The following is a 144,179-nucleotide window of genomic DNA, read 5'->3' on the forward strand; positions in this document are numbered from 1 at the left end:
GGTGGGAGGGGGGCTGTAGCCGCCGGTCTTATTTATGGATTTCTGGAGGCGGCATGATGTTTTAGTTTAAGTTCAGTTCTAAAGCTATAAGCGCGTTGGCTTGTACGTACAGAACGCACGTACGTTGGAAGCCGGCTGCAGCAAATATACGGTAGGCCAGTATTCATGTTTTCGGTAGCAAGACATAGTAGACGGTTTATCCGTTCCCACCTTAAATCTGGGCGACGTTCGGGCAAAATTGTTGTGAATAGCTTCCTTGCGCGTAGCACTGACTGCACCAATTTGCTGCGCAACTTTCACTTCAGGGAGCGTGACGGAGACGTGAGATGGAAGGAATAACGACAGGCGTACCGGAAACGAAAGACCGGAAGTGGCGCACAATATGCCCATTCTTCTATACTTACGCAGACCAGTGTATTCCGCGCAACATTCTCCGCGAGGGAAAGTCAAAGCTCTTCGAGGCAGGGCTTAGCAATTACGACTACTATATACATTTCCGCGCGGAGCTTAGTTTGCAAGGTCACTTTGACAGCTGAAGCTTTTGATCGCCGCCAGGTTGCACGAACGAATCCGGTACTATATGTTGTATGGGCCATGTGGTGATGGCACCCGCGTTGCAAGACCACGTCAGCATATTTGCGCTCTCTGCGAAGGAAGACGACGTGCGTTTTCCCGCACTTCGCGGGGTATAGGAAGCACTTACGAATGAAGTGCCTCGAACGCGTACAGGACGTCCTGTGGTCGTAAAGCGGACGTCCGCCTCTGCTAGTGAGCGTGCCGCCCTAAGAAATAAATAGGCACTCGGGAGAGGTCTGTCCGTGGCAGTCGCGGAGACTGCTTCTGGCCGGTCACTTTTTGACGATCCACAGCGGCCATTTTCGGCTGGTTCACACGTCCATAAACAGCCCGCGTGCGCCGTCTGCTTTACCGGGTGTGCGGAATATGTTTCTCTCTTTCCCACCCCGTCCTAAGCTCGGGATTCACGGGCCGCGCACGTTTCGCGGGCAGCCGTCACGGGAATAACTGCGAGCAAGCTTAAGGACCAAGGGGCAAGAAAGGTGAGGAGGGAATGGGGCATCGTTCCATAAACTATAGGGCGCGGTCAGTGGTACCCGTGTGCAGACTCCGGCTCTGAGAGGACGTAGCGGCTCTATTATGTCCAACTTGGACGCGACACCGCGCTCTCCGCCTCTTCGTTCTCCCCATCTTTCTGTCTTTCTTTCCTCCTCTCGTCGTTGTCGAGACCCTTGGGGTGACTTTTTCTGTGCATGGGCCGAATCAAAAGCAGCGGCAGCAGCGTTGAGACGATATGTGACGGGAGCGGCATCCGCCGCCTTGCGGAATTTACGACGTGCGCCTAATCCGACCTGGATGTTGGGGCAGGACGTTTCGGACGGGGCAGACGACGGCGCCCCTCCTTGGGTAACCCAGAATGAGCGAGGCTGGCGGGTCTGAGGCTCCGGACAGGACGTGGACGACGCTGATCGCGTATTTACGACGTGATTCGCGGGCAGCTCGAATCACGCCGCGGCGTCCTGTGCTTGCCGACAATATATTTCCAACGTGTCCGCCAGGGTTCGTATACTTGCTGCGACCGCGTCTGAGAACGTGCAGGCGCCTCTGTATGTGTGTGCACTGTTTATGTCCCTGTCGTTTTCACCGAACCCTTTCTTAGTGGTGAAAGCGCCCAGTAAAAGCGCCATGTGCACACTGTAGAGCTAAATATACAAAAAAAAAAAAAAAATGTCGCAGATAAAACGCTTTTGGAGGACACTTGAGCTCCGACTTTAATGGTATGACGCGACAGCGTTCTTTGATTTCCGCCTGCGGTTCTCCTTGCGGAACTTCGTTCGCGTACATGAACTTCTCGATTAGCTTAATCACTAATGCCTTAATTTGTGTCTCCGATATCTCACACATGCTCATTTCCATACAGTCTTAAGCTACCACTTTATAAGTCTACCTGTCATAGACATAAAACCCCGCTTTAGTCAAGCTGTATATCTGAGAGTTGTAGGGGTTGCGTGTCTGGTTATATACGATTCTAAGGTCGCGGGGAGTTGGATTTCCATCTCGCCATCCCGCCTCGAAGGTGCTGCCCAAGCTGGCAACTCCTGCCAACTTGGCCGTGGAGTGTGGACTCGTGACGTCACAGTTCCTGCCGACCAATCAATTCCCGGTCATGCAACCTGGCAACTGTCACGTGCCAGAGCAACGCTTTTGATTTTTTCGGTCATGTAACGGAGGTTACTATACAAAACCACCGCCCGATTTTCTGCGTAATATCTAAGCAGGATGGTCTTTCGCATAACGTTGTAGCTTATGAGTGCATGCTAGCGACTATGTGTGAGATAATTATAAAGATACTAATTAAGAGATCAGGGATTAAGCCAGTAGCAAAGTTCATGTACGCAAACGATAATCCTGAAAGGTAGCAGCGAACGTGGACCATTACCGCTGTAGCGTTTTATACCCTTCGACTCGGTTACCCTAAGTTTTTTTTTCATTTTTTTTTTCAACGTCATCGCACCCTAAGGGCACATTTTTTTAATGGCACACTTCTGGGGATTGAAGTCTGGCTGGGCACTGCTGTGTTACAACGGAGGCGTAAATGAAAAGCGTTTGTTAATTTAGGCTAATTATTTGTTGTGGGCGTTAAAATGTTCAAAGCGGCCTAAAGGAATACTTACGCTCTTCCGCAGTGGTGGTTTTCACAGCTTACTGACATGCGTTTGAGAAGTGGAGGCACACACACAAAAAAATTGATGGCGGCTGAACTCGCTTAAGCCTGGCTATGCGTGGCGAAAGCTACCAAACGGATTGTTCACAAAGTCCGACTCGAACATTCTCGTCGCCGATGCACTGGGTGCAAACCGTATGGTATGATCGGCGATTCGGCTCGTCTTCTTGCTGTCTTCCGAATCTTCTTGCTCCATATGACCTGCTTCTTGTCCTCCTTCTCCCTCTTCCCTCCTTCTTCCTCCCTTCTTATCTGGCTCGGAGCAACTAGTTGCTATGGCTACGGCGCACGCGCAGTAGTGACGCTTACTCGAAATGCACCGCTGACTAGCCTAGTGTAGCTTTCGCTACAAAAGACGATCTTGGGACAAACGGCCACCTGTCGAGCAATCGAATGAAGGCTGTTTTCCTGCTTTTCCGGAGGCTTCAAATGTCTAGTCGCGCGCGGCAACACGAAACAGAGAATTCTGGTACATATGGTGGCCTAAGCTCGCTGGCCGTTGAAACAGCTCAGGACAGGTGTGCTCTGCACTTTAGAGGCCTGACGCTCTCGCGCACATGAGCTGTGTGTCAAGCTTCGCAGCGCTCCACTAAAAGTGCCGCAGTAGTGCATCCCGCTGCTGGTTTTCGCGCTTTAGGACCGGTTAGAGCAGTCTCTCGCTGTTACTACTCTTCAATCACTGAAGAGTGCCACTTGACTTCTTTTGTAGGGTTCAACGTAACCAGATGTGTGCGTCCAAAGTTACTCGGGCATGATACTGTAAGGGACGTTGAACAAATTGGATTTACAAATATCAAAACATCGCATCATATGTCAACAAACAACTCCCCAAGAATATTTTCACTTCCTTCTATTTCCGGAAAGTTACGGATAGGTAAAAAATAAAGAAACAATTCTGTTTTATTGCGTAAGCAATACTACGCCAGGTTTAAGCCCGTCGCGTAAACCCGGCCGGTAGCCACGTTTGACCTTTAGAGCGACCGCAGATGGGGCCCCTCTTCAAGCCGTCGGGTAAACCCGGTCGGTAGCCACGCCGCGCCGCAGAAGAAGAAGAAGAAGGAAAAGAAGAAGAAGAGGATAAGAGGAAGAAGAAGAGGAAAAAGAGGAAGAGGAAGAAGATGAGGAAGAAAAAGCTACGTCAGCTTTGCTTACTCAATCTACCGGGTTTAACTAAAGATAAACCCCTGCTAATTTTTTTATGTTGCTTGCATGAAAATGCAATAAAGCAAACGTCATAAAATAACATTGGGGCGGGTTCACTTAAGCTCATCTGAAAAGTATGAGGCAATAGCGTTCAAGTGTCCATACTGACTCTTTATGGTCCCCTGCAGCGCGCTCTTTCGCAGACATCAAACCATTTGTTGCCATCGCATACTGTATTTTATCGTAGTCGGACTAACGTGCCTCGGATGTTCTACAGCGGTCATTGAAGTGATTTCTTCACTTGACTTCTCTTAGTCTACTGTTGCATTTTCCATGTGTCAAAGAAACCGCTAGACGTGTTCTTTCCAGTCGGACTGCACGGTCTATGTGAGCGTGACATGATGGACCACCGTTATTAATTCCTTGTTTCGATCAACGGAAATGGAATTTCAGCCGAATGATTCAGCTTTTAACTTTAAAAACTATATAAAGCCTGGCGGACTTCAGACCAATGTGACACTCCCTCTTGGTGAAATGCTAAATAAGCATGCGGAATAAGGCGTCTTAAATTGCACATGTCCGTAGAACATCGTTTCACTGTAATGCATGCCATGTTGACTTCGTAGGGGTAGCGTGTCTTACTCGCTAGAGGTTCGATTTCGCCACTTGAACACCTAATTTTTTTTATAAGTGTCATAACAGCGCTACGACCCCTTTCGACAAATCAGTATTTTCCAGTCACGTCGACATCGGGTTTAACACGACACGGATATAATGTAATCACGTTAATAAGCGCGTGGTAATATTTTTTCTCTACCTACTTCACGCGACTCTGTTTTGTCCGTGTCATGCCGGACAGTGGTCTTCTATGTCACGGCTCTACGACTTCAGTCGGAGTCCGGTCCAGGCCCGGCGAATCTATGCATTTCTCGGTTTTAGCTTTGGACCAGCTCAAGCGTTCAGGTTGAATGATTGAAGATGTTACACAAACAGTGTGATGTTTTACTGCATGCATGTACCCACTAATTTTTCTATTCTGAATGTATCTTCAATATGTAAGATGTTCTTCACAAGATGAAGGCTATGCTCAAGCACGTATAAATGCAAAAGAGGTCATTTATTGCGGAATATGCTTATTTCCTTGGAGCATTGCGCTGCAGGAGTTTATTGACCTGACTACTGTCTCTAATTCACTCGCTCACCTACTTACTCCTAACTTACTCCTTCCCTATACTTACTCATCCCAATCGCCCACACGTTCACTGTACACACGTTCCCGCTCGTCCGCATATTAGCCCACTCGCTCTCTCACTTATTCGCTCAGTCACTTGCTACCTGCCATCTTCCTGACTGACTTCCTTAATAACCTATTAATACCCTACTGACTTGCCCACTCATGGCCACTCAACCCGCCGATTAGCTATTACTGGTAGAGCAGGCCAAGCTAGAGGGAACGGCCAAATGTCTCCTGGACTGACGGGCCCTCCTGGGAGTGTCTAAATTAATTTGTATTAAATAACTTTTTCCTCCTTCTCCTCTGTCCACTCACCCAGAAGCTCACTCCGTCGATCCCTCACTTACTGATCATCACTCACTCGATCGGACGCACTCACCCATTCCGCAATCACTCACTGCTTTAATTTTCTTATGACCGTTTTATCTTATACTTCGCAGAGACACTGATGATAGTTTTTACGACCCTTCATTTATAGCTTCAATCTTGTCCGTAACACTATTTCACTCAGGATTCATCCTTACTGAGGATGTTAATATTTGTCGTGCATGCTTCTTTGTGTTCGTGACGGTCGTAGATATTTACGTGCTTTTTCTTGTCCATTTGTGCAGAGCAAAGCTTCGCGGCGGCCGACTCGAACAGCAACAGCCCAGCCAAGTCGTTCGTGGCGTGCAAGGTGTGCGGTGACAAGGCGTCCGGTTACCACTACGGCGTCACCTCCTGCGAGGGCTGCAAGGTGAGCAGGCCTCTGATGGCAGCGGGGGTATTGGCCTCGAGATCGAGCAGAGTCGCCACCTTGCGGCTCAGCGGCGAAACCTACTCAGTGTGGATGTGTTTTCGCGTCGCGTGCCAGCCCGCAGCGATTTACGCGCGCGCATGCGGCGTGTACAGGAGTGTTTTTGTTTGTTTCATGGTTCCTGTGCGCTTTTGCTTACCTATATGCCTCTTGCAAAATAAATATGAAGACTATTACCCCACGCTTCATAAAAAAAATACTTGTCCGCATTGAGTATGCCATACATCAGGGACATCATCCGTCGCGGTCTTCGGCGCTTGAGATCCTTTGACAGGCAATGTGTCAAACGAAGTGGTACTGTCGTTACTCGTTAGTGCCGTATCAAAGCAAGACAGGTCGCTGCCGTCAATAAAAGTTAATGCAAGCGCTCAGAAATCGCATATTCCCGTTTCTGTTTGGAATACCGCAGATACTGAAACATATGCCACCACAGACTGCTTCATAGCAGAATGCAGTTTGAACAGGCCACTCTATGCCTGCTATGCCTTCTGTATGCATGATAGAGTTGCGTGAGTACTTCTTTTTTTTTTCTTTTTTTTTTTCTTTAGAGCCTCTGTCGCGGTATCTCAGTGGTAAGGGCGCTGGACGGCTGATTTCGAGAACGGGGGATTCAATCACGATCGTTTTGAAAAGCGCTCCTCTGCTGTGGGATCTGACTGCACATTAAACAATCTCACCTGGTGGATGTGGTGGTAATAAAAAAAAAAAGAATGACACCGAAACCAGCCTCTGCAATCATCCGTCATAGCCGATGCGCTTTCATGCGTTAAACCCCGTGCCATAATACTTTTTTTTTTTTTTTTTTTGCTGTTGAAGGCTTTTGCGCATCCGTAACAGTGCTAGTGAGCACATTTTGCTTTAGAGGAATGCTCGAATGTTTGGGAAACATCTTCCCAGCACCTAATTGTTACACTAAATATTAGAAAATACACCCAGATCAATGTACTTTACTGGTAGCCTATTATAATCATTATAATCTCTTTTCGTCTAAGTGCTGTCTTCCGAGCAAACTCGTCGTTTCTGACAAGGGAAGTAAAACAGCTTCATGTGGGCTTAATTATCAGTGTCTAGTTCGGGAATACATCTTTACAGCCGCATGATAAGATGACCTCCATTTCGTTCTAAAAAGTTTTATATCCGGCACCTGTTTTGGAATTAACCCTAATATTTTACTTTGCATAATATTTAGTCACTGCTCAATAATTAGTGATAAAGAAATCTTCATCCTTTAAAATTGCTTGCCAGAACATGACAGTGCCCATGCGCAGTTTATGACGATGTCTTTGAAGCGAGTGATTCGTAGCTTGCACTTTAACGTTACTGAAAATTGCTGATTATCGTCAATTTTGTAAAGTGTGTAAAAGTTCTCTCACACGGTGAAATTTTTGGCATTGCAAAACAAAATAATTACACTACTAATTTACTATTATATATCAACATCACACAGAGCAGAAATCACTTATATTTTTTGCTCGGTTTCAGGAAATCATTTAGTTAGTGGCGCATGCAGTAATACACTATCACATTCTATGACAGTGGCCGCAAAAAGCATCCGCGTCTTTGTGAGCTCGGAAAATTCAATCCACTCAGCGCTGTAGATATGAACAATCAGCTTTCCTGTACGGCGAGGTTTCCTACACAACGTGTCGGCGTGATCTCATTTTTAGGGAATACTTGTGCGTGGTTGTCTAGCCAGAGTTGATGTGCACTCAGTCTAAAGCAACTCGCCATGCAGTACGCTGTCTGTGCTACATTTACCTGCGCAGTCCTCGACTCAAGCACGATATAATAAACCAGGCTTTCTCGGTTCATCCTAAAGTACTGCAGGTCAGAGCACGAACCTTATCTCTGCGTAGGCTTGACACTAAATTCGCCTATCTCACTCGCATGAGACAAGCGCACACTGTTTAAAAGTCGATAAGAAAAACAAAGCTGTCATTAGGCGGCCCAAGTATTAGGCGGGTGAGCGTGGTACAGCGCAAGAAACGTGCAAAGTAAATCTAGAAGACTGGTGGTTGCATAACTTGCTTTCCTAAAATCCGCGCTTCTTCTGCTGCATTGGCGAAATCCTTGGATTTTTTTCTGCAAAATTGCAGAAATACTGCAGAAGACACGTTTTCATCGCCAACAAACCCGCCGTAAACTGAGAAGACCTACGCCGCGTGTGTTTCTGCGAGCGCCGCCGGCTGCCGATCCACACTACCGGAGCGACGGTGGCGCCACCTCTAGGTCGATCTCGCGGCGAATACCGGGGGTAACTACTCACACTCGGCCGACGGAACGGTTGCGTTTGACTACGGAGAGAAGGAAAAAATGTGGACAGAGTGGAAGCTGCACCTACCACACTTGGTACAGGCTCTGAACTGCGGTGCGTCATCTTAACCATACATGTCTTGACGAATGCAGGGTCCGAGATGTGAACCATTTTGGTGGGCACAAGATTCATGGCCGCTCGTCGTGTGTGACGCCCGCGCGGTCAATGACGCCATGTTTTGCATCTCGCTATGTAAGAGGCAGCCCCAGTGTAGCTGCCTCTTTCCCCCTTCAGCGTAGCGCGTGCCTTTTTATTGTGCGACAGTGTAGGAACGGATCTCGCTTGCGTCAAGCAGTTGTAGTGTTAGGGCATAAGAACTTTAAGGAGAGCATATGTGTTGGTTGGTTGGTTGGTTCATAGGAAGGGAAAGGCGCAGTATCTGTCACACTTGCTCTGTGGACACCTGAACCGCGCCGTAAGGGAAGGGATGAAGGTGGGATTGAAAGTGGATAGAGAGAAAGGGGGGCTGTAGTGGAGGGCTACGGAGTAATTTCGACCACCTGGGGATCTTTAACGTGCGCTGACATCGCACAGCACACGGACGCCACTTCGTTTCGCCTCCATCGAAACGCAGCCGCCGAGGCCGGGATTCGATCCCGGGAACTCCGGCACAGTAGTCGGGCGTCTTACCACTGCACCACCCCGGCGGGGCACATATGTGTCATAAAGCTTCACTTTTTAACTGTTTCTAAGGGTAGCCCAATGTGCTTGATTCAAGAACTCCATGTTGTAGCTTATAGGTGTACGCGCGCGCGAAAGTCTATTCACAGAACAACATGTAAGATCCTTCTTCGCCCACTGTGCTGTTTTTGCTTGCCGGTGGCAAAGGCGTATTTGAAAAGCAATATCATCAGCTGCACACTAGTCTTGCGCACACTCAACTTTTATGTTCTCAGCAAGTACCCATTTGGGATGTCTGACGCATATTCATGGGAAAATATTAGTGTACACGGGAAAGCATATAAAGCGTATACAGTGTTATCTTATTCCATACGGAATGGTATAGAATTAAGAATGCGTATCTTGCTGCCTGTCAGCAATAGTTTGGTGTGAAGATTCTACGGGAAAGGAGAGAGGTGTACTCCTGAAGAATTTCCAGACTTTCATTTGACTACGATATCGTTCAATGTCACTCTTTGTCCCCCTAAAAAGAAATCCCTTGTTGGCGTCAATTTCGTTGGTACGTTCATTAGTACATCACCTGTCAACCATCGGTGGTTGGAACTCAATTTTTTTCGCATGAGCTCAGGAGCCATTTTTGCGTCAAACTCGACTCCTGTGTACAGTATACTCTGTGATTAGTCCTTCGTGGTCACGTTAATTTTATGACGTCATCAGTGTCTCGACCAATCAGGGAATTCCGTCTCTGACGGCCAAAGATTTTCGCGTTACGGGAAAATGTATAGGTTCATAAAAGTTTCGGACGGGCCAAATGGGGCCATTCTCGAATTGGACTTCTTGAGCGGGGCTTAGTAGTCGCTTGACCTCTAAAACTTTCGTCTGTAACAGCGGTTCGGTTTTGCTTTGAAAGGAACTCTAATGCCATGGCAATGAATAAAAGAAAAGTAAGACAGCCCTGTTACGTTCGTTGAGATTGTCAGAAATTTGATGCCTCGCTCGTGCACGTGTCTAATGGCTGCGGGGTCGAGTGTTTAACGGCGCTGTGGTCAGTTGTATCTCACCTTCACGGTTCACGGTGTATTCCGTCTTCCGGCAAACTGCAGTGTGGCTTCTTGGTGCGTGCGAAGGATATACATGCGCTTGGTCGAAAAATGAGAGGAGGTGACCGATATTATGATAACGATGTTCAATTTTTATAGCGAAAGGCCAGGTAAAGCCAACGAACGCGAGTCACATACAAGCTGAATGCAGAAAGCGTTCTGTCTGAAGTACGAAAAAAATAAAAATATACCGAGGCACGTTGCTAACAGCGAGAAGGCGGAACAGAGAAGTGTACATCACAAGCGCCGACTGCTAACTAGGATATTTATTCGGGAAAAGACAACAATATAGCATACTGCATCCTAATAACAAACAATATGAGCAGATCCAAGATTCACAACATAATATATAGCGAGGGGAATTAAAGTCATGAGCCCTATTCGGATGAGACGAAAAAAAAAAAAAAAAGACAGCACAACTGATGGAAAAGCAAAGCAAGTACGAATAGGTGACAGCAAACAAAAACAAAACTAGAAACACGGAAAACTCGCAGCTCGGCGCTGCTCATGACTGCAAAGATCATGAAATGGACTATTTCGGAGGCGATGCAATGGACGGCGCACGGACATAGCTCTGATCTTTATTCTCGATGATGAAAGCTGCCCCAATGTCACTCGGGCATGCTGGTTCAAATATCTGTTAATGAAGCGGGTTTGATGAATAAGGGTAGAACAACTGTAGCATGTTATACGGTTGCTCGGCCGCCGAAGACGACGACATGCCCCGCATCCCTCCCTAGTGCTAGTCGGATACAGGTTAAGAAAAAAGCGGCAAACAGCCCTCAAAGGACACCCCTTCAGCCAGTGGCATCGCTCCAAATGTGTGACGTCGCGGCACACACGGGAAAAGAAAAAAAAAATTAGTTTTGGTTTAACTCTGGTTAGCCCTAGTCGAATTGCGATAGCAATGGCGGAAGCTTCTTTTACCTGCTACATTATTCCCCTATCACGCCCTATCAGTGTTCATCCTTTAAGGGTATGACGCGAGAACGTAAGTTACCAGTCTCCTCCTCCTCCTCCTCCTCCTCCTCCTCCTCCTCCTCCTCCTCCTCCTCCTCCTCCTCAGCTGTTCAAGGTCAAGCGTGGCCTCCGCCGGGACCACGCGACGGCTCGAAACCTGGCGCAATATTGCTATCGCAAATAAAAAACAAAAACAAAAAACGACAACAGAAAAACGTGTTCTTCCGCGCTCACGGTCTCGCAGACTTTTACCAAAATGGCCGCCTCCAGTTAACGTGTCTCGTGTCCGTCCGTCGGTGTCATCTCGTAGGGCTCCATGGCGGAAAAGAGATGCAGTGAAGCGCAGAACAACGAAGCGGTTTCGTGAAAACTGGACAGGGCTGGAATTCACCATCAAAATTTGTTGTACTCTGATGGGAAAACGACTATCGATCGAATTGAGTAAAGGTATGTATTTTTGCTGGGACTCACGAAGCATTTAAAAACTATTTGCCAGCACGGACTCACTCGAAGAAACCACGTTCTAAGCGCTACTTGTAGGTGCAAGGTGGTCAGCCGTGACGTCATGGCATAGCTCGGCAGTTATTGGTTGGAGGGGGGTCTTTTGATAGCTGGATGCCGCTTTTTTTCTTGACCTGTATTCGACTATATAGCAAATCGGATTCGGAAAATTCATGACCGAATGTCGGCGGCGCACTGTACCGCGGGCCTCGTCAAAATGCATTCGTGGAGACCGACGCCAACTGTGTCTGGGAGTCTTCTGCGCGCACCATTTGCATAAAGGAGGCTATGCTATTTGCAACTGGCGTGGTGAATAACTAGGTTGGAACTGGTTGTCGTATTCGGAGAACTTGCGTGCTATCGTAACTTGTCATTAATGCATCTTCTGGTCTGCCCAGTATAGGCTGCCTGTTGTATACGCAAGCGGCACAGGTAGAGGAATTTTTTTTCTTGTGATTTTTGCGTCACGCTATCTACAGAATCTGGCACAGGAGTATAGAATTTCGGTTTTGCGATTGATGCGAGCCAGTGGGCTATTTCTGTAAAGCCATTTTTAGGACATCATACCCATGGACGGCAGAAGCTTTGGAATGAAAGGAGTTTAGTTAGGCGGGTTTCAGGGGTTTCATCACTGTCAGGGTCATCACTGAAATGCCAGTATATGATCGCGCTGCCCAGGCCAAGACAAGTCTACTTGTCGAAACGTTGGCTCGACTTGAGAACTGAGGCTCCGCCCCTCTACCCTTGTTCAGTGCCCTCTTTCATACCGTGTATAGCCATCTTCTTTCTCTCGTACGTTCTACCCAACTGCACCCTCTTTTAAGACGCATAATAAACATTCGCAGCTAGGTTCCCGCGGAAAGTGATCTCATTCTGGCGGCCTGTTTCGGCGCGTCATTCCTCTCAATGGGCACTCGCCTGTCTTTACGTTGACAGCCAGCGAAGCATCTGCCTCGTTTGCTGCCTCCCCGGTGCACGCTTGAAATGGTGCGCTTTCTCTTAAGAAGGGTTGCGTCAAGCCAGATTAGCACTGTGCAAATTCGTCATTGTGAATACCTTTACGGGCCCTTGTGTGCGACTCGGCCGTCTTCCAGCAGCGTACTCCTCGTCGCCCGTCAGGCTTTAGCGCTGCATAACGACATGTTACAGCGAGGCTATATATCGGCGATTATTTTCTGCTCGTTAAGGCAGGGCTCGGGACGGCAGAATTACGACTCTTTATGCCCTTTCAGAATCGCAATACTGATGCCCCATTGTTCGCACGCATGAGTGCAACTTGATTAACTTATTTTATCAAGTTTGGCGCTCAATCTACTTTCGCTCTTGCTATATGGTAATGTGTTCTCCTTGTCCGTGTAGAGTCTTCGCATTCGGATAGGCCGAGAAGGTGTGCAACTTTTATTTGCTTTGAACCGCAGCTGAAAGGAAAGCGCTTTGTGCGCACCTAACATCGGATTCAATACGATTTTGATGCATTTCCTTGCGTTCTTTTCGTTTACCGTTTCTTGTTTTTGGGTGCATGTTGCTGCGGTAACTACTTGGCGGCTTATAGGGATGATACCGCAAGATGAAATTAATCGATGTGTCACACCGGCAAAAAAATTCTATGCTTAACCGTCTCGCGCCATAAGATGAGGCGGAATGCATGTGTCAGCGGGACTGATGTAAAGTGTATAGCACATCTCGGGGGATTATGGAAGGGGTTTTAGCCACGTGGGTCGCAGTGCCGGTTCTTTTTTTCTTCTGCTGCATCGTCGGAGTTCCTTGGGAGGAAAAGCTTGCATCACCGTCTATGTCAGTCTCTTAACCTTTGTGGGCACTCTACGCATCATGGGGCGGCGCGCTGCCGACTGCGCATCTGTGAAATTGGCCGAAATTTATTGCAAGAACGAACGTATACTTTTACAGTAACAATTTCCTAACATTACGTAAGTGTAAAATTTGCTGTAAGTGAGAGGTAGCCTTCTCTCCTATTGACCAAATGTAGCGCACAGCCGAAACCAGTTTCTTTTTCGCGCTTAACAGGGACACTTTTAAGAAGCAAATAGTTAAAAAGAAAAAGGGAACGTTCTTGCTCAAACATTTTAAGAGATGTTTGCCCCGGCATTTCGGGAAACGGAAACGCAATAGCGCCGTACGCTATTGAGTTTTCGCCACTATAGTTTTTATGCACTAACTCGCTCAAGTCGTCATGCGCGCGGCTCAAGGGCCAGTTCCCGCCACGCATGCTGGGGTTACGCGCACGTGCTTCGCGAAGGAAACCATGAAGCACGCAGCGGAAACTTGTCCTACCACAAGTAAGTGACGGTTGTGTCCATGATGACAAATAAGAGCGACGTGCGGACATCTCTGTCAATGACTTTATAAAATTTATTCTGCATGCACTGTACGACCACCGCCTGGATTCGAATCCTAACATAACTGCTGCCTGTTGATGTACATTGCACTTCTAAAAACAGGTACTGGTTTATGCGCCGTCAATAAGCGTAGCATACCCACCGAAGCATGCAGAGACGTATATATGTTTCGATATCAGGACACCCCCTGACATTTTTTTTTAACTCTGTGCTCCCCTCCTCCTCCGCTCGGTTGCTCTCCACCTCCTTTCGGCGTTCTCTCGCGCATTTTTTTTCTTTTTCGACCGGTGACGTAAACACCCCCTAAATATATTTCTGGCTACAGCACTGGAAGCGTTAATCCGTTTCTGACTTAGTCTGAAATGAAACACGCCGACAGCAGTTCAGAAGTCACTTGCTTTTATCGCTGACATTTGCCTCTTGACAACAACTGACAAATTTCCAGCACGAACACCCAAGTCAACCCATATGTCTGCTCTTTATTGAAACGCTATCTATGCGCATACGAAGAAAGGAATGAGTCCTGCGCCAGGCATACACTGCGCCAGGCTGCGCCAGGTTTCAGTGTGCAGCAGTATTGTTGTGCAGTGCACAGTGCAGGCTTGATGTGTGAGTAGTGTTCTCTCGCTGAACGAAGCAAAGAAAATTCGCGAGTACCAAATTGGTGCTAGAAATCGCTTTGTAGACTTCTCTTAAAGGTACCTGCATTAGTATAGAAAGAGGTCTTTTTCTTGCCCATTTCTAAAGGTTTCCTGTTTTTTTTTTTAAAGTCATCTTGAAGAGGTTCGGCTGTAGTCCATTTTTAGAAGTCTTTTGACGATGTCTAGTAGAATGATTTTGAGTCGCTTTTTTACCCTGATGTTAGAGAAGCTACATGATCCATCTAAAATGGTAACTATGATGCGGAATATAAATTTTTTCGGCGCGTGCTTCCTAGCAGCTCCTTTCGTTTCGGATAGTTGCCTCAAGACGCCTTTCATTTGTTTGTGCTACCTGGTAACTCATTCTTCAAACTTGGTGAACTGAGGTGCTTTCGGCACAGGTAGCGAAAGAAAACGACTAAGGTTATAGTTATATAAGGAGCGCAGGATACCTCCTCTTGTCTCGCGTTTTCTGAGTTCATGTCACCAGTTCGACTTTCGACCCAATAAGGTTGCTAGAATCGACTCCCTCTTTATAGGCTACTCAGCCGACAATGCTCGAAAATTAGGAGCTCGATCGCTATGACTTACATATGAGGGCAAGCACAGCTTTAACCATAAAATGATTACATTTTGCATAAATGAATACACAGACATTCCCCTATGCTTTACTTATAGTCGTTGGCTTCCGTCATATATGCCGTAACGAACCCCTCGTTTCCCAACATTTGTCTGTTCACAAGCCCAACGAAGGCTTCTACTCTGGCAGTAGATGGTAGATAGTAGAGACGATTGGAGTTTTGGTGGCGAGCAGCAGCGAGCAACATCCTTGTGACGCGGCCGCAACTACAGTGGTTTTTTGTGTGCTTTTCTTTACCTTTTGGCCACGCCTTTATAACGTTTTGAAGTTAAACCGGCGACCCGATATAAAGGGTGGGCCACCATCACCATCACCATCTTAAGCATCACAGCTACCATTTAGGAATCTTTATTTGTTGCCTTTAAAAAGAAAGGCCACGGAATACAAAGAGAAAAGCAAACATTTTGCCCTGTAACTTGGGGTGTTGAAAGAACACTGCTGCCACGCAATAGCTTTTGTATTTTGCGGGCTTTAAAAGTCGGGTAAAAAACGCTACGTGAATGGCACCTTTGGGCTAACATTTGAGCCGGCTATAGTTTTCCAGGCTATCTGCAATTTACAACTGTCACTTCATTTTTCACACATATATTAGTAATTATCTAATTTCCAGAACGATTCAACTTTCAACAGCACCCAATCCTTATTACTCGCTTAAGGCCCGTTCACACTTGCGACTAGCAGCGGTCGCGCGACCGTTTTGGTCGAAAAGCGACAGTCGCAAATGGTCGCATCGGTCGAAAAGCGACTGCCGCGGGCCGATCGGGCACTGCTCGAATTTTCAGTCGCGCGACTACTAGTCGCAAACCATTTCACCAATCAGCGAGCTCCCGGTGTACTCGATCGAGCACCTTCTCAATGCAATTAAAGAATACCCCCCCCCCCCCCCCCCCCTTTCAACAAACGGCATCCGGAATTTAAAAACAGGGAGAAGGATATGGCCTGGGAGGAGATCGGAAAGATATTCGGACTATCCGGTAAGTACTATGAACTTTTGAGAAATGGGTTTTTCACGCAGGCGCAACATTTTATATTGACACCGTCTATTCGTCGTCGGCGTTCTCGCCTGAAAAAGCTGAAGTGTCTGGCAAGCGGCTGCTACCGACGTTCGCTGTCATCGCCCTGCAGCTTTCCTACTCCCAACTCGTTTTTCGAGAAGGCGGCAGTCGCAGGTGTGAACATAGCTCCTCTCCTCTGGTCGCGCGACTACCAGTCGCGCGACTTCATCTAGTCGCAAGTGTGAATAGACCTTTAGGGTCGACATTCCCCCCTTTTAAAAAGATGCATTTACTTGTAGCTGGGAAGTCCAGTATATGAAACAGGAGTCTCTTGCACCTTCGGTTAGAAGTGGTCGACCGTATTTGCACAGTTTGTGTTTAGTAGAAACCCGGGAAGGGGGGGGGGGGGGGGGGGGGCATCGAGGAGTCTATGTTTTTAGCTGCCCAACTGGGTGACCTGCGGGTATTTCCTAGAAAGGAAATGGCAACAAAACTAAAGTGGTTTAAAACAAAAACGCTTAAGCTTGTAGATATCAGTACTGTTAGGACTTTTTGTTCTACCCTCCGCCTGGCACTGAGCTTCCATGAAAACGACCGGCATGCCTGAGAGACGGCCGGCTGCCGGAACCGGCCCGGAGGCTGAGGGACCACTTCAGGTCAATGACGTCGCAGACAGAAACGAGCGGTGGGGATAGTTAGCGGAAACAAAAACCGCGGGTTAGGTTTACTGGGTCATTCGAAACGCCCCTGAGCATCCTGCACGTGGCATGCGAATACCATGCCTGGCGTTTTCCAGGTACGCCGCTCGATTGTTCCAAGAGCCAAGGTTGCGCTCTTATAGGAAGAAGAAGCGTCGTTACCGACGGCAACGTCTCTGTCTTTATTTTGGTTTCTTGGAGACTTGGTCGCGGTAGGTTCAAATGGCTACGTACTTGTTTTTCATACACAGTCTGCTTTTGCGAAGGTAGCTAGCTGTACGTGGCTCTGTCGCTGTCTCTGGCTAAGTAGTGCTGCTGTCGCCTTCACTTCTTCAGATTCAAAAGGAAAGAAAAAGATAGCTTCGAAAGATTTTCTCGTTACCTAGAAAAAGACGCTAACGATCGGACAAAATTACCAGCTCAACAATATTATTGCATCTAGTTGTCGAACATTAAAATACAGATTCCGCACTCGGGACTTGTCAAGTGAGTAACAGGCTGGGACAGGTATGGGTCTTGACCCCACTCTGCGCATGCGCGGCCGTCGCCTAGCAACAAAGCCGCTTCGTCTTTTCTTTTTTTTTCATCCGCGCCCCGTCGGCTCTGCCGGCTCCGTTGGCTCCTTCATCACCTAACTGCATGCAGCCGTGCTATGCTGTACTGTCATGGTATTGCTCGTGTAGAATTCTTCGCGAAGAGTTATTAAAGTGTGCATGAGCGATTTACCGCAAACGCTATAGGTCTGGTCCTTCGCGGTTGTTTTAATGTTATTTTAAAGTTATTTAACGGTTATAAAATGTTAGTATTATTATGATAGAGTAACATTATCCTTTATTGTTATAATGTTGAAATAACCTAATGTTTGTGTGTAACGTTTGACTCAAAACGTAAATGAAAAATCAGACAGAGGCACAAGGCTGCTCATGCGTGTGAATACGAAAACATTGTAGTCCCTCGTGTGAAATGTCTTCCAGTGAGGTCTTCGAGACGTATTAAAGTTCTTTTTGCTGGTATATTCTATTCACAGTGCGGGTTTTCGCATTCGACGTAGACAAACATGCTTTGCGCGGCGTCTGGCAGCCGTAGCCACCAAATCCAAGGTTTGAAGGCACACAGTTGCAGGTGCGCATTTCGTCGCGGTTTGAATCCCTGTATCGAGCTAACCTTCAACTTCACTATTTGCAGTAACCGTTACATGCAGTTCCTCTGCCGGAGGAAGTAGTCCACTGTTAAAACTGTTCTTGATAACTAAATAAAAAGCTAACCAGCAGAGCAATTCTTAATCTGAAGAATTCCGGCGCGTCTGGCTTGTTTGGTGCGATCAAATGTCAAGAAGCGATTTCATTTTTTACTCAGTAGAGTCAAAAACTTCTAGGGGGCACTTTAGACCAGTAAAGTGCGATGAGGCGAAAGTCTCTATTGCGTGGTAGTCCGCAGCCCTCCACTACGGCACCCCTTTCTCTATTATTTCACTCCCACCTTCCCTCTTTTCCTTAGGACTCGGTTAAGGTGTCCGCGGATAATTGTGACAGATACGGCGTCTTTTCTTTCCTGTAAGCCAATTTGAAACACCGCTGATGTCTGCTGTGTTGTGCTGTACTGCGTCTGCTTCTAAAGCTAGAGTTCCTGGGTTCGAACCCGGCCGCGGCGGCCGCGTTTTGGTTTGGTTTGGTTTGTGGGGTTTAACGTCCCAAAAGCGACCCAGTCTATGAGAGACGCTGTAGTGGAGGACTGCGGAAATTTCGACCACCCAGGGTTCTTTAACTTGCACTAACATCGCACTGCACTCGGACGCCACTTCGTTTTGTCTTCATGGAAATGTAGTCGGCGATCGGGATCGAACCCAGGTATTCCGGCGCAGTAGTCGGGCATCTTAACCGTGCACTGTACCACCACGGCGGGTCAAGGCGTCCGTGGGATGGGCTATGTCAGTGCACGTTTAAGATAATAATAATAATAATAATAATAATAATAATAATAATAATAATAATAATAATAATAATAATAATAATAATAATAATAATAATAATAATAATAATAATAATAATATGTTTACAGGACAGGAAAGGCGCAGTATCTGTCACACTTGCTCTGTGGACACCTGAACCGCGTCGTAAGGGAAGGGATGAGGGTGGGAGGGAAAGGGGAGCCATAGTGGAGGGTTACAGAATAATTACGACCACCTGGGGATCTTTAACGTGCGCTGACATCACAAAGCACACGGACGCCACTTCGTTTCGCCGCCATCGAAACGCAGCCGCCGTGGTCGGATTCGAACCCGGGAACTCCGGCACAGTGGTCGGGCGTCTTACCACTGCACCGCCCCGATTTTAACGGATTTAACTGATTTATTTATAGGAAGGGAAAGGCGCGGTAACTGTCTCACTTCTTTTCTGTGGACACCGCAACCGCGCCGTAAGGGAAGGGAGAAAGGTGGGAGTGAAAGTAGAAAGAGAGAAAGAGGAGCCGTAGTGGAGGGCTGCGGAGTAATTTCGATCACCTGGGGATCGTTAACGTGCGCTGACATCGCACAGCACACGGACGCCTCTTCGTTTCGCCTCCATCGAAACGCAGCTGCCGAGGTCGGGTTCGAACCCGGGTACTCCAGCACAGTAGTCGGGCGTCTTACCACTGCACCACCCCGGCGGGGCGCACCACCCCGACATCTGACTGCGCCGTAAGGAAAGGGAGGAAGGTGGAAATGAAAGCGGAAAGAGAGAAAGAGGTGCCGTAGTGAAGGGATACGGAGTAATTTCGACAAGGGGTCTCTTGTTGTGGCTGTAGGAAGAAGGAAAAGAAAATGCACGGGCCTGCTACTGGCTCTGTAGCTGAGCCACCTCCGCTGCCTAATAATAATAATAATTGGTTCAGAAGAAGGGAAAGGCGCAGTATCTGTCACACTTGCTGTGGGCACCTGAACCGCACCGTAAGAGAAGAGAGGAAGATGGGAGTGAAAGTGGAAAGAGAGAAAGAGGAGCCGTAGTGGAGGGCTTCGGAGTAATTTCGACTACCTGGGGATCTTTAACGTGCGCTGACATCGCACAGCACACGGACGCCTCTTCCGCTGCCTCGTAGAGAAGGAATAAAAAATTACAAGGAATTTTAGCGACTAAAGTACTGAAAGGCGAAAGCCTGAGAAGCCTCATCTTGTCTAGCGTTCCTGCAATCTGCAATCCCAAACTTGAACGCGTGCCAAGGAACGCCACGCGACAGCCGCCGCAAAAGCGGGACACACTGTCCACGACAGTATGAGCCATTAAAGGATTTCGCCTTAAAATTAGAGGGTCTCTGAAAGCGTACCCTTCCTATCCTATAATTTGCTTCCCATCGTTAGCCTATCTTGTCGGCATTCGTTGCAATGTTAAATATAATTATAATTGGTTTACAAGAAAGGAAAGGCGCTGTATTTTTCATACTTTCTCCGGCAAGTGTGAGTTTTAGACAGTGCACCATCGCTCCTGTCGGGTGGTTTTCCTTGGCGCGCGTTCAAATGTAGGATTGCAGATGGCAGGGACGCATCCCGCCTCGGCCAATCAGACCGCCGCAAAAGCGGGACACACTTTGTCCACGACAGCATGAGCCATTGATTGATTTATATAGCAACGGAAAGGTGCGGTAACTGTCTCACTTGTTTTCTGTGGACACCTCAACCGTGCCGTAAGGGAAGGGAGGAAGGTGGGAGTGAAAGTGGAAAGGGAGAAACAGGAGCCGTAGTGGAAGGCTACGGAGTAATTCCGACCACCTGGGGATCTTTAACGTGCGCTGACATCGCACAGCACACAGACGCCTCTTCGTTTCGCCTCCATCGAAATGCAGCTCCCCAGGTAAACATTATTCCGCGGCCCTCCACTATACGGTATAACTCCGGTGCTACCTCTTTCTCTCCGATCTTCATTTTTGTCATTATCCTTACGGCTTGGTTGAGGGGTCCACCGAGAAGTGTGACTATTGATTGCTGCTTTTATTTACCAATTTTGTGTTAACGCATAAAATCCTGGCAACAAAATCAAACACAAGCAGCATTAACATTTTATAGACTAACAGTCGAACAGAATTAAGAGGTAAAAAACTCATGAAAAGTTTATCTTGAGGTAATAACTGCAGCATGCTATTACCTTGGCATGCTGCAGTTATTACCTATATATATATATATATATATATATATATATATATATATATATATACACATACAGTGTTCTGAAACTTTATTGAAACCGTCTTGGAAAATTTTCTCGCCTCGACCGGTAGGAAAAGTTTCCAAGACGGTTCCGATAAAGTTGCAGAACTGTATATAAAACATCCAAGTACTGCTATATATATATTTGGTGGCCGCTTCTAGATAGCGCCACCATCGATAAGCTTATGTACTACATTACAACGCGCATTTAGTTCAAAGCGTTGTTGCTAATCTTCCTTTTATTGAGCTTACCAAGTACTGCTGACTAGAGCTTGAGAAATTCATGAAAGGAGGTTCCGTTTTAACTTTTCAGGCTGCGTCTGAAAATAATAGAGTTCTTGTATGTAGAAAATTTAATGAGGGTAGAGAACTTTTGTAGTGTGTTATTCTGATGTTCTGGGACACTGTGCAAACAGCGCGTTACAACGAGTGTATTAAGTAGCTACAAATGACCCACACCCAAGAACGTTTCGCGAAAACTGAAACCGAAACCGAAACTTGTTCGAGTGCCTGCTGCCTGCTCATCTTGCTCGACCGGTTGCCGGGAGCGCCATTGCGGCAAACACCAGCGGGGGCTACGTCGGCAGTTTAGAAACTTTTAACTTTGTTGCTTGCGGGACGGCATACCTAAAACAAAGGGGATCTGGCTTGGCCGTACCGCTGGTCGCCGCGCGCGGTGACAGGACGTTAACCTAAGTTCTTATTTAACATTATTGGCTTCCTCACAACTGCCGCTAGCGCTCGACAAACTTTCTCCGGTGAAACTCCACAGCTCGGCTCGGGACGGCGCCTCCGAAAAAAAAAAAAAAAAGTCGCAACTTGACGTAAGTGAGAGTCCTAACATCTCGCATTAACCGGCTCTGAGGCTGGCACTAAAGGATTGTCGTAGTGCAGGGAAATTTTTCATTGCGATGATATGATTTGTAATGTTGTGTGAGTTTTGTTTGCTTGTAGACAGTGTAGTGGCGTCTTTTTGAAACTTCGCGTCGAGAGACTGCGATCTGCCGCGGCGAAAAAAGTTGGAGAACGACTTTTCTTTTCGCTTTGTCTATATGGATCGCTTGAAATACTCGCTACTTGTATCGCCTGCGCATTATCAGTAAGCGTTTGGATCGTATGCTTTAATTGCGGAATATATTGCTTGCTGTTGTTAGCTTGGAATGTCGCTCTCGCTGAACTGAACTGTGTGCTGTGTCATGACGCCGTGGCCGTTGACACGAGCATTTTCTTTGTTTTTGCTTCATGTTGCTACCTCTTCGTACGCGCGTTCAGAAGCGTGGAGAACGACCAGGTGAACGTCTTTGCCGTAGAGTTTACTGCTGTAATGGGCCTGTTTTTTTGTGCTGCCGAATCACTTGTCGTTACTGGCCACCAGTATGTGGGGCCTTCAAATGCTCGGCATTTTGATCACTGGTATTTCGCCAGCGTTCTCAGTTCTGAAGGAACCAAACAAAAACAATGCCTTGATCGACGAGTTTAGTTGACCTATGTTTTTCTGCATTGCGCTGAACAAGTAACCTCTAGGTGTCTCTCGTTGTGTAACAAAAGAGACTTACGCTTTAGGTAAATAATAGTAGTGGCTCGGCTCCTGTGAGCAGTTCGTTCCGTTTTGCTCTGTGTTACGGATGGCAGCTTTTTAGGCGTACGCTGCCCGATCGTACGGTGTCATCAAGTGCGAAATTGTTCTCGACAAAATATATCTGCTGTATACTTGTGGATAAGTTGTAAGGCTGCAGTTAAGATTGACATTTCCCTGTGTTGATGCCCGGACGAGAACTTCGGTGATGCCTATTCCATCTTGACGACCTAGTACAAACATCGCGTTTAGTCGCACCGTAACAGGGTTAATGAAGTTTTTTTACTTAACATCTGAGTTCATTGAAAGCTTTCTTTGACTGGATTGATTAAGCTTCGGTTGCATATTAGGTAACGGTGCCTTTTCATTTATAAGTCCCGACTTTAATGTAAGGCTGCTTTCAGCTCACTTATGCCTTGTAATACTGCTCCCATTAATGGCACTTGCTTCATAATTATGATGGTTATTATTTCTCTAAGGAATTTTGTACTGGAGGTTAGTGTGTGCTTGCTTGATGCTTTGGTCATCGTGATTAAGCACTGCACAGGGGTGACCAAACTTGTGTACACACATCTTGTTAACTGTTCTGAGAAACAGTTGTACAGTTGTCAATAGTTTACTGTTTGTTGTCATTTCTCTGGTTTTACAGGGATTCTTCCGAAGGAGCATCCAGAAGCAAATTGAATACCGGTGCTTACGAGATGGCAAGTGCTTGGTGATCCGGTTAAATCGTAACCGCTGCCAGTACTGCCGCTTCAAGAAATGCTTGGCAGTGGGCATGTCTAGAGACTGTAAGCATTTTCTGCCTGTCTTTCTTCCCTAACTGTTTAAATATTTAAAGTAATAAGGTTGTTGTTTAATCTGTTGATGCGGAAGATGTTGACAAAACAGTGAGACTTCAAAGACATATTGATAAACAAGCAAAGAAAACTCTGCTTCATCTTCAAGGCACATATCAACTTAATGCTGGCAGACACAACAGTGTCTTTCCTTTGCGCTTTAAGTGCCGAGTCCTCCGTAGTGAGCAAAGCAGACCCTGGCTGCTTCCAGTGAACCAAACATTTTTGTGATCAGACTCAGCCTGCTGGTGCCACCGTCATAACCTGGCCTTAGATCGGTACCAGATGGAGAGCCATGTATTTACATTTCCACAGTTTCATTTCATAACTCTTGCCACGCACATGGGGAAAGCACAGACACAAGCACAGGTTCACAGCCATGTGACAAATGTGTATAATTATGTCTTGAAAGGGGGGGGGGGGGGAGGGGGGGACATACTTTATTCAGTTGTGAGAAATATGTCAAGTTATACAGAGTTATTAAGTGAAGCATCTGCATAGTTTTCTTTTAGTTTATTTTTATTTTATTTGCTAAACACACAGTAAATTATATACTCTTAGATGTGTCACCACACTAGAACATCTGGCATTCTCGTTCAGATATTATAGTAGTTTTGAGCGCGTTATGATGTACTAAATCACAGAATAAGGTAAGCAGGAAGCCAATTCTTCTCCGATGCTGAAGACAGCATGGTGTTTTAAGTGCAGTAAAATTTCGATGAAACTTAGTTTCTCTAGTGTGGTAGTGAGTGAAGTGTTATTTGTCTTTGCTGGAAGAAGAATAGCATTTACGTCAACTACTTGGCTCTATATAATTGCACTAGCTCACTGAATAGTAGCAGCACGACTCTGGTGTTGAAATATTGTTGATGTGCAGCAAAGAGCTGTGGTTGATTGGAAGAGCACCATTTGCGAACTGATAAGGACATCGGAATTACCCTTAGCTCTCGTCCTAGTGTACAGGTCTATGCGTTTGAAGTGTTGCTGTTTTAGTTTTCGGGGCATTGTAGTCGGTAACACTGATACATTATTTGGTATGCTATGCTAGATTTTGTGGTTTGCTCTTGTTCTTCCCAACTTGCAGTTTTAGGAATAGCGACACTATATGGTTTCTTTATGTCTAGGTATGCAACAACACTGTGTTTTGTAGCCGATGCTGTATCTTGAAAGTGAACGGAGTTTATTGTAATTCTTTGGGCGGAAAGTACTGTATTGTAGAAGCCGGCTTAAGTACCGGTCAGTCAGCCAAAGTAAATTAAATGGACTTCAGAAACAAAGGCAGTGTTGGTTGCATACTGTTTTATCTAGAACTGGCTAAGAAGAAAAGAAAATCTTCGGGATCTTATTAATTTATCTACCTTCTAATTTTTTCACGCCATTTTGATTAATTTGTACCCTTCATTATACTAAATTATGCGTGTAATAACCTTTTCATTTTGCTGCACTTATCAGAACTATAAAGTATAAAAAAAAGAAAAGAAGTGACCAAGATTTGAGCATTAGAATGTGTTCGTTCCATGTGCAAAGAAGCAAGACAGCGATGCCATTTCATTATCGGTGATGAAACAAAACTCTTGTGGATACAGCCGAAGCCACCATGGAGGCAGGTGAGAGAAACACAAAAAGAGGCTGGCGAGACTGTTGAAGGGAAGTTGTTAGAGCCCAAAACGTGAGCACTGAATTTCAAATTCAACAAAAACAGCTGTTGTAGCAGTATATTTGTTTCATTGGCACGTAAGAAGCCGAGGTTATCATGTGCAGTCGTGGAAAAAATATTATGCATTGACACTCAAGTTTTTCTGATATGTTGCCTAGCCAGAATTGTGGCTTGTTACTTATGAACACCAATGATTCCTGTGTGTTGTTGCACAAAGGCAGCATTCTTTCCTATTTCCATTATGCAGCACAAGGGATGAGAAAGTTGATCCATATTATTCCATCCACAACTGTATCAAAGGTAGCTTCTGAAAGAATGAAAGAGTTTGAGTCATTCTCCTTTGTGACCACATGCAAGATGGCAAGTGAAGTTCAGAAACGGGGTTTCATGTGTGTTTGTTATGCATACCCCTTGAAGATTGTGTGCATCCAAAGGGTTGTGTGCGGGTGTGTGCGTGCATCATGCAGACCCCTTGAAGAGCATGCGCGTCTACAGTTTCCGCTCATTGTTGCGCAGCGGTGCGGTACGGGCGGGTGCCCAAACGTTCTCGAGAGCGGGGCAGCTCTTCGGGCATCCCAGGCGAGGAGGGCCTCTCACTGGGCAGCCCCGGAGAGGCTGACCAGTGCGCACGCGACCTGGAGAGCCAGCAGCTGGCCATGTACGACATCATCCTGACCATCTCCCAGGCGCACCATGCCCACTGCGCCTACACGGAGGAGAAGACGCGGGCCCTCGTGCGGCGGCCAGCCATCTTTGTGAGTCGGTCCCTGCATGCGCGCAACCCCAGCATGAGGGGTTGAGGAGGATTTGCAGTTTATGCCTGGTGTAGCAAAAAAGAAATTGCATAAGTGAATAACGGTAGGCAAGAGGGATGCCATACTTTGTGTTGAGGGGCTGGCATGAAGCATGCGGAGATTAGTGGACGGATTACAGTGAGCCTGTTGGTTCCGGCTGTTAGTGGAAACAGCAGCTGAGCATTTGATGCTGCACTAGTTAAAAGGAGCAGTAGCTTTTGAAGGTAGTTTTTTTGGCATTGGTAGCACCAATGGCTTAAACTCCCAAACTGGGTACAGTAAAAACTCATTAGTTTTAACTTAACAGGACTGGAAAGAAATTTCAAATTATCCTAAGTTCGAATAATTAAATGGGCCTGAAAAATAAACTGACCGGAACCATTTGTGTTGTCCCGCTGCTGTGGTGCAGTGGTAAGACGCCAGACTACTGTGCCAGAGTACCTGGTTTCGACCCCGACCGCGACGGCTGCGTTTCGGTGGAGGCGAAATGAAGAGGTGTCCGTGTGCTGTGTCGAAACTACTCAGTAGCCCTCCACTACGGCCCCTCTTTCTCTCTTTCTACTTCCACTCCCACCTTCCTCCCTTTCCTTGCTGTGTGGTTCAGGTGCCCATAGAAACAAGTGTGACAGATACTGCGCCTTTCCCTTCCTGTGAACCAATTATTATTATTATTACCATTGACGTTAAGGTAAATTTATATGTGTGGTGAAAATTGGGCTATGGCCGCCTGCTTTTTAGACCATAACAGCGCGCCTATGGCTTTTTCCCTCATTTCCATTAGGGCTTTATTGAGGGTACTCCTTCGTCAGTGTCAGAGCAGAACTGCTCCAGAATGATAAGGGCCTCTGGAGCATCCTTCACTGTGCGACGTGGTAGCGGCAGTGCCCTCTCACAGGCAGCCTGCTTCTGGTGTCAGGCTTACCTGTGTAACGCGCTGAACAGCGCTTGATGAGTGCATGCTTTAGAAGCGGCGTAAGAACCTCATGGAAGAATGGAAGTGCGTGAAACGCCAAGTACTGCCAATTATTTCCCTAAACACCATGCAACTGCAATTGCTTAGCTGCCTGATCGGCGGCAGATAACTGCTGTTGGCGAGGGCTGGTGCGAACGCATAAAAACAGAACTGAAACTAAGTACTCAGCTTATTATCAATGATGAAGTGTTCTGTGTTTTGTGCACAACCTCATAAATGTACCGGCACCAGGCCACCCGAACGCGGCGTCATCATCATCATCATCATCATCAGCCTGATTATACCCACTGCAGGGCGAAGGCCTCTCCCATATTTCTCCACTTAACCCGGTTCTGTGCTAACTGCATCCACTTGACCCCTGCGAACTTCTTAATCTCATCCGCCCACCTAACTTTCTGCCGCCCCCTGCTACGCTTTCCTTCCCTTGGAATCCAGTTTGTTACCCTCAGCGACCATCGGTTATCCTCTCTTCGCACTACATGTCCTGCCCATGTCCATTTCTTCTTCTTAATTTCCACTACAATGTCGGAAACGCGGCGTAATATAGTTCAAATTATTCGTGGCAGAGTGGCTAGCTTTCAATTTAACGATCTTTATTATGTATAGACTTCAATGGAGCTTGGCTGGGCAGAGTAGTGGAGTTCGAATTATCCGGAAATTCAAATTATTGTGGTTCAAATTAACGAGCTTTCACTGTATCCGTTGAACTCGAAGCAGCAGTGGTACCAAGGTTTAGAGGCTTGGAACTCCTGAAGTGCACGTTTTTGTATCCAGCTAGTTCAGAGCTTGAGCAACAATAAATGTACAAAACACTAGTACAACATCTCTGTGATGACGCCGAAGGCTCATGTTAAACGAAATCTTTTTCTACTCCCCTCCGTAGCTCCTTTGCAGCGTGAGCATGTTTGACCTTCAAACGAGGAGAAACCATGTGGTAGCTAAGACATCGCTTGGTGGCGGCGGCGCTGCCGAAACAGTGATAATTGCACGCTCGCCTATGCCTAGTCACATGACAACCATGACGTCGCTCAACCGCAGCTACGCCGGAGCCGTGGCGCTCGCTCTGTCTACGTAGCCTCTGCTCACTGTTAGCTGGTGGCAATGGATCGTAACAGCTCTTGACGATTTAACGGCAGCAGTTGTCCAGGCGAGATGCCTTGTGAACTGTCTACGTCTCCGAGGTTGCGAAGACGATGAGCCGAATCCAATATGCAGTGGATGTAGCTCGCTGGGATGCTGCACATGAACGAGAGGCAGGTCGAGCAAAACGTGCCGCTGCTTTCGCTTTGGTTACTTAAGTTTTAAATTTGCGATCTTAGCCAGGTGTAGAAGCTCTGCTTTTATGGTATTAAAAAGTAGCAGCTGTGTAACAAAAAAAAAAAGCGATTTGAAGGAAAGTGGGTGTCTTCTCATATTGAGACAGCTTAGTGGTGATCACTCATTAGTTACTCTTGTTGGAATTATTTGGTTTGACGTACCAAACTCATGCCAGTATTGGCGTCACCTTTACTGATGAAACCGAGTTTCTGTGCTGCTGCTCTTTTTCTCTTTTCTACCTTTCTCATCTCATCCACCCTTAAACACACGGACATATGAGCAGAGAAGTGCGTGCCATGATGGGTGAAGAGTGTCTGCTGTGTAGGGAAAGGGTCTCAGCTGTTTTCTAAGGCTTGCTGCATGTTGAGAAATGAATTACGGGCATCCGGCCCAGTCACATGAAGAGGGTTATTGCTAGTATCTCTTGGCTGGTGTCAAAATTAACTTTCTAGTGGCTAGGGTTGGTATTGACATGACAGTGGTGGGATTTTGCGCACTCACCTAGCAGCATAAACATACCCGTCACATGACAGTGGTATTGATGTTTCACTGCAAACTTCTCACATCTGCGCCACTTTGCCTTTTGCAGCATGTATTCTGCCGGTGGTGTGTCTATGCCTTTGTTTCTTGCCAGCCATAAAGCCTCCACGGCAAAAAAAGTTTTTCCTTGCAGTTTGCGTATGCAGCCTTGGTCAGCAACACCTCTGCTGTCGTCGCCTTTGTAGAGGCTTAGTGTCGTGCAGAGCATGAGTTTTTCGCTGTAACTGGGGGATGCATGCCTTGCTTTCCCATACTGCTGTTCCCTCTCCTCACTGCCGTCACGGGCTGGTTCGTGTCTCTGTTGTGAGAGCCTGCAGTTGCCTGTTTCTGGCAATGCAGAGCCTGGAAGAGGTTGGGGGCAGTGGTGAGGGGCCGGGCAGTGCACCGCAGCCCGACAGCCCCGAACAGAGCAAGCTGGGCCTGTGGCAGCAGTTTGCCACCCTGGTGACCCCCTCCGTACAGAGGGTGGTCGAATTCGCCAAGCGAGTGCCAGGATTCCTTGATCTCGTTCAAGATGACCAGCTCATCCTCATCAAGGTACGACAGCCCTCTGGTCCCTAATGTCCATGTCATATGGGTGTTTTCCATCAGACGAATTCTCAGATAAGATTACTGTGAAACTAAAAGCATATTAAAATTAACTTTTGCTGTGATCATGAACCGTAGGGATCCATTTTAGCAGGACTTGCAGGACGTCTGTGGAGTGCTGCCGAGGAAAGGAGAAGTACAATATACTTCTACGCAAGAAAGTGCAGTTGCACAAGGTGTCTTCTATGCAAAGCCTATAGAGTGCACTGTTTTTGTTTGCTGGTGTTGAAAATGCAAGGTACCTTTAAAAGGACTGTGGTCAGGTCCCGGTATCACGTGCACCTTATGTTATAGTATGTTGCCTTCGACAGACTCATCATGCATAGTGCAGTGAGTGCTGTATTTGTAATTATCCACGGTCTTAAAGGCTTCCATTGTTTCTTACGTAACGTCCACACACAGCGAGATCACGCATCATTTAGGGGCACTTCTTTTAGGACAACCATAGAAGACGAGCCAAATCCTTAGCTAAATATTTCATGCTCCGTTTTAATATGCAATCTTTGACAGTGCTTGTGTCGGCATTCCTCCTCCAGCTAATATGTTGCCTCTAGCACTCATGCAGTGTACAGATGCAAGAAATATGAACTTTAGCGTTCACGCCCAAAAACAGACTTCATTTCTTTTTATGTATTGAACTCTGAAAGGCATTAAAACGACCATCTATTTAACTAAAAACTACCTTGAAAGACTTGCTACAAGTACTTACAGAGGTGTTGTTGGCTATGTGTTGCTAAAGTAATTCTTTCAAACAACTTCGACTTGCGTATGCAGGTATGAGCATTTAAGAGGGAGCTCCATGTGCTCCATGTATGCAGAAAAGAGAGCAGCGAGACGATGTCCACCTTCACTTGCTTCTTTGGTTACTGGGCAAGCCTCAAGCAAGCGAAGGTGATAGGCACCAGTGACGTGCATAGTGGTTTTGGCATCCACATCTCTGTCTTAATGAACACGTCCTTAACATGTTGGCTGTTACCTGCTTGAGATTTTGCCTTCAGTACCTCATAGCCATGTCAATAGAAATATCTTCTCTACGGAAGCGGTGTAGCGGTAGCAGCGATGACCAGCGGCAACCTCTTATGGAGACGAAGTTCGATCATAGAATCATGGGGGGTGGGGAGTGCATTGCCATTTAATGCTAATTGTAATAATTTTCTATCTATTATACAGCTGCGTTTTTGCGTGATATTCTTGAACCTTCTTTGAGCATGTTGGTCGAAGGGCACAGCATGATGAGCATGTCCAGTGACACCTTTGATGAGTTTTGGATCTTTTGCTTGCAGGCCGGCTTTTTTGAAGTGTGGCTGGTGCATGTATCTCGAGGAGTGCTGGTTGGTGTACCTCATGACACACTGACCTTCAGCGATGGCACCTACCTCATCCGGCAGCAGCTTGAACTCATGTTTGACGTAAGTGCTATAGCTATTGATGAACTGCTGTAGGTAATTTGGTTAGCAGGGGCCTGATTAACGAGTGACCATGATTGGCAATGTGAGCAGTGCTCAGCTTTATTTGCGGTATAGGCTTAAGAAAAATTAGCCCCTCTTATCTCTCATTGTGCAGGCCGCATGTGTTTTCCATGATAAATCCTTTTGGCCTAGCTGCCCGTGCATCACCACACAGTTACATTTGGTGACATTATCTGTTTTGTGTGAAGCTGTGGTTGCCTCACTTTGTGAGGGTATTTGATGGCTTCATGGTTAATTATACCTACATTGTTAAACGGTATGCCTCCAGTGTCGCTAGTACAATGTGTAGTACGGTATTTGCACAATTCTAATGCGCCCCCGATTGTAACACGCAGTAATATTTAACACCTGGAAATGATAATAACTTGGCGCTGATTCTACCGTGCACAAGGAGTCTGAAAATTGCTTAAAACATTTAATGGAACAAAATCGGCACATACAAACGCAACCATGAGACACGGACGTCATAGGCTGTCAGAGTCGGGATACAGCTGTTTCTCGCTGTCCACGAACCACAAAAGGTCACCTTCAGTACCATCAAAAGGGTTGGAAATCGCACTTTTTTTTTTTTTTTTTTTTTAATGCGCGCATGACCATTGCTAGAGGGACGGCCTTCCATCCGCCGTGAATCCATCTCGCAATATTCCCGGGCGTTGCTCTCTTGAGACCACATCAGGGTCTGCTCACTGAGTCAGACGCTGTACTCCTTCGCGGGCTAATTTAAGCCCTGATACCACGGCGCACATTGAGCGGCTGGACGAACACTTGACCAAAAAACAGAGGCAGCTCACCGGAAGCTCCCCGGCTTGCTGATACCGATGGCAATGTGGTTGGCCGTGGTTTACTGAGCTGCTTCGTTTCGGGTTTTGAAATTTTGGTTTTGGTTTCGAGGTTTTTCAGTTTTGTGTTCGATTGTAACGCAGATGTATTTTTAAATGCTTACTTTAGGGAAAAAAAAGTGCTCGTAAGCATTGTGCAGATACGGTATAGAGTTATGCTTTAGGTCAAAAAAGTAACTTGCATGATGTCTGTTGATGCTTTGAACTCTCTTTGATCTGCCACTTTAGTAATGGGAGCTCTGTTTCTGCCAGTATGCTAATTTGTATGCAGTTATTGCATAAAAGGGAGCTATTTCTGTACAAGGTTGTTATATTTCTGCTTTCTGAGCTTTTCGTTCAAACTGTGTATTTTTGGAGCATGTGCAACTTGAGAATATTCAGTGCAAAGCTAAAACGAAGCAAATAGCCGTTTTGTTCAAATAACTTTGAGTTGAAACAAATATTTTCAAATTGAAGGAAATAGTCTGCGACTGGAAATGTAGTAGTAAAGAAGAGCCAGTTCATTAGCGTATGCTGAAAGTTGCAGAATTTACCGAGGCAGTTGAAGTAAAAATGGAACAGAAAAAAAATATAAGCTTTGGAAACTGCATTAGGCAATGTACGAACAGCACCTAACTAAACTTAACTAGACATTCTAGTCTCAAGCCTTTACCATGCAGTTCTTTACGTGGTGCTGATTTTAAATTTAAAAGTCGCTGACCCATTTCTGAGACCTGATTTATAAACCAAACTTACGAGGCACTGCGTCGCGCATCCCACAGAATGGGACGTGCAAGAGTGACTGAAATTTCAGACTTGCCGCATTTGACGCTTCAATTCCTCCGACCCGATTTGCTTTGCATATGGTCTTATGACCGCACTGCGCACACATGATTGCGCTTTCATACCGCTTCCAGAGATGAGGCATAATTTTAAGTCCAAATTGTCTGTTACATGAAAGTCAGAAGATGTCAGCTAAAGTAACACACACTGAAAGGCTTCTGGAGTGGTTTTCACATCTGGGCTTTGTCCCATCACGTGTGCGTTAACATGCCAGACCGCGCAATCATTGAAAGTCGACTTTGTGAATGCGGCCGCCGTGTTGTGTGCTCACGAGATGGGTGCCGACACCCTGCATTGTGTGACCATGGAGTGGGGTCAGAGCGAACATAAAACCACTGCCAACAGTTTATTTTCATAAATTCTCATGCTCCGAAAATATTTGCTTTGATATTTGAAACTTTAGAATATTTGTTCAACCCTAGCTTTCTTATCATTCAGCATCATCTGTGAGGGCAGTTGACAACTGCAGCATCAGTAGACATACATTTTTCTTCCGTCACATCAAGTTCTGATGTTGGAGCCATTTAGCATGTGTAAAAAGCGACATTGTGACATAAAATTATTCTTTTATTCAGGACCAAACATGCACATTCTTCTTTTTTTTCTTTATCTCTACAGATCTTGGGGAAAGCTGTCATCTCATTGCAAACTGCAAAAAGCCTTTGCAAAAATTCTTAGTCTTCATTTAATTTTTTTTTACACTGCAGCATTGTTGCATTATTTTGAAGCAGATCTAAAATTACTCCATAAACATAATTTAGGGTCAACAACATCAACAAAATTTCTTGACGGCAGTGGCTGTGTTGATATAATTTGGGGTCATCTTGGAGAAGAGGAACATTTATTAAACTCGGCTTGGCACTAATGCGGAAGTCATTTTGGCTGGGTTTGAACAGAATCAAGTGACAAAATTTATTTTTGCTATTAAGTGTTTTTCAGAAGCATTTCATAATAGTGGTGGCATTATAAGGATCAGAATTTATAAATATAGTAACAAAAGGCAAGTGGATATAATAAACAATATAACAGTAGAATCGTAACGTGTGACATAAAAAAAACACCTGGACGCCTCTGCATTCCTTTCATGCTTTTCGTGACACTCGACCCTTATTTTGTAAGTTTAGTGGGTGGTTGCCATTGACTACAGGATTTCTTATCAGCTTTTCTTATGTGCTGTTTTGCCTGCTGTGGTAGCTAAGTGGCAGGAACGCACGACTGCTGATTCCAAGTAAGGGGAGGCAAAACTATACGCTACTGTGCGATATCAGTGCACATTAAAGAATTGTCGGTAGGTTGAAATGAATCTAATGTGTCTTGGGACGTTAAACCCATATGCCACACCACAGCATATTGTAACATACCATTATCTGCTGTTTATTTTGCAGCATGAGTTTGTGTCGGCGATGTTCAACTTCTTTGTGGCCTTCAACAACCTTCAGCTGAATGACACAGAGATTGGCCTCTTCTCAGCTGTTGTGCTACTCACCAATGGTAAGCTTTAATGACTCTTTTGTATGCTCTTTAGTCCCTAGCATTATGACTGCAGTCTTTATCGACTCTCTTGTATGCTCGTTTGTCCCTAGTATTAGAGTGCAGCTGTTATTTAATCGAGCATGGTTTGCATTTCTCCACTCCCATCTCATCGTGGTTGGTCAGTACAATGTAATCTCTAAACGATTGTCATGGGAATTGAAAATTAAATCATATTATCTGGAAATTGTGTTATTCAAAACACACTAAAAGGTAGAGAATGAAAGATACTTATCATAGAATTTGCTTTTATTAATGTGCTCTGAATGATTTGTTATTTTGCATTGGTCTTTTTTGGTCCTTAGTGTCTAGAAAGAGTCAGCTCATAGAAACGAGGGAGCCGCAGTTTTATCGCTTAGCTCCCCACCCTTTTCAATGAGAAAAGTAAAGGGGGGTTATTTATGCTAGCGAGTAGTACCGAAATTGAAATTACGTTTCTGTGGCTAATGTCACAGCCCCCCAGCAGCACTTTCTCATCACCTCTTGGAGGGAAATTTAAATCCTCATGAGTTCTTATAATATTTTCATGATCATATTATCCAAACCCATATGAAAGTATGATCATATTAGTCGTAATAAAATATACTGCCTTTACTTCTTAGCCTGAACACGCTGGTTTGATACCAGCTCTGGCTGCTGTTTGATGTGGGTGAAACACAAGCTGCCCATATACTGTGCAATGTCAGTGCATATCAAAAAGACCCAGGTGGTCAAAATTATACCGGAGCCCTCCAAAGCAGGATCGCTGACATTCGGGCTTATTTGGCGCATTAAGTGGGGGGACAAGACTACTAAAAATGTTTTGTTTTTTGTTTTTAATTTTTAGGGCGAACGCCTTTAATGCCTCATCGTTGTCAACAGAAGGTTGTCAGCAAAGGTGTCACACTTTCGAGAGCGAGAGTTAAAAATAAATTAATAAACATTGTCTCCACCGGCAATTGAACCTCCATTCTTCTGATCCCCAGCCCAGCGCTTTACCAACTGCGCAGCGCCCCGGATCGTGACACACACTTCATAATTTCCCTTGTCTACCATGAAGATGATAGCGGGATTCCGCGAGTGACAAATACTGCGCCTTTCTTTTCCTGTAAATGAATTATAGAACGCCGCTGAACTTTGATGCTTTCAATGAAATGCTGGTTGTGATCGACAAGGGGCGTGCGATGTACCATCACGACAGGTCATGATGTCACCAGGCGATTCATGCATATACGAAGCTGACCCCCACCGGGCGTCCGATCCAGGCGTCCGATCCAGGCGTCCGTGCGGCGCCTTTCATTTGCCGCTTCCTCGAATGCCGCACCAAACAGCAAACAGAAGCAGACCCAGATGTCTAGGAGGCATTGGTACAGCAGACATCGGGGGTGTTTGAAATTGATTTACAGGATAGAAAAGGCGCAGTATCTGTCACAATTCTCTGCGAACGCATGTACCATGCCATAAAGGAAGGGAGGAAGGTGGGAGTGAAAGAAGACTGGGAGATAGAGGTGCCGTAGTGAAGGGCTGCGATCCAACACGCTTAATGGCTCTCGCCTGATCGCACTTTAGTGGTCCAAAGTACCCTCTAGAATTTTTTTGACCAAATTTGACGAAATTCGGTATTCTGTTTCAGTTTCTTGCACAGAGTCTACAATGTAATTCATTTTTCAGTGGGCCAATTAGTTTCCAAGATATATGAAGAAATTAATTGCTCATAGTTTGCAGAAACCATAATAAAGTAACAGCACTACTGAAATTCAAGTAGACGCAAGGCTAGGTACTAGAAAGAACATGAAAGACAATTTTTGGAGTACTTTTTTTTTACGTAACAGTTATTAGCAAAGCTAGAGCAGTTCAAATTGCACTGTTCCAAATGTGGGTATCCTATTGTTCGATCTAGAGCAAAACTGAAGAACATTGAAGTATGAATTCCGAAATTTGTCCCTAACATTGTGTGATTTACACTCTTACGCCACACAAAAAATTGTTTCCACCTGCCTTAGAGGCAGACATCGCTTGTAATACAAGTTAGTAAGAAGACGAAAATTGGCGTTTTGTGAAAATGAGAAAAAACTAAGCCATTTTTAATCATAAATGCAGAAAAATGTAGCAACGTGTTGAACTCCAAGGGGCTAAAGGTTGCCAGGAGCATAGTTAGTCCAACTACAAAATCTTGTATGACAGGACTCTGTTTTCGGGATTCCCAAGCTTGAGTTTGTGGACCAGACCGATCGCGAGCAGAGTTGTTTGCTTCTAGCACTAAGAGCCGCCGCGGGCGCGAACTTCCGTCTTCATGTACCCCCTTCCAAGTTTTGGTGCGAAGGCCTAAGTGGAAAATGTTCATTGCTGCTAAAAACAGTTTAGAGCCGTTAGCCGATTCCCAGTTAACTACATCGAGCACACAGCAAGGACGTTCACAACAAATGGGTTCAGCTTCTCTGGCTTTCATTCACATGGGTCGAGCACCGCGTCGACCCATGTGCAGCACGGGTACCGCAGCACGTGCATGGGATAGCGATGCAACGATGTTCACGGCGAAGTCATATTCACATTCGCCTTCACCTACGGTGATGTTACCATTGCACACTGTGCATCACAGAGTCCACTTGAGGGCTAAGTGTCTCGGGAGTGGCTGCAGCGTGGTCAGTGCAAGGAAGAACGTCCAGCTTTTGCATTAAAGAAAGAACTTGCACTTTTTCTTGACCTTCCATCTCTCCTTGCCCCAAATCCGCATGCTGCAACACTGCAGTGTCTGTGACCGCTGTCTGGAACACTCACTTGTCCGTGACCTCATTAGGCCTAGTTCGGCACACGCTGGTCCACGGCTTTGGTATCTCTTGCCACTGGGGGCGGACTATTCTCGATGCTGTCTGAAGGAATGGAATGGTTCTGGATGTTATAAACAGTTTACTTTTTTTTGCGGAACTTGTGTCCCGTGGTGAGCTTCCGTGTTGACCAGACTCAGACCAAGACACATCGTCGCACTGCACTGCGGGGTGGAGCATGCGATGGAAGCTTCAGCGTGCTCTTTGGTCACATGCAGTAGTAGACGAATAGGGTTGTGTGCTCGGACTTTTTTTTTCTGTGCGGATTCTAAAGTCATCAGCACGTTGGCCAAGGCATTTGTGCTGGGATATTGATAAAGAAAAGCCACTCTTTCCAACATGACGAAAATGGCTGCAATCGCGCTTGTGGAAAATGAGCTACATGACACGAAAAAAAAAAAGAAGCATTATTCTTGTATGGAATTCAGCTCATATTGAAGTTATAAATGGATCATGCGGCCAAAATACTGATTCGTGCGATCGGAAGTCTGGCAAACTAAAGGAATATTACTTATCAATTTTGAAAGTATAGTTTTCAGAAAATAGCTCTCCTTTTCGTCTCAAACAGCCATGTCCCTCCTTAAACCTCAGATACTGTATCGTGTCATCAAATATTCATTGTCGCATGCTGCATCTCTCATCAGCTGCCAGCGAGAGAACTGTCCGTCAGGCTGACCTGTCTGCCGTTCCTTGTTACCCAATCTCTCTCTCTCGATGCATCTGGAACCGCCGTCCTTAGGTTACACCAGCAGCAGTAATGTGACCTTCTACTTATAATGATACCAGATATAACAATTCAATTCTTGGAATTTATCAGTTTTTCATTGCCCCTATATAAAAATAAACCATATGCAGCAATCGATTATCGGCGGTGTATCGGATATGATAGCTGATTGGAAAGTTTGTGCGAATGTTTGATAAAAAATAAAATATTAAGAAGAGGATGATATGAAAACCTGGCATAAGTGCAGAAAATGGACTGGTGTGAAATCTGCTAGGGGACATTCGCGCCTTCATCATCACTATCGCTGCCTTTGTCGCCGCACAAAGAGATTGGCTGTATCGCCATCGCCCAGTTGTGCATGGCGCCAACCAAGCTGACGAAGATAGCTCTTGAGGCGAAACACCAGATTCATTGGGCAAGGTTGGAAGTGTCATGAAAGAATATGGGCATTTGCACTTACGATTTTCATGATCACCAAGACTGGGGATGTCTTGCAGCCCATTCAGTTACACTGATCAGTTTCGTGCACACAAAAGGACCTGCCGCCATCATATGCGTTGCTTCAAGCAACGCTCGCAGCGTTTGGCAAGCTTCAGCGAGCATGAATTTTTGGCTGTTCTAAGCGTGCTTTATGGCTGTTTATGTATCCTGCAATGCAGTGTTCCGTGCAATTTACGATGATTCGCATTGCTCGACCCGATTCACTCGTTACTGGTAAGTAGGCAATGCTTACATGCATGGGAAAATAGGTGCCCCTCCTTTTTTTTCTTGTGTTTTCTGCCCGTCCATATGGAACAATAATTGATTATAACGATCGGGCTTTCAGTGGACTGCACTGTAATTGGCATATTGGTGCGTTTTTCAAACTTGCTAGCTATATGGAACGAAAAGGTTCAGAAAATAAGTGTTGCATCCCACTCGTGCAGAGCGCAGCGGCCTGTATGACAGCAAGGCCATTGACCTGGGCCAGAGCCGGCTATGTGAGGCGCTGCGGCTGCAGGCGGGCCGCAACCACCCTGGGGACCCGGGTCTCCCCGGCCGAGCGCTGGCCCTGCTAGGGCCCCTGCGAGCCCTGGGGCTGGCACATGCCCGGCACCTGGCCTGGCTGCGCCCGCACTGGCACGCCCTGCGCCTGCCCCCACTGTTCGCCGAGATTTTCGACATCCCGGCCGCACAGCCACAGACACAGCCGCAGCAGCAGCCGCAGGCGACAGAGGACACTACTGTGGCTGGGACAGCTGCCTCATGAAGGTCGCTTTCAGGTGGCTACCCTTGCTACATTCTTCATTGCAGGGACGAGTGCGGGGATAAAATTGGCACTTGTATGAAAAGTTAGATAGGAGGAAGGAATGAAGCAAGGTGGCAACTCGCCTTCGATGACAGTGCTTGCCGCAGTGCGATGAGTCACTGCCACTCGATCAGAATGCACCAATTAAACATAGAAAGAGTTGCTAGACGGCAAAGGAACAAAATGAGACTGTCGCCTTACGTGCTTGCGAGGGCTCTTTACTTTCGTGGACAAGTGCTTCACCGCCTCTTCAAAAATACTAGGCACAGCACCTTTCACGAGGGCCCCGCTGGGGTGGTGCAGTGGTTACGGCGCTCGACTACTGTGCCCAAGGATGCTGGATCGAATCCCGTTCAATGGAGGTGAAAAGCAAGGCGCCCGTGTGCTGTGCGATGTCAGTGCACTTGAAAGAACTCCAGGTGGTCAAAATTTCCGGAGCCTTTCACTACGGCCTCTCTCATAGCCTGAGTCGCTTTGGGACTTGGAACTCCACAAAACAAATAACTTTTCACGAGGCCTACCTCCTTGTACCTGACTTGAGCACATGGCCATTATTTCAGCATGGCCAATCAGTTGTAGCAGTCTTTATGTTTCAAATAAAATGAGGGGCAAAATGTGTCACACACCCGGTCAATCCTTTCAAGTCTTTGCGTGGTATCGCCAGTCTCCATGCTTCCAGCCTCACTTCATCATCTGCTGGCTTGTAAACAGAATACCTGTCATATGACTTATGTCCACGCAGAACGGCACAAAGCATGTACTGATTGCACGGTTGCATGAAGCTTTTTTTAATAAATTCATTTGCAAACAAAGCAAATTAGCAACTGTTTTGCAAAAGTGTCGCCAAAGGAAAGCCGACATGCAGGCACCAGCGTGACGCAAAACGGGCCATAGACTCGTGCGCCCTCTGTCATCTTACCGAGTTAGTAGAACTGCACCTGTTACTTTGCTCAGAATGCTGATAGCGTGCCGTTGTCCCGCCTCGCTTATATTCCACCGTGCTTCATAACAATAGAATACCCTCAAATTGCTCCTCCGGATGCTTGTAATATTTCATTTATTTTTAAATATCCCCGCCTTTGGTTATTATCCACTCGTTGCGAGTTGAGAACAAGCTTTAAAACCAGAGTTTTGGTACTCATCAAAAGGTTAGACCATTATCGTGAATAACTTCGTAACAGCGCCACTTATACCCTTGTCACATGGGCATGCTTAATTGTATTACGGTCACCATGGTTAGTCATGTCCACATAGTAGACCAAACTGTTATGTCACTAACCGTAGTATCCCAAGCTGTACTGCACTAGTGCCACCGGTGTGCGCTGCAGGTGACGGCACTCCGGCTGTCTGCTTCCTAGTCATCGCTAGGCCTAGTTTGTCTAGCCGTTTTGAAATTGGTTGCAGAGCAATAGCAGATAGTCTACGTATGGTACTGCCTTATTCCGAGTCCTATTACTGCAAAATAAAATACGGTCGAAACCAGCAATAACAAAATTTCCTGGGAAAGTGAAAAGATTCGCTGTTGCAAGAATTTTGTTGCTGCGAGAATGAGATGGAAAAGACGCAAAAAGGGCCTGCAAAATGTAAATTCACTTCCAAAAGTCAGTTTGCTTTGCTGAGCCTTGCCTTGCAGCGATTTCGTTGCTGTATTTTCACACTGCAAAACGTGGTCCATTGCCATGTCATTGTCGTGAATGCCTAAGAATGGGCAAAGGGTGTCAGAGGCGTCCAAAACATTTCACGGGTTTGCGTGTGCTGCTGATGATAGCCTCGTCGGTCATTTCTTCATGGGCAACTACATCGTCATCTGTATGAAGGAACTCGTTGACACTCGGGCCATCTGGGATGTAGTTGTTGACGGCACGAAGTGCACCCTACGCGTTGGTCAGCGATTACGGCACCGCGATGGCAGAGTATCATCGTCAGCTGTGCCTTTGTGCAAATCTTCATCTGGAGACTGAATCTGAATGCATACGTGATGCCTGGGTGTTAGTGAATCCCCTGTACATAAAAAAGATAATCATGGCCGGAAACATCGCAACCCATGCAGCGGCCATGCAGTGGCCATGAACAAGGCCTTGTCGGTGAGACGCTTGAGACTGATTTCAATAGCAGACGCTGAATAAACCTCCCTCTGTATGCTCTGCACTTGATTCTCCGTATGATGTCTTGGTCAAACGGCCACAGAACAGAAGTGCAATTTGGCGAAAAAAAAATAAATAAATAACCGCACGTTTGTGAGCTCCATCTCCTCAATGTGATGGGTGCTACATCTGTCTAAGAAGGGGCCTCAAGCCAGCTGGGTAATATAGGCTGGGTCATCCAAGCCTTCTGGTTTGCAGTGCACTGGACAGGCAGCGTGTGGTCCCCCTTGAAGCAATGTGGTTTCTTGCTCCGGCCAATGACAAGAAATGGCCATTTGTCAGTGTCCTCCACTTGCTGCTTATTGTGCTTTCCTCCGTGGCATTTTTAGCTCATTTCGAATCCAGGGTCTTCGAAGGAAGCATTTGATAAAACAAGCTTGTCTCGTCCGCATTGTAGACATCGGAGGGCTTGTACTGAACTAGTATTTCTTTGTAGCCCGCCACGACGAAGCTAGGTGCTGTGCGATGTCAGTGCACATTAAAGAACCCCAGGTGGTTGAAATTTTTGGAGTCCTCCACTACGGCGTCTCTCATAGCCCGTCTCTTTGTGACGTTAAACCCCATAATCCAGAGGGATAGCTTGTTTTTTCATTCTGGGTAATAATTCGAAATTTCTAGGTTCATTATATCTGGGCTCAACTGTGCAGTTTGTTCAATAAAGGCGGTGTTGGGGAATTTAGAAACTTTGTAACCTTAAAGAATTTGTTTGCTAGACAGGGGTTCGTTACATCGAGGTTTAAATATATAATTTGGCATAGCTGTGCTTATAACCTTGTGCAGGTAGTTGTGGTGAAAGGAAAAGTTTTATTGGCCCACTGAGACTGTACTCTAGTCACGCTCCATAGCTAGAGCACGCATATTTCACTAAGTGAAATGAAAGTATTTCATGTACCGATACTTTGGTGCTTGGTATAATACTCTTGTGTCTGAAATCATTCTCGAGGTTCCAACTGTGACGTGTCTTCGTATGCACAAATATATCCATTAGCCACTTCCACTGTGTTAAGGTCATCGTTTCCTGACTCGTATTTTTTTCTTTTTCTAGGTAGCCCACCTCAGCGGGACTTGTCGGTCCTCGCCAGTGTTTTGAGTGGTGTGAAAAATGGACAGCTGCCGTGAAGGCACCAGCAGACTCCTCCCATGAGAATCTCATTGTGGGACCTCTTGTGTGTCCGTCATCGATAATTTATTTCCTCATACCATGGTGGCAACGCACTCGATCCAGCAGTTTCGTCTCATCTAGCGCCATGCTGCTGCTGCTTGGAGAACTCGTGTAGTGTGATTTAGCCCCTCCCGAGCATCCCACAACCCATCCTGTTCTGGGGCAGATTATGTGCCCCATCTGCTCTTGGTGTCAAGGTCTGTTGCGTTCATTCACTAGAGCAGGGCGACATCGGTGTCCTTTGCATCCCAGTGCAATCCTAGGCGAGGCTGGTTTGGTTGCTTTTCACAAATGTGAGCCTCCTGATCTTTTATTTTCTGGGACACTAAAGCGCTGCTTGCCTCAGCCTGACCGGTGTTCATGCACGGAAAAGTCTAGTGCAAGTGCGGCCTTGTCTGCCGTCCAGGTGCTGACCGGTGCCGGCCTCGGAGGCCCCGTGAATATTTACTGTGGATGCAGCACGGTGCTTCTCGGTGCCACACAGCTAACAAGGATGTACACTCGTTGCGGCTTTGTAGCACGCCAAGGTTTTCAGACTTCCGTGCCTGTCAAAAAAGCAAAGAACTAGCACTGTGTGAGAAATGGCACACGAAGTGAAGAGCAAAGAGGTGATTTGATGTTCCGGTTAATGCTGCGATTCACTTTGTGTTGCCCCTTTGGTTTTTGAGTTGTTACTTTGAATGTGTTGTTCCGAGTCCTCTTACTATAAAGCTTTCTTCTTTTCTGAAACAAACTGAAAAACAGCTAAAGCAATGAATGTCAGTGGTCAGCAGCGTAAAATATTTGAACGTGCTTTTTTTATTGACTGGTATGCTCAGACCACTGAGGTTACATAGTGTAAAAGACTCAGTATACTATTACACATGAACAAAGTTTGGCTTTTGGCATTTGTGCTCGTTTTACTTTTATATAAAGTTAGTTCTTTTCACATTATTTATTTTCAGTACTGTATGAATGTCTCAGCTGCACTTTGTGTGAATGAAGCACTTCATCATCTGGTTCCCATATATGCATCTGTGTCACTGTGTTCATCACGCCTCTTATGCCAGTTTATCGCTGTAAAACCTATGCATGGCATCGTTCACATTGTCATACTTGCCATATAGTCTCATTAGATAAGCTAGCCTGTTAACAGCGAGGGCAGTCAGGCTGTTCTGGGCTCAAATGTGTCACTGCCAATAAATCTTCAAAAGGCCTTCCCAAGTACAGCTGATGTCCATGTAGAACTCAGTTTGCCTTAGGAGTTATTTCAGATGTCCACCATCACCTTAGTGCTAGAGGAAAGAAGCCTTTGTGAGTAGATGATCACGACAGCTACAAGAATCGGTTGCAAACATGTGAAAGAAGGTTGAGTTACCGAGTTTCTGGATCCTTTGTGTTCAGGCTGTGTACGCAGGATGGGCACAACAAGCATTCATGGCAATTAGCAGGAAATAGGTCACAATATGAGCACTCGTTTGAGTATCGTGAGCCTTGATGGTGAGTGCTTTACAATGCAAGGGTGTAAAAGGGTTCTTAACTGCAGCACTGCCTTTTTTGCAGATGTTTGAAGTACATTTACTTGTGTATTTCAGATATGTGTGATTCTAAGAGGCGTCATTTCCCCCCTTCCTAACTGTTCTCCTCTCCTCGCTGTCTGCCTCAGAACAGGATGGTGGCAGTATGCACAGCGTTGTGTGTTTGTTTTCAGGCAAGTGGTTTGCATTTTTGGAGGTGGTCCACAGTAAAGCCACCCTTTATTTGTGTAGAAGAGGCACATGTTTGTCACGCAACAACATGGAAATGCAATGTCTGCCGATCTTGCGCTTATATCTAGCCTGCGAGTGGCACTGTGGTGTTGTCGTCGTCGTAGTCATCCCACTCGGAGCTGAGCTCAAGAAACAGTGGTGGAGGTGGCTGGCATCATCTCGAAGCCACGGCGGCGAGCGACTCCTTTCTCGTTTTGATGTTGTGTGAGGACCTGCCCTGTTTGTTGACTGTGTGTGTATGTTGTGTGCGTGCATGAAGTTGTGGTTCACTGCCAAGGTCGTCTTCTTGCCCAGCCTTCAGGTGCATGTACCATTGCTCACTGTTCTCCCATGGTTTCCTCTCGTTACCCGAGCCATATTGACTGCAGCCATTGTCCTCTTTGACCCATTGTTTGTGGTCTGCTATAGGTTGTTCATTCGGCGTTGGTTGGGTGCAAGATGCGGCTAGCTGATCTGGAAAGCCGCGCTTCAACACCGAGCCTGGCGAAAACATGGTCTGGCAGCACGTGTGCTGGTGTAGGGGCTGCAACTCAGTGGAGGGCGGTGTTATTTCGGGCGCACACATATATGCACTGTCCACTCAGAGTTAACATTTGCTGTCCACAGCTCGGTTTTGGTGTGGCACCACGTTATGCATGGGCGTCTAGAAGGCCGTGTCTGTTGGTGGCGTGACATTCCAGTGGCTTAAATCATTTGCGAATTGCGATACTGCCAGATGAACGTGTGGCCTTATTTTCTGCCCGAGCTTTTGCGTACCCAGAGCTGCAGCGTTTGTAGTCTTTTTAACAAGGTGGCTCTGTTTCTGTCATTTTTTTACTACCCGAGTGCAGCAGTTTCCCGGTTATTATAGTTTATCTGCCTGCTGAAGAAGTGTGGAAGTTCTACATTCTTTTTAGTTTTTCACGAAGGCCATGTGTAAATGCTCAAGTTATGACGAGTGGAAGTTATTGTAGTAGCCTAATATGTCACAGTCGCTGGCAGTTAACCATTTTCTACATATTTGATGGAGCACATGTATACTGCGTGAGAGGACAAGCTTATTGAAGTCTTTCGATGGAGCACTGAAAGTGATCTTTTCTTTTTTTTTAAATTCATTTCAAAGTCATCATATTTGACATGTTGGTGGCAAAGGCGGAGGCAGTCGTTCCACGAAAGATTGAATGTTAACATCTTCACTTAGGTTTTTGGACAGGTATCAATTTTCACTCACAGGTCAGTTGTGTGCACGCTTTGCTGTGCTAGCACGCGGTTTACACTACAATCAAAATTAAAAGTTCCTCTTCTCCTGTAGTTACAGTGATGGCTTTAGTTTTATGGTGGTTGGTTTCCTTTTTTACTTGTCGCGGCCTTGCGTTTTGCAAGAGCTTCCCGTGAATCAAACTTTTATACTCCTTTAGATAAATTAAGGCAGATTATCGTTCTTTGCACAGTTCTGCACTGCACGTTGCACCAGTTGTACAGAGCCTGGAAACACATGAGCGTTGCATATCTGTCCAGAAGCTACTCCTTCCTGCTTGGAGATTTATAAAAGTAGACCCTGTCGCTGATCATTACCCTTCCTTGTGCAGCTTCTGCTCTAGTTGTAGTTTTATACCTTTTTAGCGTGGTTTTATGCTGTGAAGAGGGGAAAAAAAAAAAACTAGGCAGTTGTTTTTAGGATAGATTTTTCTATTACTTTTCACGGCGGTCGCTGCAAACTGTACTTCGGACAAATCCTGGGTGCGAAGACCATCTCAAGAGCCGTAGCTAGCTGCTGTCACATTGAGTGTGTCGCTGTAGTTTTTCCAACAGTCCGTACCTGTTTTTCCTTTTTTTTGCTCAAGAAACATGATTGTTGGTTGAAAGCCCTTCCACGTGTTTAGAGCACTGTTAATACTTGAATGTTTGTTCTCTATAAAAGAACTTGCCCATATTGTGAAGGTGAGTGATGTTACAGATGAGCAGCCAAGTGGGCAGTGTTTTACATGTATTGTAACTTCTGCAAATTATCCGTGTACAGTTTCAGGGCTTTTTCTTCTTTTCCCATTGCGCCCACACTTTCCTTTCCGAGTTTTTTTTTTTTTTTTTTCATGTGTTATTTTCATTAAATAACCTGTAAAGCACAAGCAAGATGGAGCATTAGTAAAAGCGCACCTTGGTATTGAGAATCTACTTGAGGTGGCCTGATTAGGAGTAATTGCAAATGTCTGACATTTCTAGTACTGGCTTCACAGTAAAGTCCTTGGCAGGGTAGAAGTGTGGCAGTGTTTCAGCACCAAAGTGGAATAACTGCCCCATCTTGGAAACCTGACTTGGTTCACAATCTGTTGCAATTTCGAATATAAAGTATGGGTGAGAGCAATGTGACGCTATTGCCTTGTACTAGAACTTCAGTTAGAAGTGTCATTAGAACTGTACAAAATTTGAGCAGTCTTCATCCTCGCATTCCTTTGACCAGTCCTTAGAAAAGTATCTGCTAGTACTTGCTTGGGTACTTTTTTCATGAGCTTGTGTTGTCTGTACAGCACAGTGTGTTCTGAGGTGCAGTAAGCAGCCTTGATTGGTGACAATTACGGTAGCGCAGTGAAGATATCACATCCGGCTGCTCTATCTGGCCAGTGACAGCTATGCAAGTTTCTGGCTGAGTGGCGGGCTGCTGTAAATGTGCAAGATGCATTTTATGTCCTCCATGCAACGTTTCCTTTTTTTTTTTTCTTACACCTAGACCGGTGAGTAGGCACCAGTAAACCGATATGCAGTGGCACACCCAAAAGATTATCACTGCCAGAATCATTGTACTGGGGATGTGGCACAATACTTCTTGCTCACCTGTTTACCTTTGTTTTCATTGTGAAAGCAGTGTCAACAGGTTCTGTACTAGTTGTTACAAAATAAAGGAATGTCTATTCAACCCTGTCCATAAGTGTTGTGAGCATTGTAGATTCATAGGTTGGTTTGTAACCCAAAAGGTAGGTGAAAAGGAACACTGGACAAGATGGTGGTGCCAACTGATGGATGGCTAGTTGGCCTAGATAGTTCATTACAGTACACTAAACTACTGTCAATGCTTGTATGTCTTTCTAATAGTAGAGGGGGAGCCTCAGTTCGCAAGCCGAGCCAACGTTTCGGCACGTGTACTTGTTTTCGTCTGGGCAGCGCGATCATCACTAGCGGGGGTTTAAATGCGCTTTTGCTTTGAAAGAAGAAAGAGGGGAAGTAGTACAAGGAGTGAAAAAATGTTCCTTCGGTATGTATTTCTGAGTCTGGAACCGGTCATCCCACGGCCTGAAAAAGAAAATAAAACGCGGCAGCAGCAGGAAAACTAATGCGGCGTGGCTGATGAGTCGGCACCTAAAGCAGATTCGATGCTGACGCCTTTCTTGAAAGGCGTGTCAGCATCGTTTGGCAAAAATGGTGTTCGTTCGGGAGCAAATTACTCATTTATTGCCGAGAAAATTGGATTTATTTTTTTTTTTCTGCCACCACCAGGGCACGTACTTTTGCGTCATTTTCAGAAGTGTCGTTTTCGCCATACTAAGAGTCGTCTGATTGGCGGTCAAATTTTAGTTGCCCCCACTTCCGGTTCACTCGTTTCCACAAATCAGATAAGGACAAGCCCCGCCGGGTGTCACCCGTTAATAATTAGGGGGGTATTATTAACGATACGCCCTTAACGGTGCGCACACTCCCAGACACCCTTAGAGTGAGTGGGGGTAGCTGTTCCGGTCGCGAAGGAGATGCCCTCGACCTGCGTGGCAAGCTCAGCCGGAATTCAACTACCTTGTGGTGACAGAAGGGGGTGGTCGTTTGGTGCCCAGCGGTCGCCGGTTCAAACCAGAGAAAGGATCGGAGTCAGAAGTAACAAACAAAACACAATTTATGCACAGCAAGAGACGATACAAAGGAATACACAAGATCACTTGAAATACATAGACGAGAGGTTCACAGAATACAAACGCTAAGCATGCAATTACACAGGTATCCAATAACGTAGAGGCTTACAACAGATGAAACACGAGAGAGTACATAAACAAACACCAAATTGTTCACCGGGCACTGTTGCAGTCCGACGCCTCAAGAGTCACGATGTGGCCGCCATACGAGACGAGCGCCGCTCCCTTGAAAGTCCGTGGGCTTGCCAGCAGCGGGTGATCCCCGGGAGTCCAGCCGAAGCACCGGCGAATACGTCGCAAAACACGGACAAGCTGACTGACTGACTGACTGACTGACTCATCAAACGGCGCGGTCTCTTTAAATAGGGCGCGCCGCGTCTGTTTGTTAACACGCGCCAAAGCTAGCGCGCACACACACATAACTTCGATGGTTATAGCTCCCTCTTCTCCTCCCGTCGAGCCGCGCGTCGTCATTGGCTAGGTCCCATAGAAGATGCTCGATTTTTTTTGGCGCATTCCAGGCCGATGAACCACCGTCTTCCCCGGGCAAGGGGAAAGAGGGTGACAACAACGCGTAAAAAGCTACGCGCTCTCCCGCGCGGGGAAGGGGCTTTTCTCTCCATGCTCTCCACGCGACGCCCCGCGCGCCTAGCGCTGTACCGGCTTGATGAAAATGGGCGCCGATTTCGTGACACTGCCCCTCCCTTAAAGAATATTGTCCCACAATATTCGCAACAACCACGAACATCGCGCGCACATGCATGCGCTCACAAATATATGGGGCAAATGTCCACATCACACACATTGCACAAATTTCACAACTGCCATAACACATTACAAAATTCACACATCAATGCCATGATGTTCACAAACATGTCAACACACTGTTCTCGGATACACATAGGAATCAACAACACAGAACCACAAAGTTATTCAAATATGTAGCGCACAACGTAAGGCATGCTTTCGCCTATATTTCCACAAACGGCTTGTGGCTCTTCCTTCGAACAGGTGAGCTCCTCTCAAACTACCTAGCGCGCCAGTTCTCTTTCTTACGAAGCACTGGTACTTCTTTCTGACGCGTGTCCTGCTGTTCTTCCTCATTCGCGCTTTGAGCTTCCTTTTCTTTCTTCTTGACTTTTCCGGCACCATTTCACCTGACTTGGCAGGTCTGAAGTTGTTTCTTTTCATTTTCACTTTTATTCGCACCTTTGGCCGAGAAACGTTTGATCCGGTTTTACCCGCATAATCAGAACATTGTTGTCTGCAAGGAGCGTCTTTTTGAGAACTTTGTTCTCCCTCAATCCTTTTAATTTTCTTTCTTTTCTTTACGACCTTCAGTCGTACTTTCTCAAAGCAGGACTCATTTTCAACTAGAGACTCATTATCCTCACTTTTGGTTACATCCTGTACCTTAAAATTTTTGTTAAACTCTTTTCTCGCAGTGCAGTTTTCTCTTTCTGGCGGTTTCCGTTTCTTGTCTGCACTGTCATTCCCAACGGAGGGAAATATTTCGTCCTCCTCAATGAGTAAAGCCTCCTCGTCGGTCGAACCGTTCCTGGAAACCGGTTCTTGCATTTCGGCAAGAATGCTGTCCTCAGCATCAGCTCCATCTAAGCTTTCGACATCGCTGTTATTCCACAGCTCTTCCTTTCCGTCAGTCATGCGACCAGACGTGGAGCTAGAATATTGCGCTTCCTCTTGAAGTGAAGAGTACATGCATGAGCCTTCTGGCTCGATAGCTGCCGTTGCAGCTTCTCTGCAACCTGTCGTCTCGGAGGGCACAATATCATTTTTCTGAGAATTCTGAGCTCCAGTTAGGTCATCTGACGTTTCTGTTGCAAGAACACGCTGATCCACAACCTCATTCTGGCTGCTGGAGCCAGTTTCTACAGTACCTGTGGCTGTCAATGTATCGCTTGGTTCGCTGTACTTTCTAATATAAGGAAAGGTAACCTCCGGAGGCTCGGTAATACCTTTCAAACGCCGAACTTCAGCCAGCTTTTTGAGAAGGATCTCTCTCTCTTTTAAGAATTCTTTTTCTTTTTCTGCCTGCTTCCTCAGCCATTCTTTTTCTCTTTCGGCTCTCTTCCTGAGCCATTCTTTTTCTCTTTCTTCTTCTTGTCTCTTTGCCTCTGCTTGCTTCCTGAGCCATTCTTTCTCTCTTTCTGCTCGTTTCTTGAGCCATTCTTTCTCTCGTTCTTCTCTTTGCCGCTCTCTTTCTTTCTCAGCCTCTTCTCTTTCCTTCTTAGCCTGTTCTAGAACCTCTCTTTCTTTTCGGTCCACCCATTCTCGCAGTTCAGCTCCTTTAAGACCTTTCCCTAGGCCCAACGCAATAATCTCTTTGAGATTCATCTCCAATCTGAACTGCTTAATGCTAATACATAGCACTCTCAATGGACCTTACACGACCGCTTCAGCGCGGTACCTCTTGCTCTCGCTCTGCTGCTACACCGTTTACGACCTCTTCGTAAATTCTTCCAACTCGTTCTCCGTCCTCTGAGCTTGAGTGCACCAAACGTCCTGTCGCGGACGCCAGAATAATTGTCACCCGTTAATAATTAGGGGGGTATTATTAACGATACGCCCTTAACGGTGCGCACACTCCCAGACACCCTTAGAGTGAGTGGGGGTAGCTGTTCCGGTCGCGAAGGAGATGCCCTCGACCTGCGTGGCCAGCTCAGCCGGAATTCAACTACCTTGTGGTGACAGAAGGGGGTGGTCGTTTGGTGCCCAGCGGTCGCCGGTTCAAACCAGAGAAAGGATCGGAGTCAGAAGTAACAAACAAAACACAATTTATGCACAGCAAGAGACGATACAAAGGAATACACAAGATCACTTGAAATACATAGACGAGAGGTTCACAGAATACAAACGCTAAGCATGCAATTACACAGGTATCCAATAACGTAGAGGCTTACAACAGATGAAACACGAGAGAGTACATAAACAAACACCAAATTGTTCACCGGGCACTGTTGCAGTCCGACGCCTCAAGAGTCACGATGTGGCCGCCATACGAGACGAGCGCCGCTCCCTTGAAAGTCCGTGGGCTTGCCAGCAGCGGGTGATCCCCGGGAGTCCAGCCGAAGCACCGGCGAATACGTCGCAAAACACGGACAAGCTGACTGACTGACTGACTGACTGACTCATCAAACGGCGCGGTCTCTTTAAATAGGGCGCGCCGCGTCTGTTTGTTAACACGCGCCAAAGCTAGCGCGCACACACACATAACTTCGATGGTTATAGCTCCCTCTTCTCCTCCCGTCGAGCCGCGCGTCGTCATTGGCTAGGTCCCATAGAAGATGCTCGATTTTTTTTGGCGCATTCCAGGCCGATGAACCACCGTCTTCCCCGGGCAAGGGGAAAGAGGGTGACAACAACGCGTAAAAAGCTACGCGCTCTCCCGCGCGGGGAAGGGGCTTTTCTCTCCATGCTCTCCACGCGACGCCCCGCGCGCCTAGCGCTGTACCGGCTTGATGAAAATGGGCGCCGATTTCGTGACACCGGGGTGGTGCAGTTAGGTAAGACACCCGACTACCGGTGTACCCGGGTTCGAACCCGACCTCGACGGCTGCGTTTCGATGGAGGCGAAATGAAGAGGCGTCCGTGTGCCGTGCGATGTCAGCGCACGTTAAAGATCTCCAGGTGGTCGAAATTACTTCGAAGCCCACCACTACGGCTCCTCCTCCTCTCTTTCCACTTTCACTGCCACCTTCCTCCCTTCTCTTACGGCGCGATTGAGGTGTCCACAGAAAACAAGTGAGACTGTTATCGCGCCTTTTCCTTCCTATAAATCAATCAATTAGATGAGGACAAAAACGGCGAAAATAGAATACTCTTAATACGGGCCCATTTAAAACTCCCTAGCCTTGTCTGGCCTCTGGAATGTTGTTAGACCGCTTTGACCAACCTTTGGCTTTGACGTCACCGCTGTTTAGATTGATTGATTGTTATAGGAGGGGAAAGGCGCGGTAACTGTTACACAATTGTGCTCTGTGGACACCTCAACCGCGCCGTAAGGGAAGGGAGGAAGGTGGGAGTGAAAGTGGAAAGAGAGAAAGAGGAGCCGTAGTGGAGGGCTGCGGAGTAATTTCGACCACCTGGGGATCTTTAACGTGCGCTGACATCGCACAGCACACGGACGCCTCCTCGTTTCGCCTCCATCGAAACGCAGCCGCCGAGGTCGGGTTCGAACCCGGGTACTCCGGCACAGTAGTCGGGCGTCTTTGCCACTGCACCACACCTGCGGGGCCACCGCTGTTTAGAAAAGTGGCCGGTGGGTGGCAACAACAGCACTTATTTGTTTTTGCCTTTTTTACCTCGGGAATACCTCACCCGCGGCAATAGCTTCTCCATTTTTCGACAGAATGTGGTAATCTATACTTCCAGGTGGACTTCAATCTCAGTGCCAGTTTAATGTGCACAAGGGTTTAGCCAAACATTGGGTTTAACCTTACATTGTCTATGTCAGTAATATTGCGCCTGTCTTACTATAGAAAACAAAAGGCTTCAAACACGTAGATGCTTTAACTCAGTGAAAGATTTATATACAGTTTCCTTGAATCGTGCCTTGGCGTTGACCTGCGTCGCTACCGATACAGCGAATGCTTCGGACGGGAAAAAGAACACGTCGTCAACGCTCCTATTCAGCTGTGTGCTGCAGGCAGTGTCCGAGACCAGCCACAAGCTTCTACTACTTCTACACCCGAAGTAACTCTGCAAGATGGCAGCGCTTGCACGACGCGGATTTGACAAAACTGTGCATGGGCCCCTAGAACACAGCTTGGCAGGGTTTAGGTTCTGAGTGTGTGCCAAAGAGCGAAAGAAAACTACGGCGGAGCCTCGTTAATTCGAACTACAGTAGAACGGAACATTAAAAAAAAAGAAAAATCAGCAGTTGCTAACTGTGGGCAAGCAATTGACGGCATGTGTAATACTACGCTGAAAAGTAAATGACACCAGCTTTTAATATTTGACAACGGCAAAAGAATCAAGACGCATAGAAAATCTTGAACTTATAATTTGATCTGATGATTAGTCTTTGTTTATGTAACCAAGAAAACCTTACCAGCGCACTCTTTTCTGTCACGGGTGGATTGTGTGTGGCGTTTACTGCAGACTTGAGTTGTATCCTACGATAGCTTAATTCGGACTTCCGCTTTATCCGAACTTACGCTCTGATCCTGTCTGTAGCAATCCCGTTTACTTACAGGAGCCCAATATTCCCAGTTGTTCGAACTACGCATTATTTAAAAAAATTACCGACGATTACGTTACTTCCTAATGCGAAATTTGAGCGCAGCAAATAAGCTGTTTCACCTTTTCGATAGATTGAGGCAAAGAAATCGAGCAACACATGTATGCGCTATCACATAATTTTTTTATTTTATTTTTCACACGTATTCCTTTAACAAAGACTCCACTAACAGTTCTTGACAGTCATGAAGGAAGCTTTGTGGTCGGAGAGATAGACTATGTTCGACTTGGTACACCAATGCTTGATTCTCAAAGACGAGATCTATACAAGTGCCTCGCGAGGTTGTCACAGCCGTAGGACGCGTTACGAGCGAGAGGAACAGGATACGAAGAGGCGTCCGTGTGCTGTGCGATGTCAGCGCACGTTAAAGATCCCCAGGTGGGCGAAATTACTCCGTAGCCCTCCACTACGATACCTCTTTCTCTCTTTCCACTTTCACTCTCGCCTTCCTCCCTTCCCTTACGGCTTGGTTGCGGTGTCCACAGAAAACAAGTGAGACAGTTACCGCGCCTTTCCCTTCCTATAAAAAATAAATCAGTTTTTCTACGCGGTCATGCCCCGCCGGGGTGGTACAGTGGTAAGACGCCCGACTACTGTCCGGAATACCCGGGTTCGAACCCGACCTCGGCGGCTGCGTTTCGATGGAGGCGAAACGAAGAGGCGTCCGTGTGCTGTGCGATGTCAGCGCACGTTAAAGATCCCCAAGTGGTCGAAATTACTCCGTAGCCCTCCACTACGGCTCCTCTTTCTCTCTTTACACTTTAACTCCCACCTTCCTCCCTTCCCTTACGGCGCGGTTCAGGTGTCCACAAACTCGTGTGACAGATACTGCGCCTTTCCCTTCCTGTGAACCAATTATTATTATTATCTACGCGGTCACGTTGTCTTGACTCGCTAGCGGCGGCAGCGGCATCAGACAGTCGCTGCTAGCGCTTCCTCCGGCGACCCCTCCCCCCCCCCCCCCAAACCCCCTTCCTTTCCTTGTGTTCTCCGGCTGCTCCGCGCTTCCTGCGAGGCTTCGGTTGCCAAGCGCCGGCTCGAACTGGGGGGATGAAAGTGGGGAGGCGCTGGTTACGAGGCCGACGCCGACGCGAAACCCAGGAACGAGCGCCAAAGAGCTGCGCTCTAAAACTAAAGAAGCCTTTGGCTTCATTCGTGTTCGAACAGTACACATTTGAGCTCCTCACTAATCGCCTTCTAGTTACGTTGCCGTCTTCTAAGTGTGTAACTGGATATGCGAAAATGAAGGTCACCTTCACACGTTAGAAGCGCGCCTATGTATCCATCGTATTAACCTTGCCTGTGACAAAAGGTGATTTCTGTTTTTCAAGCATCTTGTCCTCCTGTCAACGAGCCCCTCCATATTACATGCTTTCCATCTCTAGATAACGGGAATCTATTAGCATGCAGAATGGCCTATCCTGGATGCCATGTAAAACCTTTCCTTTCATCGTTTCCGCATTTGCCCACCACGGTATGCAAGGGATCAGCTCCTTGGAACATCATTATGAACAATAATAAAGAATTGCTCTCACATAGGTAAATATTTCTGAAAGTTAACTACGCAATGCCATTGATCTGGTCGCAGCCCATGAATCTGCGGCGGCTCGCATCCCGCAAACCATTCCAATCGAGTGGGTCCTACGTGACCTGTTCACAAAGCTCTGCAGATTCTGCAACCCGCCAGGCAACTCTACCGTCATCAATGACAAGCTTCATCAGTATGGATGATGCCATCCTCCTTCTCACAAGAAAGGAGCACCTGCGGCGCAGCACACGTGGTCTTGTCCCTCCGTGTGCGGTAACCCTCCCCAGCGGTCTTAACCCCGCAAATGAGGTTGCGCTACGGAGGATCCGGGTCGGGCTTGTCCTCACACCTGCTGTGACCCGAACATAGCCTAAGCTTCGATACTTTAGCCACGCCCAGGGTGTCCTGTCTAACTCCCAAAATAGTGAGGCAGATATTCGTCACTTATTGTAGGTTTGTCCGGTACTGAAGCCGACTAGAATTCGGCACCTGACAGCAGTGGGGTTCTAGGCAAACAACCGGTAATTTTATATTGGGCGCAGGGGCCTTATCATCGTTCCCTCTTGGACTTTATTAGAACGGTAAACCTTTTTCATTCCATTTAATATAAATATTTTCTTATTCCTTTATGCCCTGAGGTAATAAACAACGTTATAAAATATGACCTAATATGCCAAACTCTGCTGGAAGAAACAGGTTATCGCGACGCAAGGGTTCCCACTGAGGGCCCCATGTGACAGTTGCGAATATTCTGTATCTCATACACCTTCTTTCTCGCACAATGTAGAACTTGCAGGACGTAGGCAAGTTTTGCAAACAATAATGTTTTGCAGATTTGCGCGCGAACCCTGAAAGTTCCCGACCCATCGACGCTTGAGTTCGTCGTCAAATAACCGCCTTGTAATGACTACTGCCGCAATTCCAGGAGGAGGTCGCGGAATTGGAATTGAATTAAAGCTAATCTGCTCTAAAAAATAAAATGAATCGGCCACTTAATAAACCAGCGCGCCACGCCTTGCAGAGGGCGTAGGGTAGGGGCAACGCGCTGGCGCCAGTATACATGCCACTATAAGGAATTCGACTCCCCCCAACACCGTGCCGCTCGATTGTCGGACGTCCGAGACACTTTGCATTGTATCACTGTCCAGAAGTGCAGCCAGAGCTCGAGTTTCATCGATGATGGCTCTTTTGACTAACACTGTCGCAGAGCACAACTCTATAGCTTCGCTTGCGCACTTTCACTGCGCGCGCTCGCTCACTGCACCGATGGAACTTCATCGGCTCTAGCAATGAAATTGATGCCGCGCATATGGATACGGTGCACCATTCGATGAACTGTTCGAAGATTTCTGAAACTGATGTCAAGAATTCCTTCAAAGCACTCTCCGAACGCCTTTTGATTTTATCACCGCTTTGATACGATCGTCGCCCGCGCGTCCACGCATATATTAGGAAGTAAGTTGTGCCTTGGATGGGAGGCAAGGAGGGCACGAAGTGCGATAGACACCCTCGCCCTTATTCTGCGAATATTCCCCTCGCTTACCTCAGCGACAAACCCTCATGAGGGTACTTTGTAAGAGCGTCCATGTCTGTGTATAACAGCTCATAAAACAGAAAACACAGCAGCACTTTAAAAACAAACTTTTTAATAGCATTGATAACAGCATCGTCATACTCATATTGGTTCAAATAGCTACTAGTATTTGGTATTCTTCACACATAACACGCACTCCCAACTTAATCATACATATTTATCATACTAGGCAGCATTCGACAAATGAATGGCCCAGTAAGAGTATTACTGAGAATTCACTGCAACACATCCGTCAGCGCACGGCGACAGCTCTGTAAGGGGTTGAGAAGACAGGCGAGCCTAGTTTTCAAGAACTATCACAAAAACCATCTGCTGAGAACTCTTCTGTGTTGGTATAGCTCTGTTTTGAAATATGGCTTGTTAATATGTAGCGATTGCATAACCAGCATGCCGCTGCCATTAGGTCACACAAACCACACTCAACTACGCATCTCTGCAAACAAATGCTGTCAACACTGAGTTGCAGAATAGTCAAACGTTCCGGCGAGCACAGCCGGCAGGCCTGAAGGCACCAGTCAATCTGCTAACTATAAGACCTTGTACAAGTCCATACACATCAAACACCGTCTTCGTGGTTCCTCTTCCAAAACTTAAGTATGACGTCATTAAACACGTTGGGGTATTTCTTAAATGCGTAATGCGTTCCTTGCTTGAAACAGACGACTTCACAGTTTCCGTCGAGTTTACCTGCAAAAAATGGTGGGGGTTTAAAGCATATTATATGAGTGAAAGTTCTGCCAAGCCTACTTTTCATAGTTCAGTAAGACTGTACACGGTTTGACGGTTTGATTTAGGGGGAGGCTCAAGCTTAGCGTCGTGAGTAGACGCGATAGCGCAGGTTTTTGTATATTTTGCCTTAAAATATGCAATTTTCCAAATTTTTAAAGTTGGTTTTTAGGAGGAAAGGAAGACGCAGTATCTGTCTCACTTTTCAGTGGACACCTACACTTAATTACGTCGAGGTCACTCGAACCCAGCAATTCAAGGTCATTCGGACTCGGCGAGGCAAAATCTGAAGTTGCACAACAAGTAGTAGACCTTACGCTCTAAAAACCACATATCCACTGTGTATCTTAGCAACGAATATGAGAACTGACGCTTGTAATCAGGCTGTACCGGTAGTTTAGCAAAAACCAAACGTTTTTTTTTTTTTTTTTTTTTTTTTTACTCCCAGGATAACGAAGTCGAGATCCGCTTATTGTGAAACGTTATTCAACATTTCATTGGGCCAGTTTCTCTTGATGCGGCAGGATTTACAATACGGTGAGACTTACCGTTCTGCACCTTTGCAGCCTCGCTGTCGTCCTTGCCGCGGTAGACGTGCATCTGGGCCGGCCGCACGCCCATCATGGCGGCCATCTCCTCACTTACTTCGCGCTCGATCAGCTTGTCTCCCTCGCCGTACAGCATCAGCATTGGCACTCCTCGGCGCTTCAGCTCGCACACCATGGGCCCTGCCTGCGCAGGGGTTCAATAAGCTCCTGTCACGGGCCACTACAGGTTGGTCTTATTCTAAAGCGACTAGCAATGCAACCCGTAAAAGAAAAAAAAAATGCCACATCACATCATCACGGGAAACGGGAAGCACTAGCGCCAGGTTACCTCCGATTGATCCAGTTCGGAGAAAAGACCGTAGCAGAAAGTGCGTGCTTACGCCGATGTTTGGTATTAACCGTTGCGTTAAATATATCTCAAGATTTTCGAAAACTCCGACGTTGTGCCCTCTAACTACGCATTTAATCCTTCCGCCAACACCTTGCATATGGACATAAACAGGCGACGATAGGTCAGTCACCGCGAGTACATTTGGTGGAGCATGAAAAAAATTTTCTGGCGAACTTATTACAGCCATTATCCATTAGGCCTTAATTTATCGCCCCGGCTGCGTGACGCACGGAATCGATCGTACTAATAGGAAAGCATCGCTCCTTACGACGCGGTATGAGTCACCCAAATCGGTGATATTGCATGGATAGACTTTGCACGCCATCCAAAATGACCACAATTGTTAAATGTTCTCTAAAAAAAAAAAACGATAAATAAAGAGTAATCCTTGGCAGCTGTAAGAAGGTCAATTATCAAACCATTTTGCTCGGATATTTAGGGGAACATTTGGGAAGTTGTAATAAGGGAGTAATTACTCATCTGAAGTTACTGAAAAAGCTATATAGCTTTCCTTTGTAGCCGTATGGCTGCTCTTGGATGGATATCAACGAGCAATTCTCATCATCATCATCATTTATTAACCCTTAGAAGTCCCGTTCGAGACATTACTTCCTTATTATCAAGCAATTTTGTGCACAACGTTGCAGCTGTGAATACATGCACGTTCTTATAAAATATGACAGTAAAAAGGCTTGAAAACTGGAGTAATCTAAAAGAACCGCCATTGGTCGAAATATTCCGAAGCCCTCCCCGCTACCGCGTCCCTCATAGTGCGGGGTTGCTTTGGAGCCTTAAACCGCACAAATAGAACCAAAACCCTGCAACGCAGCAGCGCGCGTTCGCTGTCTGCGTTCGTACAGGAGCGCGCGTACCTCGTCGTATCTGGAATTCATAATGGTGATCATGGAGACGATGGTGCCCTTCATCTCGTTGTTGTTGGGCTTGCCCAGCACCCGCACGATGTGCACTGCGAGGCTGCACATGGACTCCTGTAGCCAAGGAACTCGGAACCAGTCGTCGAAACCTTTCATCAGCCAATAGGGGCTCAGCTGCCTGCAATGAGCACGGGAAAAACGACGCGGCAATGCATCACGCTCAGCATATCGGAGACCATTATAATGACTGAGAGCGCCAACAGATTGTCGGAGTTTCGAAGCTTCAACTTCAACGCGCGGACTGCTCTGTGCAAGTGGGCAAGCACTATACCGTCAGGCACACCACTGCGGCCCAGTTTTGCCCGCTGTACAAACGAAGCGACAAGTCCGCAAAAAAGAACTAACTAACTAACCAACTAACCAACTAACCAACTAACCAACTAACCAACTAACCAACTAACCAACCAACCAACCAACCAACCAACCAACCAACCAACCAACCAACCAACCAACCAACCAACCAACCAACCAACCAACCAACCAACTAACCAAATAAAAGAAGAGAGAAGCGGGAGCCCGGAAACCAAGAGAAACGGAAGCACAGACAAAAAAAAAAAAAAGAAAGAAAGAAAAAGAAAGCAACTAAAGAAAAAGTAAAGATGGAAAGAAAAAAGAAGTAAAGAAAGAAATAAATGAAATGAAAAGAAGAAACAGAAGAGAGAAGCGGGAGCCCGGAAACGAAGAGAAACGAAAGCACAGAAAGAAAGCAAGAAAAAAAGAAAAAAAGAAAAGAAGTAAAGAAAAATAAAAGGAAAGGAAAAAAGAAGTAAAGAAGGATAGGAAAAAAAGAAGTAAGGAAAGAAAGGAAGGAAGGAAGAAATAAAGAGAGAACGAAGCAAAGAGACTTGAGCTTGTGATGCTAGCTTTGTGGGCGAACGGTTAAATTGCATGCTGCAAACAAAGGGAGCCACCGTGTGCCATCCTTGGCCCGTACTTTTCCGGGATAAAACTCCACGCACGCAAATGCGCAAAGCTGGGCCGCCGTTTGGTGGCCTTCCGCGACGCGCACAGCCGCTCTTCACGAGCGAGACTTGCCAGAATGGCACACGCCCAATGTCTCTGAGCAGGCGCTGAATGCAACTGAGAATGCGACGAGGAAACTGCTAAAAAATTATTTCCTTTTAACGCGAGTACCTACGCGCATCGGCAATCGCGTCCCTTATCTTGAGAAGTTCCGAAGCAAAGCATTATGCCACTAGGAAGAGTAGTAATCGTACAGGTTATGCATTTCTACGCACTGTCTGGCGTCGGGACTGGATTGTATAAAGTAATATGCACTATCACATCAACTGGCTTAATCAAGTCAGCGGTGCTCTTTCCACCACCGCATATGATAGCATACCGTGTACCAGTCTGCGTGTGTTAATTCAACAAGGAAGACCACAGAAGTCCGATGCGTACGTGTCGGGCGAGAGTATGACAACTGGCGCGAGGCCAACTGAGGCCCATACTTGGTGCTGCCGTGTAGCTTTTCCTAATGCCGCTTTATCGCTGATAGTTTATTCGCCAAATGAGCTTCGTTTGCACAGACCCATTCTAAGCAAGGACACGCAAGATACACAACGCCGTAGCGACAGACAGATACACCGCCTCAGAGCCCCACAATTCCTGTTTATCAATGGGTACTTGTCGCGACCGCATGCCAACAGCCGAGGTGCGAGCGCCTGGATACATCACGGTGATATGCGTGGAAACCTTTATTGTCTCCCCGCGATAAGGGTTCTATAAAAAGCTACTAGCGGGCAGTTATGTCGCGGTAACGAGGTCTTTTTTTCCAGGGTATCTGTTTCCAGGCCGCGCAAAGTGAAAAATAAAAATAAATAAATAAACAGCACTGCAGAATCTGCATTGGAGTAATGCGAAAGCACGGATGCTGCTGTTGGTTGCTTCTAGTTGCTTAATTCAATATTCGTTGGCTCGTTTTGGTCTTTGTTACTTTCAAATTGCGCGCCAATCCCTTCCTATGCCCTTTTTCGGCTCTACTTCCGGTTGCGTGACGTCACATCCCCTACATCACATCAAACATTTCTTGTTTACCCCTTTTAGTCTTTGGTACTTTTTAATTGCGCGCCAATCTCTTTCTATGCCCTTTTCTGGCTCGCCTTCAGGTTGCGTGACGTCACATCCTTGACGTCACCTTAACTGACTGATTTACTTAACTATTTTAGTATTTGATACATTCAAATGAGACCATTTTCGCCTTTACTTTTCATTTTTTCCCTCTAATAACTTATTGGCTTAGTTTTCGGACACAACATTGCGTCACCCTCTATCGATTGACACCACTAATTAAGCTCTATCACTTCTCAATTACTCACAACTGCTGCAGACAAGATTTTGAGTGTTTTGCCTCTATTTAATTACCTAATTAACTTATTCTCGTAATTATTTCTACGGACAAAACATTATGTCACCCTCTATCGATTGACACTACTCATTAACCTCTACCACGACTCAATTACTCACAAATGCTGCGAACAACGTTTGCATTTTTGCCTGTAATTATTTACGTAATTAACTTATTGGCCTAATTATTTTCTCGTACACAACATTACGTAAGGTGTATCCGATACTGGCAGCACGCCAAGCTTTATGAATTTTCTACTTTTCTTTTTCCTGGCAGCTGGCAAGACAAAAGGCAACCAGTGTGTACAGGTCGTATGGAATGTCCCCTCATCGTAGTAAATAATAGTTCGGGTAGCACACGGAAAACTTCATTTTGTGAACCTTTATCATTGGACTCGACGCTTGAATTTAAACATGTTTATGCATGGTGATGGGATAGCTACGGGATACACCTCTTGCTTTCTCCTAAATGTTTAAGGAAAGGAAATAACGGAGCCGTTTCGTAACCTGAATGCGTCGTAATAAGTGTGGCGGAAGTTGAGCTAAGTTTTACGCCGAGTGGTACAAGCAATAGACCGGTACGAACATTAAGTTAGCACACTAAAGTGGTACAAACAGTAAGGCTTTGAACGAGAACGTCTTCGGCGGAAGTCTGCCTGGTTAGGTTCTTGAAACAAAACCGAAGTTAAACTTACACCAGCCAAAAAATTATTTTCACCCGTTTCGGGACCAACTCGGTCGACCTTCATCAGGGGTCGACCTTCATCAAGCCAGGCACAGCATGCAGCGGCACTCACTTCCCCTTTTTCGCTTGCTCTATCTTTAATTTTGTTCAGACAATAAGGCGCTATGATCGTGTGGTCTCGTTGCAAAAACCAAGTAAGAAACACCTTGCTGCAATGCTCTTGAAGAGTAAATGCTTAGGTTCACGTGGACAAAAGCAGCACTAGATCTCGTTACCTTTCCCGCTTTGTTAAAAGTGGCGTCTAGTGTTCACTGTCCTGTCTCCTCAGAGCAGCTACATCGTTTCAATTTCTGACAATGACAATACGAGGCCTTATAACTATACGGTGACAAAGCAGAAAACGCGCGAGGACAAGAACAAAATACAAAAACAGCACTTACCTTATCCGCCGGCAACCGGACGGGGCGATGAATACTAGGGACTTAATCTTAATTTCCGGGTCATGTACGGCCAGCTGCAGCATTGGGTACATGGAGCTACTGTGTGCAACCAGCATGTCTATTCTAAAAAGAAAAAAAAAAAAAAAAGAAAAGAAAACGGACGGTCTAAATACTTGAGCACCTACTTGCAAAAGCGAAGCGCGGTGCTTTCAAGCTCGTCTACTAAGACGCATCTTGCTAAATATTTCAGAAAAAAATAATAATAAACGGGTAAAATGTAAGGGCACTAGGTGCTTCAAAGCTTAATATATGTGGATAGTGTCCCATTCAGCAGTACGTGCAGCAGAGAACCCGCAGAGTTGATGCTATATGAACTTTCTGGTTACTCTAAAAGTCTATCTGCAGCCAGTCTACGAACATCGAATGTTACGCTGCAAATCATGGCCATTAATAAACTTGATATAAACTGAAGAGAAAAGTAATTATTGCTTTATTTCTCCCATGACTGGATAAATCTCGCTAAAGTTTACTCCATTTTTTTTTCTAATACTACTTTGCGCACCTAAGCCATAGAATGCTTTAGTTCTTGTTTATATTTTTTTTTCGTTATAGTGCCATATCAAGCACCAACTGCACTGAGAATGATGACTATCAGTTGGTCTAGTTTGTTTTGGACTGTTCTATATTGCGTGTAATATGTAATATCGTATTCCTATCGGTAATGTCTGCATCATTGTTCTACAATTTGCGAGCTAGATAATGTAATGACACCTTTTTTCGAGGGCACTGAGCCAGTCACAGCAATTTCATTGCGCTCGTGCCTCCTGGACCTAGATCAGAAATTCGTAATTGAAACTTTTTTTTTTTTTTTTAGTATTACATAGAGCAATCTCTGTTCTAATGTTTTCTTTTTCTCGACTGTTAATTTCGAACTCTTAATTAAGCAACAAAAGTTCTGTACATCTTTATACCGGCTATATATACATTTATTCCTTGCCTGAGCGGGGCTATTGCTGGCTAGTACTGCGTGCATATTCCAAAGCATAAACTTGGACATGCTTACTCTCGTACGTTGATGGCCTTTAGGAACCTCCTAATTAGGTCCGTCCGCTCTTCCACTGAATGCCAGAAGCTCTGTGTTTTCATGCTGAACGTCAGGTCTGGAACGACAAAGGCGGAGTGAAATGTTATCGAATCGAATTACGGACACATACGGCACCCACAATGTCGGTTAAGGCTGCGCTAACAATACCCTGAACGTTTCGTTTAGCTCGGAAGGTATTATACTGTGATTATTATTCGGTACAGAGCCTTGTCAAGTAATTTCAGCCCAGCAGAGAATGTAATCTTGTGTCCTCATACACCTTTATCTTGTAGGGCATCATAAACGCGAAAACTTTTGAGCCCGATTAAAGAACCGTCGAAAAGTGAGAGCGGCATCCAGGTTTGTCAGAAGTGTCGACGAAACAAACCATAAAAGTTGAACGTTCAGCATAGCGTGTTGGTGCAGAATGCATCCTTTAACACTAACAGTTAAGGAATCCAGGCTTGATTGAAAAAGAAATTGCTAGAATGAAACAAAGAAACAAAGAAAGTGGCGCCACAATGTTACGAAAATAAAACTTGAATAAAATACTACGAAAATGTTACGAAAATAAAATAAAACTACTGTAGTGCTCGAGCTTATTCCTTCACAAAGCTACGCGACAACTCCCAATCGGCGGTGCACTCAATGGAAAAGTTTACTGGATCGATATTATCAATTTTCTTTAGAAAGCCTCACTTGCTCCTATTTCGCTTTTCTTTATTTTTTTTTTTCGTAAAAGAGCTGAATGTGATGCTAAGCGTAAAGAAGCTTCCAATTTACTACGATACCACGGGTACAGCAATTTTTGACCCGTAAGGCAAAATTGTTGTCGGCGCATGTAATGTCGACACGCACAAAAGCGTGGAGTGTTTTCAGAGACAGGACAGGACCCACTTTCCTTCGCGTTTCTAAATCCTCCTCAGAAAACAACTGACGGATTCGATATTTGATGCGAGCAGTCATGATCAGTGCATAGTAAGAAACCTATATTACGCCTAAATACCATACAAACGGCAAAACTTTATCATCACAGCATCGACGTTGACTCCTAAAAGTTAATAGTATAACTGTCTTCTTTTTTTTTACGAATCGTTTTTCACCTAGATGCATGGTGCTGTAATGTAGAAATAAAAATAAATTAGTTATTGATCGCGAACTAAGCGTTCCCTTCAATCTTTATCGCGTGTTGAAAACACCTATAGATCAGGAGGCCAAACTATAAAACATGCGAAATGGACAACGGAGTTGAACGAGTAAAGTATACGCACCTGGCAGCGTGGGAACGATGACAGACGCCCCCTGGGCGTCGAGCACGGGCGTTAGGGAGTCGAACTCTCGGTAAGAGCCGGGTGCACCGTGCAGAGCGAACACGACGGGTGCGTCGGCCGCCGCCTGACGGTCCAGCCCCGTGTGGATGTAACTGAGTGGCACGTTGACGCCATCCTCGTTGACGTACTTGTAGCCGGGCCGCGTGCGCTTCCACTCGCGAAAAAGGTCGGCGCATGCGTGCACCTGCACACACACGGACACAGAGTCGCATGTAGGACACCGAAGTCAGCTCCATCGGTCGTCTGTGCCCTGTAAATCAGAGCTCAGCTTGCTGTTCTTTCTCTTTTTTGCACCAAGAACACTGTCACTGCGTAGTTTGGAGTTTAACCTGTGTCATTGTTTGTCGCTGCTCCAATTTCAACCGGCCGAGTTTCGCATGGTTTGGCTTCGTTTCTTTTTCTTTTTTTTTTTTTCAGCATTTAGTTTTTGTTTTTTGTTTTTTCTTCTCTCATTTTCCTCGTGCAATATTTGTGCACAGGGGAAGCAGTACAGAAGCTATGTCCGTGTTCGGGCGCCTACGTCTACGTCTTTAGATGTGTGTAACCAAAAAAAATGTCAGTTGATGTAACAGCACTATTCGATAGGAAATCGACTGGGGCCGCGGACGCTTGCATTTAATCTATCGCGCGCTTCTGCCATAAATAAAAGTTGTTTTCTGTGAAAGCAGCTTCCTTGCAATTTCAGTTCAGTTCAGTCGTTCAGTCGTGTCCGACTCTTCGTGACCCAATGGGTTGCCATATCACGCCACGCTATCCGGTCTCTCACTATTGTGACTGGCCATAGGGTTTTCTTGGCAGGAAATACTGGAGTGGGTTGCCATTACCTTCTCCAGTGAATCACATTTTGTCAGAATTCTCTGCCGTGACCTGTCTATCTTGGGTGGCCCTACACAGCAGAGCTCACGACTTCATCGAGTTTCGCAAGCCCTTCCGCCACGACAAGGAAGTGATCCACGAAGGGGCAGTGATCCCTGCAATTAGTGATTGCTAATTGCTACAGGCCAACTTCCGTTTGTCCACTAACTAGATCTCGGACTTGTCGGCTTTAACAGTTCCAGAGCACCTCACTACAAATAAAGAAATTTGCTTGCCCATTTCTGAGATCCCGATGTGCATTTGTGCATGTTATAGGCAGTAGTGATCGCGGGCTTGCATGGAAGATCGAACAGAGTAGTTGTACGTACCGGGCCGTCATATTCGAACGCCGACTATAAGGATTACACATTTTCGCTTCTTTATTCTTTTCTCTTTGGTCCAGTCCTAGAAAGCCGCCAGGAGAATTCGTGTTTCTCATCAAAGATTGATGCGAACTGCATTACCAAGAGCCGGCCGCTGATCGGAGTCACGCGACACAATCAAGGAACAAGCATCCTGCCTGGTACTTAAACACATCAGTTCAAGAAGGGTAGAGAAGGGTAGCAGCATATGGGTCAGTTGGTAAGACATCTGGAAATTAAAAGCCGCAACAGACAGAGGACAGAGGGAGGCGACGACACAGTTCAAGGAGGATGTATGCCTCTATAGCGTTTTTATGGGCAAATACACAAACAAGTGTACGCCGTCCCGAATGTCACCGGGTCACCGGTCGAAAGACGCGTGTCGGCGGTGTATACGATACGCACCATCCTCTGTGCACTTTGTGAATGACACCACAAGTGCGTTGGTAACTGCAGCATTTCAAGATAGGAGGGTTCGATCGAGTTGGTATAAGCGGATAGATGTGCAGCTTGTATAAATTAGGACGTCAGGCCCGGTAACCAATCCATGCTCATAATTGGCGACAACGAACAGGTGATTCACTAGGGGTCCAGACCGCTCAGTCAGGTTAGGGCGCCGATCGCCTGCATTTAAAAGGCAGCTTACAAGCATCTAACTGGCGTTTGCAGTGTCCTAAAGGAAACAAAAGTGAGCGCTGTCCAAGGAATATTAAAAGCGTGCCAGATTCACTTAGACCGCGATATACTCCATAAGCGTACATCTCAAACGCCCGCGGCAGAGCTACAGATTGATCGTTACAGTGACGCTCAGTTTCCAGCATTCAACACTGTATATAATAAATATCCATGAATGTGTCCGAGCAATTAAAAAAACAACAGGATGTCGATTAATTAGCTAAACACATCTGATCAGGGCGATGCGTGCCCACAAAATCAGCGAAAAAAAAAAAATAGATAGCGAGAAAGAAACAAAAAATTCATAAGAAGTTTCAAGGTTGGGTTAGTTGGCAGGTTTTCATGTTGTGAACAAAATCAGCTAAGACGTCGCTCAGAAATAGTCGTCCTCTGTCGATTTGTTTTCTTTGCAAAGACGATTTATGAAATACCATAGATGAAATAGGCCCTGAGCATTAAGCTGGCTTCTGCAAGTTTCTTATTCGGGCGTTTGGACAGGAAATCGAAACCCGCATGCCAAACGTTTCGCCGGACTAACGTATGCTATGCGCATGGCTTCCAATGAAATAAAAGCAAAATTTTGTTAAAAAGGGACGCAAAGCTACGCTGAGTGATTACAGGTCACGCAACCACGGCGCGGGACAGACTGACCGAACTATGGTGGCTAGACCGAACACAGAATGACCGGCTTCCGCGTTTGTCGTCAAAACGAGGCTTATATATAGACGCGCTCGCCGAGTACCCTCAAAGGCAGCCCCGACGGCAATGAATTAAAGCTGCAGTGCTATCCTGGGGCCGGAATGATCTTACTCCATTTTATTACCGTGTTCCCGACAGCAAGTGGTCGGTCCTGCCTAGAACTGCGGCGCTCGATCGCGTCCCGAAATGTCGGAAATAATAATCGTAAAGCAGCCGAACCAAAATAGACCTCAGACGCACGATCGCTCGTAGCGAATTTTCATCAAGTAATGAACGAGGCTACAGAGGATAAGACACATGACGCGAAGACGCATTGCAAATTGAACAGAAGCGACGAGGGACAAAGGCTCGCGATAATTTAGTTCCGAATTAGCTTTTTGCCTGTTGTCATTAAATCCTGGCCACGGTGACGCCATTGCCGAAGTCGTACCCGCGTTGCTGTTTCGCTGTATCAAATGCCACGCCACGTAGTGTTTACTACTGCGGAGAATTTTCTTTTTGAAGCAGTAGTCGCAGCAGTTGAGTCATAGACATCGATTCAGCCTTCAATGCGCGCGTCTAGAGTGTGAGTGACATGCAATAAACAGAGAAAAAATCGCTCGCGGTCACCGCGCTCCTGCAGGAATGATGGAAGAACGTGCGCAAGTAGGCAGTGGAAAGCCTTATGCAAACTTCTTGCAAAGCCTTGCGCACAAAAGGTGCGTCAAGCCCTGGACCTTAAGAAAAACTTCGATCAAAAACAGGTTAGAGCAGAACAAGACAGGATGCAAGAGCGGAAGACAAAACAACGTGCTACTGGACCTTAACGGGGCCTTTGATGAAGTTAAACACAGTAACAAAAAAAAAAAAAAAAGAAAAATTTAAATGTCACCAATTGCGGCGAGAAAACATTTATATACACAAATAATTTTAGAAAATAGGAAATCTTACATCAGACTGGGTAATGAAAAATTCGGACCCTTCAATATGCGAACCCGAGGAACGCTTCAAGGAGCAGTTCTTTCTCTGTTGCGCTTTAAAGTTGCCCTCATGGGCCCCCCGCAGAGGCTCAACGCAGTGTTGGCGCACGCCACGCAATATACGCGGATAAAATTACCATCTGGCTGTCCCGGGCAATGTAGGTCAGAGTGAAGGGTCCCCCCGAGAGGCCGGCTCGATCGTTAGGGAGCGCGGTCTGTAGCGCACTCCAAATAAATCAGAACTTTTCCACATTAAAAAAGATAAAGACCTAGCACAAAACATGCACATTTACGTAAACAAAACTCTGATATCATGCAGAGTAGGCACACTTTGAGTATTTGGATTTCAATTTATTAACTGGAGTAACAATGTTACGGCCTTCAAAAAATTAAAACCCACCTGCGAACAAATTAGTAGGATGGTTTTAAAGATGCCTGGCAAGCACAGTGGACTTCTCGAACAAGAAACCGTTAGCCTGTTTCAGTCGTTCCTCGTCAGTCGTGTGGTGTACGTGGCGCTCTACCTCAAGCTACCCCGCCGTGGTGGCGTAGTGGTTACGGCGCTAGACTATACTGTGCCCAAGGACGCGGGATCGAATCCCGGCCTCGGCGGCCGCTTTTCGATGGAGGCGAGCAAGGCGCCCATGTGCTGTGCGATGTCAGTGCACGTTAAAGAACCCCAGGTGGTCGAAATTTCCGGAGTCCTCCACTACGGCGTCTCTCATAGCCTGAGTCGCTTTGGGACGTTAAACCCCACAAACAAAACCAAACCATCTACCTGAAGCTGCCGAAGAGCAACCGCGGTATCCTCGACACGATGATTCGGGCGGAGGTTAAAACGGCGCTAGGACACCCAGCCAGAACGTCTCGGAGCGCCTGTCCAATTTCGCATCCACAACAAGGGAACTTCATTGAGGCCCACAGAACAAACCAAATTGCTACACTGTCGATGACCAGCGCCGGCATGCAAGTCCTCGGAAACCTCAATATCGAGCTTCTCCCCACCACCGAAAACTGAGTGGACATCCCGGAGGCGTTCAAAAATACCTTGCCGGTTAAGTTGCTCCCCAAAAACATGAATCGGGAGTATATAATCAGGGCAGGCGTGAACCCAGGGCAAAATATATATAGAATCACTATGGAAATAAGACAAGCACATATAACGTGAATGCAGCGGGTCCCACCGGCTGCACAATTGCGGTTTTGCGTGAGGGAAAGCAGGTGAACGGGCTCTCAGTAATAATAATAATAATAAAAAGTAGACGCGCTAATGTTGGACGAAGTGGCGATTGCGCCATGGCCGCTACCCACACCGACGCAGCGTACAAAATGTCGGACTCTCACCAGGCTTGCCGAAATTACGTGCGGGCTATAGGATAGCGCCCCTTGCCCGCAGAATATTATTGGTGCATGGGAGCAATTCAGATTCGGCTACTGTTAAAAAGCAGGTTATATGGGTGCCAGGTCATCAGAGGTTGGAGGGGAAACGAGGTCGCTCATTCGGCTGCCCGAGCGTTCGTCACCTGGGGTTTCACTCAATCCTCTGGTTCTAGCGCGGCAACCATACCAATCCCGCTAATCACTCATGCGGAGATTACAAATCATTTACGCCTCTGCAGGAGGGCACTAAGTACGTAGGACGTATTAAGTTACGTATGACGCACTCTGCATGCATACTTGTAACATATAGTAGTAACTTAATTACCAGGAAGTGGTAAAAAACAACGGTTTATGATACATAATACAAAACATCAGCAATATATTAATGCTTATTTACTGCAAACATTGTAATGACAGCAAGCCATGAAGAATACGCGCATTTTTCATACAGCTAATAACAAAGCTCAGTTAAGACACTGCGAGTTTTCTGAACCACCGCGGTGTATTAAATCTGTCCTTATACCGGCCTTTATATAGTGTTATCTAGCGTTATCAGTCAGCCGTCTTCTTTAAAAAATAAATAAATAAATAAATAAATAAATAAATAAATAAATAAATAAATAAATAAATAAATAAATAAATAAATAAATAAATAAATAAATAAATAAATAAATAAATAACTGCACTGCGCTGCTAGCACTGAATAGCGGAAAGCTTTAGAAATGAAGTGCACCTAAGTAGGGCTTCATACAAATATTATCATGGCCATATCAATGCAATCAAGAGAACAGCGATATGACTGCTTATAACACGCCGATGTCAATAAGTACGTTGGAAAATATGCTGAGAGAGAAAGTTTGCTGCTTGCGTCACTACTGTCAGCGGCGGCCAAATATTTAGTAATCTTATATGGAAGAGAAACGCTGGGCCGAAGCGGTGACTGACTAAAGATAGCAAATACTCACCGTGATGTGTCGTTCTTTGTACAGTTCCTGGCGGACCTCTGCGGTCTTCTGTTCTGTCTTCTGCAGCGGGATGGCTACATCACGGTACAGTTCGGTGGTCTGCATCTGGCAGCACAGCGGCGCACTGCTCAAGCTTCGCCGGGTGGACGCCATCGTCCAGCGACAGTGCACGGACACCACCTCCTTGGAGCGTCCGCCGGCGACCATTGGCCGGGCCAGCTGGCCGGCCATCTTGAGCAGGCGCCGAGCGCCACTCGAACTCGAAACCATGGCGACGACTATAGGTCACGCCTGCCAGAAGAACAAGAGGAACGGGTCTCAGTACGCCATGCTCGGACATCCCAGAGCAGGATAGCGCCGAAGATACGATCGGAGGAGGTCAGGTTGTCACCCTCGGCACTCAAGAGGAAAGAACACTGGCATATGCATTATTATAATGTTGGAAGCGTTACACAAAGCACGATACCACGGTTTTAATAACAACGTTAAAATAACCGTATATATCGAGGCACGCAGCAACTTTTTTGCCGTTGCTCTCTCAGGAGCAGGTAAACTCGTCATCGAAAAGACGTAAAAGCTAACTTTTCATGTGCACACTTGAAAAGTCAGATGACACGTCTGCACAAGACAGAGGGAGGGGGGAGCAGAGAGGCACGCTCTGAAAATAAGACAATCAACGCTGCGAAGAAAATGCATGCACCAAGGCGAGAACCAATTATCAACAATATGTGGCCAGACACATGAGTACTACTAACTCTGCTACTGTAGCGTCATACTTATTTATCGTGAAATCACCTCAGTGCATCAGCAGGGAGCATTCATATTTATCGTGAAATCACCTCAGTGCATCAGCAGGGAGCATTCATATTTATCGGGAAATCGCCTCAGTGCATCAGCAGGGAGCATTCATATTTATCGTGAAGTCACCTCAGGGCATCAGCAGGCGGCATTCATATTTATCGTGAAATCACCTCAGTGCATCAGCAGGGAGCATTCATATTTATCGTGAAATCACCTAAGTACATCAGCAGGGGGCATTCATATTTATCGTGAAATCACCTCAGTGCATCAGCAGGGAGCATTCATATTTATCGTGAAATCACCTCAGTGCATCAGCAGGGAGCATTCATATTTGCCGTGAAATCACCTCGGTACATCAGCAGGGGGCATTCATATTTATCGTGAAATAACCTCAGTGCATCAGCAGGGAGCATTCTTATTTATCGTGAAATCATCTCAGTGCATCAGCAGGGAGCATTCATATTTATCGTGAAATCACCTCAGTGCATCAGCAGGGAGCATTCATATTTATCGTGAAATCACCTCAGTACATCAGCAGGGGGCATTCATATTTATCGTGAAATAACCTCAGTGCATCAGCAGGGAGCATTCATATTTATCGTGAAATCACCTCAGTGCATCAGCAGGGAGCATTCATATTTATCGTGAAATCACCTCAGTACATCAGCAGGGAGCATTCATATTTATCGTGAAATCACCTCAGTACATCAGCAGGGGGCATTCATATTTATCGTGAAGTAACCTCAGCGCATCAGCATGGGGCATTCATATTTATCGTGAAATCACCTCAGTCCATCAGCAGGGAGCATTCATATTTATCGTGAAATCACCTCAGTGCATCAGCAGGGAGCATTCATATTTATCGTGAAATCACCTGAGTGCATCAGCAGGCGGCATTCATATTTATCGTGAAATCACCTCAGTGCATCAGCAGAGAGCATTCATATTTATCGTGAAATCACCTGAGTGCATCAGCAGGGAGCATTCATATTTATCGTGAAATCACCTAAGTACATCAGCAGGGGGCATTCATATTTATCGTGAAATCACCTCAGTGCATCAGCAGGGAGCATTCATATTTATCGTGAAATCACCTCAGTACATCAGCAGGGGGCATTCATATTTATCGTGAAATAACCTCAGTGCATCAGCAGGGAGCATTCATATTTATCGTGAAATCACCTCAGTGCATCAGCAGGGAGCATTCATATTTATCGTGAAATCACCTCAGTGCATCAGCAGGGAGCATTCATATTTGCCGTGAAATCACCTCGGTACATCAGCAGGGGGCATTCATATTTATCGTGAAATAACCTCAGTGCATCAGCAGGGAGCATTCTTATTTATCGTGAAATCATCTCAGTGCATCAGCAGGGAGCATTCATATTTATCGTGAAATCACCTCAGTGCATCAGCAGGGAGCATTCATATTTATCGTGAAATCACCTCAGTACATCAGCAGGGGGCATTCATATTTATCGTGAAATAACCTCAGTGCATCAGCAGGGAGCATTCATATTTATCGTGAAATCACCTCAGTGCATCAGCAGGGAGCATTCATATTTATCGTGAAATCACCTCAGTACATCAGCAGGGAGCATTCATATTTATCGTGAAATCACCTCAGTACATCAGCAGGGGGCATTCATATTTATCGTGAAGTAACCTCAGTGCATCAGCATGGGGCATTCATATTTATCGTGAAATCACCTCAGTCCATCAGCAGGGAGCATTCATATTTATCGTGAAATCACCTCAGTGCATCAGCAGGGAGCATTCATATTTATCGTGAAATCACCTCAGTGCATCAGCAGGGAGCATTCATATTTATCGTGAAATCACCTCAGTGCATCAGCAGGGGGCATTCATATTTATCGTGAAATAACCTCACTGCATCAGCAGGGAGCATTCATATTTATCGTGAAACCACCTCAGTGCATCAGTAGGGAGCATTCATACGCTCTCTCTCTCTCTCTCTCTCACACACACACACACACACACACACACACACACACACACACACACACACACACACACACACACACACACACACACACACACACACACACACACACACACACACACACACACACACACACACACACACACACACACACACACACACACACACACACACACACACACACTGTCGCAGCTACAGCACACATAGTCTGTCTGCATGGCTTCCCTATCTCCATTCGCCGACAATAACAGGAACTGTTGCTCACGGGTGGGCTTCATTAGCTGTCATATTTGAAGCGAAGGTTCTCCGATGTCGCACAGTACCGATTGGATGTACCGAGCGGTCGAGGCCGTTTGTAGTCGGTCGGCTGCGCGTGTACAAAGAATGCGCTTACAACTGCCCGAGCACGAGGCTTTATAAGTTTAGATGTTTTATGGCCAAACGAACAGCCATCTGTAGGCGGCCGTGACTGCGGTGGCACACATCCGCCCTGATCACACAAACGGAAAGGCGCCGGGGCATTCACTGAACAGTGCTTTTCAAACCACTGGAAGGGGAAAGTTTGTGCGTGTGTGCGTGCGCGCGTTAGTGTGTGTGCGGGGAGGGGGGGTGGGGGAGGAGTTCAATTGCATTGGCGTTTGGCTACAGATAGAAAGGCCGCTGGTTCGTTCCCGGTGAGGCGGCTGTAAAGACTGCAAAAAATAGCCAGGCGATGTCGGCGGGCTTTATTAAGTTATTACCTAAATACGACAAAATTTTGTTTCTTAAATTTACTTTCGGGTGAAAGATATGACAAATAATTATGACATTAGATTTATAACGAGCAAAAATATTCCCGGAATGCAGGGATATATGAAACTTGTCTTCATGCACCTGAAATTATCAACGGTTTGACTGACGGAAACCTTCAGCCCCAAAAAATTGTTCCCGGAAATTTTTAGCCCTAGGTGCAAACGTTGCGATGACATAGCGGACATGATCCATATGATATGGACGTGTCCTAGATTTGGAGAACCTGACCGAACAGATGAGTCCTGGGAGGCACTACTTCTCAAGCAGGACGAAAAAGGGCAACGAGAGGTCATCCGTCTTGCCCTGGCCGCTGCTAAGATCCAAGGGATCCAGGTCGACGGCTGAGGGGGAGGACATGGTTGGGACAGAGCTTCGCCTCGGATCCTCACCAACCTTTTGACGGGTGCAATAAATGTTATTTCTCTCTCTCTCTCTCTCTCTCTTGCTGCCACATAGAAAGCCGCTTCTTTTGCGGTGTGTTACGAAATGGTTGATATGTATTTACTGCACAGATAACACCAGAATAGCGGTGACTAAAGATTGCGCCTCAAAATCGGGTTTTACTCCGATAATGTTTCACGCTACAAAAAAAAAACATTCGCGAGCCAAGGAACAGTTCTTCAGCGCTAAAAGGCCGCATAGACATCCAACAAGCGAATAACAGCAGTAAAATGCATTGTGGTCACTGACTCGAGGTGAAAGACGCCAGAAAACAAGCTGGTATTACCCCAGCGCAGGTGTAGTTCAATGACATTCCCGGAAATGAGTCAACGCACTGAACGCGCCTCTGTACTTTCATCCTTTTTGGTGGCTTACTGAGTCTTTTTCGATGTCGTTAGTTCTGAATTAAAGCCCACACCGAAATCGCCCTCACACCACGTCATCTAGCTCGATTTGGTCTGGTTTATGAGGTTTAACGTCCCAAAGCGAATCAGGCTTTGGGACGTTAAAATCCCGAAGCGACTCAGGCCTTCAAAATAGGACATCCCATTACAAAACTTATAAGAACAGAGAATTTGGAAGCCTGTGCTTTTTTAATGCGAGTATTTAGAGCATTTAGAAGGCTGTGGAACATTTCGAAACTAAATGCACGCTGTGAACGGAACTGCGTTTAGCACAATGTGAGCAAATAACGTTGAGACGAGGGAGAGACTTACCCCTCCTGATATATCAGCTTCACAGTCTAAGTACTGAGTGAACGAAGGATATGTTTCAGGAGAAAAGTGGCCAGATGATAAAAACAAACAAACAAATAAACATCTGAGGGTCTTTTAGATGTCTCTTAAGAGGAGAATGGAGAAAGCCTACCCTTTCTCTCCCATCATTCGCCTCTCATCGTTTGCCTCTTATCGGTGTTCATTGCAGTGCTACATATAAATATATAATTGGTTTACAGGAAAGGAAAGGCGCAGTATCTGTCACACTTTCTCAGACAAGTGGTAGTTTGGACGGTACACCATCGCTCCTGTCGTGTGGCATTCCTTGGCGCGCGTTCAAGTGCGGGATTGCAGATGGCAGGAACGCTAGACAAGAACATTTTTCGCGCAATGTCGCGAAATATGACAGATCTCGCGCACAAACCTCGCGCACGGGATTTCGTTCCATAAGCCTAGAAAGGATTTCGCGTTAAAAGCGGAACTTGTCCAAAGAAGTTGAAATCACCTGCCGTCCAGCAGACGCAGACAAGGGCGACACGAAACGTGCATAATAACCAGAGACTCACTCAGCTTACGGCTATGGCTATATTGAATGCCGAAGTTTTGCAATAGACTGTCGCATTTTACAAAACGTCGTCGATACAAAAAACATGCACCGAGTCTAAGCGCTGTAAAAAGAATCTCCTTAGCCACCAACTGTATGCATGATATTTCAAAACTAGAAGCAGCGTGCTGATTTCAGTTGAGCGAACTTTAACTTGAAAGTGTACTTAAGGCCCCCTCAACGTCAATCAAGTGCTGTTTCACTTTAATCGGCTGCCAAAAGTGGGCTTCTCGACTAGCGCATGCGATAAGTGTACCGCCTATAAGGAAGATGACCTAGCGACAGAGCGCCGACACGAGGCACAAGCAGCAGCTGTTTCTCCTGGCCTAGCCCTCGCTTACGAGCTCTCGTACATAAAGGTCGTCACACTGATACAAAGCGGAGCGCGGTCTTTTAAAACCAAAATCACGAGACAGAAACTGGCACCGGTAGATGAAAAGTTGAATTTAGAAAAACGAAAACGATTCACGCAGTATTGAGACGTGGTTATACTTGCATTCGTACTATCGCGATCCCATAGGTGTTTTTTGAAAGCGTAGCCAAGCGATGTAAATAAAACATTTTAATTTACCAAAGCTGCTTCGTATACCGTATGATTTACAATAATTCAGAAATAACGCGTGAATCGTGCCACAGGTGGCAACAAGTTCCCCATCGGCGCGCGCAAGGGCAAAGCGTACGTGTTCGGGACTAACCGCTTGAAACAACAACCAGCACGGAAACGAAAAAAAAAAAAAAAAGGGAACCTCTTCCAGCTGCTGCCTGAAATAAAAGCCCCAAAACACAGTCAGCTGCTCACAGAGCCGCAAATCAGCCCGCCATTCTTTGACGCGGTATGACGTGCGCAAGCTCATTCGAGACGCAATCAGCTCTCTGCAGCAAACAGGTGCGCCGCGTGCACCCAATGTAATTATATAGAGTGCGTTTTTTTTAACCGTTTACAGATTTCTTATTTTAGAAACTGCGAAAGACACGTCGCTCCGGTATGTTCAGGCGGACATTATGTGTGTGACACAGATGAATTACTGATGAATGAACTAGAATTTAAAAAAAAAAAAACAAAAAAACTTTTCAGTCTTGATTTTATGGAGCAAATATTGCGGAACTGAATGCAGTTAAAATCGAGAGTAAGCCTCATCTTCATTTTTTTTTATTCGTCAATGTAGTTTCAAATATTGAAGCTAAAAAGAAGCATTTTTTTTTTTTTTAAGACGACGTCTCGTATTTCTTATGCATCCAGTGCAGACACCGTTTGTGTAGCTGATGCTTGCAGAATAAATTAGCATGAATCTGGGGACATCATCACGTGCAGCCATGCAATTTCAGAAAGTGCAATGTGGGAAAGCAAAGTCAGCCAGCTTTCAAATGCGAATTTGCGTTCAACATACATGAACTTCACTACCGATCAAGAACGTTTAAAAATTGGTGTCACCTTCAATGTCGACAGTTTGGCTATATTGAGTCAAAATAAAAGTTGTATATTTATTTGTGTAACCATTAGTGTTGTTGTGTAACCATTATAGATTGCGGACATAGTGTTAGCCTTGCAGTACAATGCACGTGCACAGGCCACACCTATATATCTGTAACAAGTTCTAAAATAAAAATTTGCAAACTGTTTGGAAAATCACTCACTGTTTCCAAATGCAGCACGAGAGTTAGGTCTATTAAACGCGCCGTTTTACGGTCAGTGTCGCAGCTTCGACTGCACACATGTTGTTGAACAACACGACTTTTTCGCCTAGGCTAAAAAAGAAAACTACAGACGCCCTAATTTTTTTTATGAAGCAAGGTTACCCTCAGTTTGTGCAGTATGCCGAAACGAACGGTGTTTGATATCATTTCAACAACCTGTCGACTTAGTGAACATTTAGCACAAATGTTTTCAACAGTTGACAGGGCAATAGGCTTTGTTGATAGACTCTGGAACTTGTAGTGCGCGGCAGCGGATGCATCTTCACTGCACAGACTCGGCACAGACAACTTTGTCAGAGTGCATAGGCGATGCATAGACGCTGCTCCAACTCTGCGCGCTCCACCACGATAAGCGCGAGAGCCACGCACAGTCCATCCTCTGTTCAAGGGCGGACCGGGCCAGGTAAAGCGGAAGAATTGAAATAAAAGAGAAGGAAGAACAGAAAAAATATATATAAAAACATTTCCCGACGAGGCTTATTTACAGTCGCCGCCCTTGGAATAGCGTGGCGTGATTACGGCGTCCCCGTGCACCCACCACGCCAGCGGATCTGCCGACTCTCCAGGGTCACCCTGCGTCCAGCCCCGGCGTCGTGACGTGCGACCGCTGCCGGCATACGCTTTCAGCCGCAAGAAAAGCGTCACGCCACCTGGCGACGCCGCCCAAGAGGGCTTTCGATAATGCTCTTTCCTTTCTTGGGGGCGGGTGTATCGACTATAGCGGACCGGCTATGAAGAAGACAGAAGCAAAAATAAACCCCGCATAGAGTGTTCGAAAAAGGCAGACTCCACAAGTGGCGAGCGGATCAGCTGAAAAGCCCGGTAATACTTAGCGCATACGCGCGCCGATGATGGCGGAGTAGATGAACGAATGAGGGGTAGGATTTATATTATAAAAACGAAAAGACAAAAAATTTATTATAAAAACGAAAAGACAAAAAATTGGTTCGAGCTGCTGAGTTTAGGAAAAAAAATGGCCGTGGTTTAACTGTGGTTAAGCTAAAGATTTGCGAGAGCAATGTTTGGTTTAGCTTGGTTTATCGACAGAGCCGCGGTGTATCTTATGTAGTTACTTTATTTATTCCAACGAAACTAGAACTCGAGAAACTAGCTTCAGAGTCACTTTGCATAGGTTCTTCATCGGTGAGGTCCATTGTGTATATATATATATTGTTACGGACCAGCAAAAAGGAAGAAGCGGGCAGTGGCTCGGGCAGGAGCGCTCGCGCTAGGCCCGCTAGCAATTCATTAAACGTCATCTACCATCGCCAACGGTCATGTTCTGTCGTTTCTTCATCGGCTTGCCGCATCGTAACTGTATATATACAGCCGCCTCGGCGGAACCGAATGCAAGCGTCAGTATCTGGCGAACTCAGGAAACGCAGGTTTGCGTTTGTAGAACGCATACATTATTTTCCCGCCCCGAGCGGCAATCTATAGCAGAGCACTTCGTTGCTAGAGGGCAATCACAACTTCTGAAAATTTTCTGAGTAGTCAATGTCGCCAAAAGTCAACACTGAAGTCACATTTTGCAGCTGTTCCGACGCTTTCTGTAAATATTAAAACTGCTGCCAACAACGCGGGTTGTAATCTTCCTAGGAAACATTGAAGCAACATTTCCTAAAAGGGAATGATTTTTGATTCGTTATCCAGCGACAGTGCATCGGTGTACAGCAATGGTAACAATGTGCTAGCACCCAGGCAGGACCGAACATAATATATAGAAAAATGTTATTTCAAGTTCCAACAGCCTTACAAGTTACATTGTAACGTTACATATAAATGCTAAAACTTACCAACTGATGGTCTAGATTAAAACAAAGACATTGGTTTAACATTCAACGTAAACATTTTTTAACGCCGAATGTATAGCGTTATGTAAAGAATTAAAAGCGTAACAACGCAATAATGCTGCATCGTAAATATTAGCTCGGCAGTCAACATTGTTTGACTGTATTTCAGTGGTTTGGTTTAGCTTATGGCGTTTAACGTCCCAAAGCAATCCAGACTATGAGAGACGCTGTAGTGGAGGGATCCGGAAATTTCGTGCACCTGGGGTTCTTTAACGTGCGCTGACATAGCACAGCACACGGGGGCCCAGTTTTTCGCCTCCACCGAAAAGCTGCCGCCGCGGCCGGGATTCAATCCTTGGGCCAAATAGTCGAGCTTCCTGCACCACCATGGCAGGACAAATGCATTGCTCTGAGTTTTATTACAATATCTGAAACATAGCTATATAGAAATAGATTTAAAACTATTTAAAGCGTTGCGCACCAGAATTTTTCCCTGTTAGTAAAGATGGCTTTCAGCTATATCAATGCTAATCGCAACTAAAGCTTTTCAGATTGTGCTTGCCATAGAATGTCGGCACAGCTCCACCATTTTGTTAGTAGGCTTTGAATATTACCAATCGTCACTAATAAAACGATAGACCTGCGCACACATGCAATCTATAAGCCAGGCACAGTAGATATTAAGCTGCAAAGCACTGGTATAGCTGAAAACCATCTTATATATACACAGCAAGAACATTGGGAAAATTTCTGTGACGCAGTGCTTGTAATGAACACGGAATACCTTTTTTTTACATTCGCCATCCAAAGATTATACTAACGTTTCGAAGACTTAATTAAAACGCTGTTTACCAGAAAAGGTAAGCTAATATGCTTCTGAATATGGGTGAGAAAATGCATATCGTGACATTTTAGGATAAGGAATGGACGGGAGAAAAAAGTAACTCTTGAAGATTGAAAGCTGACCACTCGCGAAAATCTCAATCAGCAAACGCTGTTCCTACACCAACATATTTATTTTTAAAGAAAAGGGTTGTGCGTGCTCAAAGCGTGTCGAAATAGGGGCACGCATTCGGTATCGATGACGAACGACCATTCTTCTGCCCAACATGGCAAGGCTATTGAAAGAATCGAACCTACCAGCCTATCGCGAATTCCGATATTCTCGAAAACCTAACACAACACAGAATGGAGAGATGAAAAACTACTGCTGCATTCTTTCAGCAGCTCTCCTCCTTTTGAAGCCGCATTGAAGGCAGCGTCGACATACCGGATTTGAAGTGTAGGCAGGCAGGTTGTTTTCGCATCTACGAGAAGTGGGCGGGATATTCGATGCCGCAACCTTGTGCTCAGCAGCCGAAAGCGATAACCTCCGCGTTCGGATTTTCGTTTATTTAAAGAATTACGGTTCTTCCTGCCGCCAACTTGTCGAAAGTGCATCGTTTGTACTGCTCTGTAGGATTTTCTGACCATTTTCTTGGGTTTCACTTTTTTTTTATTACCATCTGGTTTCGATGATTATTACTATCTGGTTTAGAAGGAAACATACTTTACAGGCGCCTTCACACACCTCCTCGCTTTTTGAACGAAAAGAGTGCCCGGGGCTGCAGACAAAGTATCGTTCGTCCTCTTATCTCGGACAAGTGAGAAGTACGATTGGAAGCTTCCCGCCGAAAGAATGCCCGCTATGGCCATGTCGGCTAATCAGCGCCGGTCACACCACTCGTAGAGTTAACGCCATTCCACTCAGCTATAGTACACTATACACTCAGCCATGGAGGCGCGCGACCTAAATGGCGCGACCTTTCGCGTACGCGTGTCCTTTCCACGCCGTTAGGGAGTTAACGCAAAGATCCCAGAGCGCACAACAACAACGAACCTTGTCAGGCCATGTGAGCAGGTGCTCGCATCGGGTCGGACGACCTACAAATTGCGATAACCGCAAGGCATCAAGCTTCGTACAAACAACGACCTCGCGCGAGCCTTTGTTTACATGGGGTAAAAAGGGAAGAGGCAACAGCTGTCACGTTCTGTTGCGTCTGGCTCAGCACATCTTATCACACTGATATGAACAGACGAGCAAGGCTGAACATCGCTTGTCAACGAAACGAAAGGGAATAGTGTTATTGCGCAATGCCAAGCTAGAAAAAATAAAATAAAATATTTCGCTACAGAGGTTAGCACACAATGTTAACAGATAACTAGATATATGGCATCGCCCGGAATACAATAAAGCGAACTCTGGCGTTACAATTTTAATACTAACCTCTAGAAAACTGTTGGCACTGTGTTGCCAATGCACTGGTATAATGTAGATAATGTATAATGTACTGGTAAAATGTATGCCGATAAAATGCCAAAATTGGGCAAGTAATTTGTGCTGCCTGGATGGCGCCACGTGGAGGTCGGCCAGGTATGCCGTAAGAGCCAAAGGCGCTCCGGGGTAGGTGGTGAGGATTCGCCACACTTCGCAACCCCATGAAGGTCAGAGCAAGGTCACAGCGTGAAACGGCTCTCTTTTGTCCTCTTATGTTTTTGCGATATTTTCTTTTCCGAATCGTTCGCCTCAATGATGGCTATTGTGCATTGTCTCGCAATGTTAGGCGGGGAATCCAATTTCCGGGGTCAATCGAACTGTTTATAGGTGCAATGCACATGACAGGTGCAGCCCGGTAACGTTAGAAAAGCAGATGCCTTCTTCCTCAAACTTCCATGCTCCGTTTCACAAGTTATGTGCACCACTGTGAAAGGTAAGGGGGGGGGGGGGGTGACTTCAGCCAACCAGGATGGCGCGCACTGCATGACTGAGTTCCCACTGCTGCCTATAGGTGTTGGAATGTAGCAGAATCACAATCATGTACGCGACGCTCTACCATCCGCAGTACTGCAGGCAGCTTGTGAAATTGAGCACGCATAATGCGGGTTAAACTGCCTTAAGGTAAAATCGCTAAATGCAAAAAAAAAAAAAAAAAAATGTTCGCAAAGACACTTGCGCTATTTGGCAACATAACACTTGTGAATTGAAAAAGAAAGACTAGGAGTAGAAAAAAGCACCTTATTCATTACATAATGTTAGTACTCCTTTGACGCATGGCACACCATCTCAAGCGAAGTCCGAAATATGTGTAAAATATAAGGATCTAGTAACTTTGTCGTTGGCAATTACACGATGAGATCTTATGTCTATGTGAACATACTAGCGTAAAGTGATCAATAAAGCCGAAACACTGACGTGCATTTGCGACGCAAAATATTGTGGCACCTAAGCTCTAAACCGTCGTCCAAAAATAACACTTATAAACTTAAGGCTGAAGCATGCACGCACAGATATAGGTATAGAACGGGGCGAAATGGAGACAGGTTACAAGCAGGCCCGAGCATACTTACGAGAATTCGTACAGCACCAACAGAATCAGTGTGTAAATGCGGGCAATGTATTGCCACGCGGTGGTGACAATGCCGCAGGCGACAAACAAAGAGTATCCTGTGCTAAAGTAGTCTGAGTCTTGAGACACGAATTATATTTCGAACCTTATTCTGAGGGCGCCCTAAACATTCTCGGAAATAAAGAGGGCTATTCTCAGTCAGTCCATGCCTGTGTTTTCCTCTGCCCCAACACCTAAATATCTGATTCCGTAATGCTTCCGTCGGCATAACAGGGAAGCTACACCAGGTCAGCACTTCGCATCACAGAATAGTAGATGACGTCAACTCCACCCCCACCCCCGACGCAATCCAGCTTGCCCTACGTTCGACAAATCCGTCCCACTCTCGTAACACTGCATATTGTTATACATGCCCTAGCTAGACGATATTTTCTGCATGCAGAAATTAAAAAAAGAAAAAAAAAGAACGGAACATCGTAAAGATAAAGAGCACATATATTTACCGTTTATCTCGGCTGTAACAGGCAGTACCCTAGTTCGGCTCCGATAACACCACTGAAAATGATCGCAGTACTTTTCCTCGACGCCGTTGTTCGGCCTATATCTGTTTTTCGACCGGACGAAAGCCCAGGTCGTCACAGGCACCAACAGAAGAGGCACGGACGCAGAGACTACAGAGAACACCCGACACACACTATACACTCCTGGCTTCGATCAACGCTTACGGTGCCTCTCCACCGTAAAGATTTTTTTATTCGGGTGAGAAGCTACATTAAGGCACTGGCTGGCAGCCCTCGGGCCGGCCAGTTGGCTGCCTGACGTAAGCGGTAAAAGAAGCGTGACCTAAACGTATGACGCTAAAGGAAACCTATATAGATTTCGCAAGCATAACTTGGTTTTTCGCAGCGTCATTTCTTCGTATTAAACGGACAGCGCGGTTGGCAACGAGTATAGGAAAAAGCCGAACGATTTTGTCCACCTGAGACAAATCACAAGCGAAGAAAGAACAGACATTGCCAGAGCTACAAGGAGAGAGAAAGTACACGTGGAATATAAATGGAACGGCGTGGATAATTCGCGTGCCTCGTTCGTATCCGTAGATAAGAAAGCAGCCGCGCGCGAGATTATTGGCACCCAGCCAGCGAGCGGGAAAGAGATCTCGTGTAACCTTGGCCCCCCGGCATGATGCCCGCCAAGCAACGGCCACGACGGGTGAACGGCCGACCGGTCGGTAAACAGTTGAGCCTGGGAGGCGAATTATCTGCTGCTCATCGCATCCGCCACCTTCGCCGCTGCAGAAGAAGCGCCCGGCATTCTTGAAGTAGCGAGCATTCTCTAAAGCTGGTGTCAACATTGCACTGCGACGTGACGGAGGAACTAGATTGAGTCATGCGAGTCAGGAAAAAACAAAAAACAAAAACCCGACGTACAGCGAGATAACCGAGAGCTTGGAGACGGCTTTTCAATTAAGCGCACGACTGTTGTTTCGAATTTCACTTTTTTTTTTCTACTTTCGAAAGGTCACCTTCGCTGGCCCGAGCCGAGGACGCTATGCGGTCCTTGGGCATTTTTTCAATGCACACCTTTACTGGCCGCTTTCGGTATATATATATATATATATATATATATATATATATATATATATATATATTGTAAAGAAGACAAAGAACGGAAAATGCTGCGGCATCGCCATCACCATCGCTTGGCTCCGGCGCCCATCTCTCGTGCTGAAGCTGTGCCCTGCGGCTGGCAATTCGACCCTGCTCTGCCCGAATTACTGGCAGCGCTAGACGTTCAAACGAACTATTAAATCCACATCTCACTTGGTGGAGGTCAATCTGAGGTTCCCTGTACCCATCTCGCCCTGGAACTTCGCAGCAGAACGTTGACTACACCAATGACGGAGCCGACTTCATTGCACCTACCTCCGCCCGTCACCTGCACAGGTGCGATTCGTCAACGGGACCCCGCTACCTTCAGTGGAAGCAGCGATGACGACGTCGACGATTGGCTGACCACTTACGAACGGGTCAGCCGTCACAATAACTGGGACGACAACCGTAAGCTCACCAATGTCATCTTTTACTTGAGCGACGTCGCTAATCTGTGGTTTAGAAACCACGAGTCGGACTTTACTACCTGGGCGAGTTTCAAGACGAAATTTTCTGATGTCTTTGGCCGCCCCGCCGTCCGAAAACTCCGCGCGGAACAGCGTCTTCGGTCGCGACTGCAGCTGCCCGGTGAAACGTTCACCAGTTACATTGAGGACATTGTTGATATGTGTCGTCGCGTTGACCCGACCATGACCGAGGCCGTTAAGATACGTCATGTCCTCATAGGAATTGATGACGGCGCTTTCAACATGCTCGTCGCCAAAGGCCCCACGACGGTCAAGGAAATCTACGACCTATGTCAAAGCTACGACGAACTCCGCAAGGAGCGTGTTTTGATTCGCCAGCCTCAAGCATCACTTGCTGGACTAGCCGCAGAGAGGGAGTCATCTAGCCTCTCTGAAAACATCAAGGCTTTTGTACGTCAGGAGGTCGCACGACAACTGTCCCTGCAGCCATATGTTAAGGAGTCGTCACCAACTGGCCTTGTTCCGGAGCTTCGCCGTGCAATCCAACAGCATGTATCTGAAGTCCTCCCTAATACTGTTCCTCAATCACCTCCGGTCGCACCCTCAATGCCGTTCCCCACGCCCACAATTTCATCGTCCGGCGTTGCGCCACTGAGCTATGCTCCAGCATTCGCGCCGGCTCCTCCCCAGGTATTGCGTCGCTCATATGCCGAAGTTACTTCAAGTCCACCTCCTGAGCCAGCATATGCCTATGCTTCGCCCCCTATGCGTTCGGCACCAACAGCGTTTGCTCCCCCCTTGCGTCAGACACCATCTCCATGGCGCACTGCAGACAACAGGCCTATTTGCTACCACTGCGGCATCCCTGGGCACACTACACGCTACTGCCGGCGCCGAATAAATATGGCCTTTGCTGCGCGGCCTGCGCCACCTTATTTGGCCCCCCAATTCCCCAAGTCGTGGGGCCTTTGGCGACGAGCATGTTGATTATCGCCGTCTCAACAAAATCACTCGTCGTGATGTGTACCCCCTCCCACGAATCGACGATGCCCTAGACTGCTTGCAAGGCGCAGAATTCTTTTCCTCACTCGATTTACGCTCCGGGTATTGGCAGGTGCCCATGGCAGAGGCGGATCGTCCTAAGACCGCCTTTATTACTCCAGACGGACTATACGAATTTAATGTTATGCCATTCGGACTCTGTAACGCCCCAGCCACATTTGAAAGAATGATGGACACTGTACTGCGCGGCCTGAAATGGAACATCTGTTTATGCTACCTTGATGATATCGTCGTCTTTTCAACCGACTTCCCGACCCACCTGACTCGACTTCGCCAGGTCTTCACCTGCCTAACCCGCGCCGGTCTTCAACTGAACCTCAAAAAGTGCCGCTTTGGTGCCCGCCAGCTCACAATACTCGGACATGTTGTGTGTAAAGATGGAGTTCTGCCTGATCCTGAGAAGCTGCGCGCCGTCGCTGACTTTCCGAAACCGACCACTTTGAAACAACTGCGAAGCTTCGTGGGCCTCTGCTCGTACTTTCGTCGTTTTGTTCGGAATTTCGCAACCATCATAGCCCCCCTTACACAGCTCTTGAAAGGCACCCCTAACCTCTCCTCTTGGTCGCCAGCCTGCGATGATGCATTCGCGACACTGCGCAATGTTCTAACGTCACCGCCAATCCTTCGCCATTACGACCCTACTGCGCCTACAGAACTTCACACCGATGCCAGTGGTGTCGGCCTCGGCGCCGTCCTCGCCCAGCGCAAGCCTGGCTTCTCCGAATACGTTGTCGCCTACGCCAGCCGTGCTCTCACCAAAGCCGAGTCCAACTACTCCGTTACCGAAAAGGAGTGCTTAGCAATCGTGTGGGCTGTAACAAAGTTCCGCCCTTACTTATACGGCCACTCCTTCGAGGTAGTTACAGATCATCACGCTCTCTGCTGGCTCGCGTCTCTCAAGGATCCGTCTGGCCGTCTCGGGCGCTGGGCTCTCAGGCTTCAGGAATACGACATCCGTGTAGTGTACCGCTCTGGCCGCAAGCACTCTGACGCCGACGCTCTTTCTCGGTCACCGGTGTGCTCGCCTAACTCATCGTCCCCTCCTCAAACACTCTTGTCAGCACTCACCATTGAGGATATGCCTTTCGAGCAACGACAAGATCCTTGGGTTTCTAACCTGCTAGATATCCTTGGCACTACTTCCGCGGCTACGCATCCTCGGGCACTCCGCCGACAGGCCTCCCATTTCGCCATTCGGGAAGGCCTTCTCTACCGAAGGAACTACAACTCAGACGGCAGAACGTGGCTTCTTGTCATTCCGCGCCACCTCCGCTCCGAGGTTTGTGCCCACCATCATAGTGACCCGCAAAGCGCTCATGCCGGCGTCCTCAAAACATATGATCGAATTCGTCAAAGGTACTACTGGCGGGGAATGTACAATTTCGTACGTCGCTACATTCGCTCTTGTACCGCCTGTCAACAACGCAAGATTTCTCGCCACCCTGCTGGCCCTCTTCAGCCTTTACCGTGTCCAGCTCGCCCGTTTGATCGCGTGGGAATCGACCTCTATGGTCCGCTACCATGCAGTGCCGCTGGTAATCGATGGGTCATCGTCGCCGTCGACCACCTGACCCGTTACGCCGAGACTGCTGCACTTCCCGCGGCGACAGCTCGAGAGGTAGCCCATTTTCTTCTGCACCACTTCATTCTTCGACACGGCGCCCCCCGCGAGCTACTGAGTGATAGAGGTCGTGTCTTTCTTTCCGAAGTAGTCCAAGAGCTCCTGTCGTCTTGTAAATCGATACATCGAGCTACAACTGCGTACCACCCGCAAACAAATGGCCTCACGGAGCGCTTCAACCGTACGCTTGGGGACATGCTCGCAATGTATGTTACATCTGAATCTGGAAGCTCGAACTGGGACCAAGTACTGCCATTCGTAACGTTCGCGTACAACACTGCCACCCAAGCAACAACTGGTTTTTCGCCCTTCTTCCTCTTATACGGCCGTGAACCGTCATGTACTCTGGACACAATTTTGCCATACCATCCAGATGCCTCTGAGTACAGTGCTTTGTCAGACATTGTACAGAAGGCCGAGGAATGCCGTCAGCTAGCTCGCACGTTTACCTCCAACACTCAAGGCTATCGCAAAGATCAGCATGATACCGATACTCCTGCTCCCACGTTCCAGGCCGACAGCTTCGTTTGGCTATGCGTTCCTGCCACCAACAAACTAGACACCAAATACCACGGACCTTATCGCGTCTTGGAACGCACATCCCCTGTGAACTACGTCATCGAGCCAGTCACCCCTTCTTCCGACCACCGCCGTCGCGGCCGCGAGATTGTCCACGTTAGTCGCCTCAAGCCATATTACAACCCTCTGGTCGTCTCTTCTCCCTGAGTCGCCAGGATGGCGACTTCTTCACGTGGGGGAAATGTAAGGAAGACAAAGAACGGAAAATGCTGCGGCATCGCCATCACCATCGCTTGGCTCCGGCGCCCATCTCTCGTGCTGAAGCTGTGCCCTGCGGCTGGCAATTCGACCCTGCTCTGCCCGAATTACTGGCAGCGCTAGACGTTCAAACGAACTATTAAATCCACATCTCAATATATATATAAGAATGAATGAGAAACCGGTGTGCAGTGCTCCAGCAATAATTTCGACCACCCGGAGACCCGATACCGCGCGGGTGTTGGTAAAAACGTGCCCGGAAAAAGCGTCCCTGGAAGATTAGGCCTCGGAAGAAAAGTCTTCCGAGGAAGCGACTCCTAGGAGAAAATGTCCCCGCAGCGAAATTTCGTCCAGAGAATATAACCTTCCAAAACTAACTTGGCAACAAAAAATGAACAGTTCATTGCATTCTGTGCTGACTTTGATAATAGACGTAATCATTCCGATGCCTGATTAGTACTGAAAAACCAAAAGTTCCAAGGGGCAATAACCTCATAAAATCTCATCTAATCGCATAGACTCTCATACGGTACACATCATTATCATAAAATATCGTACATAATTTATGACAATGTACAAGAAACTATGATACCTTATGCAATTAATGCGACTTGTATATGTGATTTCTTATGTGAAATGAGTGAGATTGTGAGAGAAAATGTGAGGTTATTGCTTCTGTAAAGAAGAAGTTCCGAGGAAGCGGGCAGATAGCCGAGAAGGAAGAAGAGGAAGTGCTTTTGCGGACCAGCTGACTCAAAGTTAAGCCACGACCACTCCGGTTCTTCTCGCTACCAGTGCCTGGATCCCCGCTTAACACTTAATACAATTTTTTTCAGTAGAAGCTTTGAGTAAATGGTAACGAGAGAAAGCTCTACTAAAACACCCTCGCAGATCTTTCAGTCACGAGGGTCAACCGTTCCGGTGGGCACGTCTGCATTACAGGTGATAATAGGGAAATTAGGATGGCCACCCTGAAGCACCATTCCGTCGAGAAACAAAAAATATCAAATCAGGTTCAAGCTAAACTCATAAAAGGAGATTCAAGGTCAAATAAGCAAGCAGGCGCGACGTCGTTAGTGTCCTTTTGCTAATTCATCGTGTAAAATCTCACTTGCGGTGGTTTTCACACCGTGTTAGGCCAAACGTCTTTTTTTTTTTTTTTTCAAAGCAATTCTTCCCTGAAAAGCCGAGCCCAGGGCAGGCGAAAAATGGACGTCACGATGCATTTGACTTCACCCATTTGGGGACACTTTCCTACTTAGCAAAAGGGCACTTTTTTCCGGGGACCTCCACACTCCTGCTTGTACCCTTTGCCCAGAACCCTTTGCCTCTTCAATCCACATCCTCTCCCTCTCTGCCCGGCGGACCCTCCCCCGCGGGGCCTAGAGCAATTGAAGACCTGGGAGAACTGGGAGACCCTGTTGCGTTTGGAGGACCCGGCCGTGCAGACCATCGCCACCGGCCGGGCTGCCAGTGTTATGATCCTGAGGGACATAAACACTTGCATTTCAGTGGGTTCGTGCGGGGACCCAGGGGCCTGCGTGCCCTGAATTCCTACGTGTAATAAAGGTTTTCTCTCTCTCTCTCCGGGGACCTTTTTTCTGGGGACCTCCTTTTTTTCTGGGGACCTTTTTTCCGGAACCTGATATCGTACACCACATGAGCGCCCTTTCGCGTTTCGACTCCGTCGTAAAGCGGCCGCCGCGGCCGGGTTCGAAGTATGTATACGGTCTCGCCCTCGATGCCTCCGGCCGTTACATCGAACTCCACGCATGCGCGTCCTTCAGCAGCAGAGGTAACGTTCCGAGGACGCCAACGGATATGGCGTCCTCGAACGGAGGCCATAATTGTGGCTGCAAGCCGGAAGGCGCTATCGCAAGGCGCTCGTCATGAATGCTAATGTACTTACGCAGCCTAAGAGCGTGTATATGCGTGTGAACAAAGCTGGCTCTCAGACCACACATCAGCAACAGCAGCGGTAGCGATGCCACGTATGCGGAAGGACACAGAAGCGAACGTTGTTGTGGTGATCGCGGCAAGGTGCCCACATAGACCACCCGCTTCCTGGAGCTCCAATCTGGCGCTTGTGAAATCTAACGGCACCACTATAAAATGCAGCGAATAACAAAACACCACCCCTCCCAAGTTGTTTTTCTCCGTTCGAGAAGAATACGAGGCCATGTCGAGAAAACAGTTCTCTCACCATTTCACTCTATATTCTCATATTAGAGCAAAGCTGCCCGCCTTGCATGTATTTCGGTGCCAAATATCGGCAGATCCTGATTAATTGCGGCGACCATTATCTTGCAACGATGAGTTAACGTCAATTGATACACCAGAAGTCCATTCGACTAATTCATGTTTTAGCTAATAAGTCAAAACCTAGCGTGCGATTGCGGACATTCAGCCTAATAGTTAAGCCTGCCCACGTATGCTCAAGCAGAGTAAACTACGCTCACGATACGTTACGATAGACTATACCTGAGAAACCCTAACCATTGCGTTAAACAAATTTCTAGCTGCGAGCTGCGACTGCGGCGCACAGTAGGGCGGACCCTACACACGTCAGAGAATACAATAATATGACGGTTAAAAAAATAAAACTAGATTACAGATTTCCTCTTTGCCTCCAGGGCGTGTTATCAAAAATGCTAAGTTGAAGAATGTCAAAACCAAAGACGGGATCAGATCTCGAACTTTTAAAATCGGGAATGCGGTTGCCGGTACTAAAAGATAAAAAGAAATAGATTTTTTTTGCCGTATAAGACATTTGCGAGACTCCCGGAGTGGTACTACGCGCAGATATGCATTTTAGCAATGTACACTGCGGTCAAGACAAGTTATCTGGCTATCAAAAGCGTATCTTTCAAGTTCGGCATTTAAAACCGCAATGCCTATTCATAAATTTTAAAACTCGAGACACATAATATAATATAATATAATATAATATAATATAATATAATATAATATAATATAATATAATATAATATAATATAATATAATATAATATAATATTATAATATAATATAATATTATAATATAATATAATATAATATTATAATATAATATAATATAATATAATATAATATAATATAATATAATATAATATAATATAATATATAATGTTATGCCGTGGTTATGCCCTAAAATAAGCTTTATTAATCTTAATTAATCGTCTTTTTATTGCGCTGTATCACGCCTATAATTTCAACCTTGCCACGCAGTTCACCTGAGCCGACAGGCGTATCTTTCGTGGAATTAAAAAAAAAAATGTATTCAGTACCTTGAAACAACCCGTACACATACTTTGTCAAAACGCATCGCCGTTCTGCATGTGATTGCGCCTTGCTTTCGAAGTTTTTGAATGCTTACGGAATTCGATGCGTCAGCTGATTGACAGATCATGTTCAACACTAAAGCTTCGTGCCTATCAACTGCATTAGTTTTAGCTACTTTCTCGACTTCACCGGCTGACTATGCGCATACACAGAGGTCGTATCATTCACCTTCTGGTCGAGCGACGGGCACGCGTTTCCTTTTCGGCTTAATGAATAACCGTATACGAGACGGTGGTGAAACGCAAAATAAAGCTATGCCAGACGCGTCTTTCACGAACAATCTATTAATTACAGTAGGCAATAGATAACTTAATTGTTAGGCCACCCAGTCTTACTAAGCAAACAGGAGCGTCACTTGACACTCCCATTAAAGTAACCCGCGCAAAATTTGACGTGGCTGGCGCGGCAGTTATTTTCCTGCTCTTGCGCAATCATCGACCACAACCAGCGGGTGAGAATAAAAAATAACATTTTGCACAGAATCGCAGATATACGCTGTACATGACCGCTCGACACATTTTTTTCTTTTTTTTTTTTTTCCCCCCAGCAATTTCAGTGTTTCGCGCTCGCTTGGCAAAGTTCCAAACGCGTGACCCGAGACATGCGCAACTCGAAAATTCGCGTTTATTCGAGTTACAAGCGGTACACGTGCGTGAATATTTCTTTTCTGGCTCTCTTCTATCATTCTGCAAGCAGAAACTTACGGCTGCGCGAATATGCCGTCGGAAGCATATATAGAGAAACACGCACGCACGGAGCGTTCGCGTACGTGATATATACAAGCTTTTTTTTTCTTTTTCAACTCCTATCAGCGCAGCCTCGTCCGCGATGCAAATGAGTTCAAGGGCGTCCGCTACGTATCTGATCGGCCTTTCGGTTTCACGACTCCGCCAGACAAGCAAAACACGAGACGAGAATCGCTGGGAACGCGAATTTCAAGGTGAACTCGGCATGCTTCGCAAGAAGAAATCAGCGCAGGACGTGAGCACAGCTTTCAGACGCTATGCCAGGAAGGTCAGCGGATAACGTTTATTATAAATAATCAGCGCCCTCGCCATAAAATCCTCCAGCGTGATTAACAGCGAAATCTAGGGAACGGCGATCTTGAGAAAGTTTTTCTTGCTTCGTGAGACCGAAGAGATGTTTCATTAGGTTGTGTTTGAATCGTGGCGGTACGGTCCGTATATACAGTATATACTCGCCGATATCTCTCTCATTCGCAGATTGTGACAGCGCTCCAGATCGTCGATTGGAATTCGTCATAACCGAAAGGGGGTGGCCAAGAAAGAACGGACACTCCCAGAAATGTCAGATACTTTCTGACTTCTTCAAGGCCTCTATGCATTTACGTCTACATGGCCTACTTGAAGGATCCCGCGTCAAAGCATTCTGCGCGAAGCGGCGGTACAGGGACAGGGTCTTGCGAGAAAAGTGTGGTCACCAGTACAAATCAGTCATTTGAGCCGAACGCCACGTCTCCCTAGCGAAAAAACAGTCACAATAACCGCATACACATTTCTCCTACTAAACTCTTATAATTTTCATATAATCTCATACAAATATCATTCAACGTATGAGAAATATGTGAGATTGTATGAAGTTAGTATGAGTTTTTATGAGAAATCTGTATGAGGTTATTGCGATTCATACGGTTTTTCCGCTAGGGCTGTATATGCGAAAACAGTTGATTGAAATAACAAAACCGAAAAAATGTGGCCGCATTTCGATAGAGGTGAAACTCAATTGCTCCCGTATACTGGGCCATGTCAGAACATGTTGAGAAACCCCAGGTAGTCGAAATGATCCACAGCCTTCGACACCCCTCATAGCCTGTGTCGCATCGGGACGTTCAACACCGTAAAATAAATCGAATTAAAATTTAATACTTACTAATAACGTCGACAGAGTTAAAAAAAAAAAAAAAAGAAAGGAGACTAGCTTTATAACATCCTGCGACGAGATACAACTACATAGGGCGAGATGGAACGCGAAGGAAAAGTGTTTAACAACAGGAAGTGGAGGCAAGCACTATGTCATAAGAGAAGTAAACAACTCTGCTGCTTAATCGTGCGAAGCCTTATAATGACTCACGCACTCCGACAACGTGTTTACATCGAGGAAAGGTCGGAGTTGGTCACGCTGCAAGCCGTCCGGCTCATTAAGTTCAGTAATTGCTTCATTTGCTTTCAGTACACATTTGTAAAACAGGCGGCGACCGCGTGCTTTTCCTGCCTCTTTAGCTACTTGTAATGCCACTTGCAAGACCGTTTTTTGTCGAGCCTTTGCGCGATATCAGGCAACTCTTTGCTCCACGTATAAAGAAAAGAAACTGTCCTTATCTGGATGCTGTTGTCTCGTCTTCGGTCACTTCGCGTTTATTGTTGCCACGTAATACTAATCCATGCTGGTACATGAAACTGCCTTAAAGCAACGGACAGGAAACAGACGCAGTCCTTCGCGCGACAGCTTCCTGGTGCATCAAGCTTCCTTAGCGCAAAATGATTCCCCTCGCTATTATGAAAACACTAACTACGCAGAAGGTGCAATGGAAGTAAAATAAGAAACAGCGAAGCGAGGTTACAGTAGTTATTACCTAAGGGCTTACAGCCTCAAGTTAGCAGGTTGCGTGCATTCGTGACTAGAAGAGTCGAGAGAGAATGCATATATACCGGCAACAAGGAAAACATTAGCGCACTCAAGTACACGGTAGCAATTCATCTTCCCGCGGGCATTAGATACGCGACGAGCTCGTACCTGTGAAAGCAGTCGTCCAGTTTCCTCCGCCAAAGAGGAGTACGGTTTCGCAAAAGCCACCGCACGACAGCCGCTAACGCATAGCGACTGATGGAGATCGTCGAGAACCGCGCTCACCACGCCACGGACGTTCGAAGCGCTGTGATCCCAGCACCGTGCCGAGAACCGCGCGCCATCACATGGCGGTGACTAACGCGGAAGGCAAGGGCAACGACTTTTTCACGAGCTGTGCATAGCATCACGCACCGCTCTCCTACGCATCCGCCGACGGATTGCGACAGCGCATAGGACGTCCAGCTGTTCCCAGCGTGCTGTTGCCGGGAAGGAACGGGTTGAAGGACATTGTAAACAGAATTTTATCATTAATAAATATTGCAGAAAATGTTTATTGCAGAAAAAGTTTCAGATGAAACTGCCAGACCACTGGTCCACGTTTGATATGGGTTTCATTTCATTTATGCTTTGTAGCCAGATACGGGGTCGAATTCCCGAATCTTATGGTAACACAGGCGGTCCAAATAAAGCCGCAGACATCCCCTCAATGTCTCTCGTGGCCCATACCTGGGACGTTCAACCATACAAAGCAGAAGTTGAGAAAACGTCCCATGACGCCGAGGTAAAGCGAAGCGTTATCGAAGGATTGGACAAAAACAATAAGTGATCACCGTTGCCCACAACTCCATGTTTTTGTGGGGCAACGCCGTGCGCAACAGCTGCGCCATCCCGGGAAGGGATTTTTTGGCAATTGCCGCATTCTCGCATGCGTAATTAGACGGACTGATATGATATTTTAGACATAGACGGGTTAGTAAAAATATGTAAAATAGAATATAGACTTCGATTACCACTGTGTCTAGGCTTTCAACGTAAACATGCACGCTAACCGCCGTTGAATAAAAAAAAGTTTCTAAATTTTGGTTATTTGCTGAGCTTATGACGGTAATTATTTTCACTCTTTGTATCCTTTTCGATGCATTTTCAGAAACGGCTGTTACGTACTGCTCTTCATATTTAAATGAAAAGAAAAAATTCATTCAAATAGACTGGTTTGAACACCCCAATATATATAGAATGCGGGTCTATGGCCGGCTAATTTAAGCAAGCATTACACAGCGTTCAAAGAGGGCAAGAGTGGCGGCATCTGTCTGCGCGACCTCTGCTTTACACTCCCATAAAAGTGACTGTATACAGGAACAGCCGCACGAAAAACAGTAAATATAAGGCGTGTACATGAGCCCAAAAAACACCGACACCTCGAGGTGTTCCATTATCGCCAACACGTACTCTCTGATGGCACATTGATGTGATTTTGCGCGACACACCTGTCGGACACGTCATTCGAGGCGCTTCAAATATCCTCTTTGACATCACGGACATGTATGTTCGTTTGAAAATGTTTCCTCCCCGCGGCTGATATGCGGCTTTTCACGAGGAAATGCTGGGCATAACCTATGGGCTACTATCCCACAGCTATGAGCTGCGGAATGCTACAATAACAGACGTCTTCCTTTCCGGCTTACGCGAGCCCGCAGGTCAGCTTTCCTGACAAGGACAGAAGAACTGGTCTCGCGCCGGCGCTCACTGCAAGCCGACGATGAAGGCACCCGGGAGGGGGAAAGGTGTATATAGTGCAGCAAAACTTGACGAAAAGAAGCAGTTAGTAACAATGGGTCATGACTTGGGTACTCTGCAACTTCGCTGGCCACCGCAACACTAAACGAAATCAGCAATTCAAAGCTTTTACCATGTGAAACAAGGGATAGATGTCGATTTAAGTTCTGGCACTTCGTCTAATGGTGAGCTTGTTTAGAAGCAATTTTAAACAACGAACGGGAAACTGTGTGTGTGTGTGTGTGTGTGTGTGTGTGTGTGTGTGTGTGTGTGTGTGTGTGTGTGTGTGTGTGTGTGTGTGTGTGTGTGTGTGTGTGTGTGTGTGTGTGTGTGTGTGTGTGTGTGTGTGTGTGTGTGTGTGTGTGTGTGTGTGTGTGTGTGTGTGTGTGTGTGTGTGTGTGTGTGTGTGTGTGTGTGTGTGTGTGTGTGTGTGTGTGTGTGTGTGTGTGTGTGTGTGTGTGTGTGTGTGTGTGTGTGTGTGTGTGTGTGTGTGTGTGTGTGTGTGTGTGTGTGTGTGTGTGTGTGTGTGTGTGTGTGTGTGTGTGTGTGTGTGTGTGTGTGTGTGTGTGTGTGTGTGTGTGTGTGTGTGTGTGTGTGTGTGTGTGTGTGTGTGTGTGTGTGTGTGTGTGTGTGTGTGTGTGTGTGTGTGTGTGTGTGTGTGTGTGTGTGTGTGTGTGTGTGTGTGTGTGTGTGTGTGTGTGTGTGTGTGTGTGTGTGTGTGTGTGTGTGTGTGTGTGTGTGTGTGTGTGTGTGTGTGTGTGTGTGTGTGTGTGTGTGTGTGTGTGTGTGTGTGTGTGTGTGTGTGTGTGTGTGTGTGTGTGTGTGTGTGTGTGTGTGTGTGTGTGTGTGTGTGTGTGTGTGTGTGTGTGTGTGTGTGTGTGTGTGTGTGTGTGTGTGTGTGTGTGTGTGTGTGTGTGTGTGTGTGTGTGTGTGTGTGTGTGTGTGTGTGTGTGTGTGTGTGTGTGTGTGTGTGTGTGTGTGTGTGTGTGTGTGTGTGTGTGTGTAAGATTTCTCTGTGGCGGTAATAATGAATGTGGGCGGGCGCGTCCCACATCGTCCTCCATAAATGATACGTACGTGACAAGAAGGAAATAACGCAAGTGCAGAAAAAGTACGCGCCTCAGAATTCGTAGCGCACGAGATCCGTAAGTCGGGCTACGCTCAGTGAATCCTACGCGCAAGAAATGCACGCACGCTAAGGAGTGGCGCAAGTAGACTGTGACAGATCTCCTACCTACGTCGTACGCCGTGAAGCCAGCCGGGCCGCACATTGTCCACCTATGTAAGTGGAGCGCTTGCGGTTTTACTCGACTGGTACTATATGTATCTCGGCAGACTTTTGAGAACCCTTCAATCCAAAGTGATTCGCAGCGCTCCAATAAAGCGTGGCCCTTCAGTTGCAGTTTTTCGTTAACATATTAATGAATGTAAAGGCGAAATTCAAGTGCCTTTTATATAGCCTGGCTGTAAAGTGCTAGTTACAGTACAGCAAGCTGCTACAACAGGGACGTACACAGTACCAGCACGCAACGTATTGCCTGACTGAGTGCATACATGCGACATTCACTGCAGCATAAACAGTGGACTCCACCGCACATAGGCTAAATGAAGCTCTTGGGCATTTTCACAAATTAGCGAGCTCGTGCAAGTGTAGGCTATCGCGCTACACAGTTCCCCTTTTCGCAAGCTAATGATACTTCCGTTAAACTGGACAAGAGGCAGTGAAATTCATTTAAACTCCTTAATAGTAAACGTATATACGTGTCGCGATACTACTATACTGATAAATCTGGCAGGAAAGTAAATAAATAGGCGTTTCAACAAGGCCGCTGTCGACGCTGACGAGCAGTTTTCTTTGTGTTCGCGATGAAATTTGTGACTAACGCGATACTGCGGTGAAAGAAAAATAAATTAAGCTCCTCCTTAAAACGTATGATGCGACAACGTTAATAATGATTCCAGTCTGCGGCTTATATCTCGCAGATTCTCGTTCACGCACTTTGATACTTCGCCTAACCTTTAATCTGTGGCTCTGTTACCCAACACGTACTCGACATGAAGTCTAAGCTGACGTATTACACGAGACAACACCCGTCTAAAAGTTCCGCTTTAACCAAGCCGTAAGAACGTGTCTGCGTAAAGTAGGGGTAGCCTGCCGGAACCGCTAGTCCTGGAAGATGAACTTTGCATCTCATTGGAATTGGAGCCGGGATCAACACCACGTGTCTATCGTAGTGGGAAATAAGCGCAAGCAAAGAGGGCGACCAAAGAAGCATATCGCTCAAGATGGAGCATCGGCGGTTACACAGGCTGAGCTTATGCAAGCAGCAGTCCTAACAAATATCGTGATTAAGTACCCCTTAAATAATTATTTATGCGCACCTCTAACGGGAGTATATGTGGGTACATATGAGAGAGCTTGAAGTATGTTTCTTGCGCAGCTTTCCAGCGACAAGTTCTGATTCTCGCCTTCAAGAAGCTCGGCTTCGACATACGAGATTGACACTATAGGCATAATAGCAAACGCAAAAAAAAAAAAAAAAGAAAAGAAAGATATTGTTATTGTCAAATGCGGGCGTAATCCGCATTACCAAAGAAATAGCACGGAGATAAATAATGAGGTACGTATGTGATCACACGACGAACGAAAAGCAGGCGAGGAAAAACATGTGCGGCGGTTCTAGCCTAGTCACTGCTAAGACCGCACCACTAGTTCGGAACGCACCTGTGGACGCGAAGAACAGAGCACCAAGGAATTACCAGCGGGTGGAGCTCTTTATCAGGGACATCCCCAGGACATGCGAGTCAGGCAAATGGAGCGCTGTCACCTTGATATCTCTGGCTCCCGGCGAGGTCCCATGCACCTGTGCGCTTGAACCGCTATCTCCCCCGCGGATCCATCTTTCACGCAGTGACTGGATGAGGGTGATTGAGGCAGGGCCCCCCGCACACAAATCTTCCTGAACGGACTTGATAAACACGCAAAATGACGCAGGTACCCCTCTTCCGAGTTTTTTCGCTGTTGCCTCAAGGAAGACCGAGGGAAAGTGTTCGAGGTAGATTATGGGAGAGAGCTGGAAAGGAAGTTCGCTGCTGTCTCCAGTGGGAGAAGGGAAAGGCCAATCTCCACAACACTCGGCATTTGAGAAACCGGTCTCGCTTAACCCACCATTTTTCTTATTTCGCTGTATATAAGCCTATTACATCGTTCAATGAGCTGAGGAAGAAGCCGCGTTCCGCCTCTCTTATACACAATCGCGTTTTTTCTTTTCGCGTGTTATGCGGTCACGGGGGCTGCTTGCTTTTGACACGGACGGACGAGGTTACTCAAGTCGAACATGGAACCACTTCAAAGCTTTCTGACGAGCTGCAGGTGTAGCACGCAATGCTTGCAGTGAAAGGTCCAACATACAGTTACACTATACTACCTCCTGATCCTGATTTATTTATAGGAAGGGAAAGGCGCGGTAACTGTCTCACTTGTTTTTCTGTGGACACCTCAACCGCGCGCCGTAAGGGAAGGGAGGAAGGTGGGAGTGAAAGTGGAAAGAGAGAAAGAGGAGCCGTAGTGGAGGGCTACGGAGTAATTTCGACCACCTGAGGATCTTTAACGTGCGCTGATATCGCACAGCACACGGACGCCTCTTCGTTTCGCCTCCATCGAAACGCAGCTGCCGATTTCGGGTTCGAACCCGGGTACTCCGGCACAGTAGTCGAGCGTCTTACCACTGCATCACCCCGGCGGGGCACACTATACTACCTCTACCTCAGTCATTTGGGCTAGCAAGAGAGGGGGGGGGGGGATAAGATATACCCGAATCCTGCCTTTAGTGCGGAGTGCAAGTATGTGAATCGACAGAAGTTTGCGGGGTGCGGATACCCGGTAAACATTTTTCTCTTTGCTGCCACGCAAAGTAAATCGACCCAAAACATAAACGAGCGTGGCGGCGTGCTCGACCTGCTGGACAAAATTCTAGCTCGCTAACGACGCAACGAAGACTTTTTTTGATTTATGAAATCAAATCTTTAAATGTCCGACTACTGTGCCGTAGTACCCGGTTCGATCCCGACCGCCGGCAGGCGAAACGAAGAGGTGTCCGCGTACTGTGCGATCTCAGCGCATGTTAAAGATCCTCGGATGGTCGAAATTACTCCGGAGCCCTCCACTACGCCACCCATTTCTCTCTTTCCTCTTTCGCTCTCATCTTCCTCCCTTTCCTCTACGGCGCGGTTCGGGTGTCCACAGAAAAAGTGTGACAGATACTGCGCCATTCCTTTCCTGTAAACCACTTATCATTAAATGTTATCTATGACTTTTACAAGTGCAGTCGTTCGCAATGACGTGCGCGGACGCATAAACGAATTCGGCTGATGGCTCCGCTACATTTTCGCGGGCTGCCAGTCAATCGCATGGGACGACACGGTCTGCCATTTATGCGATTCCCAGACGGACGATGTGAAGAAAGGGAGAGGATCTTTCAACGCGCTCGATCCGCGAAGCAGCCATGTTCGCCCTAACGCGTGGCGTACGTCGCTCCAGAAAGGCGCCAATCGTCTGGACACGTGGTGGAACCAGCGCCTGCAGCTTATGACGGAAGTGGCAGCCACAGCGTCTGGCGGGGCGAGGGAGAAGGCCGTGACCGAATATAAACCTCGTGCGGCCTACTTCCGCGCTCGCTTGCAGAGCAAAGCAAGAGAAAACGCGCGCTTCCCGTCGCGCAGGACTTCCTCGTCCTTGTCAATCCGGCGCAATCCGAGAGTCTGCACAGCGCTTGGTTGGTCATCCACGTGCGCTCGGCTCTTTCGGAACGCCAGCGAAAGGCCGATGTTTCCGCGTATACCATCCGAGATGCCATGTATCTATAGTCACGTCGGGTACGTTAAGGGTCGGTTCAACACCTCTGTGAGGTTATATTTCTGGTCAGAGTAATGTCACGCTACTTTTATGTTTACACTGCTGTTCGCACGATAGGCCGCCGATGCGAAACTGTACGGCGTGGTAATTCCAGAGGGCACTTTGGACCACGAAAGTGCGATGAGGCGAAAGCCATTATAGCGCGGTGGATCGCAGCCCTCCGTTATGGCACCTCTACCTCCCTCTCTTCTTTTGCCCCCACCTTCACCCCTTCCTTTACAGCGTGGTACATGTGTCCGCGGAGACTACTGCGCCCGACTACTGTGCCGGAGTACCCGGGTTCGAACCCGACCTCGGCGGCTGCGTTTCGATGGAGGCGAAACAAAGAGGCGTCCGTGTGCTGTGCGATGTCAGCGCACGTTAAAGATCCCCAGGTGGTCGAAATTACTCCGTAGCCCTCCACTATACATCTCTTTCTCTCTTTCCCCTTTCACTCCCAACTTCCTCCCTTCCCTTTCGGCGCGGTTGAGGTGTCCACGGGAAACAAGTGAGACAGTTACCACGCCTTTCCCTTCCTATAAATCAATCGGACCCCCGCGGAGAATTGTAACAGATACTTCGCCTTTTCTATCTTGTAAATCAATTTCAAACGCCGCTGATGCCTGCTGTACAAATAACGCCTCCTAAACAACTGGGTCTGCTCCTGTTTGCGGTGTGGTGCGTCGTTCGAGGAAGCGGCAAATGAAAGGCGCCGCACGGACGCCTGGATGGGACGCCCGGCGGGGTCAGCTTCGTGTATGCATCAATCGCCTGGTGACGCCATGGCTTGTAACGGTACATCGCGCGCCCCTTGTCGAACACAACCAGCATTTCATCGAAAGCATCCTTCTATAATTCGTTTACAGGAAAGAAACGTCGCAGTATCCGTCACTCGCGGAATCCTGCTATCATCCTCACGGTAGACAAGGGGAATTATGAAGAGCGTTTCATGATCCGGGGTATCCAAGGGATGGAGCTTCGATTCCCGGTGGAGACAAGGTTTGTTAATTTATTTTTAACTCTCGCTCTCGAAAGCGTGACCTCTGCTGACAACCTTCTGTCGACAACAATGAGGCATTAAAGGCTTCCGCCTTAAAGAGGAATCACCTTCCGTGGCTACTTTTTGACGGCTCGGGTTCGAACCCAGATGCGTTTCGAACGACAAAAAAAACTGAAAAGGCGTCAGTGTGATTCGCACGTATTCCCAAGTAGTTTACAGCACCTGTTTCTTCTTTTACTCCCACCTTCTCTTCCTGGTTAATTGGCTGGCTTATGAGGTTTAACGTCCCACAGCGACTCTGGCTATGAGAGACGCCGTAGTGGAGGGCACTGGAAACTTCGTCCGCTTGTGGTTCTTTAACGTGCACTGGCATCGCAAAGCACACGGCCTGGATACAATCCCGCATTATTGGGCACAGTAGTCAAGCTGTCTAGCCACTGCTCCACCAAGATGGGGCAACGAAGGAAGATATTGGTTGGTTGGTTCGTAGGAAGGGAAAGACGCAGTATCTGTCACACTTGTGTCTGTGGACACCTGAACCGCGCCGTAGGGGAAGGGGGGAAGGTGGGAGTGAAAGTGGAAAGAGAGAAAGAGGAGCCGTAGTGGAGGGCTACGGAGTAATTTCGACCACCTGGGGATCTTTAACGTGCACTGATATCGCACAGCACACGGACGCCTCTTCGTTTCGCCTCCATCGAAACGCAGCCGCCGAGGTCGGGTTCGAACCCGGGTACTCCGGCACAGTAGTCGGGCGTCTTACTATTGCACCACCCCGGCGGGGCCGAAGGAAGATATAGTAAGGTGCTTTGAGGAAGATATGAAATACTGAATGAATGACGGCAGATAGTTAATGAGTATTTAACGTCTCAAAGCGATTTAGGCTATGGGGGATGCCTTAGTGGAGGGCTTTGAATAATTAAGACCACCTTGGTCCTTCAATGGGCACTGAAATCGCACAGTACACGGGATCCGCTTCGATCGGAACGCGGCCGCCGCGGGTCGAACCCGAGATCTCCGACTGAGTAGGCAAGGCAGATATTGGTCTCATATTATATATATTATATTTTGGAAGACATGTGTTAATCCGCCGATAAACCAGCAACGAATGTAGATTTTATACATTTTACATTGTTACTGTCAGGAGACGTGGATGTTCCCGAGGAAGACGCGCGCACGGAGCTGCCACACAATAAGCCCTCCAACGTCACACTGTACATCGCATTGCTTCACTTGCGTCTGTGAAGTCGTTTACAAAGTTCTTCAGTGCTTCATACGCCTGATTAAATCATATCCAACTCTCACTGAAAACCGAAAACGCGAGCAACGACAGCTATGTTGCATGTGCCTGATGAAATAGTACATTGATAAATGGTGTTATGAGACATGTTCAATTTCTAAACTTCAGTCCCCGAGACGGCATCCGGTCAGCCCCGCTACGCCAATAGAGCAACCAAAGTCGACATTCAGGGACTTCCGGCATCCTGGCTTCACTGCAACGCTATACGCGTCGGCTGGTCTCGTGCGACCCTTGCAAGGACTGAATTGTGGATGAAGGCTGAGCGATGGGTCATGCGATAGCGCTTCGTCGTGCTTTCGCGATTACCTCGCTCCACATCACGCTCAGTGAGAGGCCGCGCATTCCATCCGCAACCCAAGCCTAAGCGTGAAGATGCAGACTCGCACATTGTGCATACAGAGAGCACAGTCTAAGCATTTCAAATGAAATTGGTTCCCATAACCTCTAGCTGCATAAAACTCTAGTTCTGTCTCAACTGGAGTACGCGTAACCAATATGGAACATTTGCATTCAATGCGTTTCAGCTAGGAGTGTAGGAAATTTCTTAAAAAAAAAAAAAACAGCTTTTTGAGTTATAAGAGCCCTTTCTATGCGGTATAAACAGCACATAGGCTAAGAGGGTCGAATGATCGACTACTAGCCAGGCGACCCGCGGGTTCAATCCCGGCCGTGGCGGCGTTACTACGCAGGCGAAACGCAAGTCGTCCGTGTACCGCGTACGGTGTCACCGGATGCGGTAAGGAACATGAGAGATTTAGCTTACCGTGATCCGCGATCCACCACCGTGACCCTCTACCGCGCCTGACCCTCTACAAGCCGATTGGTCCCGACGCGGCAGGTCTATGTGCCGACATCCAGTATGTGGCGCCATCTGTCGGCGCCAAGGGGATCTGGGCATGCGCAGTGAAACACGTAGTGGCGGATCACGGTAGCGGATTGCGGATCACGGTAAGCTAAATCTCTCTAATCCGGTGGCTGCCACTACGGCTTTGTGGAGTTAAACCCCATGTATCTATCGCTCCACGTCACTTGATAATATTAGTATTAATGCAACGGCGTTGAAGGATCCATTCCTCACACAGTCCTTCACTGATGTTATGAGTGAAAAATCATAAACACGCCTCTAACAGGTGGTTGAAGACAGGTAATATGACTGGGCAGGTTATGTGACGTCACGTTACCACATGACATGACGGCGTTGGCAGACGCTGCTAACTCGCGCTATTCAGCCCTTCGTGACTCTTGAATCTTCTGGCCCTAAGCCACGCAGGTACAGTCTTCGTCCAAAGTTTAGAGCCCAGGGGTCTATTTCTGAGCCATACTATGTGGCTCGTAATGCATTCCCAGGTTTACAAACTTGCTGAAGGCAAGAAGATTTTTCGTCCTACCATCTCCAATAGCTATAGCACTTTCACGGTTGTTAAAGAAGTCATAATATACGGCTTAAAATCAAACCCCATGGGCTCTAAACTTTTGATAAAGGCGGTACGTTCGTAAGGCTTAGTTAAAGTAGGAGTTTATGTCTACGTCGGGTGGTCTTTCACGTAATATATTATCTTACGACTGTATGCTAATGAGTTGGTGTGAGATAACAGAGGCGTGATGGGAAGTGATTAAGCGAATAGCAAAAACGCATATACGAGAGACAGGATCCGAAAAGAGAGTAAGCCAACGGAAGCCATTACTTTGCCGCGTTATGACCTTGAAGGCGGAGCTTATAGTCCCTAATTGTTTAACACAGCATCAACAGTCATTTCGCGAAAGAAGGGTACAGCGCCACAACTGACCTGGATGGAGCACAGCTGTGTGGATGCAGAGCAATCGGCAGTGTCCCAGCCGCGCTGCAACTGTTCCACTGCGCGCCTAAAAGCTGCTGCCCTCAGCCGCTCTCTCATCTCGCTAGGTTGTGCGTTACGCAGTCACGATAACAGCGGCAAGCTTGAACGCAGACTGGCTGCAACATGAAATCCCTTCTATCCCCGCTGCCGACCTTGGCTGCTTCAATTGACGCAACTTGGAGATAATCCTATTCCCTGCGCGCACTCTGTGTAGCGCGCATCCGGACAAGGAAGAAATCAGCAGCATTCCCTTTCCTCCTTTCTTTGGCTGGTGCGGAAGCCGAGCCTCAATATGGTAGCGTCTATGTAAAAATGGTCTTTAAAATAAAACTTTGTATCTCGTTTCGATCGTTGTGACATATAGCTATGTCGGAGAGAGCGAGAGCTTTATTGTCCACTGGTGTGGACCGCAAGCCCGGGCCAGGTACGGCCTCACTGCGGAGGGAGAAGGCACGTGCGTTGGTTTAATTAAACGACAGGCGTTGCGCAGTTTCATTTGTCCAATTTCGTGCTCCATAAATCAGGCGCTTGCGCTTACGTCATGCTGCGCGGCGCGACAGGTGTAGCGTGTGTTTTGAAAAGCTGCCAGGCTTCACTTATCGGGAACAGCAGAGCAGCTCATCTGCAAAACGCGACCGCTACATTGTGTTGGGTTTCATTTTTCACGCTGTAATAACCTAAAGACAATATAGGCCTGCAAAGCAATTTATTTAGCGCGCCCGATACACGTACCTGAGAGCACGAACCAAGGTACTGAGATAAAAACAAATGAACACCCACCAGCCGCCCGCTGCACGTAGCCGATTAAGAGAAATGAAAAAAAGAAGAAACGAACATGATTAAAGGCAGAGCAAATCATTTCAGTGCACATATGAAGGAGGTAACCACTGGCGATGGAAGTTATAATCGCTTTCTTTGCAAGAAGACTGAAGCAATACAACTCGCTTTTATAGAATGTTGGGACGGCATTTTGCACTGAGGTGCCCTTCAAGGAATTTCATAGAAAGATTTACCAGTCACTCCTTATGACACTCGCCACCAGCTGTCGAAAATTAGAGTGGTGTACCACGTGACACGACAATGCTTCTGAGACTCCACAGTCTGTGGAAACTCACGCCGATGCAAATGGTCGTACAGAGGATGAGAGAAGAAGATTAAACGGTCGTTCTGCGCGCAGAAATTTGAGCTCAGGAGCTCAGCCTCCCCAATGGCTGAGCCTATTTGATAACATGGCTGCACGAAAGAGTGCGATGTGTTAACGCAAGAATGGCAAGCTTCGTTTTTTTTTTTTTTTTTTCCCTGGTTATACTGTATTCGTGTTAAAACAGGCAGTAAATAAAAAGAAAAGATGACGCGATGGTCTAACACAATGACTAGCAAAGCCGATCTCTTTCCCTGGGCCTAGTTTCGAATCCAACTTAAGGATTTACTGTGCGCTGGTAGCCGGTGGAGTTAAGCTGTATGCGCAGCAAAAACACGCTCAAAGAAACTTGACGCCTGAAACGTCAAGTTTTCTTTGAACGCCTTGCGCCATATGGCGAAAACGAAGAGTGGGGAGGATAAGAGACTGAAAAGCAAAAAGATACTCTCAAAAATCTTGCACGAAATTAATTGCGCCACAGACAGGCTACAGAAACAAAAGAAGTTATTTCTCGCGAGGAGTGCCCAGCTGCATGCTCTTGAAAGCGGCCCAAACATTTGACTTTATTCGCAAATTGCTCCACTGTAAAGCGCTTTCTGCCTGTAGTCAGGCTTGGTGCGTTGAAATGAAAGCGTGAGAGAGAGGGAACATTCAAATGCGGTTTCCTTCCTTGTTAATGACTTAAGTGTGCAGGGTTGCCCTAGAAAGTGTTGATGTATTACGAGGGTCAACGTCATTATTTTGACTCCACGAGGTATACATCATTACGCGGATCCATCAGGATCATCAGATATTACACCGTGCGCGTTCCGAATAGTATTCAATCGTCCAGCCCCCGAGCAGGGGGAAAGACTGCGGCCATTTGCTATGGCGCACAACAAACAACCTCCGCGTCCGTTCGTACGTCAAAGCTCTCTCGGTAATTTTTGCTTTATCCTACGTTAAGTAGCCGCTAGAGAAACACGAGATTGCGAGATCACTGCCAGCGGCAGCATTCAGTTCGTCGTTTGAGAGGGCGGGGAAAACGAACTATCATATATGCAAAGAGGAAGAACGCCATTTGGCCCCTGCCCGAGTAGCCTTCCTCTCTGGAGGACGCTTGACGTCACTTCACGAAAGCAGGAAGTCCCCGCTCGGTTAGCGCGGCTATGCTTTATTTGTCAAGCAATAAAAAAAAAATGATTAAGGCGGTTAGGCTAACTGCGTAGGGGCGTTTTGTGTTCTATAGGAAATGTAAGGCGGAGTTACGTGCATGTGTGGCTGGATGCGAGCGTAGTATTAAGGAAATAAAACTCAATAACACCCTAAAATCAAGGCGGAGGGAAGAATGAGGGCGAAGCCCGCCCATATCTGGGATATTGAAAATAATTAATCATTAGTTGATTGTCAACGAGCGCATTAGCTATCGATCATAGCATGACGCAGCGAATGAGGCTGCTCGACTCCGAACAGCATTTTTCATGAGCCGGCTCTGTGTTGAACACATTTTACGAAGACCGCCCCGCCTTGATAACCTCGCCATTCAAGCAGTCAGCGTAGCAGAGTGACTCGAAAAAACGTCGTCGATTCGTCATGGGAGAAGCCCCGAATAATCCGTTATGATCTGGGAATTACATTCGCGTGCTCGGCAAGAAGCGGGAAAAAAGAAAAGCCAGGGTCAAATTTAATGAGAACACAAAGCCCGAGACCTCTGGCAGCCTAGAGCTGCCGTTGAAAACGAGAGTTGGGGAGGACGCAGTGGATCGAGTGCGTGAGCTTGAAGGGTACCGAAGCGGTCGCGACGGATGCTCGGCGGATGCTTAGAAGATAAAGACAAGATAATGATAGGAGATAAAAATAATCGAAGGAGAGAAAGGTGTTCAGACGACTGCAGAAAACAGAAAATGGAGCAAATACATTTCAAGGGCAGAAACAATATATGCGGAAATCCAATGTCCTGCAGGAAGGCGAATAAAGAGTTCTTGTATGGCTATGCTGGGAAAGTACGGCTTCAGAGACACCAAATACATTTCTTTTTATTAAAATGAGCTCACTACGGTAACCACCATTGAAGAAATGCCTATTTTGCATCGTTATTTCGCGTCTATATCGATAAAGTTAATTTCACTAAGTTTCCTTATGAATTTCGTTATCCCTGATTTTCTTATCGCTAATTTTCTTGTGACTAGTTTTCTTGTAATTTTTCTCCTTGCGATTTGCTACGGCTCGCATACACAGTCGTGGCTTCACTTTTTGCGTCCACATTTTGTATACACGCTTGGCCTCCCCAACGTATTAATGCGTTTGCACTAATAAAACAGGGGGCGATTCTGGTCTTTATAGGTTGTGCGCCGAGTCCAACTGCGCGAAACAACTTTGGCTCGCGTGAAACTATGCAGCAGTTTCTTTTTTTTGTTCGATGCGAACTCCGTATAAAAAGGAATAGTCCCGTAGTCCGTCTCTCTCTCTCTCTCTCTCTCTCTCTCTCTCTCTCTCTCTCTCTCTCTCTCTCTCTCTCTCTCTCTCTCTCTCTCTCTCTCACACACACACACACACACACCTTCATTTTTTCATGTATTTTTTTTTCCCCACAGAATCAAATTGAAAGTTTCAGCCGGTCTGAGCATACATGCGAATGCGACTACATTTATTCTTGTTTTTCTTTCCCGCCACGCTCCTGGGGCTGCCAGCCTATATTCAGGTCTCTCCATGATCGTGTAAATAGAATTCCAGTCCAACTTGTCCTGAAAATAACTTTTTAGAGAGGTGATCGCCTAAAGAAAGCGAAAATAAAGCACGAAATGGCAAAGAGAGAGAGAGAGAGTAAACCAGAGGAAAAAAAAAAGAAACAAGACAGAACCATGCCAAAGATACGCAAAACTTATTATCTTGACGTAACAAAATATTTTCTGTACTTGTTTAGTATCTTTTTTTTCATAATCCTGAAGCTTTTTTTCTGTACTTCTTTGCTCTTATAACTACACTAGATTCAAATGTTGCTACCAAAAAAGCTATGCCTTTCCTAGAGGCTAGCGGACAAATACGGAAATGGAACAGCAATTCTTATGTGAAAATGTTCAGCTAATTTTTTTTTTTCTACAGGGGCTGCGCGGACACACCCGGGGTTCCCGTAAAGTATGCATGTATGTGTATTCTGAGCTCCCGTAGCGAGAATTGCCTTGAAGAGTTATGCTCTCTGGAGCTGTTGACTAACCGGGAATGTGTGTTCAGTGGCTGCCAAACGCAGCCACTGATCGCATGATGAATAATGCACCGGAGGGCGGGTGTCCCAGTGCACGGATGACTACAAACTATGAGAGTTTCACGATTCGACAGAGCAGCAGCACCAATCTGTCTACCTCAAGAAACCGATCATAACAGAGCAATTTAGAGCGTTATTTTTTATTTTTTATTTTTTTTTTGTCAGAGCTAACAGCAGATTTGTCACTCAAAAAATAATAACCAGAAAGGAAGAAAGAACGTCCCAAGGCGGCTCGGGATACATATGAGGAGCAGCGCAGTGAATGGAGGGCTCCGTATAATTTCGACCAGCTAGGCTTCTAAATTTCTAGTACACGGATGACTTCCGTTCCGCCGCAGTAGAAACGCGGCCGCCACGGCTGGGACCGAATCCGCGTCCTCGGGTTCAGTAGTCGTGCGCCCTAACCAACTAAGCCGCCACGGCGGACTAGTAAAATAACATTTTTATTTGTTTATTTCAGGCACTGTCAATCCCCATTGGGATTTCTACAGGATGGGCATATAATTGAACACAGACTATAATAATGGCGATACAAAGGTTACAAATACATGAATACAGAAGAAAAACAGTTAGCAGGTGATAAACAATGTCATACAATCCATATCTGCTAGGTAATAATGCAGTTATACAAGGTAAATAATGTAGTAATACAATAGCTTTCATGTACAGTAATGTAAATAGCTTGTTATATTTGGTTCGAAGTGGTTTTACGTATTGTGTAGAAGTTCTTCTAGAAGGGTTACAAATTTCGGCAATGATGTGCTGTTAGTGATACGTGGATCCAAACCGTTCCATTCCATAGTTGCACGTGGAAAAAATGAATATCTAAAACACTCGGTACGGAAAGAATATTCTTTGAGAGTTTTTGTGCCTTCATCTAAGGATATACACAACGAGCTATCTATGTTTAGTGCATTGTGTAATAACTATTAGAGCAATTTTAGTCGTGCAAGTTTGGCGCGGTTTTGTAAAGTAAGAATAGAGGTCTTTTTAAGCAATTGGGATGGCGAATCAGCGATCCTATATTTGTAATAATCTAACTGCCTTTCGCTGTACTCCTTCGATTTTGTTAATAAGCTGCTGCGTATAAGGGAACCAAATTGTGTTACCGTATTCGAGAACTGGTCGTATAAATGTATTATATGCTAATAGTTTAGTTTCTGGTGGTGCTTCACGAAGTCGTCTTCTGAACAAGAACAACCGTTTCAAAGCAGAAGATACAATGCTGTTTATGTGCTTCCCATCTTAGGTCATGTGAGTGGATTAAACCTAGGTACTTATGTTGATTAACTCTTATCAGTGGTGTGTTATTTATGCTGTACGTGAAGTCGGACATTTGTTTTTTACGTATTACAGTTAGGAAGGCAGTTTTTTGTATGTTTAGTTCCATTTGCCAATCCTTGCACCATGTTACCACGTATTGAAGGGCGTTGTTCGTGGTCCTTCGAAGAGTTAATTTCATTATAAATAATGCAGTCATCGACAAAAAGTTTGATTTTAACTCTTATGTTAGTGGGTAGATCACTGATAAAGATGAATAAAATTGGTGCAAGGACGCATCCTTGGGGTACTCCCGATGTAACCAATGCAGTGGATAAAATTTCATGGTTAACTGTAGCATACTGAGATCGGTTAGTTAAATAGTCCTCTATCCAGTTGACAATGGAGCCGTTGCTTAAAGTTGTTCTAAGTTTGCTAATTAGTTTTTTTGAGTTACTTTATCGAAAGCTTTATAAGAGTCTGATGCAATTAAGTCAACAAGGAACAAAATTTAGCGCACCGAGACAAGGACAGAGAAAGAAGACACACACAGCGCTGTGTGTGTCTTCTTTCTCTGTCCTTGTCTCGGTGCGCTACATTTTGTTCCCTTCGATCATGTACCAACAAGCCCAAGTATCTACGCTTCTCAATTAAGTCAATTTGTTTTTTATTATTAATGCTTTGGGACAAATCATGTGTTAATTCGAGTAATTGAGTGATGGTGGAAAGTCCTCTCCGGAACCCATGTTGGACAGGTGACAGTGCGCGCTCTTGGTCAAGTTAACTAGTGATATGTTTTAGTATAATGCGTTCTAATAATTTTCCTACCATGCATGTTAACGAGATTGGTCTGTAATTTGAAACATCATCTTCGCTACCTGTTTTGTGTAGAAAAATTACTTTCGCAATTTTTCATTCGTCAGGAAGAGAACAAGTAGATAAGGATTTAAGAAACATTAGATGCAAGTATTTGGCTTATACTTCGGCATATCTGTGAGGAAAAGTGTTAAGAATATTATCAGGGCAGTTTCCTATTTTCGTATCAATTGATAGTAGCAGGTTCAGTACTCCAGCCTCAGTTATCGTTATCATATCTAATGGTATCTGACAGATATGATCAACCATCGGAATCTGGCCATTATCAGCTGTGAACACGGAGTTAAAATATGCGTTTAAAGAGTTAGCGAACTTTTCGTTTTGGTCTCGCTAACTGAAAGTTTTTTTTTTGCTTCTGGGGGTTAAGGTACGTCCAGAATTTCCCAGGTGAATGTTTCATGAAATTAGGAAGCGTATCTGAAAAATGAAAAAAATTCTTTTAGCTGTCTTAATCTTTGCTTTCATTTCACTGACAGCGTTCGTAAGCCTATGTTTTATTTGCGAATCATTTCAGTCCTAATAACAAATATATGTCATTAAGACTGATTGCTTAGCTTATGAGGTTTAACGTCCCAAAGCAACTCAGGCTATGAGAGACGCCGTAGTGGAGGACTCCGGAAATTTCGACCACCTGGGGTTCTTTAACGTGCACTGACATCGCACAGCACACGAGTGCTTTGCTTTTCGCCGCCGTCGAAAAGCGGCCGCCGCGGCCGGGATTTGATCCCGCATCTTTGGGCACAGTAGTTGAGCGCCCTAGTTGAGCACAGTATTTGAGCACTGCATCGCCTCGACAGGTTTTTAAGTTATTAGGCGATTGGCAGATTATGTCACGCGATACCCCTTTTCTGATCATTTCAGGTGTTAAACAAATTTAAAAAATACCAACGCGCCCATCACGTCTGCGAAGCTACAACTCTGAAAATTTATCCTGCTTAATTTTAAAGTTGGCGATGCTTAGTATTGCAGTTTTGTACTCCCAATGGGTTTCTCGTCAACGTGTCTTTTTTTCTTTTTTTTTTCTGAAAGCAGATGTTCACTTGTGCAGCATGCAGCTGACATCCGTGGCGCACAAGGCAAACACTCCGACCCAGTTCGTTTTGAGTGCACATTAAGAGTACAAGGACGTCGCATGTAAGGACCGCAACTGCACACGTAAAGCCGACACTCACCTCATTCGAAATGATATCCTCCATCGTGCTTATCTACTGCTTCATAATGGTGTCCTCATGTGCGACCCATCGGCAATGAGCTAAGTCATCTAATCTAAACGAGTTTTGTGACTATATTTGTCCCTCACCTGACACTAATGGAAGGTTTTAGGGTTGTGCAACTGAGGGCCACGTACGGTAAATGACTAAGCTGCCGGTGGGGCGCAGCTTTTCCTCAATGAGACTGTGTGGTTGCCTCCAAGTCTCTCTATTTCTATTAGAAATTTATGTACGTTTTTGTAGCGCGATAAGGGCAGGACCATATTTGCCGTGAGAAGGAACGCCGGAAAAATTAAAAAAAAACAACAACAAAAACAAGTCGTTTCGGCTCCCGTCTTGAAGCCTTGCTCGCATTGAAATGAAGCGAGCAGCTAAGTCGAATTAAATATGATTGAAAAGACGGCGCAGGGAGGGTGCGTAGACTGGGTTGAGATTTCCAGCATTGGGGTAGAGAGTGTGACTAGTAGCTTGAATGAATAATGATTCCAAGTGCAGGCGAGGACGTAGCTTCTTTTCAAAGGTTGTCAGCACGTGTGTTCGCCGCCTGCCGATACCGTGACCAGTAGATACGGCGTACTCAGCGATAGCAATCAAATCCACCCTTTTTTTCTTCTTTTTTACGTCGTGCTGCGTTCTTTTATGCGCTCTCGAAGTTACCGTTTCGCCAACGTATACGTAGTCACACTCTGAACAAAAATTACGAGGGACTTTAGCGACTAAAGTAGTGAAAGGCGAAAGCCTGAGTGCCGCATTCTGCTACGCAACGGGCAGTAATTAATGTATTTTGTCATAAATAATTAGATAAGTAGAGAATTGAGTAATTACTTAAATGAGTAGTCATTAGTAATTATTTATCAATCAATTAGTCAGTGACTGGCATATGGCCATATAAGGCACGCATTCGCGCATACTGTGGCGGCGCTCTGTTATTGGCCGATAACTCTATGACGTCACCCCGCCTCGGCCAATAAGAGCCGCCGCAAAATCGGGACATATTTTGTCCACGACAGCTTGAGACATTAAAGGCTGTCGCCTTAAAAACTCGGTACACTACGCGAGGGCACTTTTTCTTGGGATGGGGGTCTTTGACGTTTGCCAAACATTTTTTTTTTTTTTTTTGTCGGAACGTGGGCGACATATGGACTTTAAAGGTGCGCATAATGCGCGCCAAGGCCTCGCTTATTTCCGGGAACACAGGGTATATTTAAAGGGCCACAAGGACATTTCCCGCGCTGGGCGAGATAACTTTTTCCACGGATAGCACACACTAGGTCGGGTAGTTGTTGCTTGAAAGTTCTTGTCGTATAGTTTGAAAGTCAATTCATCACGGGAGCTGCAGATGCGTTCCGGTCGTCTGAACAAAGACAAAGCGACCGATTTATTTTGTGCGGCCGGGTGAACTGAATTAAACTTGAGGTACCTTGCAGTATGGTCCGATTTTCTGTTTATAAACAGAAAATCGGACCATACTGCAAGGTACCTCAAACAAGGCAGCAAGGAGCTCAGAATAAGAGTATACTCTTATTCTGAGCTCCTTGCTGCCTTGTTTTATCGATACGTCCGGAAAGGGCAACACATCATTCGCTTCTTCAGTAGTGAAGTCTATTGCCTGTTCTATAGGATTGAAATGGGAAGAGAAGGCGGCTAATTGGACTTCATCACGCAATATCGTCGTCTGCACATCTTAGGAAAATTCTTGGCGGTGATGCGAACGTCTTAAGGGCACGGCGCTCGATGAATTCCATACTGAGGTTAGCGACGGTCACGGAGATCGAGGCACATATTTTTATTTGGTCGGCGTTCCTTCTTCATCGTCAATATGTCCCCGACTAGACGACCTTTCGTCCAATTCTCGACTCCAACTTTTCAAAAAACCTGGCCACTAATTTTAGAAGGCTTTTTAAGATGCGAAGATGGCTTCTGCGAGCCCGCTGTACCAGTGTTGGCGAACATCAGAAAATAAGGAAATGCTGTTAACTAGTAAGCTGGTTAACTAATTTTAATTTTAACTATTACAGTCAGGCATGTCAACAGAAATTTGAAGCCGACCATTACTATAGCCATCGAAGTTTTTAGGATATCAAAAACGCGATTAGCCTTGGTGTTGTAAGTTAAAAGTTCTGGTTATCTCACCCCAAAAAGCACAGCACTGTCAGTTAATCGTGGAAGTGCCATGGCCTACCGAGCGTGGGCTTGTCCTTGTAACCAAAGAGCGCTATTAAGTTGGTCAGCTCATGGAACGCGCTTTGCTACGTTACAGGCACGAAAGGAGATACTTCCATGAAACAATGTCCACAATAAAGGTGACAACCAGTTGAAGATACGAAACATTGCGGCTAGCTGTCTTGGGACTTTTACAAAAACGCATATTGAGTCAAGTGCTTTATGTCAATACAGCTTTCTGAGCTTTAATGTGGCGCTCCGCAGGATTAACCAACAACAACAACAACAAACAAAAAATGGTTCGAAGAGCTCACACCATTAATACAGCATTGATTTCATGTCATGACTGTGCTCTACACCTTGATTACTACAGGAAACGCCTTTTTGCGCATTCCGAACGGCAGTTGTGACTTAAAAAGAACGTTCTCCCAGTTGCAATGCACAAACTGCGCAGGTCCAGCACAGATACAAACCTACATAAAACCTCTTTTATGTGCAAAACTTCGTATAACGTAGCTTTTGTAAATGAAATATTTTATGCTTTCTGAAACGAATCAGGTTTTCCATGATCTGATATAATCTTAAAGGAAAAAAACTCGAATTATTCGAAAAATGCCCTCCCACTGCTTCCTGAATATATAAACTCGGAACATAAGTCTGGATTTCACCCTCTCGAATTTTGAAGAAAAAAAAAAAAACGAGAACGAACGAAAGACTGTAAACGGTATATCGTCCCAAAGCGGTGTCATCCACGGGGGGCATCGTTGTAGGTTGGTCCAGTAAATTCGACCATCTGTGACTATTTAACGTGCTGACATAACGTAGTCTACGGCAGCCTTGTGTTTCTCTTCCATCGAACATGCGCCCTCGCGCTCAGCAGCCTAACCACTGAACTATACTAAGGCGGGGAAGCTGCATAGCCTTATTTGGATAAGTACAACTGAACTGCCAGATATGATATAGAGCAACAACTACACGAGAGGAATAAACAGAGCTGTCGGATACCTGAGGTTTACTTTCTGACAAAGACTCGTAAAGAAACTAAATAAATTTCACTTGAGTTGAAATTAGTCGCACTATAGTCGTGCTCACAGCACTGAGTATAGTAATGCGAGTCTCGGCAGACGTTCATTAGAATTTCTGCTCAGTCATCCATGTAGCATAGACCATATATACGCACCTTGCTGAGGGAGCCGATAGTACAGACACCGCCGGATTTGTGTCGGTTAGATGCAAGGCAGTTCAGCGAAAGCTGGTAAAATGGAACGTGGCTGAAACTAGAAAAAGCAGCAGCGACCGTGCGCTGTGAAAGCGCAAACACTGATGAGCTCAAAGAGAGAACGGAAAAGCTCGGCGATGCCAAGCGCAGCAAACACGCTGTCATACGCATGTTCAACAGCACGCGTTTAGGGCACAGCTGTGAAATTAGACTACGCGCAACTTCGCGGTTGTACTATCCGGCTGGTAATACTATCAGCAACGAAACGGTATGGTGGCTCTTGTGCAGTGAAGAATAAAGCAAAACGGAACGAAAGCATATACAGTTACCGAATCTCCCGCCACGCAATCGGTCTCGCCGACTTGTCACAGCGCTCACCACTTCGAAAGCGAAGACGTGTTTTTTACCTGCTAGCGCCCATTATATAACGCCTATCTAACACGTTATTCATCTTATCTTTTACCCGCGATAGCGGCCCTCCTCCGACAAGAGGCGTTCCATTCATCTCGAAACACCACCAAATTATGGGACGATCCCTGTAGCGATATACACATATGCAAGTAATATATACACATATACAGAAGCTATATACTATAAATACCTACGCTCCTGCGCCGAGCGAGCGCGATCAGAGGAAAACGGCGCTCTGCAAGACGCGGGCAGCGCTGCGCTGGTTTTCGGTGCACGCAACATCAGATGAGAGAGGCGGTGTCTCTCTCTCTCTCTGCCATTGCAAGGAAAGGCAGGAGGCATTGGGAAAGGAAGGAGCTGAGCGCGCGATACCGATTGCTACTACGGCAGCATCCGGCGCCCCATCAACTGTATCTCCCCAGTGCATTCGCAGACACAGGCGCTCCCGGCGTGTTTTAGGCAAGAGGGCGATGCTCAGCAGCGACAGAAACCGAGCGCCGCCGCGGCGATCGTCCGACGCGATGACAAAAGCTTCGTTACGGTGCCAGGCCCGGAGCTACGGTGATCACGCACGAACTCGGCGCACGGAGTCGACAAGCGACAGGATGGTGGCAGTAATCGAGCTAAACTTAGGTGAAAGCCGAGTACATGAAATTATTTCGCTCCATGTCTTGTTTGTAAATCACGCTTTTCATAACGAAAAAGAGAATAAAAAAACCGCCACGAAGCATGGGCAAGAAGCCGCTCTGTGACAACGAGTACTTACAGCAGCGCGAGGAAGAAAACAAGCAGCTGTCAGAGGCCGACGACCGACGATAATCCCATGGAAAACAGCCTAGAGGTCTGCCAGGGAGCAACGGGGCACTAGCAAACGCCGACGGCAGCGGAAAGTCCTCCGAGGTGCTGATGCTGCGAGCCTTGCGCGACGCGGAGAGATGATGCGGGCTGCTGGCCCCACGCACGAAAAAGCACGAATCGGGGAGCACGACGCTGCGGCGGCGGCCAGCGGGCGCGGTGGCGGCGGCTGTTGAGCCCAACGTTACTACTTGAGCCTCCTGCTGGGTTCACTGCGGCGAGGGCGAGGAGGCAGGAGCTGCCGAGAAAGGGCAAAAATGACTCAGCGGCCCCTGGCGGAGCGGCGCCGGACCTCTTCGTGCGTCGAAGGTAGCCGAGCGAGGCGGCATCACACCGTTGTGTGGGGTGCCGACGCGGCTGGTAGTGCGTTTTTTTAGGCAGCCGTGCGTTTCGCTTTTCCTTCTTCCTTCGGCGCGTGGAAGAGCGAGAAAAAAAAAAAAAAAAAAAAAAAAAAAGGAGATGGAATGCGAGCGCGAATGAAACGTACTGGTACCATGTACCCAGCCTGCTTCTGCAAGGGGGTTTGGAAAGCTGTAGAAGCCAGCAAATCTGATCTTTTAGCTTTGCACAAAATAGGATGAACGCAGAAATCAAACAAGTGCAAGAATTTTTACTTCTATTTCCGCTAGTGTGCGAGTTGCTACGGCGACTAAGCTGACGCTTAAGAGGGAAGAGAGGACAGGCCGCGGAAAGCAGCACTAACAGAGCACTAAAATATTGGGTGGGAAAAAAGAAACGGTACAAATAAATGTGCCCCCCCCCCCCCCCCCCCCCCCCCCTGTTGGGCTAATTTGCCGCGAGCATTTGGAGGAAGCGCTATTCGAAAACGGAAGAACAAGAAGACAAACACTTGACAATCGATAAAGAAGGAGCTCTTATCTTTGAAACTGCCTAACCCAACTGTGCTCCCCACCCCCCGCCCCTCCAACTTCTCCATGTGGCTTCGAGTTCTTTTAGTGCATAAAAGATGACATAGACGCAAGCAAGACAGTATTAATCAACTAGCACCAGAACGCATATTACGGATGCGACTTGCTCCGCATATTTCGCACGCGACACGAGTAGCTATCACCGAAGGCACGTGTGAGAAACTGGCGAAATGCCAAGCTAAGCGTAGACAGCCGGCAATACGAGGATGTATAAGTGATGGCTTCAATTCATTGGGTTTAAATCGTGTTATATGCAAGCCCGTATTTCAAAATACTGCAGCTGGTAAGTTATAATTGCGAACAAAAATAAATTTAAGCGTATTCCTCTCCTTCACATCGTTTTATGAGTGCGGACGTGAAACGAAACGAGGAAAGTTTAGGGGTGACGTCTGTTACATAGCCTTTATTCTTCGCGCTGACGCAGCTTTTCTGACCTTTTCGATTCTGCTTGGTATCAGTAGCGACAATTGACCTTCTCTGAAGAGATTATTTCTTTTCTTCAGCCGAAAGCTCGTTCTGACACCTGGCACGCAAAAATTAAACGCTTACCAACTTTGCGATTCGCCTCGGCGGAGATGGAAGTCGAATTCCACTTCAAAAGGGCGCCTTCAAAAATCTGCACCAGATGTTTCGGGGGAGCCGCCCATTAATGTTTTAGTTTTGTTTAGATTCCTTTTGGGGAATCATTGCAATACCAGCGTTGACGGGCTTCACAAATTAGGTGAATAACGTTAACTACAAAGCCATTAACTAATTCTAGCCGAAACCCCGCCGGGGTGGCGCAGTGGTTACGGCGCTCGACTACTGTTCCCAAGGACGCGGGATCGGATCCCGGCTTCGGCGGCAGCTTTTCAATGGAGGCGAAAAGCAAGGCGCCCGTGTGCTGTGCGATGTCAGTGCACGTTAAAGAACCCCAGGTGGTCGAAATTTCCAGAGTCCTCCACTACGGCGTCTCTCATAGCCTAAGTCGCTTTGGGACGCTAGACCCCCCAAACCAACCAATTCTAGCTGTAAAATCTGTAACTGTTACAAATACGCGCCTATACTTTCCAGTAAAGGTTCGCAGCTGATAAGTATAGTAAATAGATTTATCAGTGCTTAGACTTTAAAAAAAAACTCACTCCTCGCTTAGTGGGTAGATATATTTTGTCCACTTCTCTCGTAATTTGAAAATCGCATGCGGAGCACTTCCGCACGCACCACGCGACCTTCGATGCCACGTGCGCCTCTTAAACGTGCTAAGCAGCCGTAGGAAAATACGAGCGCTCGATAAATGCACACGTAATATGCTTGTTTGTCTCGGCAGTACAAGGAAAACTGGTGCTCAAAGTATGAAAATAGCCCAAGCGTATTATTTTACGAAAGATGTGGGGACTTCTTTACGCAGAATACGCAGCGCGCAGTTGCACGCAACCTTCCACTCTGTGGTATTTTGCTACAAAGCTAACGTTTAGAGGAAAAGGCCACGTATAGACTTGGTGAGGGAAAAAATAGGACTGTTCGAAAAGGTCGCACAGCATACGGACGCCACGTTTTTCGCCTCCATCGAAAAGCGGCCGCTGCGGTCGGGATTCGATCCCGCATCCTTGGGCACAGTAGTCGAGCGCCCTACCACTCTACCACCATGGCGGGGGATTGTTCGAAAAGGTAGATATTTAAGACGTAAAGGAGCTTGTCTAAAAAGTGAATAAAATGCTATAAAAATTATGGGGGACACTTATAAGCTCCGCATATAGCAGTATGACGCGATAGCCTTGAATACCAGCCCATATATAAAGCCCTAATTTAACCAAGCCGTATACGAACGTGCCTCAGGGCCTATAGGGGTAACGTGAATGCAACTGTCCTGGAGCCTGATTCTGATAGCACTCGCCCGTGTGAAAGGGGAAACCCGAGTTGGCAGCTCCTGCCCAAAAGTGATGACAGGCAGCCTTACGGCCAGTAAGGCTGCCTGATTTAAATGTAATTAAGCCATAATAGGTGTATAAAATGAACAGAGCCGAAAAGTAATTTAGGGTAATCAGACGGGAATCGAACCCCTTACTCCCGATTGTGAGTCGCACACGCTACCATTATGCCGTGCAGGCACTTTATTGATTAAGTTGAAAGCCTTTTATGGCTCATGACTCGCCGGGGTGTCCGTGCGTGCTTCCGCGGCAGCTGTCAATCATCTTCAAAAGATTTAGGTCGGTTTCAGTAGTGATAGTTAATCGATAATGCAGTATTAGGTGTATGAACATTAGTTAACAATAACTGGTTAACTAGATCGGGCTAATTAGTCTGCTAGTCATTTATAATCCGTTAATTAGTTAATAGTAATTAACTATTGAATTATATTTAGGTGATTAGTTAGCTTTGAGACATCTTAAACGCACGCACTACGCATACGCAGAGGAGTGCATCTCCGATCACTTCTCGGACCACAAAGGAATGGTTGCAGATGTCGACCCCAAACGTCGTCTTCCAATAGATATTTGTCAATAAAGTCGTAGTCTCGAAACAGGTCTCTTTAATGCATTCCAGCGCAGCGACACGGGGCCGTTATAAGCCCTGTGTCGCGCCAAGAACGTGCCGAGTCAGCAACAAGAGTCACCAAACGAAACCAAGCAGTGGCTAAAGAGAGTGTATAGCGACAGTGGTAATTAAAGGCTCTCGCCTCTTCGCAGTTTAGGTCGTCAAAGTGCCCCCTGAATTTTCTTTACTATACATGGAAGTACAATAAGACTGAAGTGACAAATAGATATATGCTCGTACACCGTTAAGCGGGGCTATATGCAAGATGATAAAAATTAAACTTTCCAAGTTTTTCAAGACGCATGAAGAGCTGTACGCATAAGCCGCCTGTGTAGGTTTGTTATGCGGCCAGGCCGACACAATGTGTCGAAATAATTGTCGTCCTAAACTCAGTAATTAAACGCAATTCATTATTTAAACTTCAATTTCCTGCAGTTCGCAGGGATGTTTATATTGAAAACTTGTAGGCAGTGGTATTAAACTATTTCTATGTTGCGCAATATTAATTACACTCATGTGTTCTATGCGTGCCTAAAATTTCAGCACAACTTTTCTAATTACGCACGCGGAACCGCGGCGCTCATCAAGAAGCTCCTGTCTGGTTTGAAGGACTTTCTTCGTAAGGTGCTCTATTCGGATTTACAGCCGAGCCGACAGTGATAACGTTTTCTTCAGGGACAGGTAACAAACCATTCAAAGAAACAACCCTGCCCTCGCTCCGTTCATACATGGATTCGTCGGTTTCGCGGGCTAGGAACGGAAACTCCAACAACGATAGGTCATCAACATATCCTGTCTCTTCACATACTTGCCAAGCGAAGCACTATATACAGTAGCTGCATTGCACCAGGTAGGAGCTTCATGACGAATGCCGCGGTGTCGAAAATGTATAATTAGATGATTTTTTTGGTCTGAAAGTTTAAGCTATTCCATAGTTCAGGAAACAGGTGAGGGATTGTGTACACAAACTAGTCTTCGAATGCAGCTGCAAAAAAGTTTTCAGTATAAACTTGTATGCAGTGAATAAAAAGTTAATTAGCGAATTTCGGTTCATCACGAAGTTTAGGATGACAACCTTTCTCGAAGTCTGTGTCCACCTCCGCCATAAGTCATAACAAAAACGATGTTCTCGCATCTTCGTAATGCTTTTTTTCTTTTAATCCGAAAAGTCTAATTTTGAACACTTTCTGTGTATCTCCTTTGGTCTTTCACATAATCATTGTGACTGTGGAAGAAGAAACAGAGACCATGTCTTCGTGGACAATAAGAACTGCTGGCTCTATACGCATTAATGCTGTCGCGGGTCACACCCTTTTAGGTGGTTTTTAGGCGTCTTTTATTCTTTTCTTTTCCTTTTTTAGGAAATCTCCTATTCACCAAGCGTGTAGATAACGTTTCGTAAAACATATACATATTTGCATAAATATTACGTGTACAAGCACCTAAGCCTCCGGTCTTACGCACCTGAGAAAGCGCAACGAACCGGAGGCTTGCGTCAGTTCCGTTTCCCCGTAATTTGCATACCCAACATCCTGGTCGGAAGAGAGCGAGCGGAAATTTACTTGTGCTAGTTGAGCGAACACGCGGAAATGCATGTCAATACCTGCATCCCGTGGCGCGACAGCGCCTTCCAGCGCGCTGTACAAGGACGGGCGTCAACTCTTCCAATTGCCATCGCGTTTCCGTCTATATAGGCGCCGCTTTTTCGGGCAGTTTATGCGCAAGTTGTGTCGCGTCGTCACACAACACACGCTATTACGGGATATATCCTAAATTGCATAACAAGAGGAAAGTGGCTTAAGTGCTCGCTTGATATTCATGCACATTAAGTTAGTGCCGATTTGAAGTACATAGCAAGGGCCGCAGGCCGCTGCTGTCAGGTAATGCGAACAAAAATATATTTTCGTAAAAAAGAGACGTATACTTTAAACAAATATGTGCAACTAAAATATATTATTTTTAAACCGGCAAGTACACAATGGTTTCTTAAATAGCAAAAAAAGAAAAAAAGAAAAGCACTATCTAACAGATTATCCTTCTATTATTCGAGTTCATCCTTCAATTCTGCAGTAACCGACCCACACAATTCCTCCGCGGCAGAAAATAGTCTGTTGGTGCTTTTCTGGTTACTCACGTAACAAGCTAACCGTCAGAGGAAATTAAAAGCGCAAGAACGTAGAAGCATCTGGCTTGTTCGGTATAGACAACCAATAAAAACTGATTCGGTTTACTGTTCAACGGAATATAAATATGGCGCGCATCACTGCCCATAGTTAGCAATTGCGGTTGCTTCTTTAATTTATGTACTACAATTTTTTGGCGCTTCATGATGGCGATGGTGATACTGCCAGTAACCTGTTTTCAAATGCAGACCGCGACGTCAACCGTACGGTCACAGCAAAAATAACTAAATAAAATAATAATAATAATAATAATAATAGGTTCGCTAGCCTACCTTCTCACTGCCACTTGGTTCTGGACCACTATCAAGCCCCACCTTCAATACATATGTCAGTTGACCTTGCACAAAGTGGGTTTAGTGGAAGGTCGGTTCTGCATTTACCACCGGTCAGGTTAATTTCATTTCGCCATTCAATCAAGGCAAACAATTATGCGAGAGAGTTTATAAAGTTGGAATGACGCAATTTGTTTTCACGAAGCGCGATCATGTTATTTCTTTTAAGACAACACATGTTGGATTGTATTTATGGTCGCTCCTTGTTGAACTAGTTTTTAACACTGGTCAGTGGCGCCTCTAGGATATGCGCCAACCTGTGTCTGACGTCACCCACCTGAAGGCCTTGCTCTCACAGCAGTCGACAATCCAAGAGAAAGTGAAGCTGATGTTTTCCTTGATAACTGTCTCGCGGTCACAAGGCTGAAAGATCACGAAGAAGATTACACAAGCGGAGTGCCTTTTTCTTCTTCTTCTCAGCCTTTCGTGAAGCTTCGTCGTCGTCAGCGTTTTAAATGAACGAACACAATTGCGTCCAAACTCAACATGAGCAATAAAAAAAGGAACATAATTAGAGAAAAAAAATCTTAATAAACAGTAAACGAGTCATTGAAACATTCCAACACATCTCTCGCTCACGTCTTGCTCTCAGTGCTTTGTAAGTCAACAAGGAAAATGATTCAGTCCCGCGCGGCTATTCCCTGATCATCGGGGCGCCGTCGCCTTGTGGAATCGAGAAACGCCCTTTGGTGCCGCGTGAAAAAAATAGCCTTTGTCTTCACCTTTATCTGTTCCTTCAGATTCTAGAAAGCAGTAACAGCGAAAGCAGAATACGTTTAATGCTTGACGGGGTCTTTCACGCCCAAGTTACCACAGGCAGAAAGGCAAACGATTGATGAAGTATGTCTGCAAGGAACCGAGAAAGCTAGGGCGATATCGCTGAGTGCATTAAGAAAGAATCGATTAATACACTTTGGTGTACAACCTTCCGAATCTTTAATAATAACGTGCGAGCGTCGATTTCCAGGCGCAACGACGCCGCACCAAAGCAGAGCAGATATTGGGAGGGGAATTGAGCCTGCGCATTGATGATGCTGTTGGATTGATTGAAAACACGTTTATTCCACTTTTTTACGCCGAAGCCGCTCCGGTGGATAAGCTATTGGAGAGATGAGTCTTGGCTGTTCCGCTTTGTTCGAAGTATTCCCCATGAAGCGAGTGTTATCGCCGAGTTCTGACAACGTGGCGTTTTCGTGTGAGAGCATGCATAACGTGGTCAACCCGAACTATGAATCTCGTGTAAAACCACTGCCGCGGTCAGGAAAAAGAAACAAACAAAAAAGCGCCGAGCGGAGCATGATTAGAGCCTAGGAATTTCTTCGTGGAAGGTAGTCGGAACCACGTAGCTATATCGTTACAGCCGATTGTCCGGCTGTGACGATATAGCTTAAATAATAAAGAGGCCATAGCCTGGCGGCGATTACAAGCCGGAAATTTCCCGAACCCTGTCTGGTTGTTTCACACCCAGATAGATGAGAGAAATAATGATAAATGTAAAGCCTGCGAAGCGAGGGGGACCCTCGACCATATACTTTGGGAATGCCCTAAGTCTCCGGGCGCTAGGGACAACATTAAAAGTAGAGAAGCCTGGGTAACCCTGCTGCGAAGCGACGTCCCCGCTGACCAGCAGAAAGCCGTCCGCCTGGCGGCTGAGGCCGCGAATAACCAATGTATATTCGCCAGTCCTTAGTCGCGGAGGTTCCAGCCCCCGTTCCTCAGGCCTGCGTGCCAGGAGCGGGGAGTAGGGGGCCTCCTAAATCGGTGGAAATTAAAGTTTTAATCAATCAATCAATCCGGCGTATTAAACGTCTTTCCTCAGTAGACATAGACATAGTACCCGCGGTGAGGGATGGTTTATATTTGTGGACATGCCCATAGTGTATGGTTAAGACCACACCACGGAACAATGGGAGGCCCTGATTCGCAACCCAACCCCTGCCGTTCAAGCGGCGGTAGTGGCCTGGGCCGCGCAAGCCGCCAGGGCTCGGGCTCCGGGCAGCCTGATTCCCCATTCTCCCTACTTTAACTGATGTCAATAAAGTCATCATTATCATCACGATGGGTTATTGACCAGGGTTTAATGCTGGCGCAAGAAATAAGCACTTGATCCTTACCTATGTTGTAGCGCTATAAATTATGGATTAGGGATTAATATTTGTAAAAAAAAAATTGTTTTGAAATGTTTGAAAAAGAAATTGAGTAGTAGGAATAGTAATCAATAAAAAATATGATAAGAATTTTAAACCTTTAAGAAAAATCGAGGCAAAGAAGCGCTAATAAACAAATCTTCAGGCAGCCAATATTATACTGTGGGGTACCCGCGGCTCCTCTCATAGTGTTTCAAACTGCGCTCGCTCTTTTCCATTTGTACTGGCGCTTGCGCGGCAAGCACGATTGCGCATGAGCGAGCTGTCAGTCGAAGGGTTGGCATGTTATCGTCGCGGAGCGAGAGTAGATAAGGACATCGAAAACAAGGCATAGAGGAAGAGCAAGTCTCGAGGATACCTGGCGGGAGCCGGCGAGCGGACGGGCCAGAGAGATGTGCACGGACGAGGGAGCGGAGACTTGACTGGACGAAGACAAGCGGTGCCTTCTTAGATGGCTTAGGCATTTTTGCCTGAATTGCTGACACGCGAGGAGCAATGTTTCTTGTACCACAGAGAATGCTTTGGCCGTGTCGCATACCACCCTATTCGCACCACAGTGGGTTTTTTATAGCTGCGTTGAAGCCCCGATCCCCGTTCTATTAGACCCTTCGCCTTGCGTTGCCGCGAGTCTCGACCGCATACTTTGCTGTGAAGTGGCGTCTGGTATGGTCTTTGCAGAGTATTGTTTTGGTTTGTCAAGAATAAACCGGTGTTTTTAGACACTGAATTTTTCACCCTTCGGGTGATACCAAGGTTCGCGAACCCGTTTTATGAAGTATATCGCACAAAAAGACATGTCATTTGACGGTTGCACCCCATGAGAGAAGAACACTGCGAATGGCAAACTATAAGCGAGAAATGAGGATTTCCGACTTAAGCATATACCTCGGCAGCACACTCTCGCGCTGTGCATTTCACGTCGCCATCTCCGTTTACTTCCATCTGTTCGCAAAAGCTTTCGCACGTCATAGTCAATAAGAAAAACCACACCTTTCGTATTTATTCCATCTGTTGCTTATATATGGTTAGTGCAAACGCGTAACGTTGCAAACAAGACGGCAGGCTCCGGTTGAATTTGTGGGTAGCCTCTCCAAAGTGTTTGTTTTAATCACTGCTGACTATTTACTCCTGTATTAAATATTACTCACCCTTACTTGCTGGATTCCCCGAAATCTCGAAATGAAATTATTCCCTCTCCGAGTCTTTGGTCAGTTCCCACTTGCAATACCATTCGAAATGCAGACCTTCCGGGTTAGATCGGTCGGTAGAGCGACTGTCTCAGATAAGCGCAGGATCCGTGTTTGAACCCTGCCTCAAGACGGGCTTTTCTTTAACCGTCAAGCTTAATTGAGTCTACTGTCTTTCTTGGTAGCCGTGTGGCTAGGTCTGGGTGGATGCTAATGAGTGATCATTCCATTAAATTAAATCAGTTCCTTGCTTCTACGATTAGTTTTTCGCAAGTAACAATTGCAAGTGATTTCTTGGCCATGTGGGCTGCTTATCAGAAAGGTGTGCACTTTTCATTATCCTATACGCCCTTCACGTAGCAGGTAAACCTAATCGCAGCTTCCTTGAGCTCCGATACATAACAGCCGTTGAAAAGCAGGAGTTGCTTGGAATAATTCAGAATAGCCTACTAGATAGATGACTCTATTCCATCAGCAGCGGGTAGGAGAGGTATTCAAGAGACGTCATGGGCGCTATTTTGTGGTGGAGAGCATAGCTTCTGAAGTGCAAACCGGAGAAGGCGATGATACGACGATTAGATATGGTCGCAACTATAGTGAACTAGAATATATTCTAGTTCACTATAGTCGCAGCCTTTCGCAATGCTACATGCACCTCAAGTTAGCCACCATTGTGACGTAGGCACATACTCCCTCCCCTATTTTAGGAATTCCCTTGCCCTCGCACAGTTTTCTGCTCTCACTATTACGAAAAGCGTATACAGCTCATTCGGTTGAAAAGCCGTCGGTGTAGTAGTAGCAGTAGTCGGCACCGCGTGTAAGAAATATTCATGCGGAAAACTCCTGACTGGTCGACAGGGTTATGACGTCACAATCACCTCGTGCTCGAATTTCAAACACTTCAGAGTCAAAATAAAGTTATATAACGAATGGGGAAGGATAAAAATAAAGTTTATATCGGTGACGATGTTCCTCCCTATGTATTCCAGAAATTCGAAGTAATTCAATGAAATAAATTTGTCGTCATTCGAGTTCAAACCAAGGACCCCTGCGTGTCAAAGAGTGACGCAACGTATATGGAACGAAGGATCGTTGGTACCGAGGGTGTTAAGTGGGCACTATAGTGAACGCGTTGTGGTGCGTATGACTTACTGACGTGTGTTTGGGATCTGTACTAATGTTACCGTAGTAATTATTTCTAGATTGAAATGAGGTGTTAAAGGCGCTTCACGTCTCCTCTTTAAGGCGAAGCTTAAGCGTCCTCCACCCTCCCCCCTCCTCTATTTTTTTCTTCCGGCGCAGTAGCGCCAGGCAGTTGACGACGACGCGATATTAAGTCCAGAAGGCTGCGAAAATGGCAAAACGCTCGAGCTGCGCGCTCCGGACTGCGAACGCGCTGAACACGAAACATTCTGCAGACCTCTTCAATCATCTTGGAATAGCTGGGACACTTAGAAAATGTCGAGATGTCTACGCTAAGTGAAGAAATAGGAAAAGAGAATTTCTCAAGGCATGTAACAACTAGGCTCTGGCAAAACGTTTACACGACATCAAATGTCAGCGAGTGCTATTGCGTCAGCAACCGTGTCGTTGGTTTCCTAATACGTCGGCGTACGCTCGTTGAACACGCTTTGAACCACTTCGAGAGAGAGAGAGAGAACAACTTTTATTTAAAATGCCTGCAGAATCGGTTAGGCTCCCTCCAAGCAGGGAGGACAAGCTTTTACCGCGACGCGGCCACTACGTCAGTCTCGTGCGTTGTGCTCCTTGAGGTCTTGTTACGTCCCTCGCTACTTCCGCGGGTTCGAGAGGGCCGCCGCCCCCTTCTTGGGGGTGCTGCCTCCCCTCTCCTCGGTTTCGCTCGGTCGCTGCCTCTCTAGAGCTGCCGAGACCTGCTGGACGGCCTTGAGTTGTGTCTCTTGATCATAGCTCCTCGTTGCAGCCTCTAGCTGCGGCGGGATCGTCGTCTTCTCGCTGGCTTCGCGCGGATTTACGCTACAGTCCCAAAGGATGTGAGCCGCGGTGGCTCTCTCCTTCGCGCACAGTCTACACATGTCGCTCGCGTGCACACTCGGACACATGTGCTTAGCTAGCACCGGGGTGAGCAGGGACCCCGTCTGTAACTGTCTGTATAACACTGCCTGCTTCCGGGTAAGCCCCGGGTGAGGTGGCGGCATAGTCTGTCTGTTCAGTCTGTACCATTTCACTATTTCGTTGAAGGTGGTCATCTTGCCCTTGGCACTGCGCCGCGACCAAGACTCCGAGTCGGCCGTGCTTGCAGCCGCGCGGTTGGTTAGTCCTCGCGCGGCCGAGTTGGCCGTCTCGTTGTGGTTCACGTTTCCGCGTTCCGACACGTCACTGCCCATGTGGGCCGGAAACCACTTGATCACCACAGGACTTTTGTGTCCGATGTCTTCGGCCTTGCGCAGTATGCGCGCGGCCTCACTACATACCCTACCCTTGGCGTAGTTCTTCACTGCCGTTCTAGAGTCACACAACACTGTAGTGCATCCGGGGTCGGAAACGGCCAAGGCGATGGCCACCTCTTCCGCCCGGTGCGCTTCTCGAGTCCGGACGCTCATCGCGGTCTTCGTTGCACCCGTCGATGCCTCGACAACCACCGCCGCGTATGCGTCGGTGTTCCCTCGATACTCCGCCGCGTCCACGTAGGCGGCGCCTTCTTCTCTGGCGTGGAGGTCTACGAGAGCACTGGCCCTCGCCAACCTCCGCTCCCTGTTGTGCTCGGGGTTCACGTTCTTCGGGATCGGGAAGACCCTGAGCTTTCTGTTGATGCTATCTGGTATAGGTACGTCTTTCTGCTGCTTGCCTTCTCTCGGTTCAAGGCCAAGGTCCCGCAGTATCTGTCTTCCGGTTCTCGTTTCAGAGAGACGCTCGAGTTGCGCCGTTCTCTGTGCTTCGGCTATTTCGTCCAGCGTGTTGTGGACTCCCAGCGCCATGAATTTTTCGGTGCTCGTGCCCCCGAGGAGACCGAGTGCCGCCTTATACGCCTTGCGTATGGTGGCGTCTATCTTGTTACGTTCACTCGGCCTCCAGTTGTGGAAGGCGGCCACGTACGTTATGTGGCTAACTGCGGAGGATTGAACGAGCCTAGTCAGGCTCTCCTCCTTCATCCCCGCTTTTCTGTTGGACACCCTCTTGATGAGTCTCATTGCCGCAGCCGCTTTGCCCGCGAGCTTGTTGACCGTTTCACCGTTTGCTCGGTTTCGCTGGATGAGCAGCCCGAGTACTCGAATCTTCTCGACCTCCGGTATTACTTGTCCTCCCGCCGTTTTGACCGTGATCTTGGGACGCTCGTATTTGACTTCCATATTCTTTCTTTTCCTGCCCGATCCTTTCGGGGGAATCACCAGCAGAATTCTGACTTGGCCGGAGAGCAAACGAGTCCAGACCCGTCCAGCTGCTCCTCGATGGCGTTGACCGCTTCTTGCAACGTTGTCTCGATGTGTCCGTCGCTTTCTCCCGGTACCCATAGCGTAACGTCGTCGGCGTAGATGGTGTGCCGGACTCCCGTTACTCTTTCTAGCTGGGTGGCCACCCCGATCATCACGAGGTTGAAGAGTAGCGGGGAGATTACCGACCCCTGCGGAGTTCCGACGCTGCCCAGCTTCTTCTCTTCGAGCTGCAGGTCTCCCGCACAGATTTTGGTGGTCCATTCCGTCAGGAAGTCTTTGATGTACTGGTATGTCCTCCTGCCCATATTTAGCCTGGATACTTGGGCCAGGATAGCCGAGTGCCTCACTTTATCAAAGGCGCTCTGCAAGTCCAGCCCGAGTACGGCTCTGTTGTCATTGGTGCCCGTCGTATCGTCGATGATCTCGTTCTTCAGTAAGATCATGGCGTCTTGCGTCCCGAGTTTGTTCCGAAACCCGATGATGGAATTTGGGTAAAACTCCGATTCTTCCAGGTAACGCTGCCACCTGTTCATGAGAACGTGCTCGAGGACCTTTCCCACGCACGAAGTGAGCGAGATCGGCCTGAGGTTCTCTATGTTGGGCGGCCTGCCAGGCTTGGGGATGAGGATCGTCTTGGCTGCTTTCCATTGCTTGGGTAGCCTTCCTTCTTGCCAGCACTTGTAGAAGTTCGTGAGCGTTTCGATGGCCGCTTCATTGAGGTTCTTGAGCGCTCTGTTGGTCACTCGATCGGGACCCGCGGCAGACCTTCCATTGAGATCCTGCAGGGCAACTCTGACTTCCCAGGTCTGGATGTCGCGATCTAGCGGATCGTTCTCTTTGCCTTGGTAATCCGGGTGTCTTTCCGTGGGGGTGGTCGGCAGGTACTTGGCGTCCAAGCGCCGCTTGACCTCGTCTTCCCCGTGTTCGCAGATTGCCTTGTGTAGGATCCTGGCCAGGTTGTTGTGTTGGTGGCCCTTGGTCTTGGTTTCGTCGAGAAGGTTCCGCAGCATGTTCCACGTCTTGCCCTTGTGCATCTGTCCGTCGGCTTCGTTGCAGACCTCGTTCCACTGTTGGGTGCATAGCACCCTGCAGTGGACCTCGATCTGCCTGTTGAGCTCGGCGATCTTCTTCCTTAGACTTCGGTTGGTTCGTCGCTTCTGCCACCTCGCCTTTATGGACTGCTTGGCTTCTATCAGGTGGGCCAGCCGACTGTCCATCTTGTCTATCCGTTCGTCCGTCTCTAGCTCTTTGGTGGCTCCTTCCGTCGTCTCAACGACGTTGGCCGTCCATTGCTCGATGTCCGTAATGTCCACTTGCTCCGCGGGTAGCGCCTTTCGAAAGGCGTCCCAGTCCGTAATGCGATGCTTCCTTATGCCGGTGTTGCCTTGGCCTTCGAGCGGTACGACGACCTCCACGATGTAGTGATCGCTGCCCAGCTCTTGGCCCGTGTTTCTCCATTTCGCTTCTCTTGATCCTCCGTCAGTTTTGACGAAGGTAAGGTCCGGAGTTGTGTCTCTCGTAACAGATGTGCCGATCCTGGTGGGAAAGGCCGGATCCGTGATTAGGTTCAGTCCGACGTCGGTGGCGTCTTGCATCAGCTCTCTCCCCTTGACCGTCGTTCTGTGGTAGCCCCAGTCTTGGCTCGGAGCGTTAAAGTCTCCGCACACTACGAGCGTATTGCTCCCCGCGACTGAAGTTGCCTTGTGGAGCAGTGCCTTGAATTTCTGTTGTCCGTGGGACGGATTGCTGTAGACGTTCACCAGGAAAGTGCTCTCCTTCCTCTTCTTGCCCGTGATTACTTCCACCGTGCAGTGTTCGATGGCGCGTGTGGGCAGCGTGGGGCGGGATCGTTCTAAAGATGCCTTCATAAATAGTGATGCGTTGTTAACTGAAGCAAGCGCTGCAGATGGACGCCACGCGGTGTCCCTTCCCTTCGGCGCCAAACGCTTTCACATGCAGACTCTCGAAGAAGGCCTTCTCTTTTCATGACGATACTAACACTTGTACATGTAATCCTGATGAAAGCACATTTTATTGTATCCCCTCTGCCCCTCCTCCTAGAAATATTCATTTATTTATATGTCTGCTCGAGGATATTTCTGCATGTAGAAGTCTTCGCGACATGTATTTGCAGACATATGGCACTTCATCAGGATGGATTTTCGGGCGAATTGGATTATCATATGGAATACAGTACATAGAATACTACATTTATCACAGGAATGAAGTTCGAATATTTCGGCCTATGCGAAGTGATATAGAATGCGTTCTTCGTCGCACGAGGGACATGTGTAGGCGCATATTGTAGGGTGCATTTTGTTTAGTATGTGTAGGTTCGGGTATGAACCTGTCTGTAATTGTCTCCAAATGAAAGCTTCCTCTGAGTTGCGAGATCTGTGAGACGGGGAATGTCGCATTCTTCTGCCTCTATGGTTTTCTGTACGGCCGAGTATTTCTTGGGTGCTGGTTCAAGTTCCGTGCTCTCGTCGGATGCTCGAAAAGTAGTGTATTCTTGAACTATCCTGTCGGCCTATTGGTTCCTTGCCACCCCCATATGCCCCGGTATCCGCATAATTTTGTGTGTAATCTTGTCTTTTTCTTCTTCGTGGTTTTTTACTTTGTCGCTCTCTTCGAGGAGTATACAGAGCGCGTGACGGCCTATCCTGTCATATAAGTAATTTCGGCAGGCTGTGAGAGTCCGCGAGTATTGTCAGCGACTGCCCGGTTCTATAGCGCTCCGCCTCCACTATAGCAACGGCTACTTCCTCGGCCTTTTCTACAGTGCAGTCTCGCATAGACTTATTGGTCATTTCACGTAGACACGAATCGACCCCCGTGGCCACTGAAATTTTGGTGTCTCCTCCTCTCGAGGACGCATCTGCATACACGGCCGTTTCTCGGGGAGAGCATGTTTTCTCAATCGGTGATCGTTTCCGTCCTTGTCAATTCTCGCGTCGGCTCGCGGTATCTGAACCTCTACAAGAGCTCTCTCTCGGTCGTTGTCTGCAACAGCCTGAGTTTCTGAGACTCAATTAGCTGCGCCTCGCGTAGCTTGTTTTGTGTGGTTTAACGTCCCAAAGCGACTCAGGCTGTGAGAGACGCCGTAGTGGAGGACTCCGGAAATTTCGACCATCTGGGGTTTTTTAATGTGCACTGATATCGCACAACGCACGGGCTCCTTGTGGTTCGCCTCCACCGATAAGCGGCCTCCAAGGCCGGGATTCGATCCCGCATCCTTGGGAACAGTAGTCTAGCACCTTAACCACTGCGCCAGCCCGGCGGGGAACACCTCGCTTAGCTACTGGAAGGTGTTTTGCTGTCTAAGGGTCATGAGTTCTATGTAGAGTTGCTGCTCGGTAGTCGGAGCGCTATCTTATACGCGTTGCGTAGCAGGACATTAAACATCCACGCCTGAGCTGGGTGGCCGGTAAACTGCACCCAAAGCCAGCTTTCCATCATCGCGAGTATACTTAGTCTGCACCATACGGTCTCTGACATCGTTTCCTGGATTTCATTTTGTGTACACTTTGTGTTGCTTTTTACTCCAATGAATAGGCCACCGCCGCGAGACTCCCTATCTTTTTCGAAATACGTGGTAGTCCAAAGAAAATATTTCACACTCACTCATAAAAATATCCAGCCACGTCTCGGTTGCAAAAATAATATCTGGGTTTAAAGACTTCAATAACCCTTGGAATGGATCAGTTTTATTTTTAAAGCTTTGACAGTTTATCCCAAGAGCAGGTAAAGACATGACGCTTTGCTACGTTCAGCCGGGGTGCAAGGTTGATGCTTTTGAGGGTTGATTTATTTGTGAAGGACAATAAATAAGTGCAACGCGCACTTCTTGGTGAAACTGCGGAATTCCTAACATCCCGATCTTTCGTAGCAAAGTTCGAACATAGTTTTTAGTCTTTTGGCGCAAGCTTCTTTCCTCTCTCAGCATTTTTCATTCGTGCACATGTGGTTTCGCTAGTCTGCTCTTCATCCTTTGGTTTTTTTCATCTCGCACATTTTTTTTATATCGGACTGTAGCATTTGTTGCAGGAACAGTATGCGCATGTGTAGATCATTCAGCACGTTCTTTGTCAACTGCTGATTGCAAAGGCGAGATCATCATGTTTGACTGCATACTTGATTCGCATCTTGTCACGTTTTATTCAAATGAGTATTTTACTTTTCTTATGTATGTCCCCCTCCTTCCTAAGCATTCTTCAAGGCTGATAGTTGTTCAGCAATAAATAAAAGATTCACACAGTCATACTTATTACTGACGCGCAAGAATATAGCACGCATGTGCCGGTGCATAAGTTTGATTCCGTGTTTTTGGTATACACTGAAACACCCAGAAAATAATCGCCAAGAAAAATATTTTTTTCTGTTAAAACCGATAAACTCCGAAGTCCAGCTGCCCTTAAAAAAAAAAAAAAAAAATGTCGCCATCATGTGAAAAACCATCTGCCCCATTGATTTTTTTCGTTGGCAGCGAACGAAGCCGCACTCAATTGTTATTGGGACACTTTCTTTCTATCGAAGCCACATTCCTTGCCTCGTTCCCTTGTTTACTCGTCACCAGGATTTACCTTCCACTTCAAAAGGTATTCACAAGCTATGAAAAGTTCCTTAGCAATGTTTTCGCGATAGTCTCAGGCCTGAGTTTGCAATTATTTACTGCATAGCAGGCATATGCAGTAAATAATTGCAAACTAAACCCGTCATGCCCTGCCGTAGCGCACATAAGGTATACATTCGACTTTTTTCTTTTTTTAACATTGTTTTGACGGAATGCATACGAATTAGAATTATTTCAATGCTGCGCAGGACCTCGTTATTTCTATGCCACGGATGCTCAGAAGACACCAGGGCCGGCTTGCACGATAAAGTCCGACCTAAGTCCAGACTTACATGGTGTCTTTAGAAAGACCAAGCTTATTTAAGACGGCTCGTGTTCCGAACGTCGAACGCTTCGGGTTCATGTTCACCAGAGTAGCTTCCCAGAACGGCCTCAGCAACCACTTGGGGCATTTTTCCTCGTAACACAATCTTAAGCCGCAAAAAGCAATGGCACGGATTTTACACAACGCAAAATTGATGGAATGTGTAGATCTTACAGCAGGGACAGTGCTAGCGCATCCCTGTATTTCCCTAATTTCTCTACTTAGACACCTGGCGTCCTTGTGTCTTAACCAAGACAGCACTAGAGTCGTAATCATACAAGCGACTTATTCAAGTCAGGACTGAAGCCCAGTCTTGACTCCAGTCTTAAGCGGCCATGCTAGTGGCCTATTCTTTAGACTCCAGTTAAGTCTGGACTTAGCTAAGACAGTCTTAAGATTGTTTTGTGCAAGTGGGCTGGGCGGCGAATTTCGTGTCGCCCGCACGTCTCTCGGATTTTCAGTTCGGCAACTTGCCCCTGCGGCTCTCACGCGCTGGTGCTCTTTTGTTGAAGCACACATTGAGGTTCTTGCTTGCTAGGAAGGAATGAAACAGCTCGTGGACGGAACAGGTAAGATAAAAGGTTCGAAAAGATGTGGGAAGTACTCGCTAAACCAGAGGGAAAGGCTGTACGTTTTCTGAAGTTTAATTGGTTGGCTGAGTAACATACAGCCAATTTTCACAGCAATGAAATCAATGTGGTTGGACAAGGTGCTTTTCTCCCCCGTGCACTCAATCATGGTTCATTTAGAATGTATACCTTTTCAAGTCGATGCCTGAACGGCATGGCGTTTGCTGCGAACATCACAGAAATTAGTGAATGCCTTCCGCGAACACTCGCTTGAGGATCCTGTTGGGAACCCATTGTAAACAGGAACATTCTGACCAGTTTTCATTTATTGAGAAAGGTCACCTGGTATCAAGTGAAAGTTGTAGATCCAGCCAGGAAATACGAAGCAACGACAGCAGGGCAAGTTTTTATTGAACAGTTTTCGCCCATTACGAGCTATCATCTTTGAAAGAGCCACTCTTATATAGTCACTGTTTAAGGATCCAACTGCTCATGTATGCTTGGCAGCTCCTGCAGAGCGCACGGCAGAATTGGCCGGAGTTGCCATGAGCTTCCCTTGACCTTCTTGCCATCCTCGTGTTAACAGCAAACGAAGGACGTGTTTTTCTCCCCTGCGTTTCCTCAGGCGCAATGTGTGTGCTCCGATTGTCTCTCACGATCTATATGTCATTTTTTTTTTTTCAGTGCGTTTTTGCATTATTGCATGCTTGTGAAACCGTCACATTTCGCTTCTTATCTTTACTCGTTGGTGCAATAATTAACTAAATATAGTGTTCGATATGTGTTCAATAAAGTGGTCAGGTGAGCTATATTTGCTCCGGTAATTATACACTCGGTTTACAATACGAATGCCGATAGGCAGCAATGTTTCTCTAGTATTGAAATCGAGCGCCGGAAAATCCGAATCACAGGGGAGAAATAAATATAAATCAATGAACCCCAAATCTCAAGAAAAATTATTGCCTAAACATCGAACCATATATATAAGCCTGCCTGAAATGCGGCAGGATAGTAAGAGTGAGCGGACAGCGCCGGTGTACATATGTATATATATATATATATATATATATATATATATATATATATATATATATATATATATATATATATATATATATATATATATATATATATATATATATATATATATATATATATATATATATATATATATATATATGCATAGGTGCTATAGCATGCATGAACGATTATTAAGGTGTTAGCATATCTTTTTAAAACATGCACGTTCGATATAGAATCATATACATCTGGGGTACCTTGAGATCTTGTAAGATGTCTTACAGCTCTATTTCAAGACCGTTAGTAATGCATAATAATCAATCTTTGAGGAGATATCACGCTCGTTTTATATCTTAAAGTTTGAGGAGCAAGGATTACTACAAGATGGAATGCGACTTTGCAAGACAGACAAAAAAACATTTTCTTCTAGTTTTCGCAGGGGTGTTTTCCAGACATCTATGCATGATTTTGTATCATCATCAAGATGCCTCACTTTTCTTTATAATACATATTTGAGATGCGAAAAAGATGTGCTGTGTTCACTAAGGAAAGTGGCTGCCAAAGCCGCATTATAACTTCCAGTTCGACGAACCACACGCTGTCGCTAGATGTCTCGCGTGCGGTACGAATCATCAAAAGCAAGCAGTTGAGACGTTTCAGACAAGTATTTCGTACTCTGCACTGTAAGGCTCGTTCGGTCTCTCGAAAAGTGAGCAGACTATGAGCGAAGTACTATGAATTTACAGCCCATGAAAACAGCATTGATTGCGCAGAGAAACGCGTTATTTACATGCCTTCTATGAACTCTCGGGAACGCGTCGACCTTCAAGGTTTCAAAAAACGTGCCCCGCTTGTCGCCGCTACGTGACCTTACTCCAGGGCGCAAGTATGAAAGTGAGAGACGAAGGCGCGAGGAGTGGTGGTCCTTGAGACAGGACTAAATTATCGCGTTGACTTCGACGCAGTTTTCTACCAGCTCGCTTCATCCGAGTGCGGGCTAGATGTCGGCTGAGAACTGTCGGTGTGCACAGTTATTTATTTTCTTTACGTGATGCTGCCGTTAAACGGGGCCCTATATAAACTGGCACAGGTGCGGAACCTGTCCGAAGGATGCATTTACTTTGAACTGAGCCAAGTACAAGTTTAGTTTCGACTCTGCAGGCGAAACAAGCCCAGCTTTCGGGGACATTTCATTAAGGTACCACACATAATGGTGGGAATGATCCAAGCTTCCGAATCCTGGCAAAATTTTATTTCAGTTTTTCTTGCATTCGCTACAAGTTGTGGGCAAGTTCTTGGAATCAGCAAGAAGCTACAAGCCTGCCGATGGAGGGTTCGCGGATATATTGAACATTCTGGCGCAGTTATAAAAGATGCGAAAATAATACGCTCAAGACATATTTACCATGAATGTGTTCAAAGTTTCTGTTTATGATAGCTTGGCCAAACTGGAGCCAAGAGAATCAGCTTGTAAGAACTCTCGTATATACATTTTGTTTCTTTGCATTTACTTTTCTGAATTCAAACTTTGGTATTCTTTACATTATACACTGCAGATGTGACCTTATTAATCAATAATAATGGTATACTTACGTCGCCTACAACTGTCGACACTCACCGGCCTCTAACACCACCCTTGCCTCCCATGGGTAACTTGCTTGAGTTCTCACTGAGGAATTCGTATGAGCCCGGTGAAAAGCACTCGGTTAGTGTTGTCGGTCTGGGGTCGGCCTATAAACGATTAAAGCCTTGCGTAAGGGCAAATACGCGAACAGTTGCTGGTATACAGCCAAGCGGACGTCAGGGAGCAGGTTCTAGCTCAGCCCTCTTGGCAAGGTGCACGGGAACGCGGTCGCTTTCGAATTTAAGTCGATTCTACATACTCACGTCGGGCTTGTGAATTATTACTGGAACATTATCCTGGCCTGATATCTCGGCCTTTACTTCTTTTCATTCATGTATATGACTTTATTGCTGTGTGTGTATACGTTCAAAACGGAGCTTTTATATGCCCACGAAAAACCGAGAGAACTGAGCGAACTAAAAAATAAAAAAAAAATAAAAAACGTCTACGTTAGATCATGCCTAAGTATTGCAAAATTATAAGCCTAGCTGTTATTAAGACGTAGACTACCTCAAGACGTCCTCTGGACCAACTAGCGAGACGTTAAAAGTGAGCCAAAAAATGTCTTGCAAGTACAATGAAAGTTCACTTTTGTAACCACTTTAATTTGCGCGCTCTGTTGTAGACTTGTCCGTTATAATGCGGCTTTAGAAACTTTGCAAACTACAACGCTTTAGATTAATCGCTCATTTTTAAAAGTATGCTGGCTGTCATTCGCACGTAATGTAGTCGCGCTTGATAAGAGCGTGGGAGGTTGGCTGCTTCGGTCTTTCAGGAGATGCCCGCGGCATGAGGGAGAAACTGGGTCAGAACCCAAGTAACAACGATAAATGGTCGTTCGGGGCCCAGTTTTCACCTGTTGCGAGAAAGGGGATGAGTCGGACTGACACTCACAAACAAACCGAACCTTATACAGCCAATAGAGGATATAGACGAATTAAAAAAATGTCCAGGGCGCATACACAGCTTCACCAAAGCAATGCAGACAAATCGCAGTCAGCGGATGCTATATTACAGATAGCTCTTTCGCCGCTTTCCAATAAAGTGGAGAGGACACCGCTTGGCACGCGCAAATCAACGCGCTTCCCAGCCATAAACAGAGAGAATTTCTGGTTGGTTTGGTTTGTGGGGTTTAACGTCCCAAAGCGACTCAGGCTATGAGAGACGCCGTAGTGGAGGACTCCGGAAATTTCGACCACCTGGGGTTCTTTAACATGCACTGACATCGCACAGCACACGGGCGCCTAGCTTCTCGCCTCCATCGAAAAGCTGCCGCCGAGGCCGGGATTCGATCCCGCGTCCTTGGGAACAGTAGCCGAGCGCCGTAACCACTGCGCCACCCCGGCGGAGGAGAGAGCATTTCTTCCAAGGTCTTGGCCCATTCCACGCTTAATGCGAGACGGACTCTTCTCGTCGCTACAGCTTTACAAGTGTGCGCCAATTTTGTGACATAAGCGTTATTAACAAGTCCTTCTTAAGTAAACGGAGCTCCAGGTGTCGAGGACAAATCAGAGGTCATCTCAGGAATCACTTAAGGCTGTATTACAGTGGCTAGAATGCTGTATACAGTTGTAGGAAGTACCATGGGCAAAGCAAGTTCTGTTCAGCAACCTATAGAGCAATATGAATTGAAGTGGATGCATAAGCAACGCCATCTGCATCCAAAATGAGGCTTAGATAGGTACGGCTAGCCTATATCGCGAGGCAGCAGCATGGAAAAAAGTAGAAGGCGTTGTTGTTGTAATAATATAATTGGTTCAGAGGAAGGGTGAGGCGCAGTATTTGTCACACTGTTGTTGTGGCTGTAGGAAGAAGGAAAAGAAAATGTACGGGCCTGCTACTGGCTCTGTAGCTGAGTCACCTCCGCTGCCTGATTGATTTATAGGAAGGGAAGGCGCGGTAAATGTCTCACTTGTTTTCTGGGGACACCTGAACCGCGCCGTAAGGGAAGGGAGGAAGGTGGGAGTGAAAGAGAGAAAGTAGAGCTGTAGTGGAGGGCTACGGAGTAATTTCGACCACCTGGGGATCTTTAACATGCGCTGACATCGCACAGCACACGGACGCCTCTTCGTTTCGCCTCCATCCGCCGAGGTCGGGTTCGAACCCGGGAACTCCGGCCCAGTAGTCGGGCGCCTTACCACTGCACCACCCCGGCGGGGGCCTCCGCTGCCTCGTGAGGACAGAAGATAAAATTGAGAAGAAAGGAAAAGGAAGAGCGAGAGAAAGCCTCACGCCGCAACAACAGCCGTAGTCTACCACCGAAGCAGTGGCGGGTGCAATGACGGCCTACAACAGATAATATTCGGTGCCTGGCTAGCCCCTACCGCAAGCGGCGTTGACCTACCGTCCCAGCCCCGTACCCTTACAAAAATGAGTTTTGAAACTCTATTGTTGGACTATTGACCGCCTTTTGAATTTATTGAATTTCGATAGACATTCAACCCCAGCTGAATGCAATCTTTACAGGGCCAACAGAATTTTCATTGTGTTCTACCCAATAGACTTTTTGTGCAATTTTTTCTATGTGCTTTTTGTTGTCAGTTTTCAACGTTCACGAACAATTAGCGTGGACTGTTCATGCTGGCCCATGTTTTTAAGTAGTTTTAGGCACAAATGATAAGAGCATGATGTAACAATTTCGTTATGAATTTTTGGTCTCACTTGTAATCAACTATTGGCCACATTCTGCAAAGGGAAATATAAGAGCAGCATGCAGTTGCGTGCTCGTTCATGTTATATAAAAGTACATATTAACGGTGCACACTTAGCTCAAGCTTCGCAACACAGTGAAAATATGCCCTAAAAACTTCATGATGGCAAAGCCTCCACTAATAATGCAAATACATCGTTGAATGTCAATCAGAATCCGTAATGGATCAGCTTCTGTATGTCGCAGAAGGTAACTTTAGTGGTAGGACATATTTTATATTTATCATAAAACAAGTTCAGTGAGTCATCATACTAACAAACAGGATCCTAGATTGAACCTACCATGTAGGGCAGGACAGAGCTTTTTTAAACCAGTTCCAAAGTTCACTATATATATGCTTCAGGGTCTGACATTCTGCCCAAGCATAGGTATTTTTGCCCGTAGCTTTTTGCCGCAAAATGAGGTGCAGTCTGTATTGGAATCCTCCACCGCTGTATGTCTTTGGAGAATTTTACTGTTATTTTTTTCTTTTCCTTCCTTTCTTAGTGGACACCATGCTAAAATGAAGTCACTTTAAACATTGAGGGGTTCTAATAATCACGGATTGATCCCACGCATACTATAGAGTTAACACGCATAGCAAAAACATTCGCGTATGAAAAAAAAAAGAAGAAAAAAAACAAGATTGCATGCGTCTTCTAACGGCGACTCTTCTTTTCAAAGAAGCATTCGGCCGCCGCCTTGCCCCTGTCCGCATCCCACTTCCCCCGTGCCCCGTGAACGGCGCCAGCATGTCCGGAGAGGTCGAGGGTCGCTTCCTGTCGGCTGGGGGGAAAAAAGGGGGAGGGAGGAGGGGTTGCTCCCGCTTGGTCTCCGCTCTCTGCCTTCACCGTGGTTTGTTTTCACGGAGATGACCTTGGCTTCAGCAGTCGCGCAGCGGGGGTGGCGGCTTTTCACCGAAGCTGTTCTTCTGCGCCCCGTTTTCTTTGCACGCAGACGCGGGTACGCTGAGTGCGGCGATGTGCCAGTTCAGTTGGCGTTTTCCCGCCACCGTGGTCGCATCTTGCACTGTGAACGAAGCACCGTATGTAGGTTTTTCGCTGGTGATTATCACGAAGATCGTTTTGTTCAAATTGGAGCGCGAACGTACGAATTTAAGTCTTCGGAGGACTCCGCTCTTGAGCGGCAGCTTCTGCGCAAGGAGGACGTGTTTAAGAAGTTCAACAGTCGCAGGCGTTTTGGATTCTAGGCGAAAAGCCGGCGCGGGCGGAGGGAGCGTCTGCACTTTGGTGAGTGTTTTACTTTTTCCTATTCGTGTTTGTGCCAGTCTTGTACTGTGTGTGCTACAAGGTGAAGCCCGCATGTAAATATTTCTAGCAGACAAACCAGCCTCGTCGGAAAAAAAAGGAGGGGGAGAGAGAGAGAGAGAGAACGAGGCTTGTCTTTACGCGGACGCTGGGGCCGATGGAACGCCAGCTGGAATGGCGACATTTTCGATCTTTCTTTTTTTTAACCGGTGACCGTTTTTGACGGATTGTTCGGCACAGTGCTGTACTCTTTCGATACGCTACTCGCGCTGAGACGGACACATTATCGAGATCATAATATGCCTCTGTCACACATTGTGGATTATTGAATCTGTGCAGCTCCGCCATTTTTGCAGTGTTTGTTTTTGTTTCCACTCATTTTAGTGCCTATAGTTGGTAATTTTGCTTCAAGTTTTCTGGGTAGTAATGCTTGTGACCTGCGCTTTGCTATTTATATTCACAATGGGATCTTTGACGGCAGCATATATTGTTTATCAGGGAGAAATGAACGATGTGGTAGTGCTGCCGAGCTGTGGAGGCGGCGGTCGATGCCGTCTTAACAGTGAAAGACAGTGACAACTCATTTTAGACAAGAAATTTCTTGAGCTATGACGTGGAGCAGCGCACAAATGCCTTTGCTCTATTTTTAGGTTAGTATATACCGCAACTTAATTATGATTTATATTGTTTATTTCAGCATCACATGCGAGGAGTTCCCGGACGTATCAGCGTTTTACGCAAAGAACAGCCTGGCGTCATACCTTGCACATGAATTGAAATAAAGCACATAAACAACCCAGCTCATGTTATGGGTTCACCAGAGATGCATATTTTTTCTTTCTCATTAACGCGCATTTTTTATTCTGTGTTCCCTTTCCGCTGCGGATTAACAGAAAATGCTGCGTGATCAACGGTTAGCCAGGAGCAGGCACGAGGTGGTTTACATTAATGCAAAAGTAGCACAGCACATATCCTTGCTGCGGTCAGTCAACACATTCTATGTTCTGCTGACCAATCAACAATTTAGTCAGTTTAGTGTAGGTTAATGAGTGAGTAAGTATAATGGGGCTTAAAAGATCAAGATCTGTTTTGTTCTTTTATGCCTCACTATGCTTATCATTAACCAGCACTGATCAGACAGGATTGTTGATTGGTCGGGCAGAACATAGAATGTGGTGACTTATCGCAGCTAGGAGATGTACTGTACTACTTTTGCATTAATGAAAATCACCCCGTGTCTGCTCCTGGCAAACCGATGGTCGTGTACTATTTTCTGTTGTTCAGGAGTGGAAAGGTAGCAGAAAATCAAAAAGCGTCACTTGCAGAGTTTCTGAAGCATTTGAGCCTGAAATCAACAGAATTTCAGTTGCGCGAATTCCAAAAGCGCTCTTAAGAAACACATGGGCCACTATTTCATAAGCGCTCAACAAGAGGTCAACACTGCATCATCCAAAATGTTGTTGATTATCGACAGACTTTCAACAGCGTGTATTGACACAACGCTTTCGAATTTCTATAGAAACCCTACATGCATTTTTGTAAGGGTAGGGCCAGGAACCGCCATCCTACACCACCTCCCCCTCGAGCGCGCGGCGAAGCGTGGCCGCGATGGCAGCTTCAACTACCTTGGCTTCAACCTACAAGCTGCTGCCTCTGACACCACACGACTCCTCGCGCATGCGCGGCTTGGCCCACGCTGTGCCATGCGAAATGGCTCGACGACTAGCGTATGTGTTGCTTTCGCAACAATACCAGGAATCGAACTTCCATCCCTTGAATCCCCAGCCGAGCGCTTTAACCAACTGCGCCATGCCCGGGATCGTGAAATGCACATCATAATTCTACTTGTCTGCTGAGAATGATAGTATCAATGACAATGACGCTGAAATTAGTGGTAATGAGAAAGATGACATTATCAGTTATAATTACGGTGCATTTAGTTGATATGATAATGAGGATGCACCGTGTGCACCAGCAACTTAGGCTTTCGCATTTCTGCAGTGTAGATTCCACACTTCTCTCGGAATTTTAGAGCGCAGCTGTTCGTGCCCGTTCCTGCGTTTCGCGTCGTCGTCGTTGTCTCTTGTAACTATAGATTTGCTCACAAGCGTTCGAAGCGAGCGGACGCACTTTTCATGGGCTCCGGCAACTTCGACCAATT

General features: G+C 46.5%; 2 protein-coding genes across 5 annotated transcripts in view; one reads left to right on the top strand and one right to left on the bottom strand.

Annotated features, from left to right (window-relative positions):
- The window catches only part of Eip78C (Ecdysone-induced protein 78C), a 134,143-nt gene extending 87,719 nt beyond the window's left edge, over positions 1–46,424 (top strand). For both annotated transcript variants that reach the window (XM_084601859.1, XM_084601860.1), the window contains exons 2-9: positions 5,729–5,853; positions 23,143–23,284; positions 25,506–25,744; positions 28,953–29,150; positions 30,485–30,610; positions 33,717–33,822; positions 38,316–38,651; positions 41,867–46,424. In XM_084601859.1, coding sequence (XP_084457985.1) covers positions 5,729–5,853; positions 23,143–23,284; positions 25,506–25,744; positions 28,953–29,150; positions 30,485–30,610; positions 33,717–33,822; positions 38,316–38,638 — 1,259 coding nt within the window. In that variant the 3' untranslated portion in view covers positions 38,639–38,651; positions 41,867–46,424. The remainder of the gene's footprint in view (positions 1–5,728; positions 5,854–23,142; positions 23,285–25,505; positions 25,745–28,952; positions 29,151–30,484; positions 30,611–33,716; positions 33,823–38,315; positions 38,652–41,866) is intronic.
- A 9,596-nt stretch (positions 46,425–56,020) lies between these two features.
- LOC146191321 (uncharacterized) lies at positions 56,021–117,424 on the bottom strand. 3 transcript variants are annotated; one of them, XM_084601861.1, is made up of 8 exons: positions 117,118–117,424; positions 70,367–70,657; positions 64,412–64,655; positions 63,120–63,216; positions 62,057–62,179; positions 58,523–58,703; positions 57,260–57,443; positions 56,021–56,672 (listed from the first exon to the last, which is right to left on the bottom strand). In XM_084601861.1, exons 2-8 carry the CDS (start codon positions 70,634–70,636, stop codon positions 56,542–56,544), a joined length of 1,230 nt encoding a protein of 409 aa, XP_084457987.1. In that variant the 5' UTR covers positions 70,637–70,657; positions 117,118–117,424; the 3' UTR covers positions 56,021–56,541. The 3 variants fall into 3 exon arrangements, with proteins under 3 accessions (XP_084457987.1, XP_084457988.1, XP_084457989.1); XM_084601862.1 differs by lacking the exon at positions 117,118–117,424 and adding an exon at positions 116,270–116,371; XM_084601863.1 differs by lacking the exon at positions 117,118–117,424 and adding an exon at positions 94,190–94,208.
- Positions 117,425–144,179: the final 26,755 nt, after the last annotated feature.

This window comes from Amblyomma maculatum, chromosome 4 (assembly GCF_055883805.1).
Source record: "Amblyomma maculatum isolate TAMU_Amacu chromosome 4, ASM5588380v1, whole genome shotgun sequence".
Classification (NCBI taxonomy): Eukaryota; Metazoa; Arthropoda; class Arachnida; order Ixodida; family Ixodidae; genus Amblyomma; species Amblyomma maculatum.

Bases quoted from the DNA above. Each gene is read 5' to 3' on its own strand.
- LOC146191321 (XM_084601861.1), bottom strand. From the start codon at position 70,636: ATGGTTTCGAGTTCGAGTGGCGCTCGGCGCCTGCTCAAGATGGCCGGC. The intron at 58,704-62,056 runs GTAAGTGCTGTT...TGCTCATTGCAG, and splicing joins TCCGGTTGCCGGCGGATAAG to GCAGCTGAGCCCCTATTGGC. The intron at 57,444-58,522 runs GTACGCGCGCTC...ACCCCTGCGCAG, and splicing joins TGAATTCCAGATACGACGAG to GCAGGGCCCATGGTGTGCGA.